This window comes from Pristis pectinata, chromosome 4 (genome assembly GCF_009764475.1).
Source record: "Pristis pectinata isolate sPriPec2 chromosome 4, sPriPec2.1.pri, whole genome shotgun sequence".
NCBI classification, from domain to species: domain Eukaryota; kingdom Metazoa; phylum Chordata; class Chondrichthyes; order Rhinopristiformes; family Pristidae; genus Pristis; species Pristis pectinata.
This window is the reverse complement of record NC_067408.1, coordinates 72,820,082-72,964,260: the sequence shown is the minus strand read 5'-3', so window position 1 is coordinate 72,964,260 and position 144,179 is coordinate 72,820,082. Positions and strand designations below refer to the sequence as shown.

Below are 144,179 nucleotides of genomic sequence, written 5' to 3'. Positions count from 1 at the left end.
TGTTTCACAATTTTATTTATTCACCTTCAACTGTTTTAATTTCAGGCAGTTCTATACCATCTGGACAAAATGTAGCAAGTGAAAATGCCAATCTAATTGCAAAATAGTTCCTGTTGATGTTAAAGGAGCTCTACGGATTAAAGATTTCAGCATAAGATTGCTTTTTAAGTGTTATTCTTTACAGGTGACAGATGTCCTCATAGAACTCCATCTTTCGTGGTTACCAAGGTTTCGTGGTTTGGTGGTTTAATGAACTGAAATGTATTTTCCATACTGCAATGCAAGATTCTCAAACTGCTATCTTTTTTTTCAGCCCATTATATTATTAATGGAGTCAACAGATGCAATGAACCTTGCCTGTTTGACAGCTGGATATTACAGGCTGTTGGTGGACTCTCGGCGCTCCATATTTAATATGGCTCATGGCAAGTGCACTGCAAATAATGAAGCAGGTATTAGAAATGAGCATCTAACTTACCTAAACTTATTACTTCAAAACCAGTTGTCGTTATCTCCAAATACCAGAGTGTCATGTAACACTCAGAATGTGCAACATTTTTCAGGTACATTATGGAAAGGCAGCAATGGAAGTTTATACCAAGATTTCCTGCATTGGGAGATAAAGAGATTTCTTTCATGCACAGTCTTTGGTGAAAACAGTGAATGAGTTTATGGTCCTCTCTAATGACATTATCATTAAGTCTGTGAGGGGGTAATGATTTATGACACATTAAGACTAAGTCACTTATATCTGTCTAATCAGCTTTCATCCACAAGCTCATTCCTCTTTGGTAGCTCTAAACATGCTGTATGATAGTGTTCTTTGTTTTGTTTATGTTTTTGTACTACTTCTGAAGTAAGCAGAATGAATTTTGGAGGCAGACAGCAATGAGATGACACGACTGTACAGCAGGTTTAATTCCACTAACCAATGGCCAACCAACCAAACAACCATTCTCCACTTGAACAAATGCAAAGCAAAGGTAGATTTAACTAAAGCTCAGAACATCTCCTCTCTTCATTGTAGCCATCGTTCCCTATTCAATCATTTAATTTTAAATCTGTACTTTCCCTTTAGTTTCCTTTATTCTATCACTAATCAGTTCTCATCTGATCCTAAAGGCTATGCACTCTGCAGCTGGATAAGTACTCGATTTGCATTGTTTTTGTGTATACGACTGCACTTCAAATCAGCATCTAGGGTACACTCAAATGACATGAGCACCACCTCTGTTAGAGTTCTCTGGCTGACTTGTGGTATCTTTTCTGTTTCAAAAGTCAACAACTTAATATATTCATCTTTTTTTTAAAAAATGCCAAAAGGAATTTCCAAAGAAGTGCACAACAAGCTCCAAGTCACTTCTTAGAGTCAACTTTTCCAGTTAAAATGTATCAAACTGACAACTTCAGTCAGATGGTTTACAAAATCAATTACATGTGCCTCACAAAGGACTGTATCATAATATTGCTTTCAGCTGACTTCACCCAGCTATGTTGCTAGCGACATCGCTCACTACATTCTATGAAACATAAACGTTGCTACAGATTTCACGCTATGCATGTTGAGATTCGGTGTCACTGGCCCCTTCTGCAAGCGAATCATGCTCGGAAATTTACAACACTGCCGAATATCTAGTCATATGACAGCATGGCACACAACCACAATGGTAAAGCCCCGTGACAAATGTAATTTTGTACACCCCATCACATGGATTTATCCTGAGTTCTGAAATGTGGACTGCTTAACCCACTAGTTCCCAACTAAATGAAGCTTCTCACAGCTTGGCTCTACCTTATGCCCAGCCCACAATAATCCTTTCACAAACTGTTTCTTAGTTTTTCCCCTCTTCTCCACCACACTCTGCTCCTGTACCACCTCACCCCTTGCCTCTCAGTTACAATTCTCGTTCTCCACCGTCTGCCTCAGCACCAACCACTGCAGTCCTTGTGGTGATGATTCTCCCTTGCTAGATAATGGTTTGACACAGCTGAGTGTACTGCCTGGCTGCCTATGAGGGCACTTACCAGTCAATCACATTGTTTTGAGCTTGAAGTGAGATCAAGGCTTGACAAGGTGAGGATGACAGAGTTTCTTCCCCCAAATACTTGCGAACCAGATGGACTTTTATATCACTATTACTAACACCAAATTTTTATTCCAGATTTGTTTAGTTAATCGTTTGAATTCCAGCTATTCCAGTGGGATTTGAACATCTCTCCAGACCATGAGTCCAGGCCTCTAGATTACCAGTGCGGTATTCAACTGCTGTGTTACAAAACTCTACCACCACTTGCTTTACTTTGTTATCACACTTGACCTTGGTGCTCCCACTGCATCGATCATGGATTATCCCATGTGAGATTGCCTCCTTGTATCACTATCCATCCACGTTTCTTCCCACCACCAACTTTCCCCCAACATTTCTTCCTCCCATATCTGCTTCTGGTGGAAAAAAAATTCTCCCAATTCACTCAAAATGTTACTTTTAAAATCCCAGCTACACCTTTGATGCACCACAAACATCTCTTCAAATATTCATCTTCTCGACCACACCCTCACTTCCACCCTTAGCCCCTCAGTCACCATTAAAACAACTATGTTCCCTCACCCTGGCCACTCCCCTGATATAACCCTGCATCTAAGGGATGTAAGACTTGAACAGTATGTTGGATATCTGGATTAATGATTCACCATCAGATCGGGCAGCACCCCATGAAACTCCTTTGGATCTTGCTCTTCTCTCCCAAAACTACACAGTATCCCATGATCTATCTGGAATACAAAACATAACCCCTGGCTGCTTTTCTGTCCTGTAAACTTTTCTCTGAAACTCCTCTGCCCTGTTTTCTCCATTCTCACTTCCATCCAATACGAGGAGCCAAGAGACTGAGACAGCTCTGAGATAGAAGCCATGCTCGTTGCTGCCATTTCACTCCCTTCTCTGGCCAACCGGGCTAAACTTTCTCCAAGGACCTCTTCGCCCCAGCCCTGAACCTGTGTCTTTCTCTAGTTTTTCTCCAATTTCTCCCCACCCATACTCTCTCCAAAGTTATCTTCACCATGGTCCTAAAAACTTCCTGCTGTCTCAATCTCATTCCCTTTACTGCAGAGCACCCAGCTTCCTTTCCCATTGATATTGTTAAAGATCCCCTCTCCTCAGTTTCCAACTTGATGCCTCAGTTCACCTGCTCCTGAAGCTGTTATTCATCTTTTGACTACCCCAATAACTGATAGCTTCTTCTTAGCAGTCCCCTTGGGGTTAAGGATAACTTGCTTCCACTTTAGTTCTGTAAATTCTACAAAGGCTGCCAGGGATGGGGTAAATTGTTTCTGACAAAGTTGGTGGGTGACTGCTGGGGATGTTGTGCACTCCTTCTGCTGTTTGTGCATGTCCTCCAGACACTCCCACTGCAGAGGTTTGTGAACCTCAGTGCATCTTGAGATGCTCCTTCCCCATTTTGTGAGATCACAGGCCAGGGAATTCCCATGGTTTAGTGCAGACATTACCCTTGACAAAGGGCACTATGAGGATACCCTTTATCCTCCTGGAAACTCTTTCCATCCTAGAGCTTGGAGTAGAATGCTTTCTCGGGAATCAGATGTCTGGTGATATATGGACAATACAACCTACTCACAGAGTTTGATCAGCCTCTAACTGGGGAGAAGACACTGACGTTGGTTGACCTATCCTGCTAATGGATTTGAAGGACTGTGGAGACAACGTTGGTGGTACTACTTTGGGGTTTTGAGATGCCTTCAGTAGGTTGTCTATGTTCTCAATAGACCAAGAGTTTAGTACCAGATCTGAGATCTTTGTCTTTGAATGCCCTTTTCCTTCATCAGCCAAAAACTTTGCTACAGTTCTGGAGACAGTCACAGATTTTGCTATCAATGTCTGACCTCGCTGAGAGGTGCTCCCAACCCATGCAAAGAGATCCACATTTTCTAGGATATTGCCTTGAATCTTGATTGTCAGAGTGGTGGTGGGGCTAGGTTGGGAGAGATCTTTATCTTCTGGATGTTTCCTGTAAGGTCTATTCTTGAATGAAGGAGTCAACAATGACTTGGAGCTTGATCTCCCAGTGTGCACGTATGCAGGCGTCATCTGTACAATGTGAATTGGTGACTGAGCTTGGGGCAATGTTGGTTCCAGAACGGAAATGGTGAAGGTGGAACTGTTTCTCATTTATGCTATAGATGAGCTGCAGTGGGATACTATTGGAGTTAAGGTACATATTGCAGTGAGAACAATTGAGGAGAGCATTAGTGCAGTAACACAGCCTTGTCTTCATCTTGTGTTCACTGGGACTGGGTTCCCATTTGTTTGGATCACAGCTTGAAGATCATGAAGCAGACGTAGAGAAGTAAAGTAGTTTCAAGAACAGCCAAATTGACTATTCCAGTGCACTCCTGGCTGTTTCACACTCCCCTCCGTAAACTTAAGGCTACCCAAAACTTTGCTACCCATGTTTTAACTTTCCGATGAAACACTGTGTTCATTCACTTACCTATATTGGCACCCAGTTAGGCAAAACCTCCATTTTAAGGCTGCATATGACAACAAACTCAACTTTGACTTTTTGAGTTTGAAATCCCTCCATGGTCTCAACCCTCCCTTAAAATCTTCCTTTTACAATGCTCAGGTCTCCAAAATCTCTCTCCTCCAAATTTAGCCTCTTCAGTAACCTGACTTTAATTGTAGCACTATTGACGACCAAGGCTTCAGCTGTTGAATCTTTGAAATTTCTTTCGTTTATCTATCTCCTCAATAGCTTTTGGGTCAGATATATTTGATAGTGCTCCAAGAAATGCTGTGTTAAAGGCCCCATTTAACAAATGGCTTTATTTCATAGGTTGCAAGCAGAGATTGAATTGTTTGGATTTCATTTTTGCTTCATTTTTTTTGGCAAAATTGGGTGTTTTCAGCTATTGATAAAATTGACATAATTGATACGTTAACTTTACATCTCAATAAAGCACAACTAAAACAAAACCAGTAATGACAATTATGGACTGGTTGAAATTTTACCCTAAATATTGCTTGACAAAATTTTCACTTTCTGTCATGTAATCTTTGGTTCCCTTTTTCCACCCACACCTTTACTTCTCCAGTTTTCATTACCTCCATACAATAAACTGACTTTTCTCTCAAGCAATTGAGATCGGTCAGTGTCAAAAAAGAGCATTTTGAAAACTATGTAGCATCCTTAAAAGAAAATGAATGACAATATGTTCATTGCCAGCAAGCTATTTTATCAATTTAAAAAAAAGAGCATTTCAGTTAGGGTGAACGCACACAAAATGCTGGAGGAACTCAGCAGGTCAGCCAGATCTCCAGCATCTGCAGTCTCTCTTGTGTCTCTGTGTTTCAGTCAGGGTGTTAGCATTTATCTTTATTGGTTAAAACTGAAAATTTTAAAACCTGAGATTAGGGCTGGAAATCCAAACCTGGAACTTACTCTGTAATGCTTCCTGGAATGTATAAAAAAACCAGAACTCTCCATGCTCTATCTATGCATTAAATAATCTTGGTCAACTCTTGCTTTGAACCTTCCAGTACTGGTATGGTGCAGCATGTACCTCTTTCCTGAGGTTTATATTTTCATGTCCATTCATTTAATGAGTTGGAGCAGCTCATGAGAAGTTCTGAATGCCTTTGTCTGGAGCTCTAGTTCAGTATGTTAAGTACTTCTCTGCAAGCAAGCATATCTAGCTTCATTACATATATGCTCCAGAAAAATTGATCCCTCTTAAGAGCAAAATGTAACTAGCATTAATGAATAAGTCATGCCAAGCTTCTTCTATGCAGTTTCGTCACATCACAGATGCCCTTGCATATGTTGTCTCCTTGGCAAACAGCTTAAGTAGGATTAGCATCCAAAATTTCTGGGTCGTGGTTGTTTATTATTTTACTTGTATCCTTTCTGATAGAATCTCTACGTGACCCATATTTATGGCTGTTGCATGTTATTGGCTTTAAAAAGAAAGGTCAATGGAATAAAAATCAACAAGCAGACAACAGACAGTGGGCCAAAGGGCCTGTTTCTGTGCAATATGATTTTATGATTCTAGTATACAGTCTATAAACATCAGTCCCAAACATACAGCTGAGACTAAGCAACTGGCTGAATGTTACGTTGTGCTGGCTGCAGTTTTCATTCATAATTGCAAGGAAGGAGAAACAGTCAATGAAATAAACACAGAGTATGAAAAATACTTGGAAGCCTCTGTGAAAAAAGAAACAGAGTTCACATTTCAGGTCAGTGACTATTTCAATAAAAGGTCAAATAAGGCGTCAATTCTGTTTCTCTCTTTACAGAAGCTGCCTGATCTGCTGAGTATCTGTCATTTTCTGCTTTTATTTCAGATTTTCAGAATCTGCCTTTTTTTTGCTTTACAGAACAATCAAAGATTTGTGTTCACTTAAATCAGTCAACAGTAAGCCCATACCATTAGAATCTACTGCTTATTACTTTGGCCTTGAGTCAGTTCTTTGGACATCATTTGACTATGATAGAGAATGAATGACTGTAACAATGCAAACGCAATACAATTCACTGTGTCAAAACTACCGGGTATATCAAGCAAATGAATTCAGTGCACAGTTTTCCTTTTACATTCCAAGTGAGTTTGCTCCTCTGGGTTTGGCTGCCTTCTCTGTGGTATAATAATCTGTTCATTATATTTACACCTCTTAATAGTTTCATGCACTATTACCCATCAACAGTTGATCCTGCTAATTTTCAGGCAGACCCCAAGGGGACTGCAGTGTAGCGGTTATGATACTGGGGAGACCTGGACTAATGATCTGGAAATATGAGTTCAATTTCCATCATGGGAGCTGGGGGATTTAAATTCAGATAGATAAATAACTAACAATAAAATAAAAAGGAAGGTTTGTGTTGGTAATGGTGACTGTGAAATTACTGTACTATCAGAAAAAAATCATCGGGCTCACTAAGGAAGTCTCATCTATCAGTGAATCTAGACTCACAACATTGTGTTTGACTGTAAACTTATATGTAAATAGCCTGGTTCAATAGCAATAAGGGATCAGCAATAATTGTTGGCCTTGCCTTCAACAACCATACTCTGCACATGATTCATTTTAAAAATTGGCAATTACAGTGCCAATTCTTTGTGGTTTAGAAACAAAACTGTGTGATTTGGAAACAATTCACACAGAGCCTTGAAAAATTAGATTTCTTTTCCATAATACAGATGATGGGACAATGATGTAGTGTTGTTTAAAATTGCAAAAGGATGGGACACGGTAGGTGAAATTCACCATTTCCAAGGAGAGGATGTTTACACTGCTGGCAAGGCCAACACTGTCTATCCTAAACTGGTTCCTGTACTTGCTCAGCTTACTGGCCTATCTCAAGGATGGGTAAGAGTCAACAACATTGGTAAGTGAGGAGTCATGTAAAGTCCATGATTTTGTTTCATGAAGAACGTGGGTGAACCAAATGGGTTTATACGACCGTATAGTAGTTCAGTATTTGCCATTATTGATACTGCCTTTCAATTCTAGATTTACTTAAGTATGTGAATTTATATTCACCAGCTATTTGGTGGAATTCAAACTTATTTCTCTGGATCAATAGTCCAGTAGTTTAACCACTATGCCATGATTTAAAACAGAGGGATAATGACTGAGGCATTGAGGAAAAAACATCTTTCAGGATTGCATTGAAAAGGAGTTAAGCGGATATGGGAACAGAATGTTTAGAATTTCCAGGTTAGCAATTCTTGTATTCAGTGCCTGGGTATTTGACTACCTGAGCAAAAAACTTTGAGATGAGTCTTTATCCATTGAAATGGCAATTCCTTTTTAGATTAATGTCAGTATCATAGTTAATGGTGAGAGGCTGGAGGAAGAAAAGTGAAGAAGAGTGTTTTACAAGTTTTGTTTAAGAAAGAAAGATGAGGAAAGGTTGGTTTTGTTTTTTACAAATAGGGAAAACAAACTCATCTTCCAGGATTGTTAAGGAGAGATGGAAACAGATGCTGTTATGAATTTCCAGGATAGAAATTCTTGTATTTAGTGCAATAGGAAAAATTGTTCAAATTATGCTAATTATCTTGAATAATCAGGTTGTATGTTGAATCAGTTTTTACAGAAAAGGATGGCTTGCTGGAAATCTAAAGGAAGTAATGCTTAATCAGGGATGGGATGTAACCAGAATTAATATATGCAAGATTACCCATGGAGAACATAATGGCACTGAAGGATCAACAGATCCTCAGGGTTAGACGTTTTCCATCCCTGGATTATAAAGCAAATAAGTGGGAGTATTGCACATTCCCCAACTATAATCCACTAAATTTCTCTTGACCCAGGAGCCGTGCCATCAGTTGTGTATGTCACTCTGCCCTTTGAAAAGGAGGGAAGATGAAGAATTATGGACCAGTTAGTCTGACAGATATTGCCATGGAATTCCTCAGGGTCTGTAACTTAGAATAGAGTGGCTGCACATTTTCAAATCAAGTGGTCGGTGAAAGCCAGCATAAACTGATAAAGGGTAGTCATGATTAATGAGCATGAATAAAGTTATTGGGTCAGGGAATGTCAATGGGTGTTATTATTTATGTACTTCCAAAACACACTTGTTAAATCCCTTAGCAAGATACGGTCCGCTAAAGCTAAAACTCTCATCTGCAAGTGGCCATTGATGCTCAGTCATATGTTAATTTTTGATCCAGGATTTGGAGAATTTTGTTCACCAAACTTCCTAAGGATCATATGGAGATGGTGTCTGGCCATAGATCAGGTGAGATTTCATTAAATTCAAAACAGGAGCTAAGTAGTCTAAACCTGTTCTTTTATTCCAATAGATGTTGCAAAATTTATTTTTTTCCCAGAGATGCATCAGACAGAGAGCACTACAGCCCAGAGGTTCATCCCCTATTAGTGGTGCTAAACATGCTGTATGGTAGCACCAGGGTCTTGTATTCTGCTTCTGAAATTTACTGACTATAATGGAATGAATTTGTGAGGCAGAATGCAATGCACTGATGGTTCCATACAGTGCTCTTAGTTCTACCAACTGGGGATGAATTTCCAGTCAAAAAGTTTACAGAGGCAGCTCCCATTATAAATGTGGCCAGGGAAATTCATAGCAGAAATAAAAAGTATGGTGCTCTGAGGAAATTATCCTACATCCTCTCACTATGCTTAAGCTGGAACTATACTAGATTTTCACTCTCCTGTACAATGTCATGGGACAACAACTTGTTTGATGCACAAGTATTAATCTTTAAACGTCCTTTATTAGGCATGGTAATTAGCAAGGCCAAATGTTTGTGAATAATTGCCCTCCTTTTTCTTTTAAATAGGCCCAGAATACAAGACTAAACATAACACGCACAACGTAGAATGGAACTATTTACCGAAGAGTTCATGCTACATCAGGCCTAAGAAAGAAGATGCTCAACCATTGTCTATTAGAGAAACAAAGCAGGAAAATGTAGATTTCTCAGATGATCCAATTTACCATGAAGATTCCAGGGGGATTTTAATAACTGAAATTAGAGATGTTAATGAACATAGGCATCTGGGTGCTGAATATATGGATACTGTGGAAGCTGAAAACAAAGGTTTTAACAGGATGTCTTCCTCTGGGAAAGAGTCTACCAAAACAGTACAGGAATCTCCAAGAGGAGCTAAGGTATCCTTTGTCTTTGAGGACCACAACGTTGCTATCTTTAACCCAAGAAACCTTGGTTATGAAAGATTGCTGGATGATAGTCCCAGCAATTTGGACCAACAGATGTACTTGAACAATGCAAGTGACATTAAATGCCCAGAGTTCTCATTCCCAGGGATCGATGTAGATAACATTGACACGAATGCCGTGTATGCAAACATCAATGATAGCAGAATGTTTGCAAATGCAGAAAGCATTGAAGAACCATTGTTACACGACATCTGCTATTCAGAAACCATGGATGACGCTGAGGACGAAGATGAAGCCAGCTGTGAGGAGGATATACCTCTCGGAGAGGCGGACAAAACTGACATCCTGAATATTTCTGGATCGAGCGACGACATAATTGACTTAACTTCACTTCCTCCCCCTGGGGGTGATGATGACGATGAAGATGATTTTCTGCTTCACACTCTGAACATAGCAATTGCTGCCCCTCCACCTGGCTTCAGAGACAACAGCTCAGACGAAGAAGATAGCCAGCATCAGCCAGCACAAAGTTCGGGAAACGATAGCCAAAGCAAATGTTCCCCAAACGACGACATCCCTGTGTCACTCATAGATGCTATTCCTACACAGGCTGAAGAGCAGAGTGGCGAGCAGGCATTGGATGATGCTGTGGTTTCAACCTTGCAAGCCCTGGAGGAGCTGGCAGCTTCTGAGGAGCAGTCTGTTCAGCAAACGGATGACAGCTCAGGTTCTTTCACCATAGTAACATTTATTCATTGACTGTCATAATGTTCCATCTGTAAACTTGTTAACAACTTGGAAACATTCCAGAACAAATTTTACCATCAGTTTTGTCATCCCATTTTCTGATCTGGCATGCTAATGGAGCAATCATGTTTGATATTTCATGCGCTGGGTGCTTATTATGCACAGAAATTTAAGAATACTAAACACTTTGTTTAATAAACCTGTTTTATTAAGATTACAAAAGTGCCTATAATGAAGTAATTAATTGGCTGTTTATTCTCTTATGGTATACAGGTGTAGTGATATTAAGAGCTTATAGTCCTGAGTCGTCATCGGATTCTGGCAATGAAACAAACTCCTCTGAAATGACTGAAAGCTCTGAGGTAGCCTCAGCACAGAAGCACTCTGAGGGTTCCATGCATATGCTTGTGGCCACCAGTGAAGGCTATCAGCAACTTCAAGAAGAGCAAACTGAGTTCCCAATATCTCAGAACGAGAACGTAGGGCCCACATCCAAAATGATTCCAAAAGCCATGCATTGCTTGACCACTCAGCGAGGAAGCAGCGCAAAGTCCAAAGTTGTGCCTTCGAAACAAATTCTTCCTTCCGAGGAAATTGAAATGGAACCAGAAACAATGGAGACAAAATCTGTCACGGACTACTTCAGCAAATTGCAGGTGGGGTCTCTGATGTACTCATGTCCAAGTAAGCAAAAATGCAAGGCGGGTGATACTAGCATCAAGATAGCAGTTGATGGTAGTGTATCAATGAAAAGGCAACATGCAAACAAAAAGACAGAAGTGGGTGACGACTTGTCAACTAATAGCAAGTACAACACGCTGGTTGGAAAGAATAGTCATCGTGCAACTACCTATGACTTAGAGAGCACTACTTTCCGAAAAGAGACACAAAGGTGGTTTCAAGTGTCAGGAGAAAAGGGGAATGATAAGCATTTCCCAGGGTTAATTAATGGTAAAAGCTTTCACAAAGCTTGCTTAGTTTCTAGAACTGAACTCGAAGAAAAAGAAGCTGATACTGAAATGGATGATCGGTGCTCCCTGGCCAGCACTTCAGGGCTTGGACGTGATGAAAGCTTTCTTTCTGATACCACCTACGGGTCTTCAGCCAAACACCTGACTGATTCAGAAGATACTGAGCTGTTCCCTGACGATCACTCTTCAGAGCTTCCAGAAGCTGAACAGAGTGTGACTCGACTTTGTGAATACCATATGACAAAAAGAATGTCTTCTTTACAAAGTGAGGGCCATTATTCTTTGCAGAGCTCCCAATGTTCTTCAGTAGATGCACCCTGCAGTACAGGCAGTAGTACATGCGCCACTCCAGTGGACTCTCCCCACTGTACAACTGAGATTAAACACATACTATCAGAGTCTTCTCTAAAAGGTCTCGGCTACATTTCAGAAGATCAGCGAACACTTTTGCTTCAAAGCCACGGAACGTCCTATAAAGATCTGCATCCCCAAGCTGAAGCCATGTGTCACAGAAGAACAACCCATAACACGCATGCGCCTTCAAATGCTGAACCAATATTTGGTACCATACGTGATGGGTGCCACCGAGTACCCAAGATTAAAGAAACCACAGGTACCTCAGTAAACGGCGATAATATTTACACAGGTGTTGAACTGCAGAATTTAGGCTTTGAAAGTAAGATAGAGGGTAAAAGAAATGATTATGTTCAAGATCAAGAAGCTAGTCCTCTTTTGTCAGGTCCATCTCATGAAGTTAGCTCTGAAAATTGTAAAGCAGATATGGTGAAAGGGACATGTAAGCCCAAAGTTGATGAGAGTAGTAACTCATCTCAAGAGATTACTCTCAGCACATTTCCTAATCTTAAAAGTACATCAATCACTTTCCCAAATGAAAATGACTGTGTTAAAGATAATCAGAATTTTTCTAAGCCTCATAGGTCTAACACGTTAACATTTCCATCATTAGTCTCAACATCAAAAGACCCAGGTCATGTTAGACACCAGGAATTGTTTACAATGAATAAAAGTAAGTTACCTAAAAATTCACGATGTAACTTTAGAAATATTTTGTTTGCATCTTTACCATCCAAATTGAGGAGGGAGAATGAGTTAGCTAAACAGAGGACTCAGAAGGCTAGGGAGCTTGAGGAAGCAATTAACCGGGAAAAGAGACAAGTTGCCTGTTCTGACAGACAGGTGGGACAAGACCCGCATTCTGAGCAGTGTCCCAGTCTGAGTAAAGGAGCTGCCAGTGGGAATGATAAAGCTCTGCCCGGAGGTTTTCATGAGAAGCAGCTCTCTGCTGAGGACAAGCAGTGCAACCCAGATTGTAAATTGCAGCATGTTGTCAAGGAGATGCTTAATGATTCTCTGTGTTTTTCTGCCACCCCTAGTGTAGCTTGCACAGAGCCTGAGCAAGGAGGAAGAGGAGGTGCAACTTCAGCTTTCAGTAATCAATTCAAAGGCGACAACATTCCCCTGCCATCAAACACTTGCAATGATACAAAGGTGCCAACTACATGCCAAGAGTCACCTAATCTTCTCAAAGAAGGACAAGGGCATTCAAGATCACTTAATAGGAATAACTGTGAGGGCAGAGGAGGAAGCCTTAAAATTCCTCCCAGAAAGAAGGTGCTGAGGCGTTGCAGCAGTAGCGTTACACCACAAATGAGAAGCGTAGAAACCCAACTGGAAAAATCAAGGAGTTCCATAGGATTCCAATATTCCGATCTCCTCGAAGTGCCCAATCCCCAACTTGTACAGAAGAGAGTAGAACTTCCTCTGGGCGAGAGCATATCCAAGTGCCACTCTCAAGGACCAGTGACGACAAATTCATCATACTGCTCCACCACTGCAAGCAGAAAGGAGAGTCGGAGATCATCGCATATATTTTCAGTCCAAAAGGATTTGAGACAACCCAGACCACTGCCTTTCCCGAAGGTGGAAATGAGCAACTGGAAGTGTCATGGGCCTTTCACCTATTGTTTTCTCAATAAGGATGTTGATGCTGATGATGATGGTGACGGTGGTTATGGCAGTAAGGACCAATTAACTTACTTAGACCAGAATCCTCTGTCCTCCAGTTCATCCCCAGCAACCTGTACATCTTCCGGCCCTGCCAATGCTGGGAGAGTCCTGGGACTGACTTCCACACCTTACAGGGAGGCTGGTAGCAACAGCAGCCAAGAGCCACAACAGAAAGACGCTAACCTTAGTGAGGCGGAATTTGACAGCAAGATTGCCAGAATTAACACTCTGAAGGACAAGGTGTACGTGTTGCCGGGCGGTTTTCTGGCAGCACAGAAAGATGCCAATGAACTGCTGTTGCTCCTGCAGGCAAGCATTGGGGAAAAAGAACAGGCAAAACCAGATCACTATCAACTTCGGTTTAACCAGTACAAACAACTGTTGTCAATCGAATCGCGAGAGTTGGGAAGTGCTTGCAGAAAAATGGCTGCAGCAGAAAAAAGCCCAGAGGAAATGCTCTTAGCTATGACTTCCAGCTTCCAAGTACTGTGTTGCTTAACAGAAGCCTGCATGCGATTAGTTAAAGTAATGAATTCTGAAACACAGCAACAGGAAATCGTTGCTAAGGTAGATGAAGTTGTAATGAACTATATTTGTCTACTGAGAGCTGCTGAAGCGGTATCTGGAGCAGCCCCCATGGACCCTCATGTTAAGGTTTTAGCACGACATTCAAATACCATGACGGCTATCGTAAGCACACTAACCCGTTCACTTAAAACGCTTTTAAATAAATAACATGCAAATTGTACTTTAAAATGTACCCTTGTAAAGCCATACATAGAGTTTACTGCAAGTGTGGGTCACCACATTGAACTGCTATTAAAGAAACTTGGTTTTGTGTACATTATGTTTTATATGATAAGCCTGTGGGATACTAAAATGTTATACAGCTCAATCTATTAGGACTGAAATGTAATTGAAACACCCTTTGTAATGGCAAGGAAATATAGAAAGCAATGGTATAAAATTTAGTTATTTTTCATATGGTACCTGTACTCCAGAATGACTTAGTGCCCAAATCAGAAGTGTCAAGGTCCCCTAGTACTATAACTGCCATGGGGTGGGGGGTGGGGTTGGGGGTGAGGGTGGAGGGAGGAGAACTACATTGGTCTCATGTGTGATACTGCATCACTATGTAAATAACAAAGTATTATCTAAAATTTTAAAGTATGCTTTTTAACCAATGCAAACTATATGAACAATAAACAATCAAATCTATTCATTGCGTCTTATTATTTGGGGAGGGGGAACATATCTTGAACGATTAACTAATTGCATTTGCTTTGACTTCTTAACTGGAAGAATTATTGGGGATTATTCTAATCTAATAGGAATGTTGAAACTACATAATTAGGGGAAATATTTTTAGACTTTGTGAATTACTTAAAGGCATAGTCACATTGAATTCATTTTTTGCTGAGGCCCTGTCTTGTACTTTAAAGTCAGCTGACATAGAACGAGTAATTAACTGTATTTTTATTAAACAGCTGAGCCATTGTAAATTGGTTCATGCCAGACACATCAAAACTTACACCTCTGCAGGAATTCTTGTACATTATGGCAGAGTAGCCACAACAAATAAAGGGAGACAAGGATTTCACAGTGCAAAAGGAGAGGATGTCCCTGTTATTAATATTCCACTACTTAGCTTTTGGTGATATTATAATAGTCAAGATCAGATGCGGAAATAGGACGGGACAGTTGATGTCCTGAGGAGTCAATGATCCAAATTATTTTCAATGAAAAATGATATCAAGCTTAAGTGGACCCCTTTGATGCCATCACCGGTGGAAATGATCAGTGTCAATGTCTCCCACTTTTTACTCATTCAAGGGATGTGGCCTTCGCAGGCTGAGCCAGCATTTAATTGCCCATCCCTAAATGCCTCTGAGAAGGTGGAGGTGAGTTGCCTTCTTGAACCACTGCAGATCCTGATGTGTGGGTAGACCTGCAATCCTGGAGGGAGTTCCAGGATTTTGACCCAGTGACGGGGAAGGAACAGCGATATATTTCCAAGTCAGGAAGGTGTGTGGCTTGGAGGCAACTTCCAGCTGGTGGTGTTCCCATGCTTTTGCTGCCCTTGTCCTTCTAGCTGGTAGAGGTTGTGAGTTTGGAAGATGCTGTCTAAGGGGTCTTAGTGAGTTGGTGCAGTGCATCCTGTAGACTACTTACACCATTTCCTACATAAGAAGGCACTGGTGTGCTTGGACCCTGTTTGCATGGTGAAATGGGCCTACTAGATGAAGCAGACAGAGTGCATGCAGCCCACTATAGCAGTGGCATCAGCCAGTGTTGGTGGTTAGCTGCATGTTATGGCTACTAACCTGATTTTGAGGTCATTTGAGATTGTTAAAATTAATTGCGCGGCAATTGTCAAATAATTAAAGAGAACTTTGAAGTCAAATGCTCAACACTTTTTCAGGTAAGATGGTAAATTGGTGCATGTCTGCCCTATTCAGGTAGGTATAAAGTATCCAAAAGGACATAATGATGTGATTCAAATTCTTTCTTCAGTTGATACTATCAAAACAGATTGTTAATCATTTACTTTACATAGAACATAGGACAGTATAGCAGAAGAACAGGCCCTTTGGCCCACGATGTCCGTGCCAACCATCATGCCAATACTAATCCCATCTGCCTGCACATGGTCTATACCCCTCCATTCTCCGTCTGTTCATGTGCCTGTCTAAGTGCCTTTTAAACATCACTAGCATATCCGTTTCCACCACCTCCCATGGCAGCACCTGTCACTCTCTGTGTAAAAAAACTTGCCTCGCAAATCTCCTTTAAACTTTCCCCCTCTCACCTTAAATCTATGCCCTCCAGTATTTGACATTTTCACTCTTGGATAAAGACTCTTGATTCTCTCTCCTATACTCCTATAACTCTATATACTTCTATCAGGTTCTCAGCCTCAGACATTCCAAAGAAAACTATCCAAGTTTGTCCAACTTTTCCTTGTAGCTAATACTCTCTAATTCACTACTCTTTGGATGTCTTTCAGAGACAGAAGTATTTTGGTGATTTATTTAGAAGTAATGCAAACCTTTTGTTTCCAAACTTCTATTTTAGGGAGCCGTGAGCAACCATCATTTACATTTTCCAGCGTTATTCATTCCTTGGTGTTCATTTACTTGGAACTATGACAAATTATCCATGCTTATGTTATAAATCAGACAGCTACAGCAGTAATGAATCATTAGAAAAATCACACAGTGTGACTCACAGACAAACTTGGAATACTCATTAATTTCTGTACAAAAGATACCATGATAGCACATTCACTATTTGTCAAAATAAAGGCAACATACAATGCTACAAATCTGAAATAAAAACAAAAAGTGCTAGAAATACCCAGAACTGTGAAGAGAAACTGAGTTAACTTTACAGGTTGATCAGTGTCCTAAAACATCACTTGTCATCAGTTTTTAACTTGGAACACTGCTATCATTTCACCACTTGCAGAGTTCCAGCTTTTAAAGTGGGCTGATATGTTTCTTGCCACACAGTTATAAATGTTTCTAACTGCATCAGTCATTTCTTTAGATTTTTTCTTGACTGGCTTTTGAGGTCACAAATATTCATGAATGTCACTCTAAAAGGAATGAAATTTAAATGTTTGCATGATTATAATGTTTGTTACATAACTGAAGAAATGTGCAATACTATATACTTTTTAAATTACACTTGCATTTTCAAATAGGTTTCTGATTGACAGGAGCCAAAGATGACATTTCATTACTGGCACAGCACAATTATCTTAATAATGGCACTTGAAGAGTTGCTTATTTGATCATTGTGGTCAGTGTGTACCCTCTTGCTGAGAAATTTGGTTTATAGAGTCCATAGAGTTATACAGCATGGAAACAGGCCCTTCAGTCCAACTTGTCCATGCTGACCAAGGTGCCCCATCCAAGCCAATCCCATTTGCCAGCATTTGGCCCATAACCTTCTAAACCTTTCCAATCCATATACCTGTCCAACCACTTCCTCTGGCAGCTCATTCCACATAGATATCACCTTTGTGTAAAAAAAATTGTCCCTCAAGTTCCTATTAAATCTTTCCTGTCTCGCCTTAAACCTTTGCCCTCTAGTTCTTGATCCCTCAACCCTGGGAAAAAGACTGAGGGCATTCACTTTATCTATGCCCCTCATGATTTTAGACACACCTCTTCTTTGGTGTCCTAAACCTGTTGTGCATATAGCACTGACCCCAGTCAGATCCCCTGAAAATAAATCTTGAAATTGGCTAATGAATACATCTAGAAACAGTATTAGTGTAGCTGACATGCAAAAACTTGCTCAAACAGGACCTGAGCAAATCCTAGCAGGACCACACTGAATTGAACATATTTTGGAACCACCTCAGTTCAACCATTTGGGGCACACCCATCTGAGTGCTTCAGCCCTTAAAGGCACAGTCCCCTTGCAGCCGCACATTATGGAGTGGGAGGCTGCAGGACAGAGTGGGAAAGCTCCAAATCGAGGGAAAGACACCTGGCACTCTCATCTCTGAGATAAATGCCAGGAGGGAGGTTGTGTTTGCTGGGAGTGGGCAGGAGGTCCCCGAGGGCCACCAGAGGGAGAGCTTGGCAGGAGCTGACTACAGCTGTCCTCTCCAGGTGTGAGAATCCACTCTCAATGGATCAAAGCACAAATAAATGTCATGCCCCCACTAGGTATGTCAGGGTGAGCTGTGTGAGGCTGTCGATAAGTGGATAAGGCATAAGGTCAGAATCAGTGGAAGGGTGAGTGTTGTCACTCCTTGGGTTGGGGACTACGATTTTGCAGGCTCCTTCTGAAGACCCTCTCTCTATCAGGGTCTCTCTTATCTGCTCCGCTGGGATGTGAAGATGGTGGTGTTCTGCTGGGACTTGGGAAGACCGGTGCTCTGCTGGGATATGAGACTAACGCTGTCCTGTCGGGACATGAGGCTGGTGGTGCTCTGCTGGGATTCCATGCGGCAGCCTTCCTCCTCCTGCTCCTGTTGCTCTTCAGTTTGCCTCATGTCACTTAAGGCTACAGGATTACTCGCTCTTCCTCTGGCACAGGCTGCTACCTTTGTATCGTCAGGTTGAGTGGTGTACAGCGCACCACAATGAAGTCTCTGCACTTGCTGGGCTTGTACTGCAATGTGCCCCTGGTCTGACACACTGGAATCTCACTTGCAGAAGACCAGTAGTGTTTTCCGCAATGATCATGGTACCAAAGTGTCTCTAGTTGCAATGATACTCAACAGCAATGGTAGAACAGCAACTTGGTGCGAAGAATCAAGGAAGTTGCTGGTAGCCCTTTTCCTCCAGGATCTATCCCTCCTGCTGGTTGTGAAAATGCCTAGCAGTTTGGACTCCTTTTAGATGAACACATCATGGATGTCCTCTCTAAACCAGTGGTGAATAGCACATTGGGAGACACACCAAACATCTGCTGCAGCCACTCGGAACGTTTCTCTAGCAATGTTATTAAGGATATAAAACGAGCAGTCTGAGGCCTTCCCGCAGCATTTCACACACCTTGCTGTTGACAGCCTTGGAAGACCTGAGCCGGCAACCTGAGTTTATCAGAGTGGTCCAGATAGGACAGGGTTTCCTTGACGACTCTGAGGAAACGTTGTTCGCCACCTGCCACCAGATCCCTGGCCCACCCTGAGTGCCCAGTCATGGACCAAACAGACACCTGAATAAGGTATTGCTGCTGGTGTGTCATCACGAAGGCACCCCAGTTTGAAAATCTCATCAGGTACTGTACACGCTGAAAAAAGGAGTCCCTGTTAATCTGAGCATACTCTGTGAACATCGGAAGTTATTTCTGACACTGCCCACTCAGTTACTGCAGAGAATCGCTTTAACTACATATAAATGCAGCAAGGTTCTCAACGTGATCCTAGTTGTACTGTGAATATTCAACAATGATCACAGGTTATACTCAAATACTTTTACTTACGCCAGCAGGGGAGGAAACATGGAAACTGTAGCCTCCCCACAAGGTGGAGCAGACTAGACCTCAAGTGGTGGAGCATCTGCCCTAGAATACCCTGACCGTGGTTTGACAACATTAGGTGCCCACCTGATGCCAGAAATATGTCAGGCAAGGTCATGTCAAATGTAAGTGCAAATGCCCATTCCAATTTCCCAATGGGTGCAATTTCATACAGAAATCATCGCTGGCACAATCAATAATGCCCTGATGGCCTTTTTGATAGTGATATTGATATAGATATTTATTTATTAGTCACATGTACATCGAAGCACACAGTGAAATGCGTCTTTTTGCGTTGAGAATGTGCTGGGGGCCAGCCCGCAAGTGTCGCCACTCTTCCGGCACCAACATAGCATGCCCACAGCTCCTAACCTGTACGTCTTTGGAATGTGGGAGGAAACTGGAGCACCCGGAGGAAACACATGCAGACACGGGGAGAACGTACAAATCTGTTACAGACAGCGGTGGGAATTGAACCCGGGTTGCTGGCGCTGTAATAGCGTTATGCTAACCACTACACTCTGTGGTGGCTGGCCTTTTTGACTGTTTTTAAATGTCTCCAGCAATGTGTATTTAAAAGCAGATCCGTATATAGTTAAATAATCTTATTAAAAATGTAATAAAAGTGAACTAGTAGATAAAATGAAAGGAAAACTAACCCACTCACCTTTTTAATCAACGTTGAGATTCTGTTCAAATGAAGTCCACTCTTCCCCGCAGCTCATGCCTTTTGTTCAGTGGAAGAGGTTGCTGGCTTCAGTCCTCTAACTTGTCTCTGACTCCTGGAAGATGGAGACAAACAGAATCACTGAAAGGATATCATGGCAGTTCTCTGTGGAGCCATGATCTAGACATAACTATGTTGTGGCCCAATGTTGTCAGTGTGCCTCTTATCACCCAGGCTGTGGTTATCATACCAATTTAAATATATCAGTAAATTCACCTGTCTCCTTCTATTAATCTCAAAGGCAGTAATTTCCAAATTGCTGTAAATGCCATGTGCTGGTGAATGCAAGTGCATAATCGTAGCACAACTGAAAGGCTGGTGGAAGTGGTTTCTTGGGACATTGGGACCAGTTTGAGAGTGGCGGGACCTCTTTCTAGGCAGGGTCCAACTCAACAACACTTGGTTCAATATACAAAGTGCTGGAGGAACTCAGAGGTCAGGCAGCATCTCTGGAGAGAAATGAACAGTCGATGTTTCAGGCCGAGACCATTCATCAGGTCTCAGCCTGAAATGTTGACTGTTCATTTCCCTCCATAGATGCTGCCTGACCTCTGAGTTCCTCTCGCATTTTTGCTCTAGATTCATTGCTCCAGATTTCCAGCATCTGCAGTCTCTCTTGTGTCTAGGTCCAATATATTTGGGGATGGGGCAAGGGAGGTGGTTGGGAAGCAGTTGAGATATGCTGCAGTGGGGGAGAGGAGGATTTCAACTAATTGCATGGACACCATATTGCAACTACAGAAAGGAAAAGAACGATGATAAAGAATTGGGTGACATAGGTAGATAATATACTGTTTGGAGGGAAGAGACTAAGACGGAACACAGGAACATGTGGGACAGGTTTGCAGTGCATGTGGAATCAGTCAGGTTGGTGAAAAGCAGAAATTAGCCCAATGGCAACATAACATTGTGGCAATAACCAAGAAAACATTGCTTGATATAAGCACCAGAAACTCCATCGCTTAGTTCAACACTCATGTAGATGATACCATTGAATTTCTGTAGAATAGATCAATTGAGTGAAAATCGAAGTCTCCTTAAGCTTGTCCTCCCTTACTGACATGTACACTCCCTCCCTCCCTTGCATACGTCCTCCCTCACCCACTCTTACATGTCCTCCCTGTCTCCCTCGATTGAAACCTGGGGTAGATATGCACATCCTCCATCTCTCCCACTCCACCTCCATCACACCAATGCTCCCTCTTTCCCTTGTGCACCACCTCCCTCCTTCCATTGTGTATGTCCTCCCTCCGTCCATTTGGTGCATCCACAATCCGTCCCTCGGGCATATCCTCCCTCGCATGCTCCTTCCCATACACTGTCTCTCGATCTCGACTTTCCTCACATCCAATCTCCTACCCAATGTCTCCCAACCTCCTCCCTTAAAGACAAGATCCTTCCTTGCCTCCTCCATGTCCTCCTTCCATTCAAAGCAAAATAAGACTACCTAACAAAAAATACAATCAAGCAGAAACTTATGAAATCTCCCTTTCATTTATGACTTTTAAAAAAGGTTGATTTTGATATAGCTTTAACAGACCAACAGCTGAAACTATCTGGCAAAGTGACAAAGATAAGCAAGTAATAACGCTCATCATAAAACAATAAACTGCATGATAGCTACATATTTATCTGCAGTATCATAAAGCAAATAGGATCCTGGTTACAAATCTAAGTCATCCAGAGTTGACCTCACACCCCACCTACAGTTGAATCAGTTAAGCACTTGGCTATGTCTACTAAACCTGTCGTTTTCAAACAATCAGGCCCAATGCCAGGAAACAGAATCCCTTGCCAGACTTTTCCTGCCAGCCATGGATTCTGCACAGTCTCCAGCTACCGAGGCAGAGGAACTTTTGCAAAAGGTGCATGGCGCATTCATTGATGAGCGGCACCAGGCCTCGGGAGAATGAATGTTAATCAAACATATCAACCCCCCCACCCAATCAATGTGATGGGGCCTCGCAATGGGCTGTCATCCAACTCCTCCTGCAGGGCTGCTTCCAACCACAGCCTTCCAACCTACTACAATAACAACTCTCACTCTCTCCTAACATTCAATTCCTTTCCCCTTCACTGCCATTTTTTGATGAAAAACACAATGATGCTGGAGGAACTCAGCAAGCCAGGCAGCATCCGTGGAGAAAAGCAGGCGGTTAACATTTCAGGTCAGGACCCTTCTTCAGGACTAAAGATAGGAAAAGGGGAAGCACGATACATAGGAGGGAAAAGCAGAGCACTGATAGGTGGACAAAAGAGGGGAGGCGGGGTGGGCACAAGGTGGTGCTAGGTAGATGCAGGTAAGAGATAGTGATAGGCAGGTGCGGGGGAGGAGGGGAGAGCAGATCCACCAGGGGATGGGTCAAAGGGAAGGAGAGAAAGGAAAAAAATGTAGAAAAAAAAGAGGCTGGGAAAGGGAAGAGGAGAAGCCATTTCTTTCTTTACTCCACTTTCACTTCTCACTCTACTGCTATTTCTCTCCTCTACATTTGTCTCTCTCTCTCTCTTCCCCACCCCTTCATTTCCCTTGTTCACGTCCGTGCTTGTTTGTTTCCCTCCCTTCATTTTTTTCAGAAGGTGATAGGTGACACTAGCCACTGTTCAGGAAGGAGATGGAAGAGCAGCAATTATGAGAAAACATCTGGGAAGAAAAAAAATCCATTTTGATATAGATAGCTTCCAATTCCTATTGCAAAATATTTTGACTCCACTTGCCTTATAGTTGTTCAACCTCGTCCTTGACCTCAAAAACATCGTTCAAATCCCTGTGGCTTCTTTCTAACCTAAATATGCTTCAGTCAAATTTATACGCATCCTCCAAGAACAAAATACTGTGCATTTTACAAATCTAAAATTAAAACAGAAAATGCTGGAAATGGTCAGAAGATCAGGTGGAGTCTTTTGGGAGAGGAAACTGAGTTAATATTTTAGGTTATATGTTATTTGTATTCTTGCCTGCTTCAGTTAAGCGCAGCTACACTTGATTTGTATATACTTATCCAAGATATAATGCGGAGAAGGCAAGTTGATTTTGGTGATTAACTGTGGAAATTCTGCGACATCAGCAGGTAACACTTTTATGATCACTCAGATCTGATTGTTTCACAAGGGTCTGGATTTGAACTCTCAGCAATGGAACAATACGTTACTGCATTGCTTAAACATGCAGGGTTTCTATAGGTGGACAGTAGGATAAAACAGAATAATCCTGACTTTTGGTGCTGCCTGTGTGGAGTTTACACGTTTTCCCTGTGACCACGTGAGTTTCTGCCCAGTGCTCTGGTTTCCTCCCACATCCCAAAGACATGCAGGTTGATAGGTTAATTGGTCACTGTAAATTGCCTCCAGTGTATAGGTTAGGAGTGAAATCTTGGGGGAGTTGAGGGGAATGTGGGGAGCATAGAAAGATTGATTTTTTTTGGTTTTAACTGATAAAAAATGTTTTCTGATTTTTAAGGCCTGATTTGATTTTTAAGGCCTAATTTGATTTTTTCCCAATGATAATCAGGGAGGGCAGGAAATGCCAACCATGCAGAACATACATTTTGCTTTCAGAGTGTTGCATGTGACTTTCAAAACACTATTGAGTAATCCATTGGTTAATGACCTGATGCTGGTGAAAGAAAGCACAGATGGAAATGGGGCTAAATAAGCTATGCACAATTATGTTAAAGAAAATAAATTTTAAAGGAAATAGTGATGGGAAATCTAATCCGGTCTGTAAATATTGTACAGTGTCACTTCTGTGTGAAACCACCTGTTGGATTTCAGAGCATCCACAACAGTGCATCATGCATGTAATTGAAATATCCAATCTCAAACTTTGGAGCAGTGTAGATGTCACTAGAGTGTACTGTGTCCAAAACACGTAGGAAATATGAGGCAGATGATGTCCCCCGTCAATTTGATAGGGAATGGTGCAGTCAGACGTCACATAGGACCCTCAGTGAGCTATTTTGTCCCAGAGCCAAGAAAACTGATACACGCACACCAGGTTTTTGGAAATGATTTGTAGCGCTTTGCAAGGATGGTGAGTAATTTTTTAAAAAACGACATTGCACTTGATCAAAGCAATGAGACACTCAGCAATGGAGCTGGAAGTATCCTGTTTACGTTCTACAGGGCAAGAATGAGAATGTGAGGAATACTGACATTGAAAGTGTGCTCCCTCAAGCAACATAGCATAGAAAATTTCCCAATGCATTGCACTTCTAAGACTGAGACCAAAAATTGATGTATTTCTTAAATGGAGTGGTTTTGATAACTGAGGTAAACTGATTTTGTCAAACACTAATAAAAGTGGACTGAACCAAAAATGAAAACTGAAATATAGATGCCCAAGGGCTGTGTGGTGGTGCAGCTAGAAGAGTAGCTGCCTCAAAGCTGCAGTGACCCAGTTCATTCCTGACCTCGGGTGCTATCTTTGTGGAGTTTGCACGTTCTTCCTGTGACGTGTGGGTTTCCTCCGGGAGTTCCAGTTTCCTCCCACATTCTAAATATGCGCACGTTGATAGGTTAAATAATCACTGTAAATTGCCCCTCGGGTGTAGGTAAGTGATAGAAGCTGGGGAGAGTTGACGGTAATGTGGGGAGAAGAATTTACAGGGAGAGAATTAATGGTGTGATGGGATTGATCTGTGAGTTGGCTGTCTCGATGAACAAAATAGCTGGGTTCTGTACCATAAGGAAATAAGAAATCTAACACTGTTCAGTGGAATGACATTATTTATCAGAATTAATCACACAATGGGAGAGGAGTTTGACAGAATTCCAGGAATTTTTTTTGATACACCCACAAGCATCACTGAATTAATATGAAAAACATTAAACATGAATTTTAATGCAGTATAATCTAATTCTGCTAAGAATTTGCTTGCATAGTAGCCTAGAATATTGTCCTTTCATTTCTGGTATGTGGTTCAGACTGAGGAAGCCAAAGTCACTAGGGAAACCAAACTACTCATAATTCCGTATTAAATTAGAAGTCTTACTCACAGTTGTGTAGCATCGTGTGGCTGAAATGGATGAAGCCTGTTAAACTATTTAATCAGCCGTCAGCCAGAGCCACTCTGATTACAACCACTCTATATATGCGCAATATGTAAATATGATGCAGTGCCTGTGCATTTATACCTCCATTGTGGTCCTCTGACTGTGAACATGCATGTTCCTAATTACTACTGGCATCTTACGCAGCTACTCGCAAGTGGGGCTACAAATCAGTGTGAGTATCTGCCTCGAGCTACAGGTTCATATTGATAAACACATATGTACATATTTGGGCAGTTTGGAGCTTATCGTGGCAAAGAAGCTGAGTAAGATTTCTTGAGTATAGTTCATAATGTGATAACCTCATAAAATTCAAGTGGCAAAGTGTGACATTTTGAAAGTGTCACAAATGTATAAGTGGGTCAATCTCAGTGGAGGGAAAACAGCTGCTTTCACAGATTATTTGGTGACTTTAGTGAAGAGGGAACCCGGGTTTATAATGTAAATAAGAACGTTCGGAAACTTCTCACTCAAGTTGCAAGTCAAGCATTTATGATTCATTTGATTTGAAGAATTTATTAGAAATATCAGAATTATACCTTTCAATTGTGGCAATTGTGGTCCATTTGACAGGGCTGTCTGATTAATCTGACTTCCCTCCCCTTTCCCCACAAATGATTCCTTTCCAATACATGTTTGAAGGCTGCTATTGAATCAGTTCCAACCACTCTTATTTCTATCTCCTTTTTGTTCTCTTATACCTGTTCCCTCTGGTAACCGACAAGCCTGGTAGTACAAACAGTTTCTCCCTCTCAATGAATGGGAAAACTATCCCCCAGGAGACCTTTGACTGTCTGACCTTGCAACAGGGGAGCAGGGGATGTTTTATTCTGAGATGCAGGTTTCTTTACTCGTCAGCCACCGGGAGAAAACGAGCCGCCCCAGCTGAGCATCAGACTGAATGCGAGCTCCATGGATGATGGGGAGGTAGGTGGGGCAGTGTAGGTATTTAATCTCAGAAGCAAAAAACCGCTGTAGGAACTCAGCAGGTAGGCAACATCTATGGAGGGAAATGGATAGTGGACGTTTCCGGTTGAGACCCTTCTTCTGGACTGCTTAAAAAACTGCATGGTGGAAAGCGTGGAGCACAGGACATGGAGGGAAATCCATTGGGAGAAGCTATGAATAGGGGGTAAGTGCCTGGGATTGAACTGGGAGGCCTGGAGATGTAGCTGGAAACCATGAGGGACAAGATGGAGGCAAAGGTGAGTACCAAGGAAGGACATGTGTCTGTAGTAGCGAGTCTGGGTGAGAATATGGTCGAAGAGCAGGAGAGGGGAAATCACAGCAGCGAAGCAGTGAGAGAGGGTCCCACAGAACTGCGGTCAAAGAGAGGAGGAAAACTTGTTCAAAGTGGGCAACACCTTGAAGAGACATCACAGTGGAGTAGCAAAATGAGGACACAAGAGACTGCAGATGCTGGAATCTGGAGCAAAAAACAAGATGCTGGATGAACTCAGCAGGTCAGGCAGCATCCGTGGAGGGAAATGGACAGCAGACACTTCAGGTCGAGACCCTTCATCCAGACTGTAGTTTGCTTTCTGTTTTAGCAGTGGCAGTTGATCTGCAGCCGGAGACAAGATGTCAAGTATCCCCACAGTCTCTGGGAAGACACTTTTCTAGCGAGAGAGAGAGAGAGAGAGAGAGAGAGAGAGAGAGAGAGAGAGAGAGAGGAAGGGAAAGATGCTGGGAACCACAGAACAAAGAAGTACAGTGAAGGAAGGCCACATGCTCGACACCTGGTGAGAGCATAGCTGAGACAGCTTTCTAGCCATGGGATTTGACCATTTGACCATGAGAAACAGTACGAACAAGATAAGCTTGCCTGGGAATGGCCACCCTGTGAAGGGACTGCATGATGAGAGAAGTAGGAACAGGCATCTTCATAATTAAGAGCTCTCTAGCCTGATAAGGAAAGAAGATGTGTTTCGTTTACCCAGTTCTTGGCTGAGTGACAACTTGAAATGATTGACTTCAGAACTGTGAGAGTCCTGAGTTGGGGTAGGAATAAAGAAAGCCTTTAGATTTAAGGAAAAATCGTACAAAAGAGCGGTTTGAGACATCGGCAGCGACATCCCAGGAACAACCATCACAAGAAGGAGGCTCCTGAGTTCAGAACTCAGAGAAGACTATAATACCTGTAGCGTTGAATCTGGCCAGTTTTATCTCACACGGGTAGTATTTAAGTCCAAGCTGTGTGTCTTGTGATTTAATATAAGAACTGATAAGTTGGAACAGTAAATCAAATATGAAGTTGTTAGAAGTCAGTGGTACACGTGCATGTTTAAGTAACTCAAATACTAATAAAGACTAAGTTGTCCTAAATCTTGGCTCTTTGTTTGACACATCAGTTGATACCCTATAGAGATAATAGGGTCAACAGCTCCTAAAAAGGTTGTTGGACCCCCATTTGCATCACAAATAACCTGGTACTCCTGCATCAAGAACTCACCTGTTTGATCAGGGGACAAGTGTAGTGACAAAAGCATACCTTCAGTCTTTATCACTATTTTCAGGGTTACTGCTGGGTGGGGGTGGTTCTCTAATAAAATATGGCAACAGGATTTAATCTTTATTTCTGACCTTTGCTCCTGGGATGGTTTTGCAGTGCTAACCATTCCCAAGGTGCTCATTTGTAATGGAAATGAAACAAAATAAAATACATGGGTCTGTGACTGTCAAAAACCAGAAATGAGTGAAGTGAAAGACATCACACAGTAAGATTAAAATTACCGTTCTCCAGCTGTAGAGCAGTAATTCCCTGGAGGAGCCATGAAGGATGCAAGGTTCTTCAAAATACCTGAGTCAGCTGATATACTGTTTAAAATTTTAAGAGTTATCACCAAACTTTATAGAAGTAAACAGCCCATTCTGGAGATAATAGGGATACTGCCCTCATCATGTACATTAATAAAACAAGCCAACATGCAGCAGTCAGGAACAGGGGCCTCTGGGTAAATTCATGGTATCATACAAAGCAGGCCACTCAAAACCATTTTGCATGCGCTGGCTTTAAAAGAGATGACGAATTAATCAGACCATCCTGCTCGTTTGCCATCGCCCTGCAAATCTTTTCATTGAAATATCCACATTTCACTCCCATTTGTAGCCACTGGGAACAGGGCTCATCTATGGTTCCTTTCCACTCCTCCAACTGATGCCAACCAATTGAGCAGCGAGATGACAGATTGCTCAAATTCTATCCTGTGCATCTGAGTTCCAAAGTAGTATTTGTCTTTTACAACGCAAAGGGTCTTACTTCCTTTAAATTCTTGGATGATTTAAACAGTGTCCTTTTTTGATAAATTGTCCTATGCATCTCACATTGAGTAACCCAATGATATTAACTGTAGTCTACGCACAAACTCTGGGCAATGAAAAAGCAAACCTGACAATAGATGACATAATTAAGTTCCATTGGCTCATAAATACTAAAGATGTTTAAGATTTCTGTTAGTTCTTCCTGTTCATTAAAGAATTCAGTCAGTCAGGGCATTGGGTATAGGAGTTGGGACATTATGTTGCAGTTATATTCGTTGTTGGTGATGCCACACTTGGAGTACTGTGTACAGTTTTGGTTGCCGTATTACAGAAAAGACATGGTTAAACTGGAAAGAGTGCAGAGAAGATTTACAAGGATGTTGCCAGGACTAGGGGGCCTGAGTTATAAGGAGAGATTGACCAGGCGAGGTCTTTATTCCTTGGAACATAGGAGAATGAGGGGCAACCTTATAGAAGTGTTTAAAATCATGAGAGGCATCAATAAGGTACATGGTAACAGTCTTTTCCCCAGGGTAGAGGAGTCCAAAACTAGCGGGCATAGATTTTGGGTGAGAGGGGAAAGATTTCAAAGGGACCTGAGGGGCAACTTTTTTCACACAAAGGGTGGTGAGTAGATGGAATGAGCTGCCAGAGGAAGTGGTTGAGGCAGGTTCAATAGTATCACTTAAGAAGAACTTGGATGGGTACATGGAGGGGCAGGGCTCAGAGGGCTATGGGCCAAATGCAGGAAGTTGGGACTGGCTGGGTGGGCACCGTGGTCAGAGGGACTCGTTGGGCTGAAGGGCCTGCTTCCGTGCTGTATAGCTCTATGTTCTAATTGAGAGTATTATAGGGTTTAAATTTACAAAAGATTTGTCTGTTTAAAAAGCAACCAAATTCATGACTCCAAATATGGAAATCTGCATGGAGATAATTAGAGTAACAGTCCTAGATTATGGTTCATGATTAATGTTGTGTTGCAATGGACACAATGATTAGAAGATTTGATTGGCGTTCATTCTCATTGCCAGCATTAACCTTCAAATCCTGCTACATCTGCTTGCACCATGTGATTAAAAACAACCATTGTGTGGTGTCCCACATGACAGAAATTATCAGTTTTATTTCTGTAAATCAGCTGTCACTTTACAGGATATTTGTGATTCTGTCTGTGGTATACTCTGGGAGCCACTGGCAGCATCCTGTGTTGTTATGCAGGTCACCAGATGTTGTTATTCCTCAGGCTTGAGTGCCACAATACACTTGGGTCTGTAATCGCATTACAATTTCCTACGTATACAAAAAATAAATCTTCCCAGGGATCAGATTCCCATTGTTTTTATCTACCTTTTAAATGATGTTTAAAAGGCCAGTCTGAACAGGAATAAAAGACAAAGGAAGCTAATTTCAATAGCTGTGGAGAGTGTACACAGGGATCACAGTGTAATGTTTAGCGTAATGCAGGCTGCTCGCCAGCTTTGTGTCACCTGCTGTTTATAATGATTGCAGCATCCAGCCAATGGTGACCAAATTATTCATTGATTGGACACCTTAACAGTCGACCAGTGTCATGGTGCCTACCACCAGTTAGTAGCAGCTTAAAGCTAGATTTCACCTCTTAAAGCAGAGGTGACCTGTGGCTGGTGCTTGCAATTGTTCTTCAAATGAATTAGAATGGAGAAGAATGGCTTAGCCTGGGAGAGAGTGTGCTGCCAAATGACACTGCTTTGGTAACCCTGGTGGAGGAGGTGGAAAGGAAGGTAAGATGTCTTGTGTCTGCAAGGGGTCAGTCAGACAGTGCACAGAGATAGCAGAAGCAGAAGGGTGCGGATATAAGTGTCATCGCACAGCAGGGCATTAGAAGACGCCACACAGGTGGTCAAAGTTGGTAAGCACATCTTCGAAATGCAATGTCCGAGCTGCAGCAACACCAGCCTCAGACGCTGTTCTCTTCTCCAAACCCCAAACACTCACCCACCAACAACCCCTGTCAGGGCTGATACCTGATATTCCCGTGTTTGCGCAGTTAATGTGACAAGAATCCTACCCACTTCTGGTCAAAAGGCCAAGTATTCAATCCTGACAGGCCACTTCATCCAAACTGATGGCCGCAGCCTCAGTGCATACTTCCTTCTCTATTGCAGGACAAGGAGACATACAGCCAGAGACAAGAGTTAACTGGACGGGGATAAGTACACTTGCAGGCACTGTCCCTCATGAAGGAGACAGCACTGGCCATTTGTGTAACAGTCATTGCTTGTTGGCAGCCAGTAGGAGGACGATGACTGTAATCCCTCCCAAATATTCCTTCCCACCCCTATATCCCCCTCAAACCTTCACCCCCTTCTAAATTGCAAGCAATTTCAATGGTTCATTGCTGGCCTGCTCTTCACTTGCCTGGATGAGAGCAGATCAACAACTCAGCATCATCCAAAACAAAGCACCCCATCCATTATCCTAAACGTTCCACTCTCCCATCACCAATACACTGTGGCTGCATTGCGTACATCTATAAAGCAGACTGCGGTTACTTGTACAGGGTCCTCCATCAGCACCTGCCATTCCTGGAACCTCCGCCACCAAGCGGGACAAGCCAGCGGGTACACCTGTAGTTCCCCTCCATGTCATGCGCCATCCTAACTTGGTATTGGTATTGGTTTATTATTGTCACTTGTACCAAGGTACAGTGAAAAGCTTGTCTTACAAACCGATCGTACAGGTCAATTCATTACACAGTGCAGTTACATTGAGTTAGTACAGAGTGCATTGATGTAGTACAGGTAAAAACAATAACAGTACAGAGTAAAGTGTCACAGCTACAGAGAAAGTGCAGTGCAATAAGGTGCAAGGTCACAACAAGGTAGATCGTGAGGTCAGAGTCCATCTCATTGTATAAGGGAACCGTTCAATAGTCTTATCACACTGGGGTAGGAGCTGTCCTTAAGTCTGGTGGTACGTGCCCTCAGGCTCCTGTATCTTCTACCCGATGAAAGAGGAAAGAAGAGAGAATGTCCCGGGTGGGTGGGGTCTTTGATTATGCTGGCTGCTGCACCAAGACAACGAGAGGCAAAGACAGAGTCCAAGGAGGGGAGGCTGGTGTCTGTGATGCGCTGGACTGTGTCCACAACTCTCTGCAGCTTCTTGCGGTCCTGGGCAGAGCAGTTGCTGTACCAAGCCATGATACATCCAGATAGGATGCTTTCTGTGGTGCATTGGTAAAAGTTGGTGAGAGTCAAAGGGGAAAAAACAAATTTCTTTAGCCTCCTGAGGAAGTAGAGGCACTGGTGAGCTTTCTTGGCTGTGGCATCTACATGATTTGATCAGGACAGGCTGTTGGTGATGTTCACTCCCAGGAACTTGAAGCTGCCAACCCTCTTGACCTCAGCACCATTGATGTAGACAGGTGCATGTACACCGCCCCCTTTCCTGAAGTCAATGACCAGCTCTTTAGTTTTGTTGACATTGAGGGAAAGGTTGTTGTCATGACACCATTCCACTAAGCTCTCTATCTCCTTCCTGTACTCCAACTCATCGCTGTTTGAGATACGGCCTATAACGGTGGTATCATCTGCAAACTTGTAGATGGAGTTAGAGCAGAATCTGGCCACACAGTCGTGAGTGTATAGGGAGTAGAGTAGAGGGCTGAGGACTTGGAAGTATATCGCTGATCCTTAATCATCGACGGGTCCGAATCCTGGGATCCTCTCCCCATCAGCACTGTGGGAGTATCCTCACCAGAAGGATGGCGACAGTTCAAGAAGCTGGCTCACCACCACCTTCTCAAGAGCAATCAGGGATGGGCACTAAATAAGATAAGATAAGATACCTTTATTAGTCACACAGTGAAATGCATCTTTTGCGTAGAGTGTTCTGGGGGCAGCCCACAAGTGTCGCCACACTTCTGGCGCCAACATAGCATGCCCACAACTTCCTAACCCATACATCTTTGGAATGTGGGAGGCGTAACGTTATTACAGCGCCAGTGACCCAGGTTCAATTCTGGCCACTGCCTGTAAGGAGTTTGGACGTTCTCCTCGTGTCTGCGTGGAACGTGAACCCGATTCCAAAAATGAATTAAAAATAAAAAAAACTTGGACCTCTTACTTCCCCACACTTCCTGCATCATAACTGTAACCTTGTACCTTTCTTCTTCAAGGAAAGTAAAGTTGCCACCAATGTGTGAAATGCAGGTACTGTGAGACACAGTTTCACCCAACAACAAATGTAACTGTGCAGAATCCATAGTGAAGCAAATTGAACCAAGGCCAGACAGTGGATTTCTTTACCCTCACTAAAACTCCAACAATAAGTCATCACCTGAAGGAGTGAGATTCCACAGGTTTATCTATTCACTTTCTGGGCCAGAGAATGATTGGTAGTCGTTCAGAGTTAGTTTCCTTGAAACTCTCCTGGATGGTTAATAGCGAAGTGCCTCCATGCAGCCCCACAAATCATCCGGTAATTTATGAAAATGCGCAATTGACACTAACTTCTCCAAAGTTGCTGACTGATCTGCACATTGATAGTGGAAACCTTTGTGCTGAAACTGATTTATTCCAAAATTCCAGTTCAAATGCTGACAATCATTGCAGTGCCTAAGGTTACCACAACAGGGTGAAACAGCACATTTTGGTAAGCATCCAGTTGGATAAGTAAATTGACTAGAATGAGCACTGGTTAAAGCAGAGATTTTTTTAATCTGGAATGGGCAATGGTTTTGTGCCTGGAACACTAGCCTATGCAATTGGACAGCTAAGTAAGGCAGAGACTCAAACATGCTGCATGTTCATTTACAGAAGAACTGCATTGTTGCTGTTACAAAAGACCCAGAAGAAAGGGTTTCACAGGAATTTACGGCACAGAAGGAGGTCTATTCATTTTATGCCAGCCAAAACAAAGAGTGATCCTATTTCCCACTTTACATAATCTGCATATTGAATGTTCTTCCAGGTACTTTTTAAATGTGAGGAGAGTTTCAGCCTCCGCAACCCTTGCAAGCAGAGAGTTTCAGATACCTCACAGTTCCTGGGTGAAGTAATACTTTCCCTCAGCATTGTCTCTAATCCTTCAACCAATTATCTTAAATATATGCCCCCATTCGTTGTTCCCTCTACTAAGTGAAAAGTGTCCATTCCGAAGTAGACCTCAGAATGTTGTAAATTTTACTTACAGCGTGGTAACAGGCCCTTCTGGCCCAACGAGTCCGCACCACCCATTTTAAACCCAAATTAACCTACCCGTACGTCTTTGCAATGTGGGAGGAAACCGGAGCACCCTGAGGAAACCCACGCAGACACGGGAGAGCGTACAAACTCCTTACAGACAGCGATGGGAATTGAACCCCGATCGCTGGCGCTGCAATAGCGTCGCGCTAACCGCTACACTACCATGCCGCCCCTTTTCAATTAGATCTCCCCTTAAACTTTGTTCCAAAGAAAACAACACCAGCCTAACAAACCTCATTTCAGAGCCATAATTATCCAGTCCTGGCAATATCCTCACAAATCTCCTTTGAATCCTTTCGAATGCCGTCATTTGCTTCCTGTATTGTCAGATTCAGAACTGTATACTGTGCAGTATCTGTGGCCTTGCTAGTGCTTTATGCAGTTCAGACAGACAAGTTTCCTGTATGCAAGTATTCCACATGCCACTGTCTCCACTTGTCATGCCATGCCTTTCAAGATCCCTTTTCCCCTTTATACTTCTCAATACTCCACTATTTATTGTGTAATTCTTTGCCTTGTTTACTCTGTTCAGATGTCTGCCTTCACACTCATCACTTTTTGCTCACTTGACCAATACATTGATATTTTTCTGCAGCCTGCGATTTTCTTTCCCTCTCAATCAACTATGCTGGCAATTTTCATTTTACATACAAACTTCTTAATTGTGAAAAATCTAAATTTATTAGCTTTTGTTTATTTTTTGATCAATCTGCCAAATGAAATGTAGTCAAATGCCTTATTAAAAATCTAAGTAGACCACATTAAACATGCTACCCAATTTGCTCCCTGCTCAAAACAATTCAACCATTAGTCAGACCCTCCCTGAACAAAGCCCTGCTGGCTATCCTTGATTACATTTCTCAAGCAGTTCGTCCTTTTTTGTTGTTGGTGAAGGGAGTGTGTATTTGAAAACTATGAAATGTACTTTGCGTTCAGCTAAATTTAATCTGGCCTTGTGCTATGATTCAACACTCGTATAAGCTATAGAATATTTCATTTTGATAACTGGCATGTCAGTCTACAGATGTTTTCATGTATCAGTGGAAGACAGCTGTAGAATGAAAAAAGAGTGTGTCTTCCATGAGAGAATATATAATCTGTTTAGTTTTTGTTATCCAATTGGCTGCAGGCATTCAGTAGCTCCTTTAGTCTCCTCACACAGTAGAGAACTCTTTTCCATCCTGCCTCCTCCAAGGATGTCCTAGTATTGACTTAGCTCTCCAGTTTAGCACTAGCCTGCATACTATACATTGTTTAATACACTGACTGAAATAGACTTATTGAACAACATATAAGACACTCAAATCATTCAGCTATCACTTTGTGAATTTACATTCATAACTCCTGTGGTAGTAAATGAGAGGCAAAGCATTCTCATATTTACGTAGCTGTTATTTAGAATTACATCGAACACATGGGACAGAATCAGAGCATTCATCTTAACAAGTCCATGCTTGTGTTTTTATTCCGTGTGAACCTCTTGCTACTTATTTGCATACATTACAATCAACATCTCCTGTTACTTCTTGCTTGTGTATTTATCCAGCTTCCTCTTAAATACACAGAGAGGGAAAAAAATAAGAGTCTGATAAATTCTGTTTTGATGACAAAGATATTTCAGCACAATGGTATTTATGTAACTGAGTGTCTGGGCTGTGACATGTGATGAGTGAGACTTCTGCCTGTCCAGACTAGTAAAAAGCAGAAAGCTTCCCTGAGAGTTATGCTTCCCATTAAGGTGATGTGTTGGTGTGTATTTGCCCATGTGCAGCAAATTAGCCATTGAGAAAAGCAAAGTGACTGGATTGGCACTCCAGATTAAAGGCAAGTGACCATCTACGGGTGACTGCCGAGGGAACAAAACTTTTTTTCAACTTTGCAAGAGGTTCGAAGTTAGTGGTAGAATCAAGGAGGAGTTGATGGGAATGTGGAGACAATGAAATTGGATTAGTGTGGGATTAATTAAATTAATCCCATTTCATTCTCTCACCATTCCCATGAACTCCTCCTGGATTACCACTAAAGTAGATACCAAGAGCAATCTGCAGTGGCTAATTAACCCAACAAATCACATGTCTTTAGGATGCAGGAGAAAATCAGAACACTCAGTGGAAGCCCACGTGGTCACAGGGAGGAAGTGCAAACTTCACACAGACAACACCTGGAATCAGGATGAAGCACAAGTCCCTGGAACTGTCAGGCAGCAGTGCTAATTGCTGTGTCACTGTGCTGCCCTATAAGAATACCCAGTGTTTTGACGCAAAGCTGACCTTGTGGGCAAACAAATGAGACTGCAACTGTTCCTGTGCAACTGCATTAGGCGAGTGTGAGGAAAGTTGACTAATTTGGTACTTGGGGCACCAATTCTGGCAGCAGTTTGCAAATAGGCTCAATATTGTACAATGCCACTTACAAGACTGGGGACCAGATGGAGGAGAAGACAACTCATAACCACTGTCCATCCCCGGCACCTCCACAATACAACTGCACATAATAATTAAACCTGCTGCTTCGCCCTTGGAACACAGCAGGTCTCTGCTCCCCCAGCACAAAAATAATTCAGAATCGGATCCTTATTCTCTGCTCTCCACCTCTCCACCACTACCTTCAGACCTTAAATAAATGCATTTCACTGCAATTGCCACAGCCCCAGTAATGGCTATTTGCTCCTGCTCACTGAGTCACAGTTGCTATAACACAATTAGCAACTGTAGAAAATGGGTTAAAAAGATACAGCTGTCCATTCTGTGCACTGCACTAATAACCCAACTTTAGCTGGAGCTTTCCACCCCATCAACACTTCCAGCTTGTAGTTCTTTGATAATGCCAGGAGGTAATTCTCCGAGCAGGGGTAAAATTGCATTAGTCTACTTATTCTGGTATGAAGTGACTTGCTTCCTACATTTGTCTTCTCCTGGGTGTTCCTCATCCATTATGACCCCTTCAGAATATGTGTCTGGGGTGGGGGGGGGGTGGTTGTTGGAGGAATAGGGATGGAAGGAGAGAGGAGGTATGGGGTTCCCCTTTATAGTAGCACAAACATAAAGGACAAATTAGTCAGTAAACCTGATGTATAAACAATGTTGAGTCAGGAAGATAAAAAGTTTGACCTATTTTGGGAATGAAATGGCACAATTTAATGGGGGATACAGAGGAAGATCCATTCTAATGTAGAGTCATAGAGTTATACAGCATGAAAAAAGGCTCTTTGGCCCACCTCATCCACGCTGACCAGGTTGCCCACCTGAGCTTGTTCCATTTGCTGCATTTGGCCCTCAGTCTCTCATTCTACAATACTCTTCAGGGCCTTGCCCTTTAATGTGCAAATCCTGCCCTGGTTTAACTTCCCAAAATGCAACACTTCGTGCCTGTCTGAGTTAAACTCCACCTGTCATTCCTTGGTCCATTTTCCCAGTTGATCTGGATCCTGTTGTAATCTTAAATAACCTTCTTCACTGTCCACTATACCACCAAATTTGGTGTCATTGCAAACTTACTAACCATGCCAACTACATTCTCATCCAAATCATTAATATAGATGACGAACAACATATAGATGACAGACCCAGCTCCAATCCCTATTATTCTTAATGCCATGAGCTCTTATATTGTACAGTAACTTTTCCTGGACATAGGGAGTTTGTGTTCTTCCTCTCCACCACCTAACATCATACAACATAACTAACTCCCTCCCTCTACAGTGGTCACATTTGGAGGCACAACTGGACTGAGGGTGTCTCCTCCAGAAATCCCAGCACAGCCATGTAGCAGAAGGGCAGCTTATTGCAAGTAAACTTGCAAAATGCTGCTATATTAAAATGAAGTGCCTGATTGATGGAAATTGCTTTAGTGGAATTAATTTTCTGATAGAACACATTTTAACATACTTGAGAGAAACAAAAACAGAAGCTGGTATTAAGAATTCTCATTGTAAATTGTTAGGTTTTACTAGCTTAGTGTAAGGTGATGCAGAAAGTTGGGGAAGTCAATCTAAAACCCCAGCATCAGTGTTTAACAGTAACATCTGCATAATGACATGGGCACGCATCTGTTGCCCCAAAAAGTTTTATAATTATCAACAATTGATGTTATCAGTCTGCAAAATAAAGTGATGTAGTCATTTCAACTTTGAAAGGGGTCTCATTCTAAAAGCGCCTGCCTTTTTAAGGCAGTTAACACCTGTTAACGTGGAAACCAAAATCCGATGATATCAATAGGGAACCAATTGTCATTTTGAGTCAAAAATGGCACCGTGCAGACTCCAGTGAGTTCAACAATTGCTAAAGAGTTTTAGGTCCCAGTGGAGCAAGCTTGTTCCTTTGGTGATCGTGGCCCTCGGTTGCCACAGGACTCCTGCAACCCACAACTATACCCACTTGCCCAGTGGCGACCCTCCCAATGGTGGTGCTAATGTGATCTTGAGGCTTCTTTTTCCTGGCTCCATCTTGATAGATTTAAATCAACTGGAGCCTCAAAGTCCCAGGAGTATTTTCCCTGCTGGAGCAAGCAACCTGTCAGTCTTTGAAAATAATACACACCCTCATAGTCATAATATTGTGTTATTGACTGACAAAGAAGTGTGCAAACTTGTATTTACCCATTGGCATTAAGACCATCACATACCGCTCTTGGTCACAGAAGCATAGTTGCTTGGCAGAATTCAGTTTAAGAGTCACACATCTTAGAACATAGAACAACAGTCCAGCATGGTATGGATCCTTCGGCCCACGATGTTGTTCCGACCAATATAAACCTACCCCATGATCAATCTAACCCTTCCCTCCTACACAGCCCATAACCCTCCAATTTTCTTATATCCATGTGCCCATCCAAGAGCCTTTTAAATGTTCCTATTGTATCAGTCTCTACTATCACCCCCGGCAGTACATTCCAGGCACCCACCACTCCCTGTGTAAAAAACCTACCTCTGACAACTCCCCTAAACCTTCCTCCATTCACCTGAAATGGATGTGCTGTGGTATTGGCCATTTCTGCCCTGAGAAAAAGATAGTGGCTGTCCACTCTATCTATCCCTCTCATAATCTTGGACACTTCTATCAATCTTCTAAAGCACTGAGGTCTTTCGTCCTAGTCTTTGCACATAACAGCTACCAATAAAAACACAAGAGTACAGATGGGATGTTGGTGCAATTCAGTAATATTAAAAGGGCATAGTGAGCCAGTAGTCATTGATGGAACTGATGGATCAAATAAAAGAAGCAGATCTTCCATGGCATGGACATATATATGGATATCAGACAAAAGGCGCACTGTTGAGCTTTCAGATGGTATACTTACTGAATTACGCCAACTTCCCATCTGCCCTCTTGTGTTCTTACTGTTGGCTGTTATGTGCAATGACCAGAAAGAAAATCATCAGTGCTTTAGAAGATGTGGGACTCTTAAACTGAATTCTGCCAAGTAACTATGCTTCTGGGACAAACAACAACATGTGATAGTCTTAATTCCAATGGTTAATCACGTCAAGGGAAATACAATCTGCAGTTCTTTGTCAGTCAATTATACATGCTGCTTTTCATCAATAAACTCTCTCCCCTTGCTGATCTTGTGAGAATACTAAGTCTCTTTCATTACAGCGAGGGAGTCACACCCTCACACCCATCCAGCAAAATTGTAGATCTTTTCTATTGATGGGCACAATGCAAATCTCCTGACATTCCAAAATGTTCATGGCTAGTCCTCAAGCAGTGGGCAGACCATGAGCTCTCTCTCTCTCACTGCAATTGCAGTTTTCATGTACTGGAGCAGTAGAATTAGATATGGACACGATAGGGAGGCCAAGTGATAATCATATCTGGAGCTACCACCGCCTTGGCTTCCTGTACTGGCATCACTCAAGTCTGTACTTGGTGCCAGCAGCTTCTGAAAAGTTAGAAGCATGTTCCAAGAGCCTGCTTAATCCCTTAATTGCAAGGAGACTTTTAAATACAGGGGTAGTGCATTAGCTCCATCCCTTTTGTGAACTTTCTGGGATATTCTGTTGTATCCCTTGCTGATGGGACTCCTTCATGTGATCCACTAGCAGTATTCCAGTTAGCTGAACCCAAAACACTAACAAGGTCAGCTTTGTCTGACCCTGGCAGATGTAGGTCCCTCTCTGCTGGATTTTATACTGAGCCAGGAATTCCAGGTCAATGCCTTTCACTTAAAAAAGAGGTTTCAAAGTTTGGCAAAATATATATTTCACTTTCTCCATGTGGAGAGGACACCTTATGGATTAACATGACCTGAATTTTATTTCAACATTAGGCTTTAGTTGTATATTGTCTTTTAGCTACATAAATTTTGTGATGTTTGATGGCTATTTTGAGGTAAATTCTTGGAGCACACACTATTCTGACAGCAAGCAGTGGGAGCTATTTTGAAGCTCATTTAAATAGAAGGCTGCAGGTAGAAAGTGGGTGTTTCATTTCAATTGGATCAATGCAATAGAATTTACCCAGTTGACAGCAAGGTATGCTATAGGATTAAGTGTGTCGCAGTCATTGGGAATGATATCCAAGTGGAGTGGGGCAGGTTTGGTTATGGAGGATGGGTATTGTGGGAAACAGACCACAGCAGCTAAGATTATTCTTGGGAATCCTAGAGGAGAATTCCTGCCTCTCCTGACACAACCAATTAGTTTAAATTCTGCCCTATCAAGGACTAAATATTGGTAACACCAGTAGAAGCTGTCAGGAGACCCATCATATCGATTTGCTTTTTTTAAAGGGACTCGACTGCCTGAAACAGACAGGACCTTGAGACGCCCATTGGCAGACTCAGTAAAATGGCAGCCACTAGAATGACAGGATTAAAAGTGCAGATATTATGCCCTTTAGAGGCTGTTGCTGCCCCTTTAATGGTAACGTAGGTGAGTTAAAGTGGACTGTGCATTGTGGCCCAGAATTCTTTCCCTGCAGTACTTGGTGCCTGAGATTTGAATAAGCAGTAGATGACTTTGCTCTAATTTAGACAAACATACAATATAGGTCAGTGGATATATGTGACCACCTACACTCTGACAGACTGAGAGTGGATGGAGGAGAGGCTAAATGCCCTTCCAATGACTGAGCTTCAGGGACTCTACTGTATGCCCATGAATTCTGGGGCAAGGGAGGAGGGTTTGGTATGCAGCTTTCCTACACAGCTCCTGCACCTCACCATTCACCCCATAGTATAATCCTATGACCAATGTAGAGTTGTTGGTAAAAGGTACTTGGACAGGTAAATGGATAGAGGGATATGGGCCAAATGCGGGCAAATGGGACTAACTTAGATGGGAATCTTGGTTGGCATGGACCAGTTGGGCTGAAGGGCCTGTTTCCGTGCTGTATGACTCTATGACTCTATGATTCTCTACTTTCCCAGAATTTCCACAGCCCCTCCATTGAAATTAGGGTGGCAGAGTAGGAAGATCCCAAAGGAAATCTAATACATCCTTGTGTACTAATTTAGTATTAATATATCCTGTGAGCTACTGCTTACCAATGACAGTGTGATCATGATGTACTTTTCCAAACTTTTCTTAATAACAAATTGGCACAAATACCCATATAATTGCCTATTCATATGACTGGTTGATGTTTAACTGTGTTTCCTTGGAGTTCACCTGAACATGTTTCATTGCAGTTACCATGACTATCTAAATACTGGTACACTTTAATGACAGTTCGCTGAAAGCCAGCTCCTCTTCTTCTCTCACCCCTGTCCCTCATGCAATCTTTTGCTACAACTCTACAGAACTTTGGTGAGACCACAAAAGCACTTTGTAAAGCATCTTTACAACAAGCAGTGATTGTCAGATGACAATATAAACAGCAACAAATGCTGGAAATCAGAAATAAAAACGGAGAATGCTAGAAACACTCAGCAGGTCAGATAGTATTTGTGGAAGGTGAAATAAAGTTAACATTTCAATTTAAAGACCCTTTGTTAGTACTTGGAAAGAATAAAAACAATTTTGCTTTAATTTGCAGGGAGGCTGGACTAATGATTGGGGAGGGAGGCACTGTTCAGTCCCTGATAGGGTAGATTTTAAACTAACTAGTTGAATCAGGAGAGGAAATGCAGTAAAACTCCAATAATCTGGCACCTTTGGGGCTTTGGTAGAGCAGGACTGGCAGATTTTCTAGACTGTTGGATGTTATTCCTATTAATACATCAATACACATTTAATTTGACCTTTTTAAGATATTACAACAAATTTTGCAGTGCACCAGGTAAAATTATAGGGAGTGTGGGAAACAAAACCTCGTGACTTTAAAGGGAGAGTGGGAACAGGGCGCTGGTGAGTTGAGAAAAAGCAGGGGAATGGGGCAGTAGTGGGTATAAGGGGAGCATGGCAGAAGGCTCCAGTGAGTACAAAGGGACCATGGGAACAGGGCCCCGGTGAGTTCAAAACGAGCGTGGGAAAAGGGCCTCAGTGGTGTAAAGAGGGTGTGGGAAGGGGCTGTGGTGAGTTTAAATGAAGTGTGGAAACAGTGCCACGGTTTAAAGGGAGCACAAGAAATGGAACCTGGTGAGCCGAATACTGAACCATTGGGATTTCCAAATGATGGGATAGTGGATTATTGGAGTTTTATTATATCTCTGATAGGGTGTGGTCAAGGTTGCAATAGGGATAGGCTACTTATGAAACAATCTGGTTGATGGATCAATGAAAGTAGTTAGAGAGAGAGAAAAAAAACTTTAAAAAAACTTTGCTCCATGAACAAAAAGTCTTAAAATCTGTGAGATGGGGGCAGTTAGAAAGAGAAAATATAAACAAAGGAAGGTAAAAGGTGCGAAATGCAAAAATATAGAGAATACTAAACAGGACAGAGCATGCTAACAGAGAGAGAAAAAGTGAGTCAATATTACAGATGGATCATCCAGGGCGGAGCCCAGTCCTGATACAAATGAAGAGAGTGACTTACGTGGAGCTGTTGAATTCAGTACTGAGTACAGACAGAAGGTGACATGCTGTTTCCTCAAGCTGAGTTGGGTGTCATTGTAATAGCGTAGGAGGCCACAGGCACACAGATCAGAGTGAGAGTGAGATGCAGATTACAGTGGCAAGCAACAGGAAGCTCCTGGTTTCCCCTGCGGACTGAATGCAGGTGCTCGGCAAAGAGATCATCCAATTTGTGTTTGATTTCTACAGTGAAGAGGAGACCACATTGTGCACACTGAATACACTAGACTGGAAGAAGTGCGAGTGAATCATTGTTTCACCTGGAAAGACTGTTTGTGGTGCAGGATGGTGGGAAGAGGTGAGAGGACAGGTGTTGTATCTCCTTTGGTTGCATTGGAAAATGATACAAAAAGGGCAGTGCATCGAGGTGGAACAGGGGATCAGGGAGTCCAAAGCGGACACTACCTTCTGAATGCTAAAAGTGGAGGTGAGGGGAAGATGTGTCTGGTGGTGGAATCTTGTTGGAACTGACAGAAATTGTGAAGCATGATCCATTGAATGTGGAGGGTAGTGGGCTGGAAAGTGAGGACCAGAGGAACTCTGTCCTTGTTCTGTCCTAGAGGAGAAGGAGAAAGAGCAGAGGTGCAGGAAGTAGATGAGGTGCAGTCATGGGCTCAGTAAACTGTGGTAGAGGAGAAGAAGGAAGATATTTCAGTGGCACTGTGTGGAAAGTCATCATCCGCGCTAATACAATGGAAACAGAGATACTGGGAGAAGTGAAATGGCATCTTCACAAGAGTCATAGAGCGAGAAACAGAGACAAAGAGATATTGCACAGAAACAGGCCCTTCTGTCCACCAAGTCCGTGCCAACCATCAAGCATCCATTTTTTTACACTGATCCTACACTAAACCATTTTTATTCTCCCAACATTCCAATACACCCCCCCACCCCCCCCCCCCCCGATTCTACCACTTACCTATACACTAGGAGTAATTTAAAGTAGCCAGTTAGCCTACCCGCACATCTTTTTGACGTGTGAGGAAACTGGAATACCCAGGAGAAACCTATGGGGTCACAGGGAGAACATGCAAGTTCCATGTATGCAGTTCCTGAGGCTAGGATTGAACCCGGGTCTCTGGAGCAGTGAGGTAGCAGCTCTGTCAGCTGCACCACCATGCCACCCATACAAGTGGATGAAATGTTTCCCATCAGAGATGTTCCTCAGCTCTTCAAAGTAATAAGAATATATGTATCTACTGAATATCACTGACTTCCAAGTAAACCATAGGTTTCTCCAGATTTGCTTTTACCTTATCCAAGGCTAAACACACAGGAAGCTAGGCAGCAAAATAAAACAGAAAATGCTAGAACTACCCAGCAGATCAGACAGTATGTACAGGAAAAGGAATTCAGTTAACGTTTCTTGTTGATGATTTCCTACAGAAGTAGGAAATGATGGAAGGAGGGTCATTGGTGAAGATGGTTGAGTCTAGGACAATGCCTTGAGGAACTTCTGCGGCGATATCCTGGGGCTGGGACATCTCTGATTGACCTCTGACAACCACAACCATCTTCCTTTGTGAGAGGTATGACTCCAACCACTGGAGTGTTTTCCTTCTGATACCCAGTGAATTCAGTTTTAGCAGGGCACCTTGATGTCAAAGATGGTCAAATGCCACATTGATGACTCACCTCTGGAATTCATCTCTTCGGTCCATGTTTGGACCAAGGCTGTGTTGAGGTCTGGTGCCAGATGGCACTGGCAAAGCCCAAGCTGGACACCAGTGAGTAGGTTATTGATGCATAAGTGCCATTGGAAAGTGCAACATCTCATTGAGTATACAATGCTTTCTCTTGGATATACTATCAGAATTACAAACCTAAGTACACAGTTTTTGATCTGAATCAATGGCTGTGCCATGTCACCAACAGTTTGAAATCTCTTTCATCTGAGCTCTAATCTCACTTGCTGTGAAAACACTTGCATCAAAGGATAAATCCTCTGAAGGTCATTTGTTGGACATTTTACTTGGGAGATAAAGTTTTAAGACTTCCTTTCACCATTCCTCTATACTTTGTGAATGCCTTAAGGTACACTGGGGAAATTACAAAGGAACTGTTGTGTACATTGGTGCTTTGCTCCTCGCGTGTTAGATCATGGAATTTGAAACAGGCCAGGTCAGTAAGTTTCTACAGAAAAGGATCAAATGTGTAGCAGAAAAGGCATGACTTCATGTATTCACCTAGGGCTAATTCTCATGTTATTAATTGTAATGCTTTAATGTGGCCAAATAGTTGTTAGTGCCATGGCTGCAGCTGTGTTGCTTCTAGGTCGATTGTGTTATTATTTTAATAATGAGAGAAAGGGGGATTCAAGTGTAGTGGTAAAATATGAACCCACTATAAATATGTTGGATCTATTTTGAGGCACCTTTCTTCCTACCTTCTAAGCTTCCCTCTCAATCTTGACCCTCAGAGGACACAAATTTATTTCTGCACAAGGTAAGAAAGCAAAAATAACAGGTCTGGCACATATTAGAATAGTAGGTTGTAGTTCCCTTGTAACTCACCCAGATACCCTCCAGTGGTGCTTTACGGGTAGAGCCTCCATATTGAGTTCTTATAGACCAGTTGATCATGGAAGCATCTTGTAGATCACAACTGTGTCTTCATCCATCATCTGCCCACAGATTCATCACTATGATTAAATTCGGGATGACTTTCCCTCCCCTAATCCAGCCAATTCTGGCTCTTTCTTCTCTACCCCAAATAAGTTCTGTGAACTTGGCACAGAATAGTGATCAACTTCATATCTCACACCTAAACAAAGGCAAAGCATAGAACACATCATTTTGTATACAGTAATAGTTACCATAGCAGAGCAATATCATGCTGCAATAAAATCAGGAAGCACCAGATTAACCCCAGATCTGATCTGGATTCAGCATCATGCTTCGCAATGCATCTCTTTATCTTAAGCATTCCCTTGGGATTATGGATGGCACCCTCACTTACCCTCATTGATCAACTGAGAGATGAATAATGTGGTTCTAAACCATACTGATCAGTTAGGCGTCAGGTTCAGTTTGAGGTTTGTGCACCTTTAGTTGATCTCAGACACAGCTTACTTGGGAACACTGCATTTGGGTGAGTTAAGGACTGGAAGCTACAGTGCAGTCTTGAAGGAAAACATACAGAAGCGAATACCTAAGTAGATTTTCCAACATCAACCAAGATATTATCAGACGAATATCATTCCTACGTAGTAGACATTCATCCATTCATATCAGCGAAAGCTTGTTCTAGAATCAGCCAGGTACAAATCAAACAGAACTGTGATAGACCTCACATTGCCCTGTAATTCTCTCCCTAGGCCTCTCCAGTTCTTCATGTCCCTCTCTTCCTCTTTAAAAGCCACCCCTTTGACTAAGCTTTTAGTCACTCTTCTTACACGTCCTTCCATGCCTTGGCATCGACTTCCATATAGTTACGCTTCTCTAAAGTATCTTGGAATGTTTTCCTGCATGAAAGTTGGTTAATGGGTCTAGATTGCTGTTGCTTGGAGCGAAGGCTTCTCTCAGGATGTGAGCAAAGGAAATTTTGGAGCTGAGTCCAGAGACGGAATTGTACCTTTGGCTAAAGAAGGAATGACTGTTTCCTCACAGGAGCAACTATTGTACTTTTAAAACCAATGTTTACTACTTTCTCACTGTTTGATCAATATTGTTTTTCTATTCTTCCTAACAATGTGAAAAGTCACAATTTCAATATTATAGTCAATCTACCTCTTCTTGCCCACTTCCTTAAGCTGTCTATATGCTTTATCGACTCTTTTTATTTACCTCATAGCTTACTTTCCCTTCTATGATTAGTAAACTTGGACATGTTGCACTCTGTCTTTTCATCACTAACAGTAACTGTGAGTGATTGAGGTTTCAGCAGTAATCAATATGGCAACTGCTAGCAGCAATCTGCCATGAAATACAATTATTCCTACTCTCCATTTTCTGTACATTAGCCAATGTTCTCTTTGAAATCATATGTTACCCCAACCCAGTGCGCCTTTTATAATGCAACACACTTGTATTTGGTGCCATAGCAAATATACCAGCTGCTTCTTAATTGAGTGAAAACCTTTGACATTCAGGTTGGCCCACTGTGTGAATAAGCTCACAGAGCAAGATGAACACAGTTCATTAGTGATGGACGTGGAGAATCCTGCAAGTTGTCTTAATCCTAGAATCCAATCCTACAGCCTCCAAATGTTCATGTGGGAAGGGATGAATGTATTTCTTTTGAAAAACAAGGCATTAAGTCTCTATTTGAAACATGCAAGGTTGACTGATATTCATGATATCTTCTGTGGTGGTCTGGAAGGAGATTGACTCCAATGTGAAGTACTGGCTGGATAGAAGGCATGATACAATACTGTAACTGACTCCCTGTGGAATCAAAGCCTCCTGAAGCAATGCTCCTCAGAACATAAGAACGTATCACATGATTTATTTAATATACACAAATATGTCAATCTCTGATTTTAATACAGCCCCTGAGGGGAGAGAGTTCCAAAGAACCATGACTCTCAGTTTCTTCTTATCTCTGTCCTGATTGGTCATCCCCTAACCTCGAAAGTGTAAACTCTGGTTCTAGATACCCTAGTCAGGGGAAACACCATCTCCACATCTACCTTGTCACGCCTGTGGAAATTTTATATGTTTCAATGAGGTCACCTCTTATTCTTCTAAATTCTAGAGAGTACTGTACAGGCCAGTCTGCTCAATCTCCCCTCAATCCCCACCTCCAGAATTCCAGGCATCAATTTAGTGAATTTTTGTTGCACTTTCTTTACCTAGGTGGGGAGACTGGCCTGTACATAATACTTGGAGGCTATGTAATTTCCATATGACAAGTATCTGTGCTTGTCTAATTCTAGCCTACTGACCATCCTTAAATTTAAATTACTTCAGCTTTGGCTGTCATGCCTTTGACTGCCAAGGTGCAGAGGCTCTGGCACTTCCTCCCCAAATCTCACTGTTCCCCTATTTCCATTCCACCTTTAGGATGCTCCTTAAAACCACCTTCTTTGACAAAGCTTTTGGTCACCAAGCCTTGCATCTCCAAATGTGAATCAAATATGATTTTTGTTCGATTATGCCATCAAAAAATGCTTTGGGTAGTTTTACTACATAATGGTGTGATTTGTTTCCCAGTTTGACAGAGCTCGTGGGTGTGGGAGGTGCTTTTGGAGTAGTCTAGGTGAGTAATTACAGTGAATTTTGTGAATGGTAAACACTACAGCCACAGTACAATGGTGATGAAAGAGATGAATATATAGGGTTGTAGATGGGCTGCCTTGTTCTAGATGGTGTCAGGTTTCCTGAGTACTGTTGGAGCTGCAATCATCCAGGCACGTGGAGGGTATTCTGTCACGCTCCTGACTTGTGCCTTGTTGATGGTGGAAAGGCATTGGAGTGTCTGGTGATGAGTCATTTGCTGCAGGATATTCAGCCTCTGACCTGTTCTTGTAGCAACAATATTTACTTGGCTGGTACAGTTGAGTCTCCAATCAATGGTGATCATAATGTTGATGGTGAGGAACTGGACAATAAAAATGTCGGCGAATATCAAGTGTAGTTGGTTAGGCTCTCTGTTATTGGCGATGGTCATTGCATAGCAAGTTCTGAGTTCTGAATGTTATTTGTTGCTTATCAGCCTATGCTTGAATGTTGCCTGGGTGTTGTTATACACAGGTGATGACTACTTCATTTGCTGAGAAGTTGTGATTGGAAATGGAACATTGTGCAATCATCAATAAACATCTCCACTTCTGACCCTCTGATGGAAGGAAGGACATTGATGAAACAGCTATGCAGTGGGGGCTGAGACACAAGCCTGAAGAATTCTTTCAGCGATGTCCTGGGATGGGATTATTGACAGGCACACTAGGCAGGTTTTCCAGCATGAGAGCTGTGGAACATTGCATCATCCCATTGTAGTTGATGAGATTCCAGCTATATTGCAGGGGCAGCAAGCAGCACAGGCAGAAGATGCCATTACTGGCTTAATATCATGCTGGTGCATGACTTTGGGACATAAGTGAAGAGGTTAGGTTCCACCGAGTGCTGATGCTCAGTCAGAGTATTTGTCCCATTTTTATATAATAGCAGGAGTAAGTGATTCAGCCCCTTGTACAATCTCTGCCATTCAATGAGATTATCTATCAATTTGTCTTAAATAAACTCAGCGATGACACTCTTAAGTAATGGATCCCAAAAATTCACCATCCAATAGGTGAGGAAATATATTTATGCGGAGGTTGACAGGTTCTTGATTAGTAAGGGTGTCAAAGGTTACGGGCAGGAGAATGGGGTTGAGAGGGAAAAGAAATTAGCCATGATCAAATGGCGGAGCAGACTCAATGGGCTGAATGGCCTAATTCTGCTCCGATGTCTTTTGGTCTTATTCTCCCTTATCAGTAGTGCAACTCTTCCACCTCTTCTACCTCCCCCCCCCCCCCCCCCCTTATCATCTCTGAAACAACAAAACCCAGGAATATTGAGCTGCCAGCTCCCTCCCTCATGGAACCAGGTCTCTGTAATAACAACAACATGCACAGAAGGAAACGGGATGGGGTTGGGGTGGGGTGGGGTGGGGTGGGGCGAGGGGGGGGTGGGGATGACATGCCCAGGAAAGGTGGAGCATGGTCTCCTCATTGACAAACAGGATGGTGGGTGGAGGCCGATTTGATTGACAGGGGAGGGCAGCGGGGTCTCGTCCACTAGAAAAGGGGCGGGCCCTCCTCCTGATTGAAAGGAGAGCCGGGCCTCGCCCGAATGGCTAGGAGGGCCGAGTCTACTCTCTGATTGGCCAAGAGGGCAGCGGGTGGGGCGGGGGCGGGGGCGTGAGTGCAGCGTCATTTCCTGGGCGGTGGCGGCGGGCTGCGGGCGGCGGTTCGCGGGTCTGCGCCGGCGGAGCGTTGGGCTCCGGGGCTCAGTCGCCGCTATGCCGAACATCGTGCTGTTCAGCGGCAGCTCGCACCAGGAACTGTCGCAGCGGGTGGCAGACAGGCTCGGGCTGGAGCTGGGCAAAGTAGTGACCAAAAAATTCAGCAACCAGGAGACCTGGTGAGGGGGGAGATGGTGGGGAGGAGGCGCCGGGGAGGGCAGCGGGGACACGGGCCGGACGTGGACACGTTGTGCGTCCTTGCCGTTGCAGCGGCTGCCCCACTCCCCACCCTCTTTGCCGCTGTGCCTGGCATCCTGTTCACTGCCTTCCTTCCCCCCCCCCCCCCCCCCCGTGTTTTGTGGGCTCGCACCTGCCCCGGGTTGGTGCGGCCTCTTTTCCCGGGCGGTACACATCCCCTGGGGACTTCCCAACACTCCCACCCACTCTCTTCCCCCACACCCCTTTCCCCGGGGAGAGCGGGACCAACTATGGCCACTTCTGTCCTGGTCTTTGGGCGCACGCAACATCCCTTGCCGCTCTTAACGACCAGGCACGACGCCCAAGCCATGTGGGTGCTGTTTAACATGTGCAGGGTGAAAGCTCGCAGTTTCTGCTGTGTAACTAGGCGGTGCCCTGCTTTGTTATACCAGGGAAGAGCATCAGTTTTGCTGGTGAGCAGCTGGATTACTGTTCATTTCAGTCGCGATGCAAGGGATGTGGCAATTAGCTTCTGGTGCGGAATGAACATTGCTGGAAGTGTTTACTCTGCAAACATTGTTGAAAGCGTGCGTTGTAGCTGTTTGGGGAACTTGCCATCAGGATACGTCCTTAGAATAAGTTGTTGATCGTGAGCAATGATGGTCATGGCTTGTATTTTACCATCGGGCAGGTATAATATTGGAAAACTGATGCTTTGCAATTTCGATTTCCGAAGACGGCTATGCCTTCGGTTGCCTATACATTGCGGAATTCACGGAATCCTCGTCATTTTACGTAAAATGCAGCTCTGACAGAAATCATTCCTAATTAATGTCTTGACGTCATTTGTCTTATTTCTACAAGGTACCTTGAATTTTCCATGTTGAATGCGTAATATAAATTGATGTGAGGGACTTGTACGTGCAGCTACAGAAGCTCAAGCCTAGAAAGAGTAGAGCAAAGGCAGATAGAATATAATCCTGAATATTGTGCGTAATGAATTTTGGGAGGGCTAATAAGGTAGGACACAATGGTAGGGTGATAGGAGATGTTTGGATGTTCAAGGATCTGTGAAGGTGGCAGCATAGGTAAATAAGGTGGTGAAGGTTGCAAATGGGATATTTGCTTTAGTTGGCAGGGAGGTTATGGTACAACTTTATAAAAACATTTTTTAGGCTATGGTGTACTTTGTATATTTCTGGTCACTACAGTATAGGGAGGATGTGGAGAAGATGAGGAAGAGATTCATCAGGACGTTGCCTGTGATGGAGCTTTTCAGTAAGGAGCAGAGGCTGGGTTAGGTTTTCCTTGGACAGAGGAAGCTGAAGGGGGATCCTAATAATGGTACATAAACAAGGCGTGTCGATTTGTCATGCAGAAAAGTTCCCTGCGGAGACATCTAAAGCTAGCATTAGGGTTAGGGGTAAGGTTTTGAAGGGATCTGAGGAAGAACCTTTCAAACTAGAAGGTAGTTGGAATATGGAACATTCTGCCTGAATTGGTGATGAAATCAGGAACCCTTGTAGCATTTAAGTATCTAGACGAGCATTTGAATAGCCATTTCATAAAAGACTCTGGACCAAGTCTTGTTAAATGGGATTAGAATAAATAAGTGCTTGTTGGTTGCCATAAATATGGTGTACCAAAGGGCCTGTTTCTAAGCCATATGACAGACTCCGTGAAATCTGTTTGCTATAACCATGAATGGAGCAAAAACCGCAAAGGGGAGGTTGTTTAGGAATGAAAACTATGGGACGTTGTTTATTCAGGCATCATTTAAGTTGGTTGACCAGTCAGTTGAAGAGATACAGTATGATGAAATTAACATTGGATATTGTACAAATTTTTCTGAATGGTGGTAAATTTCATTATTTGGAAGAATGGAAATTCAATTTTGCCTGAGGACAACTGGGGATGTTTGGACCAATTATGATAATAGGCTAATGGTTTTCTTTAACTGTTCCAGTAAGAAACTTGTTCTATCAACTGCACGTAGAAGAACTTTTTAACAGTAAAGGGGTAAATAAAATGAAATTGGGTGTCCTGAGAAGTCTGTTTTAAGGATGGCAGAATCACTACATATCACAACTGTGACAACACAATGCATTCTTCACTATTTTAAAGCACTTTGGGACTTCTTTGGTCTGAAGTTTTTAGAAGCAAATCTTGTTTGGTAACTAGGACTTAATTACATCTAAATCACATTGGCAATTTTATTTTCTTTTGTTCCTTATGAGACAGCAGTGTTCCAAAGCAGATGATGAATTTTTCAACAGGGAGGGTTTAAGAAAATTACTAGGGACGAGAAAATCACAAGACTGATTTGGCTACTGGATTTCCATCACATTGCTGTTAAGGCAGATTAAAACAGTATGAAGATTTGTGATCGTTTTCTCATTTTTGGTGGGGATTTTTGTAAAAGCTTGTGACAATTAACAGTTGTGGCTTTTTAGTACAAAATCTGCCTGTGTTCTAAGTTAGATTCTTTAAATTGTGAATAATAAATTACAGCTTAATCTCATGGATGAAGTTGCTGGTGATTTGAGCTCTTGTGGATTTGTAAGCCTTTTTCTATCAGTCACTTTACTATGAATCAAAAGCAAAAAATTGACCTGCTGCAACCTAAGAATATTCCATTTTCTTTGGTCCAGTTTATTTCATCCCATGTCACTTTTGCCCAAATGTAGGCAGGTTTAAATCTTTATAAATTTATGTCGGAAATTTTTGAGGAATCGAATATACAGTGCATTATTTATATTAACCTACCATATTTCCATAGCAACAAATTTTAAGGCCAGGAAGTTTTCACAAGCCTTTTTTTTTAAGGAAATCTCTGTATACTGAGAGAATATTCTTAGCATCTCATGAAAATTGGATCTTTTGTGGATTTCCATTTTGAAATAGTCCTTCTTACTTGCACAATAAATCTTTGGACTTGTTAACTTTGTCTTGGTTGTTGCAGTTTTTTTTAAGTTGTCCTGTTTACTCCCTGCATCTTGTCACTTTGCTCCACTCCCGAACTTGGCAATATCTTCAATGCATGTAACAGAGTGCAGTGTTTTTCACTTTGACAAATTAAGAATTTAAAAGTCCAAACGTTGTGTTTGAGGTCCATCCAAAGTCTTTTGCACAAAAAGGTTTAATATTTGAGTTGTGGGGGGGGGGGGGGTGATACTTTCTTTTAAATATAGTTTTCAGCCAAGGCCTCATCTTTTCAGTGAATGTCAACAACTTCATAATGTATTTCAAAGAGAAGGGGTCTTCTCCCATTTGCCTGACCAGCATTTATTGTCCATCAACTCTAAAATCAAATCTGTTTTGATGTGATTTTACTTACTTTGAGATCTTGAGTGTATGCCATTTATCTCCCTAACAGTGATTACAATTCCATGTATTGCATACGATTTTGTGATTTGGTGACAATGAAGTATTATTATGAATTATTGAAGGCCTTATTACACTGTCTACTGAACAGTCATTTAAACATCTGAACAATTTTTAAAGATGCATGCAGACTTCAACGATATGAAATACAAGTAAAACTTTAAGAAACTACTTGGCAAGTGGTAGATTCAAATGTCAGAGGAAAACATGGCATAAAAAGCTGAATATGCTGAGATTTTGAGATATAATTGCAGCTTTTCTTTATAATCTAAATCCCTCTGAAGTGGTGCAAAAGTACCTCCTACATTACTCTGAAATATAACATTGAAAGGTTTCTCAATGTGGGCTTTGTTCCTAATTCTGGTCAATAGCTTTTAAACCATGTTTTCCTCTCTCATTTTGAGATGCATGATGAGGGCAGTATGGCACTGGAGATTCCTCTCTGGGTGGCTGATTGCGTAGAACTGGGGGAAATGCACAGTTTTCGTATGGCTTCATGTGTTCTTGACAGATCCAAGGTTCTCAGTGCAATCCCAGATGCTCAGGTTTCCCATTGGTTGATAAATCTGATTCAACATTCTTATCACTGACATTTGACGTGGTGATGCACTTTTTCAAGGAGGATTTGACAACATCTTTGAAGTATTTCCTTGATCCTCCTGATGACCTCCTGCCATGACAGCTCAAGAGTCCTATTTTCAGGGTTTTTAAATTGGCCGTGTAAATGTGGCTTGCCCATCGGAACTGAGCATCAGCTTTGGATATTGGCCTGGGAAAGGGTGTTGCTATTGGTTTGCTTATCCTGCCAGTGGATTTGGAGGATTTTGTAGAGCCGGTATTGGTTGTATCTCTGCTTTGTGCCTACTGTAGATGCCCCATAGTATACACCGATATACTGGATATGAGCCTTAACATTGATGGTTAAAAACTGAAAATGCCTTGGTGGTTAATTTTCACTGTCAATATCCACTTTTGCTGAGAAGTTGCTCAAGAAATGGAAAGTGGCTATGTTTTCTGGGATCTCATTGTAAATGATGGTGTTTGGGATCTTTTATTTTGCTGATATTTAACATGAGCTTCTCTCACAGCTTCATTGAGTGAGTCAACAGTGACATGCAACGTGACATGTGAATGTACACATTTGTGAATGTCTTTGTGCTGCAAATGCATCACTGGTTGAAGTGACCTTCTGGAGTGGACCACCTTCATCCTGATAATTAGGTTCACTCTAACAGAGCCCATTAGAGGTGATATGCAGTGAGGAAATTTTGAGAAAACTGGGTAGTGATTCAGCTTTCCTTGAACCTAGACTACACTGGCATTAGTACTGTTATGGTCCATGTAACTAGTTTCATAGCTTGTATGCTGTTGTGTAGTAGGTGTAAAATGGAGATGGATTTCTTGGCAGCTAAATTTACAAAATATTTTCTGTAATTCCTTTGACATTCAAAGGCTTTTAAGGTCAAAGAAGGCTATGTATTGTTTGATAGTGCTCCTTGTATTTTCCTTGGAGTTGTGCAGTGAAGCTTAATGGGCAGAATTCACACTAATTCAGGAAGTACCTTCAGCCACTTGGAGCAGTTCTTGATTCTTTGCAGAGCAGGTTATGGTTGGTCTCTGTTGTGACTAACTAAACTGAGCCACACAGAAGCTGTAACTGGGAGATGTAAAGGACTTCACTGAACAGAGCAAACCTTCTGGAGAGAATCTCAAATCCACTTCCGACACAACGTTTTATACTTTTTAAACACTAAGATAACAATAAGCAATTAACTATAATTTCAATGGCTATAATCACCTACTTAACTTTAACATTTTGAATATAGACAGATAACGTTGAAGAATTACATATTTACAATAGTAGCACATCACAACTAGCAGAACTTCTTTGAATATTCAGTACTAGTGGCTAGTCCAAAAGCTCCTCAGCACAAACTCCTGACACCCAAAATATACCTCTTCTGTTACAGTATTGAGGGATGGCTCCCTGAATATACAACTAGCCAGAATATTAAGTAACAAAACGGAACTGTCCTGAACTGCGCATTAATTGGCAGGGAATATGCCTTTAACAATGTGTTAATACAAGGGATAACCACTTAATGCATTCCCTGATCTTGTCCTGGAGCTTTCAATGAGCACCAATTAACATTCATGTATTATCTTCTGCATAGTTTCAATGGTACAGAATCAGAAAATGTTCGATTTCAATAGCCTTAAAGTATCAGTTGAAATTAAATTGTGAAAAGGTTTTATTTCCTGAAGACCGGTTCTGCAGTGTCTCGTGTCCTCATTTTAATGTCTGCTATCCATAATTTCATAACTCCAGAATAATCCTAAAGTCACAATCGTGATGAAAAATCCACACATCAAAATTACCAGAAAGTTGCTGGATCTTTTTCTATCCACTATCTGCTCTTTAGATCATGCATTTCTTGTTGGACTTCGGCTTTAATGTGCCTTTAGAGACTTCTTTGCCCTTGAGGCTTGGACCTTTGAATTGAAGGCAGCTTTGAACTTCTGGTTAATTAGTTCCTCTATTTCTTCTGTTGGGAATCGCCAGGTTGTTTGTGAGGTGCTGTTTGAGAAGAGCTTTCTTCCCAACATTAGTGCTCTTGTGACAGAGCAGATTGGGCAATGATCATTGACTTTGCATCATTCACAGGTACTGTTGCTGGAAAATAATAGATTTCACGTTATATGTCAATGATAATAAATCTGATTCTGTAGACACACTTGCTGTCTTACTCAGTCTATGACACAATCTAATGGGTTCCAGTGTCTGGATTGGAGGACATGACTGTTTGAGATTTTTTTTACTGTTTCCCTGAAAGTGGTGTTAGTTGTGTTCTAAACATCTTAAGGGAGAGGACTCCATTGGAGTTAGCTTTCCCTGCCTTGCTAATTGCAGTGTTCCAGAGGTTTGCATCTTATAGACCGGAGTATTGAAGCTGCTCAGGTGGATTGGTTTGCATCCCTCTGGAATGTTGGCCAAAGTTTTCTCAAGTACAGTGTAGATATTCTCCCAGACCTGATCCATAGCTTTTAAGTGTTTGGTGGATGGTGGGGTCCTCTGCTAATGACTGTGGCATGCTGTTCTTTTATCAGTGAGTCAGAGGGTCATGAGATGTTCGCTTATCCCACTAGAATCACTGAAGCACCTGATGAGTTCTTGGTTGAAGGCAAACGCACCCCATGAAGATGGCATTACTCTGATTGCCCTTTGAGATAAAGGTATACCCACCACCTTGTATTTTGAGCTAACCTCATCATATTTCACTCAGTGTGGTGATGAGCATCAAGAAAGACTGTTTGGATCTGCAGCTACTGGGTTAGTCCATGAGTATCCTGACATTCCAGACCTGGACTTCATATTGAGAAGTAAAAGATGCTTGCGTGTGATTTATTTTAACATGGCATAGCCATGGCCCACCAGCTACCATGTGGATTTGACAGTGAAGTCTTAGTCCAATGGCATGGTTGTCTAAGACACTGGAAGACCTAAAACTGCTGTAGAATCATTAACAAGTATATAGACGTGTGGGAATGGAGGAACTTGTACACTTGCCACCTTTATCTTTTTCCCTCATGTTGCTCCCCATACTTGTCTCAATTTTGATTGTCTTCCCCTCAAATCTTTAGTTTCCCACTCCCCAACTCCCTCTCTTGCTCCTTCCCTACTCTAGGCACACTTCTTGCTCCCTCTGACTTTTTTTTTTGTTTTCCCCTCCTCCCCATAGCTCCCCTCATTCTCTGCAGCTTCAAAGTTTTAGAAACATAGAACAGTTCAGCCTAGGAATAGGCCCTTCAGCTGTCACGAACCAGCAACAAAAGAAACACACTGAGCATGATTCAGTGTTAAAAACTATTTTATTAATTACTACTTATGATAATATGTAAAATAAAAGTAAAAATGTTAGTATGTTAGAATTCAAAACTGTTAAACCTCGAACGTTAACCCCAAAAACTAAACTCGTCGTGTGTGTGTGTGACAAAGTCCCAAACTCCAAGTTCCGGAATGGTTCTTAAAGTTCAGTTCCGCAAGCCATAAGGTGAAACATGAGCAAGGGCTTCTTCAACAACCACCGTTGTCTGAAGATAAGACGTAGACGTAGAGAAACAGAGAGAGTAAATACGAAATCCAAATGTTCCACGATGGAACCCAAGCGACACTTCAGTGTTTACTCGGTAGTGACTTCCTCACCCCGAAAAGCATCCGAATCGTGGTCGTCCACACAAGTACCTGTTTCCTTCTACAGGTCAGCAATAAAGTGAACTCCACCGGATTACTTCCATACATGGATTTCAGTGGCAAACACAGTTATTGTTTCTCATCCATCGATAGAGAAAACAAGCAGGCTGGTCTCTCTCTCTCTCTCTCTCTTCCTCCTCCTTCTGACTTCTTCAACAACGTCATTACGTCCTTTATCTTCTATTGACGTAAGCACGCCCCACACACACATACACACACACTCTATCTTAAAGGGACTTTCACTGAGTCCGTAACACAGCCCACAATGTCTGCACCAAACATGATGTCAAATTAAACTGATTTTCTGCCTGTACATGATCCACATCCCTCCATTCTCTGCTAAATTCTTGTGACTATCTAGCCTCTTAAATGCCAGTATCGTATCTGCTTCCGCCACTCCTCAGCAGCCCATTCCAGGCACTTGCCACTCTCTGTATATTTTTTTAAAAAAGGCTCTGCATGTCTCTTTAAACTTTCCTCTTCTCACCTTCAATGCATATCCTCTAGTAATTAACATTTCTACCCTGGGGGGGGAAAGGATTCTGACTGTCTGTCTATACCTCTGCCTCTCATAATCTTAAACTTCTATCAGGTCTCCCTTCAGCCTCTGACACTCCAGAGAAAACAACCCAAGTTTGTCCAACCTCTCCGTATCATTCATACTCTCTAATCCAGGCAGTATCCTGGTAAATCTCTGTACCCTTTCCAGAGTCTCCACATCCTTCCTGTAATGGGGCAACCAGAATTGCAAACAATAATACAGTTGGCTGAAACTTCATAAAAGGTTTCAGTTGACCACTCTGCTATTTTGAAGCTGGCTGAACTATTTCTCCGTAGCCAAGAAGTTAAGTCTGCTTAAAAAAAATTTAAGCATGAGTACTTCAATATTTGGTGTGTTTGACAATGCTATGTACAAGTTGCAATCTTCCACTGTATTAATGTAATGGCTTTCATAATATAAGGATGTTCCAAAAGTACAGGATCTGTTGTAATTTAGGAAGGTGTGGCAATTACTTTGTGCACAATGATGTTTAGCATGTTGGATCTACTTTAATGTTAATTGAAGGCCTGACATTGGCTAGAATGCAAGAGCCCTGTACTTCTAATGATGTATTTTTCGTCCATTAGAAAGCAAAATGGACACTCATTGAAAAGGAGATTGCTTCAGATATCAATGTTTTGGGGGAAAAAAAACTTCATCCGAGATGTAATTTGTGGTTAGGATATTCACTGGAGATGAAAATAAGTGATTTTATAGGAAGTAGGTTTCAAGTCTGAAGAAATGGAAATCAAGAGCAATCTCTGGAAGTGCTTCAGTTGATAGGTTCAGTGTATTGAGATAAGGGCAGAAATCTGCAGGGCCAGTATTGCACGAATAGTTGAGAGGGCAGTGTGGAAATAGATAGCATGCTACTGCAGTGGATGAAAATCATGAAGAATGTAGCAGTCATGGAGTATATCATGAGTGATAACTGGAGGTTGCGGGGGGAACCTAGGATGAAGGGATTTGACTTTTTCTCTGGCTGAGTGTGAAAATTTGATCAATATGCAACATAAGTGGTGAATATAGTTTTACATTTGGATTTGATTGAATGGATTTGTTCACCATGTATTTGAATTTTGATCTTGGCTGTTGAATGCATTAACAGAACATAGAGACATTAAGGGAATCCTTGCTTGTCGCACCTTGCACGGCCCAAAGCCACGCACTGGTTTGCTACATCATTGCATTAGAGTGTGGCATACTGTACTGAATCTGGAAATGGAACATTAAATACATGATCGGGATGTCAATTCTTGTCAGCCTGTGTCTGCAGATCAACTCTTTGTAATTTGTGGAAATATTCTTGGTCTTGTGTGCAAGCCCTTTTTCATTCAGCTTTGTGTTTGAGAAACAAATAGTATAAAGGTATTTAATTTATATTCTTGACTAAATCTGGCTGGAACTAATCCTTGTTACTGGACACAAACTGTTCATATTGGCAAATAAAACATTTTACGTAGTTTCATAGATGCTCTAGGCAGCTTGGTACGAGCTCCACACGTGAATGTCTGGACAGCTAAAATTTAGTCACAGGTTTTCTTGGGTTATTTGCCATAAATATGATATTCAGGTTTCGATGATTACTGTTTGCTTGCTGTTCTCAATTCTTTTGAACAGGATGGCTAGGCTTTGCATATCATGGGCAATTTTTTTCCTGCATTTGCTTCTACATTAAGTTGTGTTGACAAATCGTGTACTCTGATTTAACCATCGGAGTTCCTGAGAAGCTCCTCCAGTCCCACACCTCAATCGTAATGACTAAGAAATTCGGTTGGGATTGGAATGCCTGTTTTGAAAGTTTTAAATCACCAAGCTTTGCTGTATATAGTCCAACGAATGCAGTTTAGGCAGCCCAGCTATTGATGGGGAAAGATGGGGTTATGGTGTGGGATTGATACTGTGGGGGGAATTGGCGCTGATTCAGCCAGGATTGGTTGCCTGCATACAGTGGCATGCAAAAGTTTGGGCACCCCTGGTTAAAATTTCTGTTACTGTGAATAGGTAAGCAAGTAAAAGATTACCTAATTTCCAAAAGGCATAAAGTTGAAGATGACACATTTCTTTGATATTTTTGGTAAGATTTCCTTTTTTTTATTATTTTGAAACTGTAAAAGATGGAAATAAAAACGTAAAGGGTCTGAAGCAAAAGTTTGGGCACCCTGCATGGTCTGTACTTAGTAACATCCCCTTTGGCAAGTGTCACAGCTTGTAAACGCTTTCTGTAGCCAGCTAAGAGTCTTTCAATTCTTGTTTGGGGGATTTTTGCCCATTCTTCCTTGCAAAAGCTTCTAGTTCTGTGAGGTTCTCGGGCTGTCTTGCATGCACTGCTCTTTTGAGGTCTGTCCAGATTTCTGATGATGTTTGGGTCAGGGGACTGTGAGGGCCTTGGCAAAACCTTCAGCTTGTGCCTCTTGAGGTAGTCCATTGTGGATTTTGAGGTGCATTTAGGATCGTTATCCTGTTGCAGAAGCCATCCTCTTTTTATCTTCAGCTTTTTTGTTTACAGACGGTGTGATGTTTGATTCCAGAATTTGCTGGTATTTAATTGAATTCATTCTTCCCTCTATCAGTGAAATGTTGCCTGTGCCACTGGCTGCAACACAAGCCCAAAGCATGATCGATCCACCCCCGTGCTTAACAGTTGGAGAGGTGTTCTTTTCATGAAATTCTGCACCCTTTTTTCTCCAAACTTTCTTGTGTCTTCACCACAAAATTAAGTGTCAGAAGTTTGCAAAGAAGCATCTAAACAGGCCTGATGCATTTTGGAAACAAGTCCTGTGGACTGATGAGGTTAAAATAGAACTTTTTGGCTACAATGGGCAAAGGTATGTTTGGAGAAAAAAGGGTGCAGACTTCCATGAAAAGAACACCTCTCCAACTGTTAAGCACTGGGGTGGATCGATCATGCTTTAGGCTTGTGTTGCAGCCAGTGGCACGGGAAACATTTCACTGGTGGAGGGAAGAATGAATTCAATTAAATACCAGCAAATTCTGGAAGCAAACATCACACCGTCTGTAACAAAAAAAAAGCTGAAGGTGAAAAGAGGGTGGCTTCTACGACAGGATAACGATCCTAAACACCTCAATCCACAATGGACTACCTCGAGGCACAAGCTGAAGGTTTTGCCATGGCCCTCAGTCCCCTGACCCAAACATCATCAGAAATCTGTGGATAGACTTCAAGAGCAGTACATGCAAGATGGCCCAAGAATCTCACAGAACTAGAAGCCTTTTGCAAGGAAGAATGGGCAAAAATCCCCCAAACAAGAATTGAAAGACTCTTAGCTGGTTACAGAAAGCGTTTACAAGCTGTGATACTTGCCAAAGAGAGTGTAACTAAGTACTGACCATGCAGGGTGCCCAAACTTTTACTTCAGGCCCTTTGTCTTTTTTGTTATTTTGAAACTGTAAAAGATGGAAATAAAAAAGTAATGTTAAAATATTAAAGAAAAGTGTCATCTTTAACTTTATGCCTTTTGGAAATCAGGTCATCTTTTACTCACTTAGCTATTCACAGTAACAGAAATTTTGACCAGGGGTGCCTGAACTTTTGCATGCCACTGTAATTTTGGAATATAGTGAGGTTAGTACCGATAATTCTTGCGTGCCTGATGGGCTGACAAATTGCATTTTGTTCAAAGCTTGGTTAAATTAATAAATTCTTGAACACAGAGTCAGGGGTTTGTTAAATAGAGGCACATGCAACTTCTGACAAAATACTTTTTTGGGAGTTTTAATTTGCATGCTGTAATCAAACAGTTGAATTTGGGTCCAGCTGTAAAATTTCATCTAAAGAAATTGAGTGACAGGCGGATTTGGTTTCTCCTGAAACCAGTTATGATTTTTGGTTAATTTCATTTACTAAACATGAAGACAAAAGTTAAGGTTTTCAATGCTTTTTAAGAAAAAAAACTTTCGTTTCTAAATCTGATCATTTAACTACCAACAGCTTGCACAGTGCTATTTATTTTTAGTTATATCTTAATGCCACTTTAATTTTTATCAGTGTTTCATTTTATGGTCTACCATTTGTGTTAATGTTGAAGCCTAATTTTAAATTAGCTTTGGTTGTTGATTATGATCAAGGTCAATGATTGTATGTTCCATATATTACCTCCATAAAAATGGAATGTGAACCAATCATCATAAGAATAATAGTCATAATGCAAAATACCTAGTGCAGCTGTATTAAGCTACTACAGAAGATAGCTAGCTTGAAACAGTTGAAGTGCATTAACCTGCCTGCTGTGAAAATAAAAAGTAGTGGATAAGCGAAGGGAACACGTTTCTCAATTATCTATGGTCTACAGAAAAATTGTACTACTTAGTATATAATCATGAAAGTTACCCCTGGGTTTGTTGATCTGCAATCTCTACAGAACACTGGTATTATTAGAACTATCTCAAACTTGGAAATTACCAGACACATTCAACTCAATTGTTTTCTACCCTCTGAGAGGCGTGTAATCCTAACTGATGTGACCAAAATCATACAGAGCTCCTTCCTACTGAACCCACCCACCTTGCTCCCTGTGCAGTGTACTCATATTAAACTGTATAAATGCTATGTTACATGAGCATCATAATGTTTAAGTAGAAATATACAGTAATTTCATTGTGTATAGTGGTTGTAAAAAATGAATATTCTTGAAAGCATCTGAGTGTAGTAATATTCTATTATAATATTCTAAGCTTTCTAATAAAATGACTGAAAGTTTTATGGACTGCTTTGGAGCTTCTCTCCTGAGGCTGATGATTTGCAATGTTGAGGTTCTGTACAACTGCATCACGCACACAAAAACAAAGACCAGAAATTTTAATAGGCATTATACCATCCACGCAGCACACTGGAGTCTAATCCTGTCATTGCCTGTGTGTGAGAGAGGCTGAAACTGGAAAATTACACTGAAATTAAAGATCACCCTGAATCTCAGTGAAAGACAACAGGCATTAAAGGTCTATTTCTGTTTCTTTCCAGGTGTTGAAACTGAAGTACTCCATTTAGTAGGAATGAAACAAAGTTTTAGTTTACTCTTTTGGTTAGTCTTAAGATTTTTCTGTAGTGATTTTCTGTGCTGGTATACAGTTGCACTGCAGACTGCTTGCCCACAGAATATTCTGTTATGTTTGTAAAAACAGGGTAAAAAAAAAAGCCAATCAAGCCATCACTTAAATGTAGGTTACTTAACTGCGTCCAGATTGTAGAAAAAGTTTGAAGTTGTTGGTCTGACTGTATGGAGTAAGCTTTTTAATAGTAATGGTTATTTAATAAGGTATTCTTTTTGTTTACACTACACACAGGTTGTGTTCCCAAGAATGAGAATGCTAATGGAATTGGCACAAAGGGATAATTAAACCTTTATAGAGAAATGCATTACAATGCTGGGAACCTGGAGTAAACCCCATTCTCCCTCAATTGCACTGCTAGGAACCTGGCACAAATCCAGCATCAATTTGACCTATGGTTTGGTGTGGAGAGGCTGCTTATGAGGGTTGGTATTGGGAAAGCCAGGGTAAGTGCCTGCTCAGTGCTGAGATATGGGATTCTAGGCACATGTCAATGTTTTCCACGGTGTTGACAGACCATCCTAACTCTTCTGGGCTTCACGTGTTGGATGTGACAGAAGCTGGTGTCTCCCAATCTTTGTTTGAATGCACAGTGCTCCTCAGGCTTGAGATTTCTTTAGTCAAGTGTGATGGAAGTTGCTGTTGAGCAACTTTGAGCAACTTTGAGCAACTTTCGCATCCAACAGGAAATGATGGAGACCATAGGGTCCACGTGGTCTGTCAGCACATCGTGTGGTCATTGCCATTCCCCAGCAATGGCCTGCACTCACTGTGCCACCCAGGATACATTCCTGAACCACATCTCAGCACTGAGCAGACTCACTGCTTACCTGAACTAGCCCTCACAAGCAGCTCTCCACACTGAGCTATGGGTGATTCATTGCTCCATCGGGCAGGGATTTACACCTGTCTCCTGACCCAGCAGTGCAGAGGACGTAGGTTAAGGCCAGGTTCCTGACATTACAGCTTGCAGACAGAGTGGGGGCTCTGTACCTGTGAGTGATTTGACTGAAAGGTCAAGTGCTGTAATGTATCGGTGCTCTGCAAGATGACCCTGACCAGGTACCTGTGCACCTGCTAGGAATTGAGCAGTGAGCTGATTTTTCTTTTAACTTTTTTTTACAGAACACTTCAACAATGATGGCATGTCTTTTGTTTTGCAGTGTGGAAATTGGGGAGAGTGTGCGAGGTGAAGATGTATACATCATCCAGAGTGGCTGTGGGGAAATCAATGATAATTTAATGGAGCTATTGATAATGATAAATGCCTGCAAGTTTGCATCATCATCTCGAGTCACCGCAGTTATTCCTTGTTTTCCCTATGCTAGACAAGACAAGAAGGACAAGGTACCACTGAGTGGCCATTTATCTTCAAATATATTGGGGAATGGGGACTAAAAACTAGTAACTGTAGAATAATAAAACAATTTGGTATCAATTTAGGTTTGTTACATATGGATTAAAGTGTTTGTTGAAATGTGACTAAATATGGGAGTGATCTTTAATTTCTACTAACATTACTTTTCATCTCATGATTTTGCAGTGTAACTATTAAATCATAAGGTCCTTTCTTAATTCTGTAATCAGTTGAGCTTGAATGCCTCCTATATGAATTCTTTTTGAAAGCTTAGAATTCATTTTGTGCTAGAGAATTCTTCAAGCGAGTTGCTTTGTAATCTCATTATGTAGTCATGGTTAACCAAATGGAGCTTCCTTTATACTTAAAAAGATGGTTGGAATTTGTAGAATATTTATTTTGTAGTCTATTAGGAGTCCTGTTTAATCTGTGTGCTTATGCCTGCAAAATTCCTATTCTATCTGGCCACCGTTCTTGGTGTTTTTCATTCAGCTTTCAGTTAGGAAATTGCTTCTACCTAAAGACTTGTGAACTAAGTGAAACAAGGGTTTTCATAAGTTGCGCTGATCTCTTCAAATAGATGTGGCCGAATGCAACAGAACGTGGTCAACCAACTCATGAGATGTGACTGCTACTTTAGTATCAGTTGCTGACATACTTCTGATGTTGGTCTGTACTGCAATGTGACTAAAAACTTTGCTCAAGTCCTTATTTTTTTGACTTGCAGCTATTCTGTTGTAGTTCATTTTGAACGGGGTTGTCAAGTGAAAGTAAGCCAGCAGAAGTAACCAGACAGTTATTTGAGGGCTGAGAGAAGTGAATTTAAGAGCTAGTTACTGGAAGCAGGATTTCTGGTTGGAGGGATGGAATTTTCTTTTCATTTAGCAAACCAGTGAGAAGCCTAACATTAAGTTATGATCTGTCCTCAAAGGGTAAGAGGTGGCAGATGGAGTTGCCTTCCCTGTAATGGATCCTGTTGATTCTTGAAAAATTGCCTCCAGTTTCTTCTGTGGAAAAAGTCGCAATGAGAACAATGGCGGCTGAACCCTCATTTTAAAATACCTGATTAGGTTCTGGCTTTCACCTTGTGTAATAATTTCAGATCAACTTAAGACACCTGAGGTGAAGGGATCATGTGAAACTAGTTTTATCAATCTTGATCCACTTGTTATTCAATGCTGTTTCTCTGGTCAATCTGAAAATGAGAATTTGTGTAAAATCAGTGTTCTTCAGTCACTGATGTGAAATACAAAGACTTTCATGGCCCCTGTTTTTGCATGGTCCAAAAATAGTTGGTAAGCTGCCTTATTCAGACAGATGATAAAGACCTTGAAGTACAAATTTTATACAGGGCACAGTTATTCACCCAAGCAGAGAATAAATGAGTAAGGAATTAATGCCTGAATGTTTGAATAGAATGTAGAGTACTGTGCACAGTTCTAGTCACATTACAAGAAGTTGATTACACTGGGACACAAAGGAGATTTACAGGTGTGAAACAAAAATGAAACATTTTAGCCCTGAGGAAAAAGCTGCTAAACTGGAGTTGTTTGCGTTGGAACAGAGCCTGAGATTGGATTGATTGCCTTCAGAGAGGCTGGTAATCAAGCATCATAAAATTAATAATTTTTTTAAGAATCAAAGGGGAGAAGAACTCAGATTGTTCTGTAGTTTACTGCTTGGAAGGATGATAGAGGTTAGAAACCCTATCTCATTTAAAAAATACTTTGTGCATTTCAATTGCCAAATATATTACACAGCAGACCAAGAACTGGGAAGTTGAACTAGGCTTTTTTCAACGAACACAGTTGTCTGAACGGTCACCATCTGTGTCACAAAGTTATGATTCTATGAAATTCTGTGAATACAATTGCTTTACTATATTCAGCTTGCTTGAGCCATCGTTCAAAGGAACTGGCCTACTTCTGAGTGGAAGGACATCATCTTGGCTGTTTGGGTCAGATAGGACTTTAGGGAAAAATACTTTTATAACTTAGCATTTCCTAATTTTTAGCCATAATTTAGAACACTGTGGCAGCATTTAGTTGCGAGGGAAGAACATTTTTTATGGCTGAAATTTGTCTCCTTTGCATCCATTCCACTACTACATGGATCTTTGGGAGGAATTTGTTCAATAAGTACCAGGATAGAAACAAAGATCTTGTACTTTGAGTGTTCATTCAGCCACAAGGTTGTTGGTGCCACTGGTAAGGGAAATGAGTTCACACTCTTAAGCAATTTTGAGAGTTCTGAAGTGACTGATAAATCTGATCCACAGTTATGGCAGGAGGTTCCTGAAGGAGATTGAGGTGGTAAGTGCTTTCTACCATTTATTCAAGGCTTCTGATGCATAGACTTTATTCTCATTCCCAAGATTCATTCCATCTGACCTTTTGTCAGCCTTTGCTCTAGACTGGCTTGTCATTCTTTCCTGATGGTAAGTTTAAGTTTTGCAAGATATCATATAAACTCAGACTGTTCAGAAACATTTTCCCAGTAGGAATGGGGAGAGGCAATACAGGCTGAACAGCATTATTCTAAATAGCGTGTGAGAGATCACTATTTAGAATTAGGCCATTCTCAGTGTTTGTGCATAGATATCACCTGAATGTGGCAGGACAGGTTGGAAGAGCACTCATTTTAACTGCATGAGGGCATGGATATTGTAAGTGAAAGCATTAATGTATAAGAAGGTTATGTTAAAATGATGGGGAGAATTCTGGAATTGCTCAGCCAGTTGGCTAGGATCTGTGGAAGGAGGTAGAGTTGTGCATCACCTGTGATCTTTCGCCAGAACTGAGAGAAGTTAGAAATCAAACATTTTAAGTTGTAGAGCTATGTTTCTGAAGAAAAGCCAGCACCCTGATGTGCTGGCTCTTTCTCTGCATTTATAGTCTGGCCTGCAAACAGCAAATGTGGACAGAAACGGGGTTTCCAGCATTGGTTTACTTCTGACTTCCAGCATCTGTAGTGTTTTGTATCTGTTCCAGCTTTTTTTTTACTTTCAATTCCATTTTCATTCATCTTCTGTTTGCGTTTCCTCCAGAAGCATCATCTGTGTTTAATGTGCCTTCACTACCCCCACCATTTCTGCCATTCAGTCTTGGAATCCACTCTGTCACAAACATTCTTTGCTTTCTGCACCTTCCTCCTTTGTAACTTGGTCTAGTTTCTAACTTTTCTAACTCCTGCCTGAAACATTAACTTTGTCTCTCCACAAATGGTATCTGATCCATCAAGTCCTTCCAGTATTGTTTGTTTTTGTAGCTGGTTACACAGTTGATTTCACTTCAACATTGACCACTTAGAGACATTAAGTGCTTCCATTGGTCTCCTGAGACCTGTTGAGTCCACTATTACATTCATTGCTTGCTTGTTGGCGAGGCAGAGCATTGACACAACTTTTGAATAAACAACTAGTCCTTCTTGGTCACCTAGTTTTGTGGAGCATTAAACAGTTTGACTGCATTGGTTGATTATAGTTTGAATGCAGTATACATATTCTGTCTAATCTATCCCCACAGCAGCAGCATTTATGTTTGCAATCAAGTTCTCCTTCCCCATTGGCCTCTGAATTACTCCAGTGTTCAACATTAATCTCTTGTTCTGGTTTACGCTACCATCTCCATCTTTAGTATCCAATGCATTCCTCATGAGGCCTATACTAAGACATTTTTTTTAAATGCATTTAAAAGCTACATTTTATCTCCTTGCTGTTCTGCTCATTGGATTAACTGTATACTTTGGTTCAGAAGCTCATTCTAATGTGGGATCCAGCTACCTCAAATTGAGAAAAAGGCTTTGACTCCATTTTGCATATTAACTCTTTACATGGTAAATAAGATGTGGCAAGCACAATTAGTGCAGTTATGTTTTCTGAATTAGCATTTTTAGTAGCAGTAACATCTGTATACTATCTTGTATATCTCCACAGTTTTTCTTAGAAGTGCACTCCGGTTCCTTTTGCAGTTATTTCACCACTTGTATTAACGCTTGCCTAAATATTTTTGAAGTAAAACCATTTTATCCTCGTCTGCTGTCATTCTTTGGTTTTCATTGTTAACAAACAGTGGAATCCCACAATTCTCAATTATTGAGATTCCAGTTTTTCTATATAATTTTTTGAAATGTTGAATCTATATCAACGATTGTGGCTGGCTAAGTTTTATTTTCCTGAGATGTATAAATTAGTAAATATCCTTAAATGTTTTCCTAGTATAATTCTTTAGCTGATGTCAGAACTAATCATAGTAGCCCTTCTCTGCTCTTTTACCTTCAATGGATCACTGTTAAGGAGCACCTCTATTTTTAGCATTGTTGCCTGTATTTTCAAATTTCAGTGTTTCACTTCTTGTAATCTCTTCCAGTCTTATAACACTCCATGATATTTCTGCCCCTTCAAATTTCAATATCGTGATCTTTATCTGTATTTATTAGCTTCATCTTTGGCCATGACTTCAGCTGCTTAAGTCCTAAACTTGGAATTCCTTAAACTCTTCCTTTGCGTCTTAAAGCCATCTGTGATTAAGTGCGGTTATCTTTTAAACTTGTGATTTTTGCGGGTAAACTTTGTTAGATAATGTGTTGTGAGGAGCCTTAAAACACTTTTGCTATATAAATTAAGTTTGAGTTATCAAGTTGAAATGGGTCTGGCCTCCACACTATGCCACTAAAACTGATCTTGTTTCATTTAATATTACACTTCAAGGTTGATTGAATTGTAGCTGTTTGATGTATTGAATTCAAAAGTGTGGTATTAATGAATTATTAACTAGTGGAGTTTTGAAATAACTTGTTTCATTTAAGCCTATTGCAGCAAAGTAATTTATTGGTAATGTCTATTTACAGTTTATGTACTCACAGTAAGGATTGCAATTAAACAGTAAATTTGCATATTAAGAATAGTTTTGAGGTGATATATTAGGAGCAGTGTTGATCTTAAATATAGCATAACTTTGGGATTGTTTTTTGACCTTCTGGTAATCAGCTGCATTACTTGTGCTTGGTTAATACAAAACACATTGTTCAAGCTTATGTCGATTTGCATTGCATGGGTATACAATCTTAGTAATCTAATTACTGGAATAGCTCATTTTTCTTTCAATTACATTTTTAAATGATAAATACATTCACTACTTAATATACTGCCATTTAATGTACATCTGTCTTTGGATATGTCAAAATTTGCTTCTAGCCAGTGTGAGAGTTTCAGCAGTTTTTGTGCTGTTTGTGTATTGATTGCATCTTTGTCACTTAATTACTCATCAGATTTATTCTGAAAATAGAATAAAGTGGATCTTTTTGGTATCAGATGCAATTTGTGCACAGTTGTACAGCACTGGATACAGTGGAATATCAGGCATATTGCTGGATAACCAATTTCCTCTGCACTGGCATAACAATCCATCCAAACCTGTCATGACAAAGTGAGTAAAACAGAACTGACCAACTGGCCTCCAATTCAAAGATTGCTAAGGGTACCTGCAAATTGCTCCTCACTATGGGAGATACATTATTAACAGAGTCTAATCAAAAGTCTGAAATTATTCTCAGCATATTTTGAGGTAATACCCATTCAGTTGATGTGACAGACCTACCAGAGGTTGTGGTGTGCTGAGAAATAATCACTCCTTGGTGACTCTGGACCCTGTGCAACATCATAGCATCAAATACTAGCCTCCTTCACCTGATGAGCTTCACTAGAAATAACTGGCCAGGAAAACATTTGTATACTTCGGGTGAGGGACTTCAGTGTCCATTATGAAGATCATTTTGACATTCCACTTGTTGGATCCAGACCTAGCCCCAGGATATTGCTGGAGGAGTTCCAAAGTGCTGTGTTCTAGACAACCATTTTCTGCTTCATTGATGACTTTTGCTCCCTCCATAGGTTGGAATGTTGATTACAAGGTGCAAATCTGTTTACTTAAGGTGATCTATCTGTCCATGTTAGAATGCAACAAATCCTAGACAAAATTCGGGCTTGGATTGATGAATGGCAAGTAGCATTTCAATGCCTTGCAAGTACCAGATGATCTCCAGGAAGAAAATGAATAACTTTAATGAAATTGCCTTTTTAATTTTGTTGAATTTCCCCATCTTCAACATTCTGGGGTGCTCTTGGTAAGAACCTTAAATTGATCAGCCCCAGACATTTGTGCATCAGGTATCTGATTCCCTAAACCTCTTCTGCTGAGTGCAAGGCACAAATAAACAGTACGATGGAATACTATTCACCTGCCTTGGTGACTACAGCTCCAACAGTGCTGGAAGCCTGACACTACAGGGGACGAAACAGCCTGCTTAATTGATACTCCATCTGCCACCATGAAAATTTGTTCCCTCTGCACTTGGGGCACTATTGGCAGCAATGTTCATCTACAAAGGAATGGCAGCAATTCCCAAATCTATGACCTCTTTTCCTTCCAGGAGGTAGAACAGTAATTGTATTGGAATGTCCTCGCATGCAAGTTGACTTCCAGGTTGCACGTGATCCTCTCTTGAAAATATATTTCCATTCCTTCAATGCTGCTGGAACAAAATCTTTGGAAGTTTGTACCTAACCCTGACAATACCTTCCTCACTGAGTGCAGTTATGTGAGAAAGTGCTCACATCCTCTTGATGTGATAAGTACCTGCATTCCATGAAAACATGAAAATTTCTAACATTAAGTGTTTTATGCTCATTGATAACAGCAGAATCTTGAAGTGTGGCAGAACTGAAATTCAAATGTTTCTGAGCAGATGGAAAATTTAATTTCAGGATGTTAACATTGTCATCAAAAGGAGTAAAAATCAAATATAAACATGTTTCTTGTTATAAAAGAATTTAATTCATTGCTAGCATGTGAAAAATCAGGTCATTTGTTAATGCCATTATAAGGATTACTGATTTTAACACAATTCTACACCATTGCCACCAGTTGTACAATAGTAGAGCTACATTCATTAAATTTAAGCTTCTTTGTAATTGGGATTTTTATGTCTACCAATCTGAACTCTGATTTCATTGTCAATTATGTCACATCTTTATGGGCATGAGTCACAGGGCACAGGTGCACTTAATTTGAGATCTAATCAGTTCAAGCTTTGTCTTGAGTAACTGGGCAGAGGTCCTGCTAGTGCAGTTGGGATTGCTGAAGTGTACAACTGAGCAGGTTTGAGGAATTGTTGCATATAACTGCTGCAGTTAAACAATGCTACCATAGGCTGTTGAAAACAGCAGCATTTCATTTCACAGCATACCTTCTATTAAAAGGCATAATTCATAGAAAGTGGCATCAGAAGAAATAACCAATGTAAACAAAAAAAAATGACTATCTGCCATGGATTTGGCAATTTGAGGCATTTAAGTATGAAGGGATACAGATAATTTACACAGATGGGATTAGATTGGCATCACGATTGGCACAGATGGGAGCTAAAGGGCCTATTCCTGTGCTGTACTGTTCTATGTTCTAAGCAATATGGCATCAGCCTGGTTCTCCCATAGTAAATCAATTCTTGCAGAATGTTAATTGAGGCACTTTCTGGAGATCAAACATTTATGCCAGTGATTTTATTCAAATGTGTCTAATTTTAGAGTCGTGCCCCTATTTCTGCTAAGCTTGTGGCCAACATGCTGTCAGTTGCTGGAGCAGATCATATTATCACCATGGATTTGCATGCCTCTCAAATACAGGTGAGTGTAAAACATGATCTTGGTCAAATAACTAGTAAATGTCTACCATCATAAGGTGTTTCATTGTGAGATTTCTTCAAATGTTTCTTAGGATTCATTACATAAGACCTTATTGTTCATTATTTGTTATTATTTAACTGCATATGTTTCTTTTACACAGCCAATAGAAAGCACAAGAATTGTCCCTCCCATACAAGTCTTCCCATTAAAGGAAAAACTGGTATATTTAATAGTCCTTAAAGGAATGATCAATGTTGATATCAGGTACTAAATTAAAATAAAATGTCTTTTTAACATGCTGCTCTACCAGCAGATTAGTCCATTCCAGTTAGCTCTTTGTGAAAACAATAGCTGGAGTGTCTGCTGAGATTGGTGTACTGGGGTGTTATTTTGGTATGGTATCTGGCGGAACTATTGCATCATTGGACATTGTATTAAACCTCAAATCAACATGGGATAATTCTGGTGTTGATACAAGTTGAGAGATGTGGCTTCTGAAAAAGGGAATAGATTAATGAGACGGGTGCAAATCCTTTGGGATGGAAAGCTGGAAAATACTATGAAAGAAGAATTGAATCGAAGGCCTTCCCTAGTGCATTCCTTTAATGAATGTCTGCTAACTCACCTACTTATCTGATGTATCTAATGAGCTGATTTCATGATATTCTTAGACAGCCCTTCAGGGTTGAAGATAACTTCAACAGTTGAGTGGGTTTGGAGTTGGCTTTTCTGGGACCTGCATGCTCTGCCACAGTTAAAACAGATGGTGCTTGATGGGGCAGCTTGGGGTGTTGTGCAGAATATTGTATGCTCATGCAGGTTTGAACTTGGCCTGTCTATCCTTTGGTCTTAAATTCAAGTTGCTCAGTGCCTTCCCATAAGTTGGAAGATGTTATCTTCTCAAGGAGGCCTTGCATACATCCCTGAAGCATTTTCTCTCTGACAGACCTCGTGCTGTGTGAGACCTTGAAATTGAATGCTTGATTTGTGAGTCTGCCTGCGCACCAGAGCAAATTGAGCATGACCAGAGCCTCGAGGCTGGGAGAGGACACTGACCTCGTCGCCTCTCCTGTCAATTGATTTTGGGAGTTTTTGCAGAAAAGGTATTGGTGTTACTTTTCTAGAGTTTTGAAATTCCTTTATTAGGTTGACAAAGCACATGGGAGGGTGGGATTACTGCAGCTCAGTCAACCACAAGCTCTGTGCCAGGTTTGGTCTGCAGGCGCTTTCCCTCAGTATTGGGGGTAATCAACATTTTCCGTGGTCTTGTGGATCATGATTGTTGGAGGTTAGCATAGTGCAATAGAATAAATTATTCTTCTGGATGTTTTAATGCAAGGCCAACCCCTTGCCTGGCTCATTGATGGAATTAGTGACAGATACCTGGAGTTCAGTCTCCAAGTGTAGCTATAAACAAGCATTGTCTACATACTATCATTTAAAGAGCTTGGAGTAATCTTAGTCCTAGCATAAAGGTGGTGAAGATTGAAGGTTCCTGTTTGTCCTTTAGGTAAACTCCACTCTAGTGATGAGCTTGGAGGTGAGGCATGGTATTGTAGTGTGATGACAGAGGTCAGAATTGTATGGAAAGGGGATAGCGAAACTAATAAGTTCAACTCAGTGGGAAGAGAGTACTTGGGTAGATTGTACACATGGGCATGAATGCCTGAAGTAAATAAGTACAATCTGGTGTGCAGCTGCTTGTCAATGGGCCAAGACCTTGCTGCAAAGTCCATGAAGTGGGCTTGTCTGCCATGGCCTTTCCCAACCTCCACACAGATTTTCACCTCAAGGTGATGTTTTAGGATTTGGATCATTAAACTATCATAGATGATCTCAACAGTGGCATTGCATAGATGTCAGATGCTTCAACATTGATATTGCTGCCATGAGTGAGACATGCCAAATGAGAGAAGATAAGCTCAAGCAACATGTTTGTGGATGCACATTTCTCAAAGGGCAAAAAAAGAGAAATGCCATCTTCATGGCTTTTTGTTATCAAGAATGTGCAAATCTAGTGTCTTAATTCTCTCCGTGACATTAATGAATGTCTTGACCTGTCAGCTCACTCTTAATATGGAACCAGCACTCTATGGTCATCAGTGAACATGTCCCAATCCTGGAAGCAATGGATGAGTCTAAAAACAAATTCTGCTCCTTAAAATATTTATATTGACTTTGTCCATAAAGGTAAAACTAGTCCATCTTATTTGTAACAGAAATTCATAGGATTAATCACATTCTACTTGGCTTCTTACATTAACATTATGTGGTTATAGTTGGATCTTAATTGTGATGACTATCTGAAAAATCTTTAGTTGCAGTAAATCTGTGTATTGATTTCATTTATTTCTGTGAATACATGAAACTTTTGAATCGCACTAATACAACACTAATTTAAACACTTCCCCTTTTCAGCTAGGATGAAGATTTTTGAACTTTAAACTTTGCAGCAGATGTTGTATACAAATATGCATCTCTCTATTTCCTTGTTCAATTAGTGCATTTACTGTCCGGGCCAGGATGTGAAATGGGTACATTTGAAAACTAATTGCAACAGGATTGTAAGAATGGTATTTTGCTATAACCTGTTGAATGTAAAACTAATATAAATTAAAAACAAAAGATTTGTGGACAAGAAATTACAATATTCAATGCTGATTTCAGATGTATTACTGAAGCTAAGAAGGTTACCTTGCTGTTTTACAAAATTGACACTAATTTTATTCTGCCAGGGTTTCTTTGATATTCCTGTGGATAACTTGTATGCAGAACCAGCAGTACTGCAATGGATAAAGGAAAATATTCCAGAATGGAGGAATTCTATAATTGTGTCTCCAGATGCTGGTGGAGCCAAAAGGTGAGTTGGGACCCAAATTTTTGCATGACTCAGGTTGTTTCTTTTAAAAGTAAGAGTTGATGCAATTTGTTGTTGCTAGTTAAGGATAAAATTGCATTTTAACTTTAATCACTTGGGTTTAGAAACATTTTGAGATTACTGGTTTATTGTAATCCAGTTATTTGTTATACCTTCAGGGTGACATCAATCGCAGATAGGCTGAATGTTGAATTTGCTCTAATCCACAAGGAAAGAAAGAAAGCAAATGAGGTGGACAGAATGGTACTTGTTGGTGATGTTGAAAACAGAGTGGCCATTCTTGTAGATGACATGGCAGACACATGTGGAACCATATGTCATGCTGCTGATAAGTAAGTAAATCTGACCAAAATAGTTCCTGAAGGTTAGTTTTGCCATTGAGGTTTCTTGACTTTGCATGTGTTTGGAGGGGAGAATTTGGAAAACCTCAGACCTTAAGCCTACTGGTTCCTTGAATTGCATGGAGATTGAGGTTTAATGGGCATAGGGATAACTTGTACTGCATTTTACATCCAAAATGGACTGCATTTAAGTGACCATTTATTTTAAAAGCCCCCACCCCACTCGGTATTTTTGTACCCTCAATCTGTTTTAAATTTTATCGGTGGACAATTTTGGATCTCTCTAAGATCGGGTCTTTTATTAAATTGAGTGCTGTGCCAGTTGCACCTCCAAGAATCTTGCACAATCTCAGTGGTCCAACTTGCAGTATGTGCACTAAATTATTACAATAAGCAGACCTCAGAATCTCACAAGGTCTGTTCCTTTTTCTTATGGCTGGAGATTAATGGTCACTATAATGTTACTGCTTCCAAACAGGAAATCATTCTTTAAATATTTGAATTGTATGATGCACTGCTGGTGTGTACATAAAGTTAACATGGTGTTTGCTTCTAAATCACTTATGTTCTTTGTGTGGGCTTCAGAGGTCATGACAACATGTTAATTTTAATCAAAAATGTACTTGTTATTTCTACCACATTTAATGTTTCATTCTTGGTCTATGTTCAAATCAACAAGTGAGGATTGTTGATGGGTATCTGCTGGGAAAGGACCCAAGTTTTGTTTTCCTTTTTCTTTAAACTTGACGTCAAAACGTTTCCATGATTACACACAATGAATAAGCCCTAAGGTACAGGTAATGTACATTAAACACTCAACTCTCCCTGTAGTAAAAGCACCATTCCTCTAGAAATTACCAGAAAACTCAACTCAAAGCCAAAGAAATACACTGTATAGGAGCTTGGAAAAATTTTCCCTTTCGTCTACTGCTACCACTTTGCATGTGATTCCACTTCCTTCATGCAGTTTATACACGATGGATGTGTAGTTTTGTTTTTAATCTGTGCTTTTTTTTGCTGAAAATCCCAGTGCTTTTACTTGCCCCAGGAGAGTCTTGACATTCACTAATCACAAAAAATTTTATCAGTTGGTCTGCACAGTCATTAAAATGTAATGTATAAGTGAAAGATTAAAAAAATTTGCCTTGTGTCAAGCAGTAAATGCCTAATGGAGAACGGTCACTGTATTCACGGCCACACATTTGGCATTGTTAGCTTCGATGTGTCTGAATGTGTGGGATCAAGTACAACTGGTAGCTGGTATTTGCACAAATTTAGTGCTGGCACAAAGATGAATTCCTCAAATTCCACTTTTGAGACTGGGAATCTCAACACAAGGCAAAGGTGAGCCCCCTGTATTTTGGGTATGCTTAAAACTCCAGTCATAAATGCACTATATAGATTTGAAGACATTTATCATAGTCACCATAGGAAAACAAAATAAGACTATCCTGTGTGTGAGTGAAAACAATTCTACCTGCTTGTGAATCCCTCAAATACTAGGTTGTTGCAGATCAGCATGTGGTAAAATTGTTACAGAAATCCTGAAAAATACAGATGTACTGAAATTAAAGCAGTGAAAATTCCCAAATTTGACCTGCAGCAAAAATGTAGCACTCTTTAGTATAAGCTTCAGTTTGGCTATTTTGTCACCCTCATGGCAATACTCTTTAGACTAAATCTAATTTGCTTGCTCAAATTAATCATGTAACCGCTGCTCCCCCCACAATATTACATTTCCTGTTTCCTGATGAAAAGAATTAGAAAATCCTTAAGAGCATAATTAGAGGAGAGGTGGAAAATGACTGCATCATAGACAAATTAAGATGGTCTATCAGGCTCACCTTGATTTAAAATTAGTTTTAATTCACTTTAACCTGTTTTCCATTGGTTTTAAGGGCAGTATGTGAGCTTTGTATGGAGGAATACTGATGAATGCATAATATGGTTGACATCAACATTGGTGCTATTAAGCTTCTGATCAAACGTTGGCTTCTAAAACCTTGTGCTTGAAAGCTGGTTGTCACATAGAAAACAGAGTTGGAATAAATAGGTCAGTTGTAGGCTGGAGGGATGCAACTCGTAGGGCACCCTAGGGATTTAAGTCTTGGCCCTTCAGTTGTTTACTTTTTACATAAATGACCTGAAGGAAGGAACAAAATAAGGTTTCCAAGTTTGCTGCTGATATGCAAGTAGGTGGAAAGGTTTTTTTGTCATGAGGATATTGTAGAATCATGAGAAATTGAGTGGGCAAAAACCTGGAAAATGGAATTTAATGTGTTACAGTGCGAGGTAATTGACTTCAATAAGAGGAATCAAAAGGTGGGTTATCTAAATGAAGAGAAACTGCAAATGAGTGAAGTTCGGAGGGATCTGTGTTCTCGTGCATGAATCTCAAAAGTTCACGGGCAAGTCCAACAAGTAAAGGCAAACATCTTGGCTTTGTTGCAAAGGGGTTGGAGTTTAAGAATAGGGAGGTTTTGTTACAGTTGTATGTGGTGTTTGGTGAGGCTACACCTGGAATATTGTGCACATTAAAAAGGATATAGTAGCATTGGAAGCAATCCAAAGGAAATTCACCTAATTCCTGGGATATGAGAGTTGTCCTACCATGAGAAGCTAGACAGTTTGGGTCTGTATTCCTTGGAGTTTAGAGTGAGGGAAGACCTTTAATCAAACATAAAATCCTAAGGGGGCTTGATAGGGTAAATGTTGACATGCTTTCACTTGTAGTAGAATCATGAACAGGGGGACATAACTGGCTCCTTATTTTGTAGTTACTTAAAACCTGAGGTGTGTAATAAAAAATAAATAAATCTGAGGGTAGTGAATCTCAGGAATTCTGTCTCTGAGGGTGTGGAGACAAGATCTTTAGATATTTAATGTGGGCATAAGTGTTTGAAAGATCAAGGAACTGAGGATTATAGGGAACTGACACAAGAGAAGTTGAGGCCAGCATACAGTAAATCAGCCATGGTCATATTGAATGGTAGGGCAGGCTTGAGGTACATAGTGGCCTACTATTTTCTTGTGTTCACTAACAACTGAGTCGACGTGGTGCTTATTGGTCCACCGGCGACAGTTGTGCTCTGGTATCATGGCTATCTTGGTGGAAATTTGGGTAGTTTTCTTTGGGGAAATGAGAATAAAAACCAACTTTACCTTTCCATGCCTCCAACCCAGAACACCATTGTATTTTAAGTTGGGACCACATGTTCAATGTGAAAATGCACAGAAGCCATTAAATTTAAGTCTACCATTTTTTTAGATGCTCAAAAATAACTTTTCTTTTACTGCAAAGTTTTAATGTATATTTGCTGAAGCTTTTTGTGTTTCATTGTTTCCTGTTTAGGTTGCTGAGTGCTGGTGCAACCAAAGTTTATGCTATCCTTACCCATGGTATCTTCTCTGGCCCTGCAATTAGTCGAATAAACAATGCTGCTTTTGAAGCTGTTGTTGTAACTAACACCATTCCACAAGAAGGAAAAATGAATGTTTGCTCAAAGGTTCAGGTAAAAAAAAATCTATTTGGCTTTCATTGCAAATAATGAATACTGCTTTGAATGCATACACTTAACATTTCTGCTTCCCTTTCAGGTGATTGATATATCTATGATCCTTGCTGAGGCAATTCGTAGAACCCACAATGGTGAATCTGTGTCATACCTATTCAGCCATGTTCCATTGTAAGCTGATGAGATTTTTAGCTTTCCAGCATTGTGTTGGACGAAATATTGTTCTACATTTGGGGAACTCATCACTAATTACAGGAATATACAGTTAACTAGTCACCAACTGAAAGAACTCACTGTCATAAGTTATAAAATACATCCATACTTGCAAGCTGAAGGCATGAAAATGTAACCATTTTATGTTATGGACTGGATTTTACTTACTATCAGCATTTCTATAAGGAAAAAAGTGCTGTGTACAGACAGAGTTCTGTTTTTGTACTTTATTAGAAATGTAAGCTCTTGAAGTGAATTTCTATGAAATGTCACACTTGTTACTGGTCATGTGGCTTTTCTACACTACAAGCCAATTAAATACTTGTGGTTATATGCTGATTCTTATATGAAGCAAATGTTTTGGTGGGGGGGGGGGGGGGGGGGAAGAGAGGAGAAAATTGTGATGTTTATGATGCAATGCAGTAATTCTGAATAGACATTCCATTAAATTATTAAACTGATTTGTACATTTTGGTATTGTCAGCTATTTGCATTCTGTAGTAACAGGAGGAAACTAGTCAGTGGATTCACAGATTGATTTAATGAATTCAAATGCCTATACAGTTTTGAGAAAAAAATTATTAATTTGAAACAATTGCAGTGCATTGAGTGGCTTAAGTAAAATCTCTGAAGGGTTACCTACAATTATAATTTTTGTTCGGAAGCCAGTTGTGTGGATGAAGTGGTTAGGAAACAGTAATTCAAGTTCTTTAAACATGAAGCTGCTTTTTATTCAATTGAAAACCATGTCTGGACTCTATAAATTTCGTAAAGTTGAGCTGTAATAAATGAAAAGGTGTTTACTTAAGTATCTGGGTGGAGGCAGCTGCTCACTCTTGTTTGAGCATTGTGTATACCCTTAAACAAGTTTTATTCATCATGTGAGCAAACTGTTTTGACATTAAGAAATAATTTGAATAAATGATTTGGAGAACCTTGTCAAAATTGGAATCTCTATCTCTTTGCACAGAATTGTTGAAAGAGGCAGCAATAATGTACATCACATACCAAGAGTTGGCTAAACAAAGCAGGCACTGAATGACAAATAGGAATCTTCCAGTCACCAAAGTAGGAGTGCATTCTCAGAACTTTGGGGCCCTAACTCTTTAACCATAGAACCATACAGCACCAAACAGGCCCTTTGGCCCACCATGAAAATAAAGTTGTCGACGAGAATGTTCCTATAGCTCTAAATTTTAGATTGCTCCATTCCCATATTTTGTTTACCATATGTCTGTGTGAATTAAAATACTTAATTGACCATACTAACAAATATCCACCAATGCTGTTGGTTTGGAGTTTGTTTGACCAGTAGCTTATTAAAATAAAGCATTCTGGGGAAAGTATCCCATGCAGGCAACTTAAGAGGAAATTCAGGACTTAATGTCAGGATCCTCAGTGACAGAACTGAATGCTGTGCTGCTATTGTTGCTTGGGGGTGGGGGTCAGGCATATTGACATGCCATCCTGAGAGAGATGCTGCCACAAAATTGCCAACTGGAAGAGTAAAAGTGGTGGGTTCACCCTTCGAAGTGCACATCAGAAGAACACTGTCAACGTGGGGTGGGCTTTACCATCCAGAATCAGTTAATCTTGTCTTAGCAATGTCCCTGTGGAGTATCAGCCCCTTATGAGCCTCTGACTCAGTAAAACACAACCAGCAGGCTACGGTCATCCTAAACCTGCAGGTTATGGATGAAGCCAAGGAGAACTTGGATTCTGAAGAAATCCTGGCCTACTTCCCTAAGGGAGCCACACTGATCCTGGGCAATTTCAATATCAGGGTGAGAAAAGACTCAATACTTTGGCAAGAAAGTAGGGAAAATGAACTTAAACAGTGGAATCTTTACAAAATGCTTGGAGCATAGTCTTGCCCTGGTGAACATCTCACCAACGATGAGCATAAGACCACACAGCAATACCCACAATCCATGCAATGGTACCAAACCTTTGAGATATTTAATTGTGTGAAGGAGAGACAGCAAGGATATGCCTATCTTTGGTATTGTACGGATTGTGCCTTAATTTGTTCTGTTATTTCCAATTTGGCTGCAAAAACAATGATAAAGGAAATATTAGCACAAAAAAATCAGTGCTGAAATTCTCAAGGACCTTGCAAAGACGTCTTAGACCATATCTCTTGCACAATGTGATTCTTCTTCTTCCACAAGAGCTACAAATTATCTGCAGCATCTGTCTACACTGAAGTCTGCCATAATTAGTACTAGAAACAAAGAGAACTGATTTGAAGTGAATGACCAGGAAAAGGAAACAGCTCCACAGGCATGGGAAGGCCCTGCAGAAAATCCAAGACCTAAAGAACAGGTAGTGGGTTGAAGGTGCAGCAGGTCCAGCAGCCAACCACAACGTCTGTGGATTTTGAGTGCCAAGAACCATGTTGGACTGATCAACCACCGGAAAGAATACTTCAAGGATCCTCTCAACTGTGGCTCTCCTTGATTTGAGCAAACCCCTGACTTCATCCCACAGCAAACTTGCTTTGTTTTGTTGCCACCTTTGACCAAGTTATTTATATTTTTTAAAAAAGGCCATCTGCCAACTTATAAGTCATCCTTGTGAGCAGTTGGTATCCCTAACTTAGCAGAGAGGAACATCAGTCACAAATGTGCAACCTCTCCTCTTGTATCTGAGACGAGGGAACCTCCGACTCTGTAATCATGATCTTGTTACGTACCAGCAACAATAGAAATACAATGAGTCATGTTTAAATGTTAGAATCTATTTATTAATAACTACTTGTAATAATAAGAGAAATTAAAATGTTAAATATCAGACATTTACCCCAAAATAAACCCAAAGTATGTGTGTGGCAAGTTCCCAAACCCCAAGTCTAGGAACAGTTCTCAAATTTCATTTCAGCAAGTCACGGAGAACAATGAGCAAGAGCTTTTGAAAACAATAAGGATGTAGAGAGAATGTATTTATGAATTCCACAAGTTCCACGATGGAACCAATACGACACTGTAATCACCAAAGATCTCCATTGCTTTGTTCCGAAGTATCTGCCACACCGAGGGCACTCGATACGTGGCCGCCCACAGCTACCTGCTTCTCAGTGCAGGTTAACGACAGAGTTGACTCCACAGATTGCTCCAGAAATCTATACATGGATTTTTAAAGTGACGGTCGCAACGATTGTTCTTCATCCATATATACATAGACTGGCAGTCAGTGCTACCATCTCCCTTTCTCTTTTTTTCTCTCTCTTTCTTTCTCTCTCTCTCTCTCCCTCTCTCTCTCCCCCCCGCAATTGCCAGCACATTCCAGTTATAGTCATTTTTTTTTGCACTTGCAGTGGTCAGATAAAGCCACACACACTACCACTCAGGCATCTTAAAGGGACACTCATCAAGTAGCAACCTGGGCTCATAACAATCACCTTCAGGAAAGGAGACTATCTGTGGTAACTGCCAGGTGGTCTCCCTGCTGTCTGCCATGGGGAAAGTCATCACAGTCCTCCCAACCACTTCATTGCAGTGGCTGTAGAGCTGTTCCCCAAATCAAAGTGTGGATTCTGTCCATCTGGAGATGAACGGACATAATCCTCACTGCACAGAACTCCCAAGGAGCAGCACCAACCATTATATGTGCCCTTTTTAACTTTGCCAAAACCTTTTGACTTCATTAAGTGGGAGGGCTTGTGAAGCAGCATCCTCTAATTTGACTCCCAACAGAAATTTGTCACCATCTTGTGCTTGCTTAGTATCAGCATACGATCCATGATCCAACCTCCAAAAGATCTAATCTCAGTGCAGACCAGTGTCAAATATGGCTGAATTTTTGCTCTAACACTTCTTTCTCACCTCAGTACTGCAGCGTGTCTTGCTCTAGTGGCACCAATGCACAAAACTAATGGGATACTGTTCAACCTACTTCACGTCCATTCCCTCAACCTCATTTGTCATGCTGCAGAACACAGTCAGTGCTTGCATATGTGCATGTACGGAAGTTGAACTTTATTGTCAAAGTGTTCACTGAAGCACCTACAGAAGATCCTCTACCAACCTGCTGTAAAACTCTCTGATAATAGAAGTTTGCAATGAGGCTTGGGAAAATGAGGACCATTTCCCTCAGGAGCCACTTCTCAGCAAAAGTAGATTGATGATGAAATTTTCTGTCACCTTAAGTATGCTAGCGCACCCTTTGGCCATCTGAAGAAGCATGTATGAAGTTCAATAGCTCAAACCTGGAACAAAGTTCAGAGTCTACTGGGGAACAGTGATCCTACCCTACTGCACACTTTTCAAACTTTAAGTAGACTGAAGAGGTGCCACCAATACTATGATGCAAGGTCCACAAGTCCATGAATAGGATAAGCAAACCCACATCAGTGGCAACTCCCAGGCCAATGTCCCCAGCACTGAGTGCCTCATTGCATTCAATTGGCTCTATTGGGCAGGCCCCCAAGCAGGATCTTGCCATGGCAGGGTTTGGAACAGAGATTACCGGCTGGAAAAGTTTCAAGGCTGTTCTCAGAGCCACCTTGAAAACACATGATTTGGAAATCTCTGGCCGATGACCGTTCCAAGTGGTCGAGAGATGTAAAGGAGGATTCCAGCTGGCAAGTCAACTTCGAGCCCACGTATTGGGAGCACACAAAAGCCAATGTAAGCCATAGGAGATGCCTTCTGGTCTACCTGTGGCAGACATTGCAGATTGCGCATTGGCCTCGTCAGCCTCCTGAAAGCTTGCAGAATTTAAGTGGAAGCGAGCCATCCTCTGTCCTGAAACATTGTCTAAAGTTATGTACTACAACATTGACACTTTAAGATCCCAAGGTGAAACTATTGTATTCAGCTACTTGCCTCAATCAGAATTCAAGTTGACTTGCACATGTTTACTATTATGCTAGGTAATTTTAGATGGGCATCTGAATTATGCTGACCATGAAATTATTACAAAATTATCGAATTCTTTGGTGTATTCAGATTCAAATTATGATCATATAGTGGGCATCTTATTGTTTATTGTATGTATGTTTAGCTCGTATTCTTTTATGTTGATCTTTAAGGATACAAACCTAGCTAATGGAAAGCATGTTGAAAGTAGATAAAAGACAAAATACGATTGAGGAAGCCGTGTGCTTTATTGATTTCTGGGAACAATGGAACAGGATTGGAGGGTGGGAATAGGGGGTTTGGGTGCCCTTGCACTTTACTGCAAGTGGGATCTGGGCATATCTCTGCATATGAGTATGGGGAAGTGACAAGTTTTTATGCATTAGAGTGAGGTTGGGTGGAAAAATTGGATAAGGTGGTTTAGAGACCAAGGAGATTTTCTACCTTTGAGCAGTGGGAAATCTATATTGTGTGTAAGGGGAAGAGATGGCTGGTGAACTCAATACTGAGGAAGTAGATAGATGTCTATGGCACTTGAATGAGATCTGCTCTGCAATAATAAAGGTTTACAGAAAGTGGGACAGTAGTTACAGCTCTGATACAGAAAACCGGAGGATGGTGCAAGAGCCAGAGATTGTATTGGGAAGTGCCTAGGCAATTTAGAAGTTAAATCTGGAACTATGTGGGGAGTCAGGGGGATCCGGGACCAAGGTGTTCAGTAATACCACAGACATGGGTGAAGGAGATTAGAAGTCCTTGTGAATACACACATTCCCCTACTCTCTCCAATGGAAATATTTTCTGAATGAACTACAGAGCAGTTTTAGTTAAAGTGCTTAGTGCCATGACAACAACTGATTATAGATTTGTAATTGCAGTATAAATAATGGACTTTAAATAACCCTGATACTAGTTCTGGCCCAGAGCCACCAAAGCTGTTAATGGAAATCACTCCTGTTGTGACAGAGGCCCTATAGTCACATTCCTGGTCACCAACGAACTTTAATCAGCTTTTACTTTGGGGTGAAACTTTCTGGTAATGGCTGGAATAGCTGCTGATCTTGGCAGAAGTGGGAGAGCAGCCTGGGTGTGCAACACAGAGCAGGTAACATAGCAGGAGGTAGGGCAATGTTAAGTAGTCTTTGTGTAATGGGAGAAGTGGCAAATGGTAACTAAGGATCCTGAAAAATGGAAATATGTTTTTGCATATAACTAGATAATCTCCTTAATAAAGGAGATAGTATCTTGCAATACATTGAATCTTGGAGTTTTGAGATCAGCTGATGAGAGGTGCTGAACGTTAGGTTCAAGATCAATAAGGTTCTGGTACATAGCAAGTTTCTCTTGTGAGACCGCACCCAGAGTACTATGTACAGTTCTTGTTTCACTGTCTAAGGAAGACTTTTGATTCTGTGCTCCTGCTAAGGAAGAATATAATGGTGATATGGTGGTGGTATTTTAAGAGGAGAGATTATGCAGGCTGGACCTATCCTTTAAAGAGAAGTGATCTAAATGAAACACACAAAATCCTTGCATGGCTTAGCAGGGTAGATGCAGGGATAATGTTTTCTCCAATTGGGGTATCTTGAACCAGGGTCTCAATCTTAAAAATACAAGATTGGCCATTCAGAACGGGGATGAGAAGAAATTTCTCACCTCAAGGGTAGTGAACCTTTGGGATTTTCAGCCCAAGCAAACTGTGGTTTCAAGACATTTGGATAGATTTTAAATATTAAAGGAATTGAAGGAAATAAATTAATGCAGGAAAATGAAGCTGAGGTAAACGGTCAGCTACAATTGTATTGAATGGTAGAGCTGGCATAAATGACTGAATGTATCATTCCTATTTCATATCAATTGTGGCAAACACAGAATGACTGACCTTAAGCTTAAGTGTCCATCCATACAAATGAAGTACAAGCTTACCCGTATGCTTTCCAGCCAATGTTATTTCTAAAAGTCTCTAAATTCAGCTCTACGGTGAATGTTTCTTTTTTGTGTGTGCTATAGTTGCCAAGTGGTGACCATTGTGCACAACTACAGTTATGATGCAAGTCATCTTAGATGACATAATGGTTAAGTGTATTAATAGCAAGGAGTCAAGGAGTTAAGAACGTGAGTAAGCAGGTTATGGGCTTGTTGAGTGTGCAAATGCTGACTGGACAGCACTGCTACCATTTTGGAGCTCAGTGCCCCGCAACCCCCAAACTCCATTTCACACGTGTATAAGTTCGGCAGCAGGAAACTAACTAGCATTGCTGTTGTCATAGTTCTAGGTTAGTTGAGGCTTGATTTCTGCTAGCTGCTATGCAAATTGGGTTTGTGCTATCTAGCTTTTTATAAAACTGTTAAGATCTGCAGGTAGTAGTGTGGTAGCTGATGAATTGTTCAGTTTGGCTTTGTGGCTTCTGCAAAAACCAGTTGCTTCCAGACATGGGTGCATTTGTACAGCCTAACTGGAAGATTTAACACATGATTCCATCGCGCAACCCCCACGTGACTAATGTGCATGCAACACAGATTGCCCTGCTATATGAAATCCTGAGCAGAAAATAAGATAAAACAGATCACTGATGTCCAAAAAAAGACAGGCCTTTGGCTGCTTAGACTGCCCTGGAGGAGCCCTGCACAGTGTGGCAGTGTGTGTGTCAAGATTCCTGTTGGTGGTCAACTGTACAACTTACCATTATGGAGTGGGGATTCGATTACCAATGTACCCCATTGATACCAGTTTGTTTTAAACCAACAGCCCTTACAATTATAGAGAAGCTGTTATTTCAGTCGTGCACTGCATATCAGATTAAATTCTGGCAGAAAGAGAGAACCCGGACAAACTCTTCTGTCCAGCCTATAAGCACATGACCAGCAGTTCCTGACTTGCCTTAGGAGCAGGTGTAGGCACTTTAGTATATCAAGTTGCTTCCACTATTTAATGAAATCCTGGATAATCTGAGCTCAAACTCCATATATTGTAGATATGGCCATCAAAGCTATCAGTTTCAGATCTTAAGTTAACAATTGAATTATTATCATTAGAGGAGAGTTTCAAATTTCTATCACTACCTGTGTGTCCAAGTGTTTCCTTACTTCACTCCTGAAGGACCCGACTCAAGTGTTAGACCATACCCTTGCCTTCAGACCACACCATCTCAGCACGTGCCAGCAGCCTAGGCTGACTGGGAACAGCAATGACACTGCAGATTAACAGTGGTGGAATCACAAATGCATCATCTTGATAGAAGAGAGAAGACCTGCAGCTCCATAGAACCACTGCCACTCTCAAGACTCTCTTACCTGTCTTAGGAATGTGTCAAAAGACAGATTACTTTGCGTTGCACACCTAGCAAGTTCTGTAGGATCATAGAAATAAAAGACATGATGGTACAGTCTGAGCATCCGCTGCTGTAACTGGACACTGGGTTGCTTCACCTGCAATGGAAGATTGTTCATCAGCTGCCTTCCTTAAACTACTCCATCGAGATCTTTCTCTGACTCTAATGAAGCAGAACTTGTGTGACCTCCTCCTTGGAGAGGCTAATATTGAGCTATTCATGCTTCCATCCCTCACTGCAACCCATTCATACCCAGTGTCTCACTGCCTTCAAATCCTGCTTCTAAACTTCCCTCCAATTTACAGGTATGGGTATCTGAGCTGAGGCCTGTGTCTTAAATAACTATTGGTCTTCAACTTTGCTTCATTCTTGTTTTTCTCTAATTGGAATTCTTGCCTGTTGAAAATCAGAAAGGCATGTATTTTTCATGTTTGCTCTTTTCACAGGTGATGCATGTTCCAGTTTCAGATTCCAGCATCTACAGTTTTTTCCATTACTGTGGAATTCACTGTGACCTTTCTTCCAGGTATGCCTACCTTGAAGAAGCTCTCTTCCTCTGTCTGATGGGATTTCTGTCACTATCTTTCCCTCAGTAGTTTCTGCTTCCCTTCTTGTCTTTGTTTCTGACCAAGACTTGCTTCCACAGCCACATGTATTTCCTCAGCGAATGTGTCTGGTTCCAGCTCATACCGCACAGATTTCACAACATGAGCAACACTTTACACTTAACTGTCCATTCAATGGTTGCCCGTCATTTCTGACACTGATAGACAGCTACCTTCCCATTTATGGGATTCTTGTTGTTTCAACCATTGCCCTCCTTCACCTCCTCTGTTACTTAGACCAACTTGCTCTCTCTCAGTTCTGATGAAGCTTCTTCAACCTGAAATATTAATTACTTTCTTTTTCTGCAGATGCTTCTTGACTGGCTGTGGTCATCCATCATTTCTTGTTTTGTTGCATATTTTTCGGATTTCCTAATGACAGAGAAAGAGGCCAATCAGCCCATCTAGTCTATACCATCTCTTGGAGCAATTCCATGAAATCCCATTCTCTCACTTATTTTCCCAGAACTCATTCTCTCCCACATGCCCATGAATTCTACCCTGATTCTCCTAACAAGAGTTTACAGTAAAAATATTAACCTACCAATCTGCAAGTCTTTGGGATGGGGGGGGGGGGGGGGGGGGCGGAATGAACCAGAGCACCTGGGAGAAACTCATACTGTAACAAGGAGGGCATTATCTGCATAGACAGCACCCAAGGTCAGGATCGAACCAAGGTCATTGGAAATATGTGCATAGGTAGGGTTGTAGTGAGGGAGTGGAAAGTGGGGTGCAAAGAAAGAGCTGCAAATTTATATCATGCAGTTTGTAAAGCAGAAGAAATTGTTGGATGAGAGGAGAGTGGGATGTATGAAACAAACATTGGGTATGAGTATTAGGTCATCTTCAATCACTTCACCCCTGTTGCTGGCCGCGTCCTCACTGCAACTGCAGCAATCATGGTGAGAGTGGTCTCCCCGATGTACCCGATATATGGACAAGCAGCCAACTTTATGTGGTAAGGGCGCACTTTGGATTCTGTGCTCCTGCTGAGGCATGAAGGAAAACCAAAGCAACGCTGGCTGCTTGTGGAAAATGCATAAAATTGGTGTTTTTGTCTGCATTAGGAGTAAATGATAAGGTATTATTGCATGTCACCATACACGCCCCTGTTCTCCAGAGCAGCCAAAGGAAGATGACCATGTTGACAGACAGCAACATGCATGAAATAAGGCAGACAAGCAAACCTGCTGTTTTAGAAAGAAGGATGAATATTACGTCGCAACCTGATGGAACCCATTCAGATTACCATGGGGCCTTTCCAATGATCCATGAGCAACCTGAGTTTGATGGCTGCCTGTTCTTGGAGAATAGTCTTTTATTTACAGCATGCCCTGGATGTAATGTTCTGATTGGAGCCTGGCTTCCAGAAGTCCGTGGATGCCCAGAGTAATACGTGGTAAATTTAAGCACAAGTGGTAGGCCCTACTCCCAGAATGGCTTTGACAGCTAATGAGGCCCCTCCTTTCTCCAACTCAGTTGGCTGTGAAAGCTGGTACAGGGGATTGTAAATGTCTTCAGCTACAAAAACATTTAGGAAGATTGGGAGTCAATGGATTAATATTAATAATAATGATTTTAAAAAGACCAGGTTTTCTTTACTAGGAGGAATGCAATGATTTAGCATTTTTTTTGCCCATTCCTGGTTGCTCTGACAGAATGGTAGGGTTTCTTGAGCTCTTTCAGTTCCTTTGTTGCTAATTAACAAAAACATATTTTCTGGGATTGCAACATGTTGACCCAGTGCTGCTCTTGTCCTTATGGTGGTTCCATTGCTGCAGTCCCTCCTCCACAAGTCATACACAATGAGTCCGTACCAACAGTGCAGATGGATATTAAGTTCACTGGCAAAAATGTAAAGCAGCTTTATGCCAGATGATATTAAGCTCATTGAATCCTGAACTCCAACCACAGCTTCTGTAGTTCTTGCCTAGCCTAAGTTGTGGGTTTGAATCAACCTTATCCCTGCCTACTGCTAATCTTGACCGATGCTGCATTACTGACAGCTTTATTTAAAGCAATTATCAATGATTTGTGGAAGAAGTTGCCCAGAGTGCAGAAGACAAAAAATCCCAAATTAATTCACTAAATTATCTCGGAATCTTCAAACGCTAGCAGTTTATTGACCCAGTAAAATTGTTATTTATTGCAAAGGAAGTTAATTAGGAACAATTTTTTAAATAATGTAAGCAAATAATCAAATGGTGCGGCAAAAAACAGGAATGTGTGGGGAACTGCTCCTTGAAGGAATTTCCAGTCTTTCCTTAGAACTGAAGTCCTTCATCTGTGGTACCATTTGTAATAAAGCTATGCACACACTCAAAGGATCTTAGCACTGTTCCTGAATTGTGGCACTCATTTCAGTCCTTTAATCTAGCTGAAGTATATCCACTGTTGTATTCTGTAACTTGCTTGATTTTGTTCTCTCACGCTTTCTAAAACCAAAGATGACACATATCCTTGTTAACAGCCTTTTCAGCATGTCCTGTCATCTGCAAAGATTTCTTTGCAGAACTCCAATCTCTCCACTCTTAACACCATCTCTAAAATTGTGCTGTTTAATTTTAATAGTTTTCTCAATTTTTTATTCCCCAAATGTGGCACGTCGTATTTCTCTGTGTTAAAATTCACTCACCATTGACCATTTCATCATTTCATGTGCTGCTCCTACTGCATATTTTCCCGTGTTTGTCCCTTAGAATGTGACAGACTTTGAGTTGATTCAGTAGGATTGTTCCAAACCTAACAGGCAGCCATTAAAGCCACATCAAAGCCTGGATTGTAGCATCTTTAGATCCACATTTAAAAGAAAGTGTTGAAGCTGAAACATAACTACTGATGTTGAGCTAAGTTTTAAATGGCTGCATGCTTACAGCTAACATTAAATGTAACTTCCAGACCCTATAAATTGGGCTTCCTCAGCTTGTGCCACTCGGATTGAGCATCGATCTGATATATTTATAGCCGTCATTAAATAGATCCACGTACATGGATTCTGGCCACTTATCTGTTTCAGCTTGTCATATGATTGCATTTGTGACATTAATAGCCAGGAGATCCATTCTATTTAAATGGAAAGATCCTAAATCTCCTACTGCATTCCTATGGTTTTCCCAAACTATAACATGTTTAAACTTAGAAAAAATTAGGAGGGGTACTATCGACCCTTCGGTTAAATTTGAAGAAATTTGGAGCCCATTTATCCAGCATTTTCATATGATGTAAGCTGACCTTTTCCGAATCCTTCTCAATAACTTTCTATTCGAATATAGGGGAGCGGAGTTAATGATATAATAATGCTTTTAACCGATGAAATACCACAGCCCAGTTGTTTAGTTTTTGTTTATTTTTTTTGTTATTGATCTTCTTCAGTTTGAGTTTTTTTCATATAATTAAATTTCTTTTAAAATGTTTTTCACGCTGAATTATAAAGAGATTGGGAGGCTCAGATTACATATTTTACTTGGAATTTGTGTCTGTATAAGTTAACCATTATTGCAATCCCAATCTCTTTGCATCATTTGTATCATTACTATTGTTATGTTTATTAATTTGAAACTTAATAAAAAGATTGAAAAAGAAAAAGAAATAGATCCATGGATGAAAAGGTGTGTGGGGATATTTATATAATTGTCAGAATGCAGGGTGACTCAAAGATACTGTGTGACTGCACCACTTCACAAAGTACACACTCATCTGCCATGTCAGACACCTCCTGCTACATCTGTGGAAGATTTTGCAGTTCCCACATTGTCCTCATCAGTCACCTCAAAATCCACAAAACCGGAGTGGAAGCAAGTCGTCTTCAATCCTGAGGGATTGCCTAAGAAGAAGTTACTGATGAAATTTCAGTCCATAAACAGAAAGTTTATTTTCTAAAGTAATCTTTGTGGATCTCCATGTGGTGCTGATTTGCAATGAGGTCACAAGATGTGGATACAGCAAATTAATTATGTAGCAAATTAAGGCATAACTGTCATAATTCACATAAAGGGTCAATTCTTAGTTCAAAAAGATGTGACTAAGTAAACTTTGTACTGAGTGATTGCTGCCCAGTATCTTAAAGCATTATTTTGTTTGGTGATCTCAGATAACTATATAAACTAAATGCTTAAGGACTATGAAAATGTGAAAGAATGTGACTGCCAGTTCCTCGCTCTTCCTAAATTTAGAACAAGCTTAGGAAATTTAGAAATTATGGTGCCTAGAAATTGCACTCACTTTATACTGAGCAGTTTTGCATTGCATTTTTCAGAAAATGATACAACTTTTAGTTCTTAAAATTTTGGAGGACAGTTTGTTGATTTTCTGCAGTTGAAGACTTCACTGTTAGTGAAAGTTCTGTGGCTGGTGATCCTGTAGTTTTAGAAATCACGAAATCAAATTTGAACAAAACTTTATAGGTGTGCATTAAAGGAGATGAACAGCAGTTTATCTTCATTATGAAAGGTTCCTCAAGGTATTTATTTCAATAGCTTTATGAAGTGTGTTTATAAAAAATTCCCTTATATTAAGTGCAAATATTTCTACCTTTGTAAGTTTATTATCCTTGAGCATTACAGTCGCAAAGTTGTGAATTTTTTCTGGTGCCCAGATCCTGGCATACACTACGGAAAGGCTGAGGTTCTAAATTGTGGGTCTCAGTTAATCTTTGAAACCAAAAAAATTGCATGCAACACTGACTCAGAACAGAAATCCAAAGTAACCTTGTGCTATAATAATTTTCAAGTTTCGGGAAGTTTGCTAAGAGCAATCACTATTTTGTGATGCATTGAAGTTTGGACTTGGAGATAGTCTTGTCTTTGGCACGTGAAGGATCCTGAAAGGAAAGAGAAAAGTAGCAGGAACTCTTGAGATTTTACTAGTCTATTCACATTAGGGCCAGCTGCAAGTCCTATCTGGGCAGATAAACTAAGGAAGTTGTGAGGAAAAAAAACTTTTGTGGCTGCAATGGCATATATACATGACTGTAAAAGCTTCCCAGTGACTGAAAAGCTGCTCCCCATGTTGCAAAGTGTTTCCATCCATCTAGAAGCACAGTGGACATTATCTTCACCATGCTACAACTTCAAAAGAAATAGAGGAAGCAGCATCAACCAGAATATGTGGCCTTTTTCAACCTCACTAAACCCCTTGTCCCTGTCAACAATGGACCACTCTCCTCAAATTCATCTCCATCTTACCTTTGCTTCATGATGGCGAGTCCTGATCCTAACAAATGAGTCCACAACAGATGCAATCTCAGTGAAGACCGGTGTGAAAATAAGGTTGCATCATTACTTCAACATTCTCTCACTGCAATACTGCTTCTCTTCTCCAACAAACCTCATGGAAATGTAGGTAATCTTCAGAACTAATAGGAAACTATTCAACCCACAGTGACTACCTTCCAGCCCCAAGGTCAGCCCAATGTCAGTAGTCAAGCTGCCCTATGTAGATATTTGCATTTGCTAAGCTACAAACCATGGTGGACTCATTCACTGAAGCATATGAAAGACTGGACCTTTCACTTAACATCCTCAAGACAAAAATCCTCAATAATCTGCCCCCACACTAACTTCTCACAATCGATCATGTTACATGTAATCTATTCTATAATTTTGCATTGTTAAAAAAAAGAATTTACATAATCTCTATCAACAAATCAGTGAGTCATAGAGATATACACCATGGAAACAGGCCCTTCAGCCCAGCTCGTCCATGCTGACCTAGTTGCCTAACTGAGCTAGTCCCATTTGCCTGCATTTGGCCCATATGCCTCTAAATCTTTCCTATCCATGCAACTGTCCAAATGCCTTTTAAATGTCATAATTGTACCCGCCTCTGCCACTTCCTCTGGCAGCTCTGTACTCCATGTAATCAACACCCTCAGGTTACCCCTCAGGTCCCTTTTAAATCTTTCCCCTCTTACCTTAAATCTATGCACTTTGGCTTTGGAGTCCCCTACCCTGGGGAAAGGAGTTTGGCCATTCACCTTATCTATGCCCCTCATGATTTTATAAACCTCTATAAGGTCACCTCTCAGACTCCTACACTCCAGGGAATGAAGTCCTAGCCTATCCAGTCTCTCCTTATAAGATAAGATATCTTTATTAGTCACATGTACGTCAAAATACACAGTGAAACGCATCTTTTTGTGTAGAGTGTTCTGGGGGCAGCCCGCAAGTGTCGTCACGCTTCCGGCGCCAACATAGCATGCCCACAACTTCCTAACTCGTACATCTTTGGAATGTGCCGGCAACATCCTCGTAAATCTTTTTTTGCACCCTCTCCAGTTTAATAACATCTTTCCTATAGCAGGGTGACCAAAACTCCAAATGTGGCCTTACCAACGGATTGTACAGCTGTAACATGACATCCCGACACCTGTACTCAGTATTCTGACCATTGGAAGGCAAGCGTGCCAAACGCCATCTTCACCACCCTGTTTACATGTGTTGCCGCTTTCAAGGAACTATGTACCTGCACCCATAGGTCTCCAAGGACTCTAGCATTTACTGTGTAAGTTCTGCCTTGCTTTGACATACAATGCATAAACTATATCTAACATGAGAGTTGATATTGCTATTGCAGGTGATACGGAGTATATTGATTTTATAAGTGATTTGACACTGTCCTTAATGCTACCCTCTAATGTAGCCCTCTCATCCAGCCCCCAACGCTACTCTCTCATGCAGCCCTCTAACACAGCCCCCTCACACTGCCCCCAATGCTGACCTCTAATGCTACCCTCTAATGCTACCTCTAACGCAGTCCCCTTATGCAACCCCCTAACGCAGTCACCAGTGCTGGCCTCTAACTCTGCCTCCTAACGCAGCCCTCTAACGCAGCCCCCAACTCGTCCCTCTCATTCCACCCTCTAACGCAGCCCCCAACGCGCCCCCAATGCTGCCCCTTAATGCTGCCCTCTAACCCAGTCCTCTTACACAGCCCCCTAACACTGCCCTCATCCTGAGACGCAGAAAAACATGGACATCTCACCTATCTGGAGTCAACACCGAGTAGAGCCAGATATTGATGATGAAATTCACCAACAGCTTCAATCTGCCACCACAGCCACCGCTCGTTTGAAGAGACGATAATTTGAAGGTCAAGGCCTCAATCCAGGCCCAAAACTAATGGTCTACAGGGCAGCAGTGATCACTGCCCCCCGGATGCTTCCGAAACCTGTACTACCCACAGCAGACATCTCAAGTCACTGGAAAGAGTCAGTAATGCCGTTTCTATAAAGCCCTCTAAATGCACTAGAAGGATAAGTGAACCAACATCAGTGTCCTCTCCCAAGCCACTGAGGGCCCAATTACATTGTATCAGCCATGTTGGGCAGGCCTTATCATTTGCATGCCTGACATTAGGCTCCAGAAAAAGATTTCTTTTCCAAGCTCAGTCACAACAAAATGTAAGCAGGTTGACAAAGGAAAAGGTTTGATGTTCTTAAGGCCCCCTTCAAAAGTTGTCACATGCACACTGACTCTTGGGAATTCATGGCCCAGGATCATCCAAAATGGAGAAGGAGCATCCAGATGTTACTGAGAACCTCCAAGTCCATGCACCGGGAGCACACGGAAGCTCAGCACATGAGGCGGAAGGAGCATACCACCTCACAAACTTCCCGCCCACATGTCCCTTCAAGCACCTCCTGCCCCGTTTGTGATAGAGTCTGCAGTTCCCACATTGACCTCATTAGCCACCTCAGAACCCACAGAACCTAAATGATAAGAAGTCATCCTTGATCCTGAGGGACTGTCTAAGAAGTCTTAGAGTCCTAGGGTCATAAAAAGATACCGTACAGACTCATTGAGTCTGCATTGACCATCAACCACCCATGTACATTAATCCTACATGAATCCCCTTTTTTTTATTTTCCGTACATTCTCGTCAACTTTTGCCCAGATTCTAACATTCACCTCCTCCAGGGACAATTTACAGTAGCCAAATTAACCCACCAACCAGCATATCTTTGGTTTGTAGGAGGAAACCAGAGTACCCAGAGGAAACCCACAGGGAGAACGTGCAAACTCCACACAGAGGGCACCTAAGATCAGGATTGAACTGGCTTCTCTGGTGTTACGAGGCAGCGGTTCTATAAGCTGCACCACTGTGCCTATTTGATTCATTTTGAACCTTGATATATAGTGAGTTAAAAGTTCAAATAACTTGGAATCCCTGATCTATCAAAGAGGAGACAGAGCATTTGGAGGTGACACTGAGATCACTGACTTCACGCCTCAGGTTCATGTCAAAGCCTACACCACCCATCCCATCAGGCACCTCCTGCCCCATCTTTGGTTGAGCCTGCCAGTCCTACATTGACCTCCCCTATCATCCCAGAACCCATAGATCTGGAGTGGAAACAGGTCATCCTCAACCCTGAGGGGTTGCCCAAGGTATTACATTTAATGTAATATTGCTACCACCTAGTGGCACAATGTGGGAAAACAGTTTGTGAATAAATTAGTCGAATACCTTAAGATATTATGATGTTTATTTATTAGTCACATGTACATTGAAACACACAGTGAAATGCATCTTTTTGTGTTACTGAGAATGTGCTGGGGGGAGCCCGCAAGTGTCGCCACTCTTCCGGCGCCAACATAGCACGCCCACAGCTCCTAACCCGTACGTCTTTGGAATGTGGGAGGAAACCAGAGCACCTGGAGGAAACCCACGCAGACACGGGGAGAACGTACAAACTCCTTACAGACAGCGGCCAGAATTGAACCCAGGTCGCTGGCGCTGTAATAGCGTTACACTGACCGCTACGCTACCGTGCCACCCAGAGCAATGTGATTTAAAGATTATTAAATCTTACCTTTCACAACCACTCCTACATTATGTGTGATGTATTCGTTGACTTCCCTTTTTCAAATCGAAATAAATTTGCTCTATGTCTATGAGCATATCAGTGAGTCATGTATCAATAAAAGGTAACGTGACAGAGAGTTGATATTGTCATTGAAATTAATGGTGAGTAAATGGATTTTTTAAAAGGGATTTGATAAAGAGGATGTAATAGAATTATTTGCAAGGTTGAACCCCATGAGATGAATAGGACAGTGGCACTGTGACATAAGATTGGTTATTGGATGGAAAATCGAGGATGAGGGTGAACAGCTGCTTTTCTGATTGAATATAGATCTACAGCGATGTTCCACAATCATGGTGTTAGGATCATTGCGCTTTCTCATATGTATCCATGGCAGTAATGCAGATATTTGCAGCATAATTTCACAAAACTTGGAAATATAGAGTCTTATATTTAAGGCTTTGCTTGCAAGTGGAAACATATTCATTATGTTTATCCATCAAACTCTTTGATAAAATGAGTAGACTCGTGCAAGATTAAATTTGATACAGAACAATACCTGGTGCTGTAACTTTGCAGGAAGAATTAACAATATAAGCTACATGATACTGGAAGAGGATCAGAGAGACCTTGGGTGTATGAACAGAAATATTTGAAGACAGCTGGACAAAATGTGAAGGCTTCAAAAAAGTCATGTTTTCCTTGGATTTATCAATGAAGGCATAAATAACCAAAAGTAAGGTTTCTGGTAAACATTTATAAGACACTGGATTGGCCTCTCTCAGCTGGAGTATTGCATTCATAACTGGTCACCACACATCTGGAAAGGTGCCAAAGTCTTGGAGTGAGTGCTGAAAAGGTTTATTGGAATTGGAACGAAGAGAGGGATATCAATGGAAGAATGGAGAAGATGGGATTTTTCTTAAGGAAGAGATTAAAAGGTGATTTGATTAAAGTAGTTCAAAATCATAAGAATTTCCCTGCAATTTCCCTTTATGAAAATAGTGTTCAAATTCAAGCCACTCTAGGGAAAAAAGTTTTCCCTTGATTTCCTATTCTATTCTATTATTTGCAACTGTCTCATATTTAAGGCTTTGCCTGCAAGTGGAAACATATTCATTATGTTTATCCATCAAGCTCTTTGATAATCCTAAAGATCTTATAGAGGGCACTGGCCCTCAATGAGTGAGCAAGTCATTGACAGCTTGATGCTCAACCTCCCAGTGGGTGCAGACTCAAACCTTGCCCCAATGCACATTGATGGAGAGGCACTAACAGGGCCAGCAATTAGGAGAACACTTTAAAGAGTGGTAATATCGAATATATAATTTTGAATAAGCAGGTGTGTGGCTGTGGTAATCAGGAACAGACTACAGAAAACAAAGTGATTCACAGACCAATTCCCAAAAATGAAAAAGGTATTGTAGCAATACACCCTGCCACACCTAACCCACTTATCTGGTTTAAACCTCTCATGTAAAATTATAGTTGTTGTTCGCCAGCACAGAAAGAAAACTAAGCAGGGGCTCTACATACTTATGAAGAGAGAAGTTCACATTAATTATGAGCGCCCAAAACAGTGAATAAAAATGGATGTACATTGTTGATCAACCTGGGGAGTGTCCGTGGTCCTCAATAGTGGGGAGCGGCAGGTGAAAAGGCTGGTGTTGCATCTCCTGCATTTACCCAGGAAGTTGCCAAGGAAGCAGGCAGTTTAGGGTGATTGGGATTGGCCCAGGAGGCCATGGAGGTAATCACAGAAACTAGAAGGTGTGATTGGTTGTGTCATTGTGCGGGCAGTGATGGAAGTGGTGGAAGATGTTCTATTGAACGTGGAAGTTGGTGGTTCGGAAAATGTAGTTAAAGGGAACCCTGGTGTGGGTTTGGTGAGGGAGGAAGGAGCTGATGGCAGTACAGGAAATGAAGGGGGCCCAGGCAAGGGCAATGTTAACCACAATGGAGGGGTGTACTAGACTGAATAAAATCAGGTGCATCTTGGAAGCACTAATGTGATATAGTCATCAGAGCAAACAATGGAAGCAGCAAATGTGGGAGAAAGGACCAGAGTATTGGAAAGATTAATTAAATGGCTCCAATATAAAATGAAGAGCAATATAATGTTGATTTGCAAGACCTTGGTTAGACTCATATAAATTACATTCTCTCTTAATATGTTGGGAGCAATTAAGACCCTGGAAAAGGTTCTGGGTGCTAAAACTCTTTAGGTATCATAATGGTTAAATCCTTTACTCCAGGAAAAGAGACTTTAGGAAGCCTTGATTGAACCAGGTAAACTGGAGAGGGACCAGATCACGTCCCTGTAAGCAGTTCATTCCAAGTGGATGTATTTGGGAAATTGAGGAGGCAAATGCCCAACTTACCCAAAAATAGAACTGGGTGATAAGGAGATTTTTTTTCTTTTTCCAGGAGATTATTGAATTTTGGGAAAAGTTGATAATGTGTGGTGAATGTAGATTCTTTGCAAAACAAAATCAAGAATGGAGTTGGCTGAGGCTGATGTTGCTACGTGAATAAAGTAGGTAGCATTTTGGATAATATACCTTATGGATAAGACTATCTGCACCAAGTTCTTTTTAAACACACCCAGCAGCAGAGAATGTTCTCTTCCTTGACCTAGATATTTGTAAATCTGCCGTTTATCTCTCCAAGGAGATTACATGGCTAGTGGTAGATGGAAGTATTGATGGACGTGTTTGTTTAACTGTTTTTCAGATGGACTAACTGGCCTTTCTCAATTTGTCTTTATCATATATACTTGCTGATATTTATTAAACTAACTGTGGTATATGATTGTATGTTATAGGTAAGGAATAGAACTTCAGAGTCAATAATGAAACACATGCTTCAGTATCTGTGGAGACTTCTTGAAATATCTTTCCAAGTATCCGAAAGCACCTTCAATTCTAAGCATCCCAGATCTCAGATGTGAACTGTTTCTCTTTCCACAGACACTGCTTGACCTGCTGACTGTTTCCAAAACGTTCTATTTTTGTTTCAGGTTTCCAGCATCTGTTGTTTTCTTTGATGTTTCACAATCAGTGGATGTTGGGCCTCTAACATGAAGGCAGAAAGTCCTGAAAATATTCAACAGGTCAGATAATGATGTTCCAACGAAGTTCAAGGAACAGTATCTCAACTTCCGACTAGGCACTTTACTGCCTTCTGATCTCAACATTGGGTTCAACAGTTTCAGATAATCAGAGTCTCAGGCATTTTGATTTCACATTTCAGGCAATCGCTCCCCACTTCTGTGATCACTCTCATACGTTGTATCCGGTTAATTTCAAATCCGCAGGTTCTTTCAGGAGTCCAAGAATGAGTTGAAAACAACTTGGTGCTTCACAAAGCTTTATTGGAAAAGTTTAAAACAAAGAAACAGTCACAGAGCACATGGCACTAGCTTTACTACTTGGAGATGAGCCGAGACAAAGGAACTAAAAATGAGCTAGGGCTGGGTGCGGGGGAGAGAGCAAGACAGTAATTAACAAAAAACAACACCTTTTATACCTGAGATAAGAGGTACTCCTTAGCTGACAATAGTCCAATCAGAAAACCTATTAGATACCTGTGGCAAAACCAACCAATGAGAAAACACGTATTCACCTGATGGACGAACCAATAAGCAAGGAAGCAGCCATTCCTTGTGCAGCCACTTGAGGTGTATTAAACACTATACATGTTAAAAAACTACTTAAAACAGTCGAATCCGACACATAATTATTCTGCATTTACAATGCCTCCATTACACTACTAACGCCACCTTGCCCTTTTTGTCATTGAATCCCATCAGCATCCTACCAGACTGCAGACCCTCCATTTTGTTCTCTCCTCCCTTCCCCCCTTTCTTTGCACCTGCAAACTTTCTTTATCTTTAACTGTTTGCAGTTCTGATAGAAGGTCAACAGTCATAGAGTCAGAGAGCCATGCAGCACAGAAGCAGACCCTTCAGCCCATCGTGTCCATCCGCCCATCATACTCATTGATACTAATCCCAATTTAAGAACTTGGTTTGTAGCTTTCTATGCCTTGGCAATTCAAGTGCTCATATAGATGCTTTTTAAATGTTGTGGGGAGTACCCGCCTCCACCACTTTGCAGGCAGTGCATTTCAGATTGCAACCATCCACTGGGTGAAATTTTTTTCCTCAAATCCTCTCTAACCCTCTTGCTCCTCACCTTAAACCTATAACTTCTAGTTTTAGATAACTCAGTACGGGGGGGTCCCGGGGGGGTGGGTGGGAAGTTTTTCACTGTCCACTCTGTCTATGTCTCTCATAATTTTATGTACCTCTTGTCAGATTCCCGCCCTCCCCCACCTCAGCCTCCTCCACTCCAAGGAAAACAAACCCAAAGTCTGACACAGGAACCATTTCTCTCTCCACACATGCTGAGTATTTAGAGCATTTTCTGTTTTCATTTCACCAATCCAAATATGTTGAATGTAAACACATTTAATAACCTAGCAGCCAACACCAGTGCTCCTTCATTGGAAATATAGAAGTCCTATATGTAGCAAGGGTCTGTTACTAGATCTCTAATTAACATATTGCAATTTGCTAAAGGTACAAAACAAACTTTAAAAAAACAGAAAAAAGGAAAAGAAGTAAGTTCAACAAGAAATTCAGAAGAAACGTCTTATTCAGATGGTGGTTAGAATGTGGAACTAGCTACTACATGGTGTACTTGAGATAACCAGCAAAGATGTATCTACAGAGAAATGAGGAGAGTACATAATGCTGAAATACTAGTATATGTTGATCAAAAGTAGAATCAGAATCAGGTTTATTATCACTGACATATGTCGTGAAATTTGTTGTTTATGCGGCAGCAGTACAGTGCAAGACAAAGACATAAAAAATTACTATAGGTTACCAAAATAAATAGTGCAACAACCTTTCCCTCATGACAACAACCTTTCCCTCAATGTCAACAAAACAAACGAGCTGGTCATTGACTTCAGGAAAGGGGGCGGTGTACATGCACCTGTCTACATCAATGGTGCTGAGGTCGAGAGGCTTTAGAGCTTCAAGTTCCTGGGAGTGAACATCACCAAAAGCCTGTCCTGGTCAAATCACATAGATGCCACAGCCAAGAAAGCTCACCAGTGCCTCTACTTCCTCAGGAGGCTAAAGAAATTCAGTATGTCCCCTTTGACATTCACCAACTTTTATTGATGCACCATAGAAAGCATCCTATCTGGGTGCATCACGACTTGGTATAGCAACTGCTCTGCACAGGACTGCAAGAAACTGCAGAGAGTTGTGGACACAGCCCAGCGCATCACGGACACCAGCCTCCCCTCCCTGGACTCTGTCTTTACCTCTCGCTGCCTTGGCGAAGCAGCCGGCATAATCAAAGACCCCACCCACCTGGGTCATCCTCCCTTCTCTCCTCTTCCATCAGGTAGAAGATACAGGAACCTGAGGGCACGTACCGCCAGGTTTAAGGACAGCTTCTATCCCACTGTGATAAGACTATTGAATGGTTCCCTTATACAAGGAGATGGACTCTGATCTCATGATCTACCTTGTGACCTTGCACCTTATTGTCTACCTGCACTGCACTTTCTCTGTAGCTGTAACATTTTACTCTGTATTGTTATTGCTTTTACCTGTACCACCTCAATGCACTCTGTACTAACTCAATGTAACTGCACTGTGTAATGAATTGACCTGTACAATCAGAATGCTAGACAAATGCTCTCCACCATACATCTGTAGAAATTTGCAAGAGTCTTTGGTGACATAGCAAATCTCCTCAAACTCATAATGAAGTAGAGTCACTGGCATGCCTTCTTTGTGATCGCATCAATGTGTTAGGCTCAAGACAGATCCTGTGAGATGTTGATGCCCAGGAACTTGAAGCTGCTAATCCTTTCCACCGCTGACCCCTCAATGAGGACTGGTGTGTGTTCTCCTGACTTCCCCTTCCTGAAGTCCACAATCAATTCCTTGGTCTTGCTGACATTAAGTGCGAGGTTGTTGTTGTGACACCACTCAACCAGCCAATCTATCTCACTCCTGTATGCCTCCTCTTCACCATCTGGAATTCTGCCAACAACAACAATCCTCAAATGGACGAACTAGCTTATATGACCTGCTTCTGTCTTACGTATTCGCTGTGTGGTAGGAGCAGCAGAGTGGCACAGTTAGTAGAGACCCAAGTTCAATCCTGACCTCTGGTGCTGTCTGTGTGGAATTTGCTTGTTCCACCTGTCACTGTGTGAATTTCCTGTGGGTAGTCCAATATCCCTCCATGTTTACTCCAACGTCCCAAAGATGTATTGATGGGTTAATTAGCCACCGTAAATTACCCCTGGTGGAGGGGGGAGGCAGCAGAAGCAGAGGGGTTGGTGAGTATTTGTGGGAGAAAAAGCTGGGAGAATGGGATTGATAAATTGCTTTGAGAGGCAACGTAGACAGGATGTACTGGATGGCCTCTTTCGACATCGGATATATAATTTCATGCAAAAAGACTTTTGGTAAACTAAATGTACAATTTTCCATTTTGACACAATGGAACATAGTAGCTAACCATCAAAACACATGCCAATTTAACCATGACCAAAGCCACCAGAATTTTTTTTCTTTTCCAGTATTAAAATAGCAAGTATCCCAAGACCATCTCTGGGATGCTGTGCTGTTAACTTCTTTATCCAATCTATTTGTGACTATCCTTTGACCTGAGGTAAGTATCTGTCTGACCCTATAACAAGCCTTTACCAATATTTTCTTATGGATAAATAATGAGAAAAATGAGGTCAGGCAGCATCTGTGGAGAAATGAACAAAATTTACATTTTAGGTCAATCACATTTCACCATGGTCTAATTCTCATGAAAGGACATCAACATGAAACACTTGCTCAATTTTTCTCCACTAGAACTATCTGACATGCTGAGCATCTCAAGCATTTTCCATTCTTATTTTTAAAAAAACTTAAGCAAGATCTTAAGTACAACTTTCTTTAACAGAAACCATCCTTTAACAAGTTTACAATTTCCAAATTATTTAGTGTTGGTGGGTCAACAGTGTGTTCTTTATGTTTGGTTTATGCTATATCTCTTCCAACACTACTTCATTTTCTCCATTCAATACATGTTTCTTTTTCTCTGTTATATACTTACCCAACATGTAGTATGACAGGCTGATACGCTAGGGCATGTCGACGTGAGGAAAGAGGACGTGCTGGAACTTCTGAAAAACATTAGGATAGATAAGTCACCAGGGCCGGATGGGATATATATCCAAGGTTATTACGGGAAGCGAGGGAAGAGATTGTTGTGCCTTTGGCGATGATCTTTGCATCCTCACTGGCAACAGGAGTAGTGCCAGATGATTGGAGGGTGGCAAATGTTGTTCCTTTGTTTAAGAAAGGGAGTAGGGATAACCCTGGGAATTACAGACCAGTGAGTCTTACTTCAGTGGTGGGCAAATTACTGGAGAAGATTCTTAGAGACAGGATTTATGGGCATTTGGAGAAGCATAAGCTGATTAGGGACAGTCAGCATGGCTTTGTGAGGGACAGGTCGTGCCTCACGAGCCTGACTGAATTATTTGAGGATGTGACAAGGCACATTGATGAAGGTAGACAGTGGATGTGGTGTACGTGGATCTTAGTAAGGCATTTGATAAGGTTTCTCATGGGAGGCTTATTCAGTAAGTCAGGAGGCATGGGATCCAGGGAAACTTGGCTGTGTGGATTCAGAATTGGCTCGCCCACAGAAGACAGAGGGTGGTGGTAGATGGAGCGTATTCTGCCTGGAGGTCGGTGACCAGTGGTGTTCCGCAGGGACCTGTTCTGGGACCCCTGTTCTTTGTGATTTTTAAAAATGACTTGGATGAGGATGTGGAAGGGTGGGTTAGTAAGTTTGCTCATGATACAAAGGGTGGTGGTGTTGTGGATAGTGTAGTGGGTTGCTGTAGATTACAACAGGATATTGATAGAATGCAGAGCTGGGCTGAGAAGTGGCAGATGGAGTTCAACCCAGATAAGTGTGAAGTGATACAGTTTGGGAGGTCAAATTTGAAGGCAGCATACAAGGTTAATGGCAGGACTCTTAGCAGAGCAGAGGAGCAGAGGGATCTTGGGGTCCACATTCATAGATCCCTCAAGGTTGCTGTGCAGGTCAATATGGTTGTTAAGAAGGCGTATGGTGTGTTGGCCTTCATTAGTCGGGGGATTGGGTTCAAGAGCCACGAGGTGATGTTGCAGCTCTATAGAACTCTGGTTAGACCACACTTGGAGTATTGTGTTCAGTTCTGGTTGCCTCATTATAGGAAGGATATGGAAGCTTTAGAGATGGTGCAGAGGAGATTTACCAGGGTATTGCCTGAATTTGAGAGCATGTCTTATGAAGATAGGTTGAGTGATCTGGGGCTTCTCTCTTTGGAGAGAAGGAGGATGAGACGTGACTTGATAGAGGTGTACAAGACGATAAGAGGGTAGATTGAATGGACAGTCAGAGACTTCTTCCCAGTGCGACAATGGCTAACACAAGGGGACACAATTTTAAGGTGATTGGAGGAAGATATAAGGGTGATGTCAGAGGTAAGTTTTTTACACAGAGTGGTGGGTGCGTGGAACGCACTGCCAGCAGAGGTTGTGGGGGCAGATACATTAGGGACATTTAAGAGACTCTCAGATAGACACATGAATAATAAAGAAATGGGGGGCTACGTGGGAAGGAACGGGTTAGATAGATCTTAGAGCAGGATAAAATGTCAGCACAACATAGCGGGCCAAAGGGCATTTACTGTGCTGTAATGTTCTATTTTTTCTGATAATCTTATTGGTTCCAAAATCTGAACAAGACCACACTATTTCTTACCCCTCAATTATTTACACTGCAGAATATTTATCTAACTTTTCTTTGAATTTGCCGGATCCTTTCACCTTTGATTCTCCAGGTTGTCTGATATGTTATGTGCAGAATATTAATTTTCAACATTCTTCGTTTGTGCAAAAATTGATATAGTTTAACTTCTTTAGTATTAAGATAGTGTTAAGCATCAGGTTATTACCAGCAATACAGTTTGGCATTTTTCCAATCCATTCCTTGATTGGGTTCAAACAAAAAACAGCAATGACGATTGTTGACAGGTATGTAAAATGCATAAAATAAAATAAAATAAAAGTTATAAACAATCACGGCTACAGTTTATTAAAAATGCATGAGGTTTTCTCATTCTATCTTTGGAGAGGCGGAACCAATCGCTGAGTTTCACTTTCGTACTTCTCGTTCAAGTGAAACTTTTTTCAGCATTACCCTTGAGGTGTAACTGCTCCTAGATCTACAGTGATATACAGTGCAAACATCTTTATTTGCCAATAGGACTGGGTATTGCTGAAGTCACCATCATTATACAAAGAATATTCTATCAGTTTAGTTTAAAAGAAGATGGAAACCTACTGAAACAGCTGTGGCAAGTCTGAGCAACAGAAAAAAATGGTATGTGCTGTATCACTTCCACTTTTTTACCATGTGTTATTCTTTGGAAGTTTGAATATAATCTATTTTGTTTTATAATTTTTAGATATATTAAGATCTAGGGTGATACTTGTACCATGATTTCAAGAATGTTAAAAGCAGCATTTTAGCAGTAACCTTGTTTGTGTCATATGGTTCTTTGGCGTAGAAAGTGGCTTACATCTTAGCAGAATCTATTGCTTCTTATACACTGATGTAAGTTATTAATTGCTGAAAAAATTACAGAAGATGGGGATCTTAAAGAATGATTAGCTCTTCAGCACAGAGCAGTGTATTATTGTGAATGGGTACTGTTAAGAATGGGGTCGAAATAAGCAGATTTCATTCGTGATCTGCCCTGAGCTGACTTGAGTTTACTAACCTCTACGTAACCAGTCTGAGGAGGAGGAAATCAGCCACAGTTCTCACTGCTGAGCGCTGTTGGTGATTTCTGCTGGAAAATGTGTATGTATGGGAGACGGGTGAAGTTGGTCTACTGGGGCCACAACTGCCCACCTATCTGACACATGTTGTCTCAATCAACACAGGAAAAATGGTCAATTGCCCAAAGTTCCACAGAACCTTTGGTGTTATAAGGAAATCTATCAAACAGTAGCATAGTGTTGTTCCCTCTATGCAGAAAAAGGAAAACATTTGTTTCAAGTAACTTCTGATTAAAATCAGATCGCCAATTCATTCTACCTCCAATACATATGACTTAAGGAAGCTATCTGCAAACCCAGAACTGTTACAATCACCTTATGTATAACCATCTGATAACAATATATGTTATAGAATAAAAGTACTTGACAGCCAAAGATAGGCAGTCCAAAGAAGATACAAAATAAGGCAGATTAAATATGAGTAAATGTATGTTTTTGTGTAATCATTGATTAATTTACTCGACATTGACATTAAGGGTAACAATGCTCTCTGATGCTGGACACTTGATTCCAAATGAGAATTATATGTTTATCATGAGATGAATTCTGAATCCAAAATTTTCTTCATTCATTGTGCAAGTTCTGTTCTTATATCAAAAATATTCCAGTCCATTTTGAAAGGCGTCAAAGTTCTTCAGACTTCTCTAAAGAATAATAATGTTGAGCATGTCTCAATCTAGTTCCAAGTTAGTAGAACATATGCAACCTAGGCAAAATTAAGTATGAGCCCCAGATCGGAGTTTTATTGTGCGTGGGCCTGCTTACTATTTAATTACTTTGGATATATTTACTGCAAATAAAAGGTTCTGAAACAGAGAGTATTAAATTCATTGATGGAAGTGGGGCTTCCTATTTTTTTTGCTGAATTTAATGCTTACCAAGTTGGGGCATGTTGGCACTGGAAACAAACCATTTCCACAATTAAGAGTCAGCATCCAATCAATCTTGCAGCACTGGTATAGGATCTTCCCATTTTTCGCACCATCCATTCTTTCTATTATCTTAGTGAACAGTTTTACACAGTAGGATTCTAGCCACAAGGAACCAGATTGAGGCACTTCACACCTATGCTTCTGTACCACCAGAAGGAAATGCTTTTGAAAGCCAGTCATAGAATGGATGAATGTTCTTTCCTGATTCTAGTGAATGTTATCTATTGAACCACTTATCTTGAAATATTGGTAATGTAAGCGGGCTTGCCCCGGTCAACAAAGAGGTATATCAACATGTGAAATAAATATACAATTATGGTTTTAAGGCACATTTTTTTCATAAGGTTAAAAAAAGTAATGGAGTTCAAAGTCTTTAAGATTACAAACAATGATAAAATCATGCTACAGAGAGAGAGGGGGGCTCATTGGCTTTTTGAGCCTGCACTGGCTCTTGGGTGGTGCTCTGCAATTAATGCTTTACACTTTCTCTTTTGCAGCCCTTCTCCTTCCTACTAACACTTTAAAAGTGCTTATCCCGTTCTCTTCTGAATGTTACTATCGCATCTGTTACCTCCAGCCTTTCATCTAGTCTGGTGCATTCTGGATCGCAATAACTTGCCGTGGAAAGATACTTTTCCCCTCTGAGAACTAAAGAAATGCAGACACTGGACATCTGAGTTAACGTTTAGGTCCGAGATCGTTTGTCTAACATTCTCTTTCCACAGCTGCTGCTTGACCTGCTGAGTCAGAATCTGAAATAAAAACAGAAATGTTTCCAGTTTTTTCTGTTTTTATTTCTGATATCTGGCATCTGCAGTTTTTCTTTTCATTGAAAAAAGATCATTTCAGCGTCTGCAGTCTCTTTTGTCTCTAAATGGTTGGATTTTCTGTTTTTTATTTTTCCTTACATTGCCTCTGGTACTATTGCAAAACACCTTAATTCTGTTCTCCCCTCAACAACCATTCTGCCAGTGGACACAGTTTCTTTTTATCCATTCTGTCAAAAATAATCCTGATCCTAAGCACTCCCACCAAACCTCCTCCCAACCCTTCTCTCATTGAAGAATGTAAACTGTGCCTTTCCTTCACTGAAAATCTTATCCTTGCCACTGTTCTCATAAATCTCTCATATACCTCTCCAGTTCCCTGATGTCCTTCCCACAGTATGGCTGTGGATCTGAACAGGCTGAGACTTAATGAGTTTTTTTATAAAGGTTCTGCATAACTTCCAAGGGGCCCATATAATATGTCAACAGTCTTCTCCACTGATTATGTCAAATTCAAACATTACTTGCACTGTTCCTGCTTCTCCTCTTTACCTCCAGTTTTCTATCATTCTGTCCTTATTTTGTCTGCCAGCAGATATCACTTTCAATTTGCAGTCACATCTGTCCTTAGTAATGGGATTAGTAATGTGCACACATCCATGACTTCATATTTTACATACCAGGATTTTTTTTGAGGGGAAGACATTTCCCTCCCCTTCCTCCCACCCCCCTCATGAACCCACTAACCCTCCCCCACCCCAGTCCACACTCCAACTTGTGCAAACCCTTATTGAAATTATGGTCTCAATGCCTCAATTCAAGTACCATGATGGAGTCACAGTCAAATAATCATCCACCATGGAAACAGGCCCTTTGGCCCACTATGTCTGTGTCAGCCCATGTGGACCTTTTCCAGCACTCAGCCTGTAGTTATGGCATAACTATATAGAATATTGATTAGGCCACAGCTGGAATATTGTGTGCAATTCTGGTCACCACACTCTAGGAAGGATGTGCTTGCAATGGAGAGGGTGCAGAGGAGATTCACCAGGATGTTGCCTAGGTTATAGCATTTCAGCTCTGTGTAAATTATGTATAATTCATGTTAATTTGTTTATGTTAACTTATGTTTGTCATTTCTGTACTGTGCTGCTGCTGCAAAAGGCGAATTTCGATGACATTTTATACCCTGTGTATGTATGCCTATGACAATAAACTTGAACTTCAACTTCTCAGTACTTCCCTGGGTCCTGCCATTCTTTGTACAGTCTTACTAGTCCTCCCACAGCAGCTGAGAAAATAAAATTCAACTAAATAATTAAAAATCAGGAATTAAGAGCCAGTATTGGTAATGACAGCCTTAGATCTATCAGGTTATCATATCGTCTGGTTCGTGAATTTCCTTTGGGGAAGGAAACCAGCCTTCCTCCCTGTCTGGTCTGTGTTTCACTCCACAGGTTAACTCTCAACTTGCCCACAAAGTGGCCCAGCTCTCACCCTATCAGGGAAAGGCAATAAATGCCAGCGACACCTGCCCAATGCTGCAGCAAATTCTGTGACTTATTTACTTGACTTAAAGTAACACACCATTCTAAGACAAATTAGAGTAATGCATCTGCTAGAGCTGCTGCCTCACAGTGCCAGCAACCTGGGTTCAATCCTGACCTCCAGTTCTATCCGTATGGAGTTTGTGCGTTCTCCCTGTGTCCACGTGGGTTTCCTCTGGGTGCTCTGGTTTCATCCCACGTCCCACCATGGGCTGAGTGACAAAGTGGTGCCGCAGTTAGTACTGCTGCAGTCGAGCTCCAGCAACCCAGGATCAATCTTGACCTTTCGTGCTGTCTGCGCTGAGTTCGCACGTTCTCCCCGCGATTGCGCGGGTCCCCTCCCACGTTCAAAGACATGCAGGCTGGTAGGTTAATTGGCCGGTGTAAACTGCCCCTTGTGTAGATGGGAGGCAGGAGAACTGAGAGGGTATTTGATGGGCAGTTGAGAGAGAGTAGGTTATAGTGAAATTAGTGGAGGGAATGGGATTAGCAAAGTTGCTCTGAGAACTGGCATAGACTCAATGGGCTGAATGGCTTCTTTCAGAATTAGAATCAGATTCATTATCAGTGACTTAGATGATGTGAAATTTGTTGTTTTATATCAGCAGTACAGTGCAAAGATATAAAATTACGACAAATTACAAAAATAAATAGTGTGAAAAAGGGAATGATGAGGTGGTGTTCATGGGTTCATGGACCATTCAGAAATCGGATGACGGAGGGGAAGAATCTGTTCCTGAAATGTTGAGTGTGGGTCTTCAGGCTCCTGTACCTCCTCCCCTGTGGTAGTAACATGAAGAGGGAATGTCCCGGGTGGTAAGGGTCCTCCATGACGGATGCCGCCTTCTCGAGGCACCGCCTCTTGAAAAGGTCCTCGATGGCGGGGAGGGTTGTGCCATGTCACACGGAGGAGGTTGGGCAGTAGAATTCAGAGGGAGCTGATTATATAAAAAAAATGGGAGTAAGCTGAGTGTGGATGTACGCTTTGCGAGGGACTGTTTCTGTAGATAAAACAGACTGCAGATGCTGGAATCCGGAGCACCAGACAAGGTGCTAGAGGAACTCTACGGGTCAGTCAGCATCTATGGAGGGAAGTGGACAGTTGGTGTTTAGGGTCGAGATCTTTCATCTGGACTGAAAGACAGAGGGGGAGATAGCCAGTGTAAGGAGATGAGTGGAAGGGGTGGACGAGCAAGAGCTGGCAAGTGACAGGTAGATCTAGGTGAGGAGGGGTGACATGCTCTAAAGGAAGGTCTCCCAGGCCCTGCACAAACCATTGCATCAGTCACCCTGTTCTTTCTGTTGCAGGTCGCAGTCACCAGAAGGTCCCTCCTGCTGCTTTACGTCTTCTTTCTGTGGACCCCGCTTTCGAATTTGACCCAGTGGTTTCCCAAAAGCCTTCCGTGCGATGTGATGCAGAACGGCTCCGAGGTCCTGGTGGACTGTAGCGAGAGGCAGCTGGACCACGTCCCGACCGGCTTCCCCTCCAACTCCACCAACATCACGCTGACTATCAACCGCATCTCAGAGGTGTCCCCCTTCTCCTTCTCTGGGCTGCACCGCCTGACGGAGGTCGACCTCAGGTGTAACTGCGTGCCTGTCAGGCTTGGACCCAAGGACCGAGTGTGCACCAAGCCCCCGAAGGTAATGACAGGCGCGTTCTCCTCGTTGCCAGCACTGAGGTCGTTGTACCTGGATGGTAACCAACTGGCTGGAATACCGCAAGGGCTGCCCCTTGCCCTCACCTTACTCAGCCTGGAGGCCAACAGCATCTTCTCCCTGGGCAAGGCGAACCTTTCGGAGCTGGCCAACCTCGAGAGCATCTACCTTGGCCAGAACTGCTACTACCGCAACCCTTGTAACACTACCTACCGGATTGAACCGGACACTTTCTACAATCTGAAACGCCTCGCCGTCCTGTCGCTCAAGGACAACAATCTGACCCACGTCCCCCGACGACTGCCCCAGAGCTTACGGCAGCTTTTGCTGTACAACAACATGATCCGGCAGATCGACGAGCAGGATTTCGCCGACTTGGTCGAATTGGAAATCCTGGACTTGAGTGGGAACTGCCCCCGTTGTTACAACGCCCCGTTCCCTTGCCAGCCCTGCCCTTCCCCGGGACATATAGAAATCCCTGCCAATGCTTTCGATACACTGCAAAAGCTTAGGATCCTGAGGCTCCACAGTAACTCGCTGACCTCCGTGAACAGATCTTGGTTCAAATACACCACTAACCTGAAAATGTTGGACCTCTCTCAGAATTTCCTGGTGAAGGAAATATCCACGGCCTCATTCTTGAGTTACCTCAGCAACCTGGAGGAGATAGACCTGTCCTTCAACTACCAACTGAAGGTGTACCCCAAGTATCTAAACTTGTCCTTCACCTTCTCACACCTTCAGTCCCTGCAGAGCCTGAAGCTCCGCGGCTACGTGTTCAGGGATCTGAAGAGCGAGAACCTCAAGCCCCTGCAGGGACTCGACAAACTCAAGCTCTTGGATCTAGGCACCAACTTCATCAAGGTAGCCGACCTCCAGCTCTTCAGCCAGCTCCGCACCTTGCAGGTCATCAACCTCTCGGAGAATAAGATCTCGCCCTCCTCCACCAAGTCGGAGGGCGGCTCTTGCGGGCCGAACGGCCGCTCGCAGCAGGACCTTGGACTGTTTTACGGATCTCCGGACCAGCTGCGTTACTTTCGCTACGACGAGTACGGCCGGAGTTGCAAGTCCAAGAACAGAGAGTATTACCACCTGTCGCCGGTCACCCAAAGCGAATGCAACCGCCACCTTTCCACCTTGGACTTGAGTAGGAACAACATCTTCTACATCAGCCCGACGCAGTTCGAGAACCTGTCTTTTGTTCGATGCCTGAACCTTTCGGGCAATGCTGTCAGCCAAGCACTCAACGGTTCCGAGTTCCGCTCCCTCCCTCACCTGCGGTACCTGGACCTCTCCAACAACCGCATCGACCTCCTCTACGAGTCCGCCTTCCAGGAGCTGCGGGAACTGCAAGTGTTGGATCTCAGCAACAACAACCACTACTTCCAAATGGAAGGCTTGACCCACAGTTTGAACTTCATCCACAGCCTGGGGAATCTCTCCAAACTCATCATGAACGAGAATGACATCTACTCGTCGGCCGACGCTCAGCTGAACAGCAAATCTCTGAGTGTGCTGGAGTTCCGATCCAACCAGTTGGACTACATGTGGAGCGACGGTAATAACATGTACATTGGGTTCTTTGAGAACCTCTCCAATCTGAGCCGCCTCGATCTCTCGGGCAACAGACTGAAATTCATCCCTCCTGGAGTCTTCAGTCGCCTGCCCCCCGTCCTGAAGGAGCTGGTGTTGAGTGATAACGAGCTCCGGAGCTTCAACTGGGGTAGGCTTTACCTGCTGAGCCGGTTGGAGGTCCTGGACCTCGGGAACAACCTGCTGAGCACCGTGCCCCGTGTGCTGTCCAACTGCACCCGGACCCTGCGAGTCTTCAACCTCACCCGCAATCAGATCTCCAAGCTGACCAAGGACTTCCTCCAGGGCGCCACTTCCCTGCAGTACCTGGACCTGAGCTACAATAAACTGAGGACCTTCCAGGCGTCCAGTTTCCCGGACAGCGCGGTCAGACACCTCCGGGAGCTGCGGCTGGACGGTAACCAGTTCCTCTGTACCTGCGACGCCGCATGGTTTGTCTGGTGGATCAACCGCACCACGGTCTACATCCCCCGCCTGGCCACCGACGTCACCTGCGCCTCGCCTAAAGCCCATCGCAGCCACAGCGTGGTAACAGTCGACTTGCACTCCTGCGAGTTGGACTACCTTAGCATTTCCCTCTACTCTTTCTCCGCCGTGACCACCCTCTTGCTGCTTGTGACCTCCATCGCCGGCCACCTGTTCGGCTGGGACGTTTGGTACAGCTACCACTTCTGCTTGGCCAAGTTCAAAGGCTACCGCCCCATTCCCAATGACAAGACAGTCTACGGGGCGTTCGTTGCTTATGACACCCATGACAAGGCGGTGGCGGACTGGATCCTCAATGAGTTGATACCCAATTTGGAAGATCGGGGGCAACGGCGATTCACTCTCTGCTTGGAGGAACGGGACTGGGTGCCGGGTAAACCTGTCATGGACAATCTGTCCCTGAGCATCCACCAGAGCAAGAAGACCATTTTTGTCCTCACCGACTGCTACGTGAGGTCTGGGAGCTTTAGAAATGCTTTCTACATGGCTCATCAGCGGCTGCTGGACGAGAAGGTCGATGTGATCATCTTGGTTTTCCTGGAGAAGGTCTTGCAATGCTCCAAATATGTCAGGCTGAGAAAGAGACTGTACCGGGACTCTGTTCTGAACTGGCCCTGTAACCTCCACGCCCAGCCCCTGTTCTGGCAGCGCCTGAGAAACGCATTAGCGACAGACAACCACCCACAATACAGCAAACTCTTCAGTGACATCATATAACCGTCCGCTTTAGATCAGCGTGAAGTCGTTATCTAACAAACCTAAGTGTACCAGGTAACATTGGTACACCTTTGCTACATTTACTACCATCACAGAAGGATGTGGTGAGACCATTCCTGAAGTGTTATGTGCAATTTTGGCCTCCTTAACCAAGAAAGAATAAACTTGTCTTGAAGGGAGTGCAATAAGGGTTCACCAGACTGATGCCTGAATTGGCCAGACTGTCCTTGGAGGAGAGATTGAGTCAACTAGGCCTGTATTCCAGAAAAATAAGAGGCTATTTTATTGAAGTCTACAACATTCTAACAGGGTTTGACAGGCTAGATGAGGGTAAGATTTTACTCCTGGCTTAGGGTTTGGATTAAAAGGGTCATCATCTCAAGGTATTTGGGTAAAACGTTTTGGAATGAGATGAGGAGTTTCTTCACCCAGAGGGTGGTGAACTTGAAAAACACTCTGCTGCAGAAGGTGATGGATGCCAAGTCCATTAAATATGTACAGCGGTAGATTTCTAGACACCATGTGCATTTAAGGATATAGGGAGAGACCACAGATAAGGTGATGAGATACAAGATTTCCCATGATTGTACTGAATGGCTGAGCAGGCCGTATGATTAACTTTATAATCCCGATGAAACAAGCAATGTAAATATAGGAATGGAAAGCAAATAAAACTGGAGATGCTGAAATCTGAAACAAAAACAGAAAATGCCAGAAGAACTCAGCCAGTCAAGGAAACAGACGCCAATGAAATTTTCAGGTCAAAGACCCTTCATTAGACCTGAAATGTTAATTGGGTTCTCTTTCCACAGATGCTGTTTGACCAGTTGAGTTCTTCCAGCATTTCTGTTTTTGTTTTAAATACAGGAAAAGTTTGTTTTGCATCTCAGTGCCAAATTATTAGCTACCTTGTATAGCTCTCATACTCCCAGTTGATACATACAGAATGAATTAAGAGCATTTGCCCTCTCAAGCCTGCTCCACCATTCAATGAGATCATACCTGACCTGAATGTAACATTAACTACCCATGGTAACCCTTCACTCCCTGCTTATCAACAACCTATCTGCCTCTGTTTTAAAAAATATTCAAAGGCTCTGCTTTCACTGCCCTTTGAGAAAAAGAATTCCAAAGATGTATGATCCTCTGAGAGAGAAAAGAAAATCATCTCATCTCTGCAGTAAGTGGACAACCCCTTATTGTTAAACAGTGATCCTTAATTCTAGATTCTCCCACAAGTGGACACAGCTACTCCTCATCACTGCTGTCAAGACTCCTCAGGACATATGGAAGAGATAGCAAGTTAATGAATGAGATAAATCATATGACTAATTGGGACAAAAGTTGTAAACAGCAGACTTGCATAAATGCTGTTAACTATCCCCCTGATTAACATGACTGATTCTTTAATCACAGGGCTTGTAGGTACCCCGATGAGTTATAGTTCTTACTGTCACCTTGCATCCTTGTACAATGATGTCATTTAACGTATATTACATCAAGAGCTGTGCCAAATAAGCCAATAAAAGGATTGAAGTATGAGTGTCTAAAAGTAATTACTTTTTTACTATCTTGGTGCAAATACTTAACAGTTCAAGCAGCATCTGTGGAGAGAACAACACAATTAAAGTTGAAGTTCAATAATTTGTTGTCAGCACTGGGAAAGTTCAGAAAATGGGCACATTTTAAGTTGCAGAGAAAGTAGAGTGTCTATGATAAATGGAGAACAGGGGAAAATGGATGACAAAATTTGTGTCTTGAGTATGTATTAAATACTATTTTTATCTATGACTCATTAATAACCATTTGTTACTATGTTATGTAATTAGGTCTATGACCATTTACACACTGATCGGACTGTATATTAGATGAAGGGTCTCAATCCGAAACATTGACTGCCCATTTCCCTCCATAGCTGCTGACTGACCCGCTGAGTTCCTCCAGCATCTTGTGTGGTGCTCCAGATTTCAGTATCTGCAGTCTCTTGTGTCTCCATCTAAAGGCAACCTCTGATTACTTTGGATTACACTTCTCAGAGTACATGCAGACAGCTCAAACAAAAGTCATCCCAATTTACTTGTAGGGAAATCATTTCATTCCTTGCATATTGCAACATTAAACAGTCATAACCTTCTGTTGCAAGTGGTACTTGTGTGAAGCCACTTCTCCTTTGAGTCATCCAGTAAATTATTTGAACAAAGCAGGCCATTTCATTTCAGCTAATGATGCATTTTAACTGACATGTTAATGGTAATCTCAACACAGCAAATATGCGATCAAACATTTGGGGGATGAGGTACAAGATCTGAACAGTTGGATTCTGGAATGATTTGGATGATTACATTGAACTCAGGATATGTCTCTAATACCACGTATTAACTGACCAAGGTGTTATAGACAGTACATAGGCAGCCAGCAAATGAGACATGGCTCACATCTACATAACACCTTTCTTAACAGCTTCAGGATGAACCAAAGTACAATACAGCAAAGTGGTTTATTAAATTGTTGTTACTGTTGTTTCCTAGGAAACTTAGCTGATTATCTAGGTAGAGCAAGGTAGCACAATCACCAATGAGATGACTGACTGAACGATCTTAAGATCACTTGCTTATGTCTGTTTAACTTCGGATTGGTACCTGTTTCATCCAGTCTCTGTAAAGTGTCTTAGAATGTTTCACTATGTTAACACGTATAATTGGAAGTTGTTATTCTTATGCTTTTGGTTGAATATCCAAAACATCAATGTACTTCACTGAGGCGAAGTAAGTGCCATTTTTAATAGTTTTCAACAAGAAAACAAAACAGTGCAAGTGGAAGGAGTGAAACAATCACACTTTGAATTCTAGCTACAAAATATATCGATTTGAAAATAGACCAACTATGATAGTAGCTTCCGGCACGCACAACCTCATCTTCACCATGGATGTCCAGTCCCTATGTACCTCCATTCCCCGTCATGACGGCCTCACCACCCTCTGCTTCTTTCTTGACCAGAGACAGAACTAGTCCCCTTCCACTAACACTCTCCTCCACCTGGCTGAACTTGTCCTCACCCTAAACAACTTCTCTTTCGATTCCTGTCACTTTCTACAGACCAAGGGCGTAACTATGGGCACTCGCATGGGACCCAGCTATGCCTGCCTCATCATTGGCTACATCGAACAGCCTCTGTTCCAAGCTTACTCCGGCCCCATTCCTCAACTCTTTCTCTGCTATATCGATGACTGCATTGGTGCGACCTCTTGTGCCGGTGCGGAACTTGACAGTTTCATAAATCTTGCCACTAATTTTCACCCTGCTCTCCAGTTCACTTGGACTATCTCTGACACCTCTCTCTCCTTCCTCAATCTTTTCATCTCCATCTCAGGAGATTCCTTATCCATCGACATCTTCTACAAACTCACTGACACCCACAGCTACCTCGATTACAGCTCCTCCCATCCTGTCTCTTGCAAGGACGCTATCCCTTTTTCTCAATTTCTCCGCCTCCTCCACATCTGCTCCCATGATGAGGATTTCAACTCCAGGACATCTGAGATGTCCAACTTCTTTACTAACCGTAGCTTCCCCTCTGCTGTGGTCGGGAGACTTCACAACATTATCTCTGCCATTTCCCGCACCTCTGCTCTCACCCTTGTTCCTCTCAGACCCAACAAGGATCGGGTCCCCTTTGTCCTCACATTTCATCCTACCAGCCTATGTATCCAACACATCTTTCTCCACCACTTCCACCATCTCCAACGGGACCCCACTACCAATCATATCTTCCCCTCCCCACCCCTTTTTGCCTATTGCAGAGACCACTCTCTCCGCGACTGCCTAGTTCACTCCTCCCCCCCCTCCACCCATCCTGCTCCCACCCCGGGAACTTTCCACTGCCCCCGCCATAGGTGCAACACCTGCCCTTACACCACCTCCATCACCTCCATCCAGGGACCCAAACAGTCCTTTCAAGTGAGACAGAGATTCACCTGCACCTCCCTTAATATCATCTACAGCATTCAGTGTTCCAAATGTGGCCTCCTCTACATTGGTGAGACCAAATGTAGACTAGGTGACCATTTCGCAGAATATCTGTGTTCCGTTCATAACCGCGATCTACATCTCCCCACTGCCAGTCACTTCAACCCCCCCCCCTCCCACACTATCACTGATACTTCAGTCCTCGGCCTCCTCCACTGCCAGGAGAATTCCAAGTGCAAACCGGAGGAACAGCACCTCATTTTCCATCTTGGAACCTTGCAGCTTAATGGCATGAACATTGAATTCTCCCAAATTTAAGTAATCCCCACATCACCCCTCCCCCACACCCACATCCAACCACGCCTCTTCTTTCCTTCCCTTTCTTATCCTATCTCTCTTTTTTCTACCCTTTTTGCCACATTACCTTTGACCCATCCCCCAGTGGATCTGCTCTCCCCAACTCTCCCCCACACCTGTCTAACACAATCTCTTACCTGCATCTACCTATCACCATCTTGTGCCCACCCCGCCTCCCCTCTTTTGTCCACCTATCACTGCTCTGATTTTCCCTCCTAGATATCGGGCTTCCCCTTTTCCTATCTTCAGTCCTGAAGAAGGGTCCTGACCCAAAATGTTCACCACCTGCTTTTCTCCACAAATGCTGCCTGGCCTGCTGAGTTCCTCCAGCATCATCGTGTTTTTCATCAAAATGGCTTTCACACATGCTTCGAATGCAAAACACCTCAACATGCCATTTCAGAATTCTTTATCAGTGGTTCAGCTGTGTAAGTTTAAGAGTCAATTTAGAATATTAAATATATGAAAGGAGATGAATTCAGATTTATATATCTCTTGGAAACATCCCAAAGAACATCACAGACAATTAATTACTTTGAAATACAGTCAATGATGCTATAAAGATGAATTTAGAAGCTTTTTTTGCATATGGCATGGTCTCATAAACAATGATTTGATGAACTGCCACTTAATTTGTTTGTTTTGATCTGGAAAGAATATTGGACAAGAACTCCCTTCTCTTGTCTATATTATATTGTGGGATGTTTTAATGCCAAACAAGCAGATGGATAGGATAATTACAGGTAGGTTCATATTCCTAATTAGCAAATTAACTCGATAACTGGGCAAGGAAATCAAAAATGAAACTTTCAAAGTTGAAAAAGGCAATCATTACCTTGATGGACCCTGACAGGTACGGCAATCAGTAAACATTGTCCAATAGGTAGCAGTATGAACGGCTCTTCAACTGAAGTGGGTGCAGGATAATCATTTAACTCAAGGTTGATTTTTACATTACATAAAGAAGAATTTCACAGCCGTTGGATTGTGATTCAAAAACGATTCAGCAATTTATCCTGTAGATTTCAAAACTGTGGAGTGTCTTAATTCAAGAATTTTTCAATTGGATATATCTTTTTGATACGTTGTGGCGACTCACCTTTGACACAAGTGAACCGGCTCCGAAGTCAGCCCGCGTGTCGGCAGTCAGGCCAGCTGGGCCTCCTTCTCCAACAGCGAAGGGAGAAAGCCCGCACGCAGGAAGGAGAATGGTTGGTGCACCTCTGACGTCATCGCCGCGCATCAAGTGTGGGAACTTAACTGTTTAAAAGTCAGCGCGGCAAGGTTCAAATAAACCAGTCTCGAGTTCAACCCACTGACTACGCATCGTTATTCTTAGCTCAGTGCATAGCACTTCGCTACAACATGTCATTATTGTAAATGTCATTATTATACATGGAAAATTGTATTTGATAGCTAATTGTTTTTGGAGGATGCAGTTAGTTGAGGTTTGGGGAGCTAGTGAACATTGTATATTTGGATTTTCCAAAGTTATTTGATTGGATATCACAAATAAAAAGTTTGTACATAAGATATCAATATATAAGATGTTGATGGTGTCACATTGGATAAGATTATTTATTAGTCACATGTACATTGAAGCACACAATGAAATGCATCTTTTTGCATTACTGAGAATGTGCTGGGGGCATCCCGCATGTGTCGCCACTCTTCCGGCGCCAACATAGCATGCCCAAAACTCCTAACCTTTACGTCTTTGGAATGTGGGAGGAAACTGCAGCACCAGGAGGAAACCCACGCAGACACGGGGAGAATGTACAAACTCCTTACAGACAACGGTGGGAATTGATCCTGGGTTGCTGGCGCTGTAATAGCGTTAAGCTAACCGCTACACTACCGTGCCGCCAGCAGAGATCGGTTAAATGACAGAAAATAGAATAGAAACAAAATGGTACTTTTCAGGTTAACAAAGTGTTTTGAGAGAGATGCAGTACAGATCAGTCCTCAAGTGCTCACAGTTGATACTAAAAACAGACAAAAAGATACAAATGTCTTTTGGCCCATATTTATCTGTTTATGCTTATGGTTTCATATGAGACAATGAAAAAGATAGTGCTTTCAGAAAGTATATCACATTTATTTGCTTTACAATTCATTTTCCTTGAAAGATTTGGTCTGGTGCCCTTGCCACCATTTTACCATTGCTGCCTCAATGTCCTATGAATTACACAGAAGATGGAGCTGAGAAATATAACAGCTGAAGTGAAAAAAATCAAACTCTCAGCTCTTTTTATGCAGTAATTATTGGAAGTGAAGCTGTAACCCTGACCCATGACTTCCACCACCAGGAAAAACAAGGGCAGCACGCACATGGGAACACCACCTCCTACCGGTTGCCCTTGAAACCGCACTCAAACCTAACTTGCAACAATAACACCAGTCTTTATTGGGTCCAAATGCTGGAACTCCCTCCCCAACAGCACAGTGGGAGTACCTTCACCAGAAGGACTGAAGTGGTCCAAGAGATGGCTCATTGTGACCTTTTCAAAGGGAACCAGAGATGGGAAATAAAGGCCTATCAATGTCCAGCCTTTGAAAGGTGAATTTTAAAAAAAACTAATATAATTCTGCATCTTATACATAATCTTGCTGGTGGAGCACGGTCATAAAATTGAAAGTGCATTTCTGCAATCTTATCTCCATACTCTGCATTTATTGAAGGCTCTTTGCAAAAGAGGCTCCATACGAAATTGCTCAAAATGACAGGAAAAGAATGCAAGGATGTAGTAGGATGTCCATTCAAATTATGCTGGATCCTCTCTGTGGAACAAAGAAATTGTCTAAATTATTAAGTATCTTGTGGTTAAAGGGGCAAGGAAGAACATGGTCAATAATAAGTCTTACATTTTCATAGCACCTTAAGTAATTCCAGGACATCTAACAATGATTTGCAGCCAAAAGAGTGCACAGCTGTAATGTAGGGAGTGTGGCAGCTCATGTGTGCACAGCAAGATATCATATGAAGCCACAAGTTAATGACCAGCTCACATCAACAGATAAATATGGGCCAAAAGATTAAAGTAGGTTTCCCTGCCCATCTTTGAATAGTGCCATGGAATCTTTCGTCCACTGGAGAGGACAGATGAAAACTTGGTTTAATGACCCAGCTGAAAGACGAAATGCTACCTTGGGTTACGGTGGGGAAGTGTCTCAGGAGGCTTCAACTCATCAGGATGGCATACACCTGTCATCTATTATAATGCAGTACTGATGAAGTGATGCACCGTCAGAAGTGACATCCTTTGCATGAAAAGTTAAATCAAAGCCCCATCTGTCCTTTCACGTGAAGCCCACATTGCTAGTCAAAGAATAGATGAGACTTCTCCAGTGGGTGGCATAGGGGTACAGCAGTTAGTTCTTCCACTACACAGCTCCAGCAACCCAGGATCGATTCTAACCATTCATACAGAATTGAGTTTACATATTCTCCCTCCAATTACATAGGTTTCCCCCTGAGCACTCTGGTTTCTTCCCACATCCCAAATATGTGCTGGTTAATAAGTTAATCGGCCACTGTAAATTGCCCCGGTGTAAGTGTGGTGACAGGAGTATCAAAGGGTGGGGGGTAGTTGACGGCATGTGAGAAAGAATAGGTCAGAGGGAATGGGATTGATGGGAATTGTCTGAGAACCAGCTTAGATTCAATGGACCAAATGACCTCTTTCTATTTTGTACGGAAATACAGAAGAATGGTTGAATCTTACAGCTGAGAAGAAGGCAGTTCAGCCCATTGCACTTCTAAAAGTATCTAGTTGGTCAGCTTCTTATTCCCCATTGCAAAGTTCACTGTTCTCATTTTGAAATATATATCCCGTTCTCTTTTGAAAGGGCAGGCATGGTAGTGTAAGGGCAGGAATGGTAGTGTAGCAGATAGCATAACGCTTTACAGCGCCAGTGACCTGGGTTCAAATCTGTCTGCTGTCCGTAAGGAGTTTGTATGTTCTCCCTGTGTCTGCTTGGGTTTCCTCCGGGTGCTCCGGTTTTGTCCCACGTTCCAAAGACATAGGGGTTAGGAAGTTGTGGGCCATGCTATGTTGGCGCCGGAAGCCTAGCGATACTGTACCTCCAGAACACTACGCAAAAAGATGTATTTCACTGTGTGTTTTGATGCACATGTGACTAATCTTATCTTGTTGAATCCACATTCCATATCATAACAACTCACGTTGTTAAGAAGAATCTCCTCTCCCCTTTCTTACAATTACCTTCAATCTCTATCTTCTGGTTATCCTCCCAAAGTCTCTCCCTCTGGCCAAAGTCTATCCCTCTGCCAACATGATTAAGACATAGGATATGGTTATTTATTTCTTTGTTAGTTATGTCCAACTGCTGGGGAGAAAATGGATGCAGTATTTGCTGCACTTCACCTGCGATTAGACTTTTTTGGTACATACTTCACCGAGTCTCACGGCGATGCTCTAAAGCAGCTGTTTTCAAAATGGGGGTCGTGGCCCTTGGATGGGTTGTGGGATGTTAAAAATAAAACCATCCTTTCAACAAAAAAGGTCAATCCACAGACTGGAGAAGTTGTTATTATTATAGGATCACCTGGATCAAACATTTGGTTAAAGTGGGTATCCTGAAAAAAGTTTGTAAACCACTGCTCTAAGGTCATGAAACATGCAATGTAGAAGCAAGTTCCACTTCTTCTACCGGTGGTGTTCATCACAGAGTCATACAGCACAGAAACTGGTGCCATGGCCCACCACATCCACACTGACCATTGCACCCATCTGTACCAATCCCTTTTATCCACTTCAGGTCCATGACTATTCAAGTGCTTGTCTATATGTTTCTTAAATGCTGTGATTGTACTTAGTGCAACACACACAGAGCTGGAGGATCTCAGCAGGTCAGGCATAATTTATGGAAGGAAATAGACAGTCGACGTTTGGGGTCGAGACCCTTTGTCAGGCCGCTGTCTCCCATACCATCACGGACCTCATCACCTCTGGAGATCTCCCCTCCACAGCCTCCAACCTGATTATTCCCCAACTCCACACTGCCTGTTTCTACCTCCTACCCAAGGTTCACAAACAAAACTGCCCTGGTAGGCCCATTGTTTCTGCCTGCTTCTGCCCTACCAAACTCGTCTCTTCATATCTTGACTCCATTTTGTCCCCTCTGGTCTAGACCCTTCCCACCTCGCATGCTCTCTGTCACTTTAATTAAAACATTCAAGGTACTTGTGATTGTATTTGCCTTCACCACCTCAGGCAGTGCATTCCAGACTCCAACCACCCTCTGTGTGAAAAATTTCCTCTTCAGAACTCCTCTAAACCTCAAACCTCTCACATTAAGCCTAAGCCCTCCTGTCTCAGACACCCCACCATGAGAAAAAGATTCTTACTATCTACCCTATCTATCCCCATCACAACTTTGTACACCTCCAGTCCCTACTCCATTACAGGGAAAACAGCCCATCCAATCTCTCCTTATGCACTCCAATGGAAGTCACAATAGACTTCAACATCGATGCTGCATTGTGATTCAGGTTACTTGCAGGAGACATCTATCTAGGCAATTGATTTACTATGGTCTAAAATGACCAGATTGTCTTTGGATGATACCCCAGCAGTTTGCGGTTTTGCTTCACAATAGTAGTGGAGAGGGACAGGACGTGGTGGTAGAAATTGGGCATGTCTTAAAATGAAAAGAAACATGTTACCAATGTGGGATTTTGACGCTGTTTTACCACATTTTACCATTAATCTAGCCATCTGTTAAGTAATAAGAAAGGAACAGGTTGGATTTCACTTTCAATGAGAACTTGCAAGCCAGATTGTGGCTTTCTACAATTTCATTGGCATCAAATGTTCAATTATCATAAGACTATTTAGGGTTTAGCATTAGCCCCCAGAATAACAACAGGTGCAAATTGCACAAAGGAAGGTAGCTGACAATGTCATCACAGTCACCCAGCTCCCTCAAAGTTGCATCCAAATGAGGAAGAGGTTTTCTGGTATTATGAGGAACTTTTCTCGCTTGCCCACAGATATCAAAAGACCAAAATCAAAACAACTGTGCTGTTTCAGAGAAACATTGTTTTTGACAAGAAGGAATGCTAATGCACAATCTTTCATTGTACTGAGGGTGCCTGAGATCCTTTGATTGAAGTTGGTGAACAAGAAAATCAATGCTATTCCCTTTGGGGGGTTTAGCAGTAGGTTTATCAGCCACAGCTTTGGAAGATAGACCTGTTCTCCTCTGGGCCATTTACCCTGTGTTGCTTTACCTTCAAATAATGTGGACAATGGAATATTCACCTTATGTGGAATGGTTCTTCTATCACCATACTGCCAGTCATAGTGGGCTTTATGGTTTACCATTGTGCTTCACTTGGACCAAGCCATCAGCTAAATACTTTCGAAATTTCCCATTGTAAAGGTATTTATGTTTGTTTATTGCTGAAATTTCACCAGCACATCTGTTCTTGACTTGTTTGAATTTCTGCTTTAATTAAGGTCGCTTTCTGGGGCATGGTTATTTTGTCCAGTGTGCCTTTGGTAGCTTCTCAGCTAATTTTAGTTACATCAAGTATTTCACAATGTGGTGCTTCTTAAATAAATACTATTAGCACAGATGAAAGACTGCCTTGGCATAGTAGCTTGAGCTGAACAGCTCGCGTTGTTCCTCTTTGATTGGACACACACTTCCCCAATTTTGTCTTTGCAACCATCTGCTAAAAAGCATTGCTTCTTAATGCCAGTGGAAGCCTCCAACAGTCACTCTGTAATGGTGAGCAAAATCTTTACTGAATTGTTTCTGTTAATTAGACATAATCAAAGATGGGTATTTTGACTCTAATTGGCAGCAAAAAGGAGCTGTACCTGTCTGTAAATGAAACTTATTTGTCTCTCTGTAGTACTGAGCTTGCACTTGGGTGATGAGGTATTATGAAGCTACTGTTCTGCAGTCCTTAAAATAACTCAGCTGGCTGTACAGAGAAATTTTATGGGACATTTTGATACAGGAAATATTTAACATTGAGCATTATGGTGAAACATAAGACCTCTTCTGTTCCAAATCATAAGAATCTGTGCATTAAATGTGAATATGTAACAAAATAATTACAACAACAAAATTTTTCTGACTTCTGGAAGAGGTTTACTGCTCCAAAAACAATGTATTTATTTCTCTCTGTTAGAGAAAGGTGGGGGATACAGAAACTTATCCTGTTAAAAGGAAGATTTCTGTTGATTAGGAATTAAAAGATGAATGGCTTAGCTGGGTTATCAAAATGATTTTTGATCACGTAACAATCAATTGCTTGCTCTTATGGGCTCTTACAGCTGCAATTGTCTCAGGATTCTGAAAGGCTAGTTGAAAGCAGAATTGTGTTCTCTTTAGAAAAAAAAAATCTATTCCTCGCTTCAAACATTATCAACATGAAGAAAGTTGAACTGCAACAAGTGATAACAGCATGCTATATTTTATGCAGGGTCCACGTGAGGCATCAGGAAGTTTAATTTCCAGTTTTGCAGTTTTAAACATGGAATTAAAATAGTAAGTTCCCATCATACATGTTTAACTTGTAATCCTTCCCTAAAGCAAATAATCTTTGAAAATAGTTTAATCTTTGTCCCAGAATGTGAAGATTTACAACCACTGAGATAACTGGTTTGTTCCCAAAGTGTTGAAATATATTGCAAAGCCCAAGAGCCTGTGAACCACAGAAAAATCATTAACAGTTAGGTCACACAAGGGATTAAAGTGAAGTCAAGTTGATTGATCTGTTAGGAAACTTTCTGTCTTGCATTAGCTGACTTTGAACTCAAAAAAAAATAGGCTTTCCTAATATATTATTCTAAAGTGTTCATCAGTCAGGTAACACTTTAAATGACTGAACAGAAGTCCACAGTTATAGAAGAGAGTTTACCAGTTTGGAACAAATGATGCAATTTTAAGTGAGCTAGGGAGCCTATAAAACCTTTAATAAACCCAAATTATTAATTATTGAGTTAGCTATTTGTCAGTGGGAAGCGGTTATCCGTGTGAAAGATGTGGGAGGTTATATTGAGCCATAGAGAAACAAAGGACTGCAGATGCTGGAATCGAGATGAAAAACACTATGATGCTGGAGGAATTCAGCAGGTCAGGCAGCATCCGTGGAGAAAAGCGGGCAGTCAACGTTTCAGGTCAGGACCCTTCTTCAGGACTGAAGGTAAGAAAATGGGAAACCCAATATATAGGAGGGAAAAGCAGAACAGTGATAGTTATCACCACCTTGTGCCCATCCCACCTCCCCTCTCTTGTCCACCTATCACTGCTCCATTTTTCCTCCTATAAATTGGGCTTGTATAGGTTAAACGAGCTAGGGCATTTCTCTTTGGAGAGAAGGAGGATGAGAGGTGACTTGACAGAGGTACACAGGATGATATGAGGCATAGATCGAGTGGACAGTCAGAGACTTTTTCCCAGGGCGACAATGGCTAACACGAGGGGACATAATTTTAAGGTGATTGGAGGAAGGTATAAGGGGGATGTCAGGGGTAAGTTTTTTTACACAGAGAGTGGTGGGTGCGTGGAATGCACTGCTGGCAGAGGTTGTGGGGGCAGGTACATTAGGGACATTTAAGAGACTCTTAGACACATGAATGATAGAGAAATGGAGAGCCACATGGGAGGGAAGGGTTAGATAGATATTAGAGCAGGATAAAATGTTGGCACAGTATTGTGGGCTGAAGGGCCTGTACTGTGCTGTAATGTTCTATGTTCTATGAAACGTTGACCGCCTGCTTTTCCCCACGGATGCTGCTTGGCCTACTGAGTTCCTCCAGCATCATGATGTTTTACATTGAGCCATATATTGTCATTTATCAACATGAAACAGTTTCCTTGGGCTCCAAAATGTTCAGCCGGAATTGCATGCACATATCTGATAGGGAGTGTGCTCTCTACCATATTGGAGAAGAACAAACAAGAGGTTTGCTATACCCTTGACTCATGAAAGCATTAGGTACTCTGCATCTGCACCATTGCTTACGCTGAAACATTGAGCAGGGAAACCAAACCCTAAATGTTGCTTACAAACAAAAAGGTAAGTTCTTACCACAGCTGCTATCCTGATTGTCATTGATCCTGGCTTTGACCATAAATGTCCCACTCAACCCAATCTCCAGGACCCTTAATCCCATCACCCTGCCGCCCCAACCAGCATTCAGAATCCCCTCAGTTCTATGTCTCTGTCTAACCTCTGATGTCTGCCTCCCTGAACTTAGCCAATCCCCACCCACACCTGCAAGCTCTACAAACCCAATGACATCACTAAACCCTGGGCCTTCATAAGCAATGACTCAAATTTGGAGCGTTTATCTCTCTAGCATCCTCCCGCAACACACATGTTGCCTGATCAAGCCTAAGTGCTGAAAGTTCCTGGGCCTCACTATTTGCCCACAGGGTAATTAACCTTTGCAAGAAGGAAGAATGTTAAACTTCTTCCTCGAGGTGTTAATAGAGGCAGTTAAAGCTCTGAGAGGAATTGGGGAAGAAGCTAAAGTAGCAAGTGCTTCCACTGACCAAAGGGTTACTCACTAAAGGACACAGAGTTAGGGTGACCAGCAAAAGAACGGAAGTTGATTTTCTGGAACTTTTTTTGCACAGTGAGCTGATCTGATGTGAAATACACTGTTTGAAGGAATGAACAAATTCAACTGCTTCTTTCAAAAGAGAATGGAATGTAAAAAAAAATTCTGGGATGATGATGCAAGACCAGGGACATGGGACTGGTTGGCCAGCTCTTTGGAGGAGCCCTGCAAGTATGATGGGTTGAGTGGGCTCCTGCTGTACTATATAAATCTGATAAGGTTTTCTTTCACTTCAGGCATGCTTGCGGCTAATTGACAAACTGTTGGCTTTGACATTGTCCAGAGGTCTGGCCGATTTTCACTATTGGTCTTCCTTTAAAGACAGAGGCCACTCTGGCAGTACTAGCAGTGCTTGCTTCTCAGACTCCTGTTTGGAAGAGTGGGAAGTCCAGTAACGCAGAGCCTGAAATAGGCCTGGGACTGGGTTAGAGACTCTGGGACAGGGTTGGGAAGGAAGCAAGGAAATGTAAAGAGCTTGCAAAGCAGCAGATCCTAAAGACATAAAGGTCCCAAAACTAACAGGAAAATAATTGCCTGAGTTAGTTCCAGTCTTACCTTCAAGTGTTATTGCAGATGGTTGTCTTCTAACCTTGGTTTATGGACAGGTTGAGACTGCAACTGTTGGGTTCATCAGTTATAGATCCATGATCTTAGTTACATGTACAACTTAAAAATTCCTTCTTCTAAAACAATTGTGCCATTATAACATATGCTATTCTTACTTGCTGTAATACTTTCAGGTTCACAGCTAATAACAAACATGAACATACAATATATGAATCTTAAATTTTTCATGGGTTACATTGGTATTGGTATTGGTTTATTATTGTCACTCGTACCGAGGTACAGTGAAAAGCTTGTCTTACAGACCAATCGTACGGGTCAATTCATTACACAGTGCAGTTACATTGAGTTAGTATGGAGCGCATTGATGTAGTACAGGTAAAAACAATAACAGTACAGATTAAAGTGTCACAGCTACAGAGAAAGTTCAGTGCAATAAGGTGCAAGGTCACAACAAGGTAGATCGTGAGGTCATAGTCCATCTCATTGTATAAGGGAACCGTTCAATAGCCTTATCACAGTGGGGTAGAAGCTGTCCTTAAGTCTGGTGGTACGTGCCCTCAGGCTCCTGTATCTTCTACCTGATGGAAGAGGAGAGAAGAGAGAATGTCCTGGGTGGGTGGGGTCTTTGATTATGCTGGGTGCTACACCAAGACAACGAGAGGTAAAGACGGAGTCTGAGGAGGGGAGTCTGGTGTCCGTGATGTGCTGGGCTGTGTCCACAACTCTCTGTAGCTTCTTGCGGTCTTGGGCAGAGCAGTTGCCATACCAAGCCGTGATACATCCAGATAGGATGCTTTCTATGGTGCATCGGTAAAAGTTGGTGAGAGTCAAAGGGGACAAACCAAATCTCTTTAGCTTCCTGAGGAAGTAAAGGCTCTGGTGAGCTCTCTTGGCCATGGCATCTATGTGATTTGACCAGGACAGGCTGTTGGTGATGTTCACTCCCAGGAACTTGAAGCTGCACTGGGCAAGCCGTGTTTTTTGAACTTCCCCTGTTATAGACTAGATTTTGTAGCTGAAGGATTTAAAGAAAGGGTTGCACTTTTCACATCCTCTGTACATCCCAAAGGAATTCATAAACATCAAGTTAATTTTGAAGAATACTGTAGTCCCTGTTTTAATTGATGGAATTGCTTTGTTGAAATCTTTCTCAAACACCTCCTCCCAGTGGCTGAGGAGCTGCTCCCTAAATCTTTAACATAGAATTTTACTGGAATCTGGTGACAGATTTTAGCAGCTTTTGTTCATCATTCCTAGAAGTTCAGGTTTGTGTTTTCTCAAATTCATCACATTGTTTAGCCCAATAAATTTCCGTGAGTACAGCAAGGAAGTTAGCTTCTCCTTTATCAACTTCTCCAGCCAAAGCATTAATTCACCTGCTACCTCCCCCTCAGATACCTCCGAGGCAATTGTATTTAATCGTTTGATTTATAGCTTGCTCCATAACTAAGTGAATATGTTTCACCTTTACTTCAGCTTCTTAGGGAGCACCTATATAATGGGAAGTGAAACAGGTACATGTTTCCAATGAGGATTGAGACATGACAAACAACTAAATACTTAGCATGACTTTTTAAATGCATTATTAGTTGGAAACAAGAGGATGAGGAATAAATGACACACAAGTTTTTGACCAACTTGAACAGGCTTGTTCTCCATGTTTTGCTTCTTCTCTGTTTCTTTTGGAGCCATTTCTACATTATCTCTCCCTCTGAGTCAGTATTGAGTTACCTGAAAGACTGGTGAAAGGGTTGGCACAGTGAGGCAACAGGTAGTGATATTGCTGCACACCTCCAATGGCCTGGGTTTAAGCCCGACTTCCAGTACTATCCATGTGGAGTTTGCATGTTCTCCCTGTGACCGCTTAGATTTCCCCTGGATGCTCCAATCTCTATCACCAGAGGAAAAGGTATTTGACAAATTAATGGGGCAAAAAGCCAACAATCCCCTGGACCTGATGGCCTGCATCTTATGGCTTAAAGGAAGTGTCTTCAGAGACTGGGAATGCATTGGTTATAATCCACCAACATTCCCTCTAATTCTGGAGAGGTCCCAGAGGACTTGAGACCACAAATGTACAGCCACTGTTCAAGAAAGGGAGGTGACAGAAAGCAGGAAACAATAGGCCAGTTAGTCCACCATTATGATGGAAATAATAGCAAGTCATTTAGAAAATAGTATGACAATCAGCAGAATCAACATGGTTTTATGAAAGAAAATCTAGCTTGACAAACTTGCAAAAGCAAACAGAATACATAACATTTTCAGGAGCAGATGATATCCCCTTTTAAGTTCTAATGCTTCACTCACAAATCCATAGCCCCAACATCCATAAATGGGAAGAGAGGATATACTAGGGGAACTTGGATTTGCCATAAGTGTGACCATTTTCAAGAAAGGAGATAAGACCGACTGTGGTAACTGCAAAGTGGTCCCTCTGCTATTAGTCACAGGGAAAGTTGTTGCCTCCCCCCAGTGGCTGAAGAGCTGCTTCCTAACTCACAGTGTGAGTTCCATTCATCTAGAGGAACAGTGGATGTGATCATCACTGTGTGGCAACTTCAAGGCAAAATAACTGTAGCGGTTAGCGTAACGCTTTACAGCGCCAGCGACCCGGGTTCAATTCCAGCCGCCGTCTGTAAGGAGTTTGTGTGTTCTCCCTGTGTCTGCGTGGGTTTCCTCCAGGTGCTCCGGTTTCCTTCCACATTCCAAAGACGTATGGGTTAGGAAGTTGTGGGCATGCTATGTTGGCGCTGGAAGCGTGTCAACACTTGTGGGCTGCCCCCAGAACACTCTGGCAACACGCAAAAAAGATACATTTCACTGTGTGTTTCGATGTACATGTGACTAATAAAGCTATCTTACCTTATCTTATAACTGAAGCGGCATCAGCTCACTAAAGGCTTTTAACTCCATGTGGAACACCCTCCTCAAATTTGGCTGCCCACAAAAATTTATCCCCATTTTATGTTTTGCTCCATGACAGGATGCAAAATATGATCCAAACTATTGGGTCTACAACCGACACAATTTCACTGAAGACTACTGTCCAACAAGATTGCATCATTGTCCCAACGCTTTTCTCAATCTTTCTTGCCACTATGTTGCACCTCACTGCCTACAAACTTCCCATGGGAGTGGAGCTAATCTTCAGGATTATTGGGAATGATACAACCATAGGCAACTGTACTCCAGAATCAAGGTAATCCAGTCCTCAGCCATCGAACTGCAATGTGCTGATGATACTTGCATTTCAGCATTCTCATCGATTCATTCACTGAAGCATGTGAGAAGATGGGCCTTACATTCACAAGACATCCTGCCCCGACAGAACCACACTGCCCTTTGACATTAAATGTTCTTGGTAAAACCCTGGAAAATGCAGACCACTTCCCAGACCTCGGAGCCAACTTTCAGCGACAGTGGACATCAATGATGAAATTCGCCACCGTCTTCAGCACGCCAGCAGGATCGAGTGAGTGCTTAAAGATCAAAACCTCAGACCTGACACAAACCTCCATGATTCCTGCCCACCTAAGTGCTTCTGAGACCTACATTACCTAGAACAGGTAGCTGAAGGCACTGCAAAGATCCACTAACATTGTGTCTGTAAAATCCTCCAAAGTTACTGGATGGATCAGCAAACGAATATCAGTGTTCTCTCCTAGGTCAATGTCCCTCAGTGTTGAAGTCCTAGTTAAACTCAGGTAGCTCCATTGGGCAGACAACATCATTTGTATGCCTCAAACCAGGCTGCTGAAACAGACCGTCTTTTCTGATCTCTATCACGTAAGAAATTGTCAGGTGGACAAGAGAAAAAATTCAAGGATGTATTCTTGATGAACCTTAATATCCATCTCCACTTTGAGTGGTTATGGATCATAGATTCCCTGACTCCAGGGATGACACTGAGAACCTTGAGTCTATCCATTGGGAGCACACAGATTCCCCATGTAAGTGATACAAGTGCTGCACAAACTCATTAACTATCCACTCATCTACCCCCTCCTGCATCTCTTAACCCATCTGTGGAAGGTCCTATGGTGTCCACACTGGCCACATCAATCACCTCGGAACCCACGAAACTGGAGTGGGAGCAAGTCGTCCTCAATCCCGAGGGGCTGCCTAAGAAATAAGAAGGGATAAAAGGGAACCAGCATTTGGATTTGTAAAGTATTTGGATGTACAGAATGTGCCATATTGAGATTGCTGTGCAAGATAAGAATTTGTAAGGTTGGAGGAAATATATTGGCATGATGAGGGATTGGCTAGGTAACAGGAAATAGAATGTTGGGATCAACGGGTCATTTTTGGAGTGGAAATCTGTAATTACTCTGGTGACACTGAGATCAGTGATGGCACCTAAACTATTTACAATCTATAGTAATAACTTGGATGAAGAGATCACCAAGTGTACTATAGCCAAATTTCAATGACACAAACATTGGTGGGTTAGCAGGTAGTGAAGGTACAAAGAGTCTGCAAAGGGGTATAATAGGTTAAATGAGCAGCTAAGAGGTTGTTGGGTGGAATATAATTTAGGAAATTGTGAGGTTCACCATTTTTAAAGAAAGAATGAAAAAGTAAATTATTGCTGAAATGGAATGAGACTACAAAGGAGTCTTGGGATCTTAGTTCCTGAAATGCCGGTGCAACAAGTAATTAGGGAAGCTAATGGGATGTTGGTCTTCACAGCAAAAGATATGGAGTATAGCAGGAGGAAAGTTTTAATGCAACTTTACAGCGTGAATGTGAACTAGGTCTCTCCATGTTTAAGGAAGGATATACTTGCACTGGAGGTAGTGCAGAGAAAGTCCCTAGATTGATAAGATAAGATTTCTTTATTAGTCACATATACACTGAAACACACAGTGCAATGCATCTTTGCGTAGAGTGTTCTGGGGGCAGCCCACAAGTGTCGCCGTGCTTCCGGTGCCAACATAGCATACCCATAGCTCCTAACCCGTACGTCTTTGGAATGTGGGAGGAAACCGGAGCACCCGGACGAAACCCACGCAGACACGGGGTGAATGTACAAACTCCTTACAGACAGTGGCTGGAATTGAACCCGGGTCACTGGCACTGTAATAGCATTATGCTAACCGCTACACTACCGTGCCTCCCACATGTATGAAGAGGCTGAGCAGATTTATACACATTGTAGTTTTGAAGAATGAGAGGTGATCTTGAAACATATAAGGTTCTATGGGGGATTGGCTGGGTGGATGTTGAGAAGACACTTTCCTTAGTGGGGCTCTCCAGTGGGATCACCCTCTGAAGGCAGCGACAAGGAGCGTCCTGCCTCTTTGGATTTCTTCACCCCTTGAGAGCAGTGGAGAAGTAGGCAGTGAATATCTTCAAGGTAGACATTGAGAGATATTTGAACTACAAGGGAGGTAGTGAGTTACAGGGAGAGATTGGGAAAGTGGTGTTGAGGATAGGATTGGATCAGGCATAATTCTGCTGAGTGGCAGAGCAGTCTCCAGGGCCTGACCAGCCCAACTCCTGCTCCTGTTTCTTGTGTTATCATGGTTAATACAGTGAACTCACTGAGGTTACCAAATTCAGTTCAAGCTCTCATAGAAACAAGCATTCTTTGTTAGCAAGATCAGATAAGATAAGATTTCTTTATTAGTCACATGTACATGAAACACACAGTGAAATGCATCTTTTGCGTAGAATGTTATGGGGGCAGCCTGCAAGTGTTGCCACGCTTCCGGTGCCAACATAGCATGCCCACAACTTCCTAACCCGTATGTCTTTGGAATGTGGGAGGAAACTGGAGCACCCAGAGGAAACCCACGCAGACACGGGGAGCACGTACAAACTCCTTACAGACAGCGGCCGGCATTGAACCCGAGTTGCTGGCGCTGTAATAGGGTTACGCTAACTGCTACACTACCGTGCCTGCCCTTACAAGATAGTAAAATTCCACAAAAAAATGACATGCAGTTCAATGATATGCAAAGTTCAGAAAAGCAATTTTTTGATTTCATCTTCAGAAAAGAACAGAATTTCAATATGAATTTATTAAGAACACTTGGAAACTGACGTCTAAAATTGAAGCATAAGAAGAAAATTTATAATAAATGACATGACCCTTAGGAGCATTGATATAGAGAGGGACCTTGGGAACCAAGTCCATAGCTCCCTGAAAGTGGCAACACAAGTAGATAGGGTGATAAAGAAGGTGTACAGTATGCTTGCCTTCTTTGGTTGGGCTGTTGAATACAAAAGTCAGGAAGTCATGTTGCAGCTGTTTAAAACTTTGGTCAGGCCACATTTGGAGTACTGACTGCAGTTCTGGTCACTGCATTACAGGAAGGATGTGGAGGTTTTGGAGACAGTGCAGAAGAGGTTCACCAGGACGTTGCCTGGATTAGAGAGTATTAGCTATAAGGAGAGGTTCGACAAACTTAGATTGTTTTCACTGGAGCATTGGAGGCTGAGGGGAGACCTGATCAAAGTGTATAAAATTATGAGAGGCATAGACAGGGGTAGATAGAGTCTTTTTCTCAGGATGGAAATGTCAAATGCCAGAGGGCATAGCTTTTAAGGTGAGAGGGGGAAAGTTTAAAGGAGATTCAGGTGCATGTTTTCTTTTATTGCAGACAGTGGTAGTTGCCTGGAATGTGCTGCCAAGATAGGTGGTGGAAGCAGACATGATAGCCACGTTTAAGAGGCATTTGGATAGACACATGAACAGGTTGGGACTCATTGAGGCTTATGGACCATGTGCAGGCAGACGTGCAGTTTAAATTGGCATAATGGTCAGCACAGACATCATAGGCCAAAGAGCCTGTTCCTGTGCTGTACTGTTCCATGTTCTATCTTCTATTACTGACAAATGCTCATGATTATCCTCACTGTAGAAATACAGTGATAGCTCACTTAATGTTACTCCACGGAGCACTGATAGAGTGTTCTTGGTCCTGGAGTCCAAACACATAGAGGCATTTATCCCGCTGTAGGTTACAAAACAGATCTGATGGTACTACCCTGCTGGGAACCTGGAGAAAACCCCCACCACTGCTGGCTCCTCCTGCAGCAGTGAAACTGTACCCACATCGCCACACGACTTGGTGAGCAACTGAGGCAACGGGGAAGGGTTGCTTGTGAGGACTGTTGTTGGGTGGGCTGGGCCAAGCGGTGCTGCTGTTCCTTGCTGAGACGTGGGGCTGTCCTGGTCAGAGCAGTCAGAGCACGGGAGACATCAGCTCCAATCTTACCCAACAGGAGATGAGGAGAGACCACAGGGTCCAAGTGGTGTGTTAATGCACGGAGCAGCCACTGCCCCAGCAATGGCCCACACTCACCTTGTCAGCAGGGTGCAGTCCTGAGTCCCACATCTCAGTGCTTAGTGGCTGCACCGCTCACCCAGCCCACCCAACACCACCCTCATAGGTAGTCACCCACCACTGCCACAGTGGCTCACTCCACACCAAGCCATGGGGTGACGAGATCACTTCAACTATTTCACTGGTGTGCCCGTGCCACAACCAGGTTCCCAGAGCCATAGCACTGTCAATAACACATCCCAGACATTTATAATGCTATAATAATCCTTTTTAGCATTGATTCCAGTGGTGCTCTCAATCTTGGGAATGTTAAGCAAAGTACCGGGATAATGAATTTGACATTTGCAGTCCTGGTATAAATTAGATTTTACTCATTCCGATGCCATTAATTGGTGACAAAAGCATTCACTTTTGAACTTCATAAAAACGAAGCAGTGATTTCTGGAAGCAGAGCAAGCTTTCTGGATTTCTCTTTAATCGAGGTTTGTGCCTCTACTTTCTGTGTGACAAAATTATGAGAAGAAAAGATGTCCCTTTTCAGAGAAAATTATTGCTTTTAAATGTAGAACATGATGAATAACATTAATTTCCCTTTTTAATTCATTTGAAATGCTTCTTTAGGCAAAAGGAACACTGGCTCCAGCGCTGACTTTAATGTGCTTCCTCTTTCTGCTCAACTTTGTTGTAAATCTGCTCGCAGCCAGCTGGATTCCCAGATCTCTCCCTTGCAATGTGCGTATACAGAACAATGGATCCTCCATCCAATTGGACTGCAGAAACCACCATCTTAAAAGTGTCCCTGGTAACATTCCTTCAAATACGACCGGTCTAAATCTAGCAGGCAATCAGATCATGAATATTTCCAGTTACTCCTTCTCAAAGCTCCAAAATCTAATCAAACTAGATCTGGGTTATAACTGTTATCCTGGGAGCACAGCGTTGAATCCAGAGAGTAGGGGCATGGTCATTTCAGAAGGCAGTTTCTCCTCACTGGTAAAACTACAAGAATTGCACCTGGATGGAAATCACCTCTTCCAAATCCCGAGGGATCTGCCATCCAGTTTACGACTTTTCAGCCTCAATGAAAATAAGATTTTAAATATAACAAATGAAAGCCTACCAAACCTGTCAAACATAGAAACACTTCTCTTGTCACGGAACTGTTACCATCGCAACCCCTGCAATGTGAACAACCATGTGGAAGATGGCGCACTTTCACATTACACAAAACTGAAGACTCTCACTCTTGACTTAAATAATTTGACTTCTGTTCCTCGTAACTTGCCAGCATCTTTAAGATCGCTCTCTCTCTCTTCCAACAAGATACAAACCATAAATAACAATGATTTCAGTAGTCTGGTTAATCTGGAGTTCCTTGATTTAAGTGGAAACTGCCCCAGGTGTTACAATGCTCCGTATCCTTGTGAACCCTGCCCTGGAAGAGCTTCCATTCAGATACATCCTTATGCTTTTCAAAGACTTGCAGAATTGAAAAAGTTAATTCTTTCCAGCAACTGTCTCAGAAAATTACAAAGCAGCTGGTTTCAGAACTGTGCCAACTTAAAGGTTCTTTACCTTCGCCTTAATTTCCTTACTTCTGAAATTGCTACTGGTGATTTTTTAAACCACTTGCCTGAACTGGAAGAGCTTGATATATCATACAATTATGAAATAAAAGCTTACCCAAAATATGTCAATCTTTCAAGGAATTTTTCCAAATTAGTCTCCCTGAGGCAATTGCATATTGAGGGGTATGTTTTCAAAGAACTTAATGAAAGGGATCTTAAACCACTGTACAGTCTGCACAACCTTACTATTCTAAACTTTGGTACAAACTTCATTAAACAGGCAAACTTAATGATCTTTAAAAGTTTTACAGCACTAAGTTTAATATATCTACCAGAAAATAGGATATCACCTCCATCAGGTGATGAAGATCTTTTTTATGGCTTGATATACAAAGGTAAGCATTTTCCTTCCATAGAATCAAGTTTTAAGGATTCATATTTACAACTTGAAAATGGTAATCAGGGTCATGAATCCCACAATACTAATGATGATTTCATCCGAGGACCAACAATAAAGTGGCCTTGTCATTCTTATGGGAAGACATTGGATCTGAGTTCAAACAATATTTTCTTCATCAACTCGAAGCAATTTGAAGGCTTTGACGAAGTAAGATGCCTGAATTTGTCAGCAAATACTATTGGACAAGCTTTGAATGGTACTGAGTTTACGACCTTGCCTAATTTGAAATATTTAGATCTCTCCTTTAACAGAATTGATCTAGCTTATGATAATGCTTTTAAAGAACTGAAGCAACTAGAAGTATTGGACTTAAGTTACAACAAGCACTACTTTATTGTTGAGGGTGTCACGCACAAAATGGGCTTTATCAAAAACCTTAAATATTTGAGAGTATTAAACTTAAGTGAAAATGCCATCTTCACCTTGACAGAATCAGGGTTGAACAGTGACTCAATGGAAGTTTTAGAATTCAAGGGGAATCATCTGGATGTCTTATGGAAGAATGAAGACCACCGTTATATAAGATTGTTTAAAAATTTAACTAATTTAACATATCTTGATTTATCCTCCAATCACCTTCAGTCTATTCCAGCTGATGTTTATGAACACTTACCATGTAACTTGACACATCTGTCTTTGAGTCATAACAAGCTAGAGGAAATTAGTTGGGATAAACTACAATTTTTGAAGAGTCTGCTGACTTTAGATCTCAGTAACAATGAATTAACCTCTGCCCCCGATGAACTCTATAAGAACACGAAATCTCTCCAAAAACTTTTACTTGGAAAAAATAGAATTCATGAACTTCCCTTAAGTTTTCTTACAACAGCAAATAGATTAAAATATCTTGATTTAAGTAATAACAAAATTACAGCTTTCAACCAATTAATTTTCCCTATAAACAAAAAAATTTTCCTGGAAGTACTGATTTTAAAAGGGAATCCATTTCATTGCACTTGTGAACTTGCACCATTTATTGCATGGATTAATACATGTGACCTGGATATTCCTCAACTGGCCACTGATGTTACCTGTGAATCACCTGAAGATCATCAGGGGCAGAGTATTATTCTCCTTGATCAGCATGCATGTACAATGGATGAAGTTGAAGCTTCATTATGTTTGGCTTCTGCCATTATAATTGTTTCCACTATGGTTATAATGATTACCCATCATCTGTTTTACTGGGATGTATGGTACTTTTATTACTTCTGCACCTCTCGATTAAAAGGGCATGGCTATCATTCTCTTACAATGCAGAACTGTTCCTATGATGCATTTATTGCTTATGACACTTCTGATCCGGCTGTGACAGATTGGGTTGTCAATGAACTATTAGTTCACTTAGAAGATAAGGGAGAAAGGCACTTCTGTTTATGTTTGGAAGAGAGAGATTGGGGCCTCGGCTTGGCTATTGTTGACAATCTTTCTCAAAGTATACATGGGAGCAAAAAGACTGTATTTGTGCTCACAAGAAATTACATCAAGAGGGGAACTTTCAAAACAGCCTTCCAAATGGCTCACCAAAGACTACTGGATGAAAACGAAGATGTGATTGTACTGATCCTGTTAGAGCCTGTTTTAATAAATTCAAAGTATCTGAGACTGCGGAGAAGATTATGTAGCAGCTCTGTGCTGCAATGGCCTAAAAACCCTAAAAGTGAAAGTTTTTTCTGGCAGTGCTTAAGAAACATAATAGCAACTGACAATCAGTTGAGATACAATACAATTGCTGAGTTCACTTAACTTCAACTAAACTTCTATAATTTCATCCACATCATACATAACCTCTAATGCAGACAGGCTGAAAACTTAAATGTACCTATTTAATTATTTATCCTCAAATACAGTTTGACCACCTTAAGCCCAAATACATCTTCCTTCCATGGCTTACCACTAATTCTATACTTCTCAGAAGGGTTCAGTTTAATTAGGCGTCATTAACTTAATTAGTTCGGCACAACATTGTGGGCTGAAGGGCCTGTTTCTGTGCTGTACTGTTTTGTGTTCATCATTTTTTCTTGGTCATAAACAGTAGAACTAACCCCTCTGAATACACCCTTCAACTCCCTCCATCTGCACTGTGTGGGCCTCATATTCACTTTTATGCCCCCAAAATTAGGTCATCCTGCTGTCAGTTCCACTGCCCAAACCATCTCCATCTGATCATCCACTGTTGCTGATTGCACTCCCATCCTTCTCCCACCATCATGGAACCTACTTTTCCTTCAGGCTTATCATCTATACTCCCTCAGTTTCCTCCCATAGCAGGCCTGTGTTATCTTTTAGTGTGGTGATTGCAAAATCCACCTCTCCTTTCATCCCACTCAGTCCATCTATCCTTTAAAATGGCAGCCACTAATTCCCACCTCAAATCACATTCCCAGCTTTTCCATTTCTACAAATGCTTCCCTTTCCTTAGAAAGTACTGGAATGCATGGCTGCTTTGCAATTGCAATCTTGCTTCTCCCACTCATGTCCACTTGAAGCCTTACCAGTCTTCTACCTCACTCTGGCCACAGAAACTGCAGTGGTCGGAGTGACTAATGAGTTCTTGCGTAACCATGTTTCAGTCCCTCCTGACCTGACATTGTTAATGGAACTAATCTGTCTAGAGGAGGTGGAAATAGAGGAAGAACAGAAGGAGAGGAGCAAAAACAAACAAACTATGGTTGAATTGTAGACATGGTCTATGCACCAACCGTTCTATCAACAAACCTTCCCTTTGGTATTTCCCTGCCTATTCTTAAAGGCGCCATTGGAAGAATCAATTTCTGCCTGTATGTCTGTGAAGCTCATTGCTCCCCATTCACAATCAATCAATGATTGACATCTCTCGTTAACTACTTAACCAGCACAACAGCCCAGATAAACCACAATTCCCTCCAGTTTAACCAAAGCAATCATCTTTACTACTCACAAGGATTAGTGTTGGTCTCATGACCCTCCCTAGCTATCAGCCCGGATTGATGTTTGAAATGTTGCAAGTCGGTTGGCTACTGCACTCAGCTTCCTTTGCCATATTCAATCAATCACTCTGATCATTTTCTTCAATCATCGAGAACTTGCTCACTCTTCTCTCTCAACCACCAAAGTCAAAATTCTGCCTTAAATCACCATGGGAATATACGTATGCCTTTGTGTTATTTTCTTCCTTCACACTCCATACACTTCATCGTTTTGTTTGAACAGGCTTACCCAAAACACTTCCAATAGCTAGCAGCTGAGGAAACCAAATTACAATCGGGACTCGATGTAGAACTTTTCCTTTTGTACAATTTCAGTTATGTTCAATTGTGAACCTATATTTTTTACATGCTTTATGAACTCATTTTGTCATGGTGCAGTGTGACCACCAAGATATGTAGATATGTCTGGAATTAACTGGTCATTTCCCCTGCCCACTCTTGGTATACTCCACACAACTCCTACTTGCACGGTGCTTTGCAAGATAGTAACAAGCATGTTATTGGAGGTCTGAATGCATTAACAATAATGGGAATTCAACCTGCTAAATTCATTCTGATTTGACCTATAATTGTGTATGGTAATGGGAAGCTATATTACTAGCACATTGACTATTTAATATATCTAAATAGGTATAGCTTGTAAACATATTTCACTTTTTATTTGCCTAAAGCTATATTCTGTTCCAGTACATAAATACATACATTTTGTTGTTTTGTTTACTTCATGCTGCCTTAATAAACTAATTTTGGCTTATTCACCATGTCTCATGCTCCATTTAAATTTCATGACTGGAAAAATCTTGTGGTTGAAATTCAGGCTGGTGAGAAAGATTTCTTCCACCAGCAGAAGAAGATTTATTTATTTACAAAGGAGTTCTGGGGCTGGCATATTTGCATACCCATTGGAATAGAGATTGGTATAAATTTTATATAAAGTTTCTAACTCATAGGACCACATGGAAAGCAGTCTTTAAGATAATTCTTCTATCTGAACACTGACAGGAGAAGGAAGTGTTGGGATCACTTATGGCCTAAAGATTGAAAATGCTGGAGGTATTCACCAGGTCAGGCAGTACCTGTGGAGAGAGAAATAGAGTTAATGTTTCAGGTCATCAGAACTGGGTGAAGTGAGGTAACAGGCATGTTTTAAGTTGAAGAGTGGAGGGTGGCAGGTGGAGGCCGAGAGAAAATGCATGAGACACATTGGTGAAAACTGACGGAGGGTGGTGAAGACTTGTTAACGGAACAAATCTGTCTAGAGGAGGTGGAAATCGAGGAAGAACAGAACAGAGAGGAGCAAAAACAAACAATGGTTGAATTGTAAGATGGAGAATACAGCAGTTGCTGAAAATCTAAAACGAAGGAGAATGCTGGGAAGGCCGAATAGGTCAAGCAGCATCTCAGAGGGAGAAACACTGAGTTCCATCAAAACTGACCAGTGATTGAAAAGCAAAACAAAGACACAGATGCTGAAAACCTGGAACAAAAAGAGAAAATGTCAGAAACGTTCGGTGGGCCAGTCAACATCTGTGGAAAGAGAAACAGATCCAATGCCCCAGGTTGACAACCCAACAGGTCATAATCTTGAAATGCCAAAGCTGGCATCATTCTCTGTTCTTACATCAGCCATTCTAACACAAAAAGGACAGTGTGGTCATTTGGAAAATTTGAATCCCTCAGGAAGTTCTAGATGGAAGATGAGGTGCTGTTTCTTGAGATTATGTTGGGCTTTGTTAAAACAGTATGAAAGCCCAAAACCAGAAAGATCAGAGTGGGAATGGGATAGAGAATTAAAGTGACAGGAACTGGAAGTTTTTAAAAACTGTAAGTTTTTACATGCTTTAATTTTCTTGTAATGTTTTATTAACTAAAACATCGTTTAATTAAGTGTTTTGAATGCTTTATGAGATACAGTCAGACAAATTTCAGAAGGGCTCCTCAACCTCGTATGCTGCTGCCATCCCAGTATCAGTAAGATGTGGCGCAGATAGGGGTTCAAGAGCTTAAGCTGAATACAACCAAAGTGAAGCATCTGGTGAGAAGTAAATACGCGTACAGTGAACAGGTTCAAATAATGTGGTTGCATTAAACTGGACAGTCGTGGCATTTACTTGATGGGGAGGGAAAGGTGTAGACATCATAGTCCATGTTCAAAGAGACAGAGTCTCTTTAATGCCAGATCTACGTGATTGACACATTGTCAGTAATAGATGGTCTTCCACTCCTCTTGCTGGCAATGGGGCTCCTCTTTGTAAAATAACGTGGCGCAATACACAACACAAATTATCCTTGAAACCCAAGTACTGCCCAACCGATTCTCTGACCTGAAACGTGCTTTCAACCTACATGCGTTGATCTCAATGACAGTTTTCAAGAATGAATGGATTTCAACATGTAATTCCTCAGCTGGAGATGGAATAAAGTGCAGTGGCATAATCTCTGAAGGCTATGAAGAATAGTCTTTATCCCCAAGGAGCCAAAAATAGACGTGTCTTTATGGGTTGTACAGTGGAGTTCCTTTAAGTGAGGTCGTTGACATAGCTGCTGAAGTAAGTGGGCACTTAACTTGAATAATGACGCGTTTGGAAATAAAAAGCAGCATCTTGGGAGAATAGTATCCTTTCTCAATAGATATATTTGACCTTTAATGATAGCTGCTTGGATATATTCAATGACTTTCTTGATCTTGGAGAACTCTACTGTTCAGTAAATTGAACTACGCTTTACACTTGGCACCAGCATTCCCCAAGGGAGCGGATGAAATTGAACAGCTTGCTTGGTGCATCTATGGAGAGTGGACTGGCTCCCATTCTGAGTTACTCCAGAATGCTCCTGTGTTACAGAGGTCAAACGTGGTGGTGGTATCAACAGTGACCTGAAAAGCCTTTTGTGCTTATTTAGGATTATGGCCAAAAGTGAATATGCCCTTCTCCTACAGCATCTACCTCCCTCAGGCTGAGTCTGCTGGGAGCAGGAAGGAAAGGATCTGCCAAGGACGATCATTAATCAATTATTACTGCACTGGATGTGGCTCTTCTGCCCATCAGGTCCATGCCAGCCAAAACAGACTTTAAATTATTCCTGGTTCCCAGCTCTTGGTCCATAGCCTTGCAGGTTATGGCTTTTTCTGCTTATCCACGTTCTTTATAACTGTGGTGAGGGTTCTCCCATTATCTGCATGTGGTCCAAGGTGTACCTGAAATGGGA

The 144,179-nt window shown here is 41.7% G+C and overlaps 4 protein-coding genes across 10 annotated transcripts in view; all 4 read left to right on the top strand.

The window, feature by feature from the left end:
* The window catches only part of frmpd4 (FERM and PDZ domain containing 4), a 471,176-nt gene extending 458,244 nt beyond the window's left edge, over positions 1-12,932 (top strand). For all 6 annotated transcript variants that reach the window (XM_052014783.1, XM_052014782.1, XM_052014781.1 and 3 more), the window contains 4 exons: positions 314-452; positions 9,341-10,408; positions 10,702-12,012; positions 12,794-12,932. In XM_052014783.1, the coding sequence (XP_051870743.1) occupies positions 314-452; positions 9,341-10,408; positions 10,702-12,012; positions 12,794-12,798 (2,523 nt within the window). In that variant the 3' untranslated portion in view covers positions 12,799-12,932. The remainder of the gene's footprint in view (positions 1-313; positions 453-9,340; positions 10,409-10,701; positions 12,013-12,793) is intronic.
* A 36,566-nt stretch (positions 12,933-49,498) lies between these two features.
* LOC127569330 (ribose-phosphate pyrophosphokinase 2-like) lies at positions 49,499-79,909 on the top strand. 2 transcript variants are annotated; one of them, XM_052013861.1, is made up of 7 exons: positions 49,499-49,694; positions 64,124-64,307; positions 71,900-71,998; positions 74,734-74,858; positions 75,035-75,208; positions 78,570-78,729; positions 78,815-79,908. In XM_052013861.1, the coding sequence occupies exons 1-7, from the start codon at positions 49,573-49,575 to the stop codon at positions 78,905-78,907; spliced, it is 957 nt and encodes a 318-aa protein (XP_051869821.1). In that variant the 5' UTR covers positions 49,499-49,572; the 3' UTR covers positions 78,908-79,908. The 2 variants fall into 2 exon arrangements, with proteins under 2 accessions (XP_051869821.1, XP_051869822.1); XM_052013862.1 differs by lacking the exon at positions 64,124-64,307 and having other exon boundaries at positions 49,507-49,694; positions 78,815-79,909.
* Positions 79,910-80,636: 727 nt separating this feature from the next.
* On the top strand, positions 80,637-114,640 carry LOC127569651 (toll-like receptor 7). Its single transcript, XM_052014451.1, has 2 exons — positions 80,637-80,729; positions 111,033-114,640. Exons 1-2 carry the CDS (start codon positions 80,637-80,639, stop codon positions 114,177-114,179), a joined length of 3,240 nt encoding a protein of 1,079 aa, XP_051870411.1. The 3' UTR covers positions 114,180-114,640.
* A 10,600-nt stretch (positions 114,641-125,240) lies between these two features.
* On the top strand, positions 125,241-139,749 carry LOC127569650 (toll-like receptor 8). Its single transcript, XM_052014450.1, has 2 exons — positions 125,241-125,261; positions 136,597-139,749. Exons 1-2 carry the CDS (start codon positions 125,259-125,261, stop codon positions 139,747-139,749), a joined length of 3,156 nt encoding a protein of 1,051 aa, XP_051870410.1. The 5' UTR covers positions 125,241-125,258.
* Positions 139,750-144,179: the final 4,430 nt, after the last annotated feature.

Excerpts from the sequence above, each read along its gene's own strand:
- LOC127569330 (XM_052013861.1), top strand. The coding sequence starts at position 49,573 with ATGCCGAACATCGTGCTGTTCAGCGGCAGCTCGCACCAGGAACTGTCG. Across the intron at positions 49,695-64,123 it reads TTCAGCAACCAGGAGACCTG|TGTGGAAATTGGGGAGAGTG; the intron begins GTGAGGGGGGAG and ends TTTGTTTTGCAG. Across the intron at positions 71,999-74,733 it reads TGCATGCCTCTCAAATACAG|GGTTTCTTTGATATTCCTGT; the intron begins GTGAGTGTAAAA and ends TTATTCTGCCAG.
- LOC127569651 (XM_052014451.1), top strand. The coding sequence starts at position 80,637 with ATGGATGAAGCCAAGGAGAACTTGGATTCTGAAGAAATCCTGGCCTAC. Across the intron at positions 80,730-111,032 it reads TGGGCAATTTCAATATCAGG|GTCGCAGTCACCAGAAGGTC; the intron begins GTGAGAAAAGAC and ends TTTCTGTTGCAG.